Raw genomic sequence first — 144,179 nt, 5'->3', positions numbered from 1 at the left:
GGGGGGCAGCATCTGGCTACCTATACTAAGGGGGGCAGCATCTGGCTACCTATACTAAGGGGGGGGGCAGCATCTGGCTACCTATACTAAGGGGGGGGGGCAGCATCTGGCTGCCTATAATAAATGGGGGACAGCATCTGGCTACCTATACTAAGGGGGGCAGCATCTGGCTACCTATACTAAGGGGGGGGGTGGGCAGCATCTGGCTGCCTATAATAAAAGGGGGACAGCATCTGGCTACATATACTAAGAGGGGGGAGGAACACAACATTTGAGTAAGGAAGAAGAGGGTCCCAGGCAGCAGTGAGGGGTCTGAATATGCTCAGTACAGGAACAGTGGACAACAGGATGATCTATTAAAGGACAACTGTAAAGAAAGGGATATGGATGCTTCCATATTTATTTCCTTTTAAACAATACCAGTTGCCTGGCAGCCCTGCTGATTTATTTGGCTGCAGTAGTGTCTGAATCACACCAGAAACAAGCATGCAGCTAATCTTGCACAGATCTGACAATAATGTCAGAAACACCTAATTTGCTGCATGCTTGTTCAGGGGCTATGACTAGAAGTATTAGAGGCAGAGGATCAGCAGGATAGCCAGGCAACTGGTATTGCTTAAAATGAAATAAATATGACAGCCTCCCTATCCATCTAGTTACAGTTGTCCTTTAAGGTATTTTTTGTGTAATGTTCACTTTAAGACTTTTTGCTTGGGGAAAGTGTAAGTTTGGGCAGTGGCGTAGCTAAGGAGCTGTGGGCCTCGATGCAAGTTTAACAATGGGGCCCCCCCCCAAGCACTCTATACATAACAATTGATGTGGCACACCAAAACCTGCCAATGGCAACTACAGTGTCAGAGGTGCAAGAAGGGGATGGGAAACAGTTTGTTAATGATTACCACTATTCAAAGTATCTATAGAAGTGATTATTATCAGCACAGGACCAATAGAGAGCTAATACTGTAGTTGAGGGAGGGCCCTTCGGGGCCCCTCTGGCCCAAGGGCCCCGATGCGGTCGCTACCTCTGCACCCCCTATTGCTACGCCCCTATTTGGGGGTGAGATGTTGGTGGCGGTGGGGGGGAGTGGGGATTTTTTTTTGGGGGGGGGGGGTAGGGGGCGGCTGGTGGCAGTGGGCCTTGGGCGGTAAAAGGTACAAATCCGGCCCTGGCATTTGTTGTCTCAGGATGTTGAATAACAGTTTATGTGCACTACAGTGCAGCGCTGGTTTCAGCCATACGTAAATATACAGGCTCGGACAGAGCCGCCGAACCACCGACGATCCCATCGGTGGGCCCCGACTTCCCCTCCGCCTGGGGGCCCCTAGGGGTGCGCTGGAGGGGAGAGCCGCGGGGAGGGCAGCCCGACTGTTTTTTTTGTTTTTTTTTATGTCCCTTAAAAAAAACTATTTTTCCCGGGGGGGCCCCCTCCTATCCTCCCCCTCCCTCACTTCGGAGGGGCCCCCTCCTGTTACGAGCGGCGGGCACAGCAAAGTTCCGGCGAGGTATAGCAGAAGATAGAGGTCCACGTCCAGCTACCTCCCGGACTACGCTGTCTCCTCTATGCCGCTCGCACTGCTTCCTGGTTTAGTGCGCGGCAATTACAAAGGAGACAGCGACTGGGAGGCAGCTGGACCTCTATCTTCTGCTTTACCTCGTCGCCGGAAGTTTGCTGTACCCGCCGCTCGTAACAGGAGGGGGGCCCTCCGAGGTGAGGGATTGGGAGGATAGGAGGGGGCCCCCCCGGGGAAAATAGTTTTTTTTAAGGGAAAAAAAAACAAACAAAAAAACAGTCGGGCTGAAATCCCCGCGGCTTGTAATTGGAGGGGGGACACCCAGGTGAGGGGGAGCATAGGAGTCGGGGCCCCCACTGGCTACCCACCCGGCTACCTAACTGCCCACCCGGCTATCTAACTGCCTACATTCCCACCCGGCTACCCTTCTGCCTACCCTCCCACCCGGCTACCTAACTGCCTACCCTCCCACCCGGCTACCTAACTGCCCACCTGGCTACCTAACTGCCTACCCTCCCACCCGGCTACCCTTCTGCCTACCCTCCCACCCGGCTACCTAACTGCCTACCCTCCCACCCGGCTACCTAACTGCCCACCCGGCTACCTAACTGCCTACCCTCCCACCCGGCTACCCTTCTGCCTACCCTCCCACCCGGCTACCTAACTGCCTACCCTCCCACCCGGCTACCTAACTGCCCACCCGGCTACCTAACTGCCTACCCTCCCACCCGGCTACCCTTCTGCCTACCCTCCCACCCGGCTACCTAACTGCCCACCCGGCTACCTAACTGCCTACCCTCCCACCCGGCTACCTATCTACCCACCCGGCTACCTAACTGGCTGCCCACCCGGCTACCTATCTACCCACCCAGCTACCTATCTGCCTACCCTCCCACCCGGCTACCTAACTGCCTACCCTCCCACCCGGCTACCTAACTGCCTACCCTCCCACCCGGCTACCCTTCTGCCTACCCTCCCACCCGGCTACCTAACTGCCCACCCGGCTACCTAACTGCCCACCCGGCTACCTAACTGCCTACCCTCCCACCCGGCTACCTATCTGCCTACCCTCCCACCCGGCTACCTAATTGCCCACCCGGCTACCTAACTGCCTACCCTCCCACCCGGCTACCTATCTGCCCACCCGGCTACCTATCTGCCCACCTGGATACCTATCTACCCACCCAGCTACCTATCTGCCCACCCGGCTACCTAACTGCCTACCCTCCCACCCGGCTACCTATCTACCCACCCAGCTACCTTTCTGCCCACCCTCCCACCCGGCTACCTATCTGCCCACCCGGCTACCTATCTACCCACCCAGCTACCTATCTACCCACCCAGCTACCTATCTGCCTACCCTCCCACCTGGCTACCTAACTGCCCACCCGGCTACCTAACTGCCCACCCAGCTACCTATCTGCCCACCTGGCTACCTAACTGCCTACCCTCCCACCCGGCTACCTAACTGCCCACCCAGCTACCTATCTGCCTACCCTCCCACCCGGCTACATAACTGCCTACCCGGCTACCTATCTGCCTACCATGCCATGGGCGTCCCTACATAGGGCAAAATGGGGCATGCGCACTCCCCTGGCTAGCTGCTGCCCCCCCCCCCCCCCCCCCCTAGCTACCCGGACGTGGCTGGCCCGCCCGCTCTGGGGTGGCAGCGGAGAGAGAAAAGAAGTGGCAGGCACAGCGGCGCTGCCTGCCGCATCACTTAATTCTAAAGGGGGGAGCGAGAGAGGGGGAGCCCCAAGGTGAGGGAAGGGGGAGGGGGAAACGTCCTCCCTTCCCCACCGCTTCTCTTCTCTCTCCGCTGCCACTGAGGACACCTATAGCTATAGATCTGGCTATTTAAACTGGGGACACCTATAGACCTGTCTATCTATACTGGGGGGCCCTGTCACTACCTAAACTAGGGGCTCCTGTCACTACATACACTGGGGGGGGGGGTCCCTGTCACTGCATACACTGGGGGGCTCCTGTCATACCTAAACTGGGGGTACCTGTCACTAACTGAACTGGGGGGGCGCCTGTCAATACCTGAACTGGGGGCACCTGTCACTTCCTGAACTGGGGGGCCCTGTCACTACCTAAACTGGGGGCTCCTGTCACTACATACCCTGGGGGGCACCTGTTACTACCTTAACTGGGGGGCACCTGTCACTACAAACACTAAGGGCTCCTGTCACTACCTAAACTGGGGGGTATCTGTCACTAACTAAACTGGGGGGCTCCTGTCGCTACCTAAACTTGGGGGTCCTGTCACTACCTAAGCTGGGAGGCTCCTGGTGCTACCTAAACTAGGGTGCACCTGTCACTACCTAAACTATCCAGGCCAGCCCAGCATCACCACCAGCCAACCAGCCCAGAATCACTGTCAAAAAGGCCATAGCATCACCACCAACAGTCAGGCCAACATTTACTTCAACCAGCCAAGTACAGCCCAGCATCACCGCCAGGCCGGCCACAGCATCACCGCCAGGCCTTTCAGCCCACACATCATCCCCAATCCAGCCAAAAACAGTATTGCCTGGCACAGCAGCCAGTAGAGGAGAATTCAGAAGCCAGGTGAGAGGTGTCTACCATATTAAGTGGGCATTCTGCCTATTTATGTGAAATGCTGTTTATTTATGTGCCTCATGACTGCTGAATTTGTCTTGTTGGGGGCCTCATGGTTACTGAATTTGTCTTGTTGGGGGCCTCATGATTGCTGAATTTGTCTTGTTGGGGGCCTCATGATTGCTGAATTTGTCTTGTTGGGGGCCTCATGATTGCTGAATTTGTCTTGTTAGGGGCCTCATGATTGCTGATTTTGTCTTGATGGGGGACCTCATGATTGCTGAATTTGTCTTGTTGAGGGTCACATGATTGCTAACTGCGAGACTATGGAAAAAGCTGAATCATCATCATATGAGACAATAGCTACTTTTTAAAACAGAAAATAAAACTGGGAGGTTCTAAAAAAAAAAAAAAAAATAAATACATTTTTCAGGAGTTGGATGGATAAAATTGTTTATCTTCACAGTTTATTTTCAACTTGGATTTTCCATAATGTTCATGTATGAGTTAAAACGTTTTTATTTAGTTTAAATTGCTGTTGCCACTTTGTAATAGATAAGTGACTTTTGGGTTGCAGTTTGGGCACTCTGCCTTCAAAAGGTTCGCCACCACTGTCCTAATCTAATGTCCCACCATTCATGCAAATTTGTCTCCACCCATGACTACACCCACATTCTGGTCCATGACCACACCCAATTCTTCCATGACCGCACCACTTCTTCCCCCTCCCCCTTTTTTCTATCTGCCCACCCGGCTAGCTATCTGCCCGCCATCTCACCCTGCTAGCTATCTAACCTATACTGGGGGCAGCTACCTATCTAACCTATACTGGAGGCACCTACCAATGTAACCTATACTGGGGGCAGCTACCTATGTAACCTGTATTGGGGGCATCTACCTTGCTAGCCTTTACTGGTGGCAACTATACTGGCTACCTATATTGGAGGCACCTACCTAACTAACCTATAAAGGGGGCACCTACCTATCTAACCTATGCTGAGGGAAACTATTATGGCTACCTATATTAGCCCACTGCCTTACTGTTCCAGTTACATTACAATTACCCCCCCACCCATGTGATGTCATGTCCACACCCATTTTTTTTGTCGCTGCACGCTTTGCTTTTTGGGGGGGGGTGTTGGTAAATTATCCGCACCGGGTGTCAAACACCCTAGCTACGCCACTGGAGGGGGGCACAGCTTGGAAGGGGGGGAATTGGGCACAGAGCGGCGGGGAGGGGGGGAAGCGTCCCCCCCTCCCTCACCTAGGGCCCCCCCCTTCCGCGCACCCCCCTCCTCCAGAAGTGCAGCCAGCAGCGAGCGGAGAATAGCTACAGAGATGATGCTATCTCCGCTCCGAGTCCGCATGCCGCTGCCCTGCTGGTCTCTGACTGTAGTGTGTGACGCTGTCCAATCACGCTCTCGCAGTACTTCCTGCTAGAGCGTGATTGGACAGCGTCACTACAGGAGACAGAGACCAGCAGGGCAGCAGCGGCATGCGGAGCGGAGATAGCATCATCTGAAGCTGGTAAGCTATTCTCCGCTCGCTGCTGGCTGCACTTCTCGAGGAGGGGGGTGTGTGCGGAAGGGGGGGCCCTAGGTGAGGGAGGGGGGGAGGCTTCCCCGCTGATCTGTGCCCTCTGCCCCCCCTTCCAAGCTGGGGGGGACTTGCATTGTGTGGGGGTATCTCTGCCACCAACCTGATTGCATTGTGTGGGGGTATCTTTGCCACCAACCTGATTGCATTGTGTGGGGGTATCTGCAGCCAACCTGATTGCATTGTGTGGGGGTATCTGCAGCCAAACTGATTGCATTTTGTGGGGGTATCTGCAGCCAAACTGATTGCATTTTGTGGGGGTATCTGCCGTCAACCTGATTGCATTTTGTGGGGGTATCTGCCGTCAACCTGATTGCATTGTGTGGGGGGTATCTGCCACCAACCTGATTGCATTGTGTGGGGGTATCTGCCGTCAACCTGATTGCATTTTGTGGGGGTATCTGCTGCCATTTGACTACTTGATGAATTATCATGAGGCATGTAACTACTTGAATATTTTATCTACAATGTATCTGGTCGGACCTAATCTCTGAATAACGCCGCTACTTATTTTGTGTTTTGTATTTTTTTTTTAAGTCTGCCCATGACTCATCATGACCACGCCGATGTTCCAGTGCGTGGTGACACCCATTTAGTTTCGCATTTAGACATATCCCTATTGGAGACTGTCCTCAGAATTGCTCACAATCTATTCCCTACCATAAAGTCATGCAACATTTCTAGAGTAAATGTGTATGTGAGCCCAAAATGGGGGGGGGGGGGGGAGGGAGGAGGAGGAGAGGGGGGTGGGCCCCAGGCTGAAACTTCCTTGGTGGGCCCTTGGTGTCCCAGTCCGACTGTCTGTGAGACTTGTGGACAATGACTGTAATCACTGTACACTACCTCTCTCTTATCAGAGGATTGTCATTGTTACTGGTGCAGCACAATCCCACGTGCGCAGCGTGACCTGCACACAGCCTAGTGTTTATTATTCCCACTGATTGGAAAGCTGACTACTACTCGTAATAAAGGGGAAAATGTTCCTCTTTTTTTTTTCCTCCACTCCAGTCCCACCCCCTACTGGGTCCTCTTCCCATCACCCTCCAGCCCTTATTAGCACAGCACTAGTGAGACGTGCAAGACTGCACACACGCCGCAAGGGTCGCTGGGAGAGGGATTGCCCTCAGCCTATGGGACTGACTATTGGCTGCTAGCATCGCATATAATGCTGGCTGGGGGGAAGGAGGGGGGGAGTTGAGGGTCCGAGTACATAGTAGATATACATGATGAACATCAAATAATATTTTTCCACTATAAAATGTCAGCAGCCTTTACCTCTCGGTAGTAGAAAGAGAGATATTTAATTAAAATGCAGTATTTGATTTCTGTTAATGGGCACTGCAAATATGGTTTAATTATTTGGACTGGTAAGCATGGAGGCTAGGTAAATATTCTGTTACTCCTGAATTCAAATAATGTTTCAGAATACAAAAGTGGTTTTCCTATAAGGGAAAATTCTGCACAAAGTATTGAAGTCTGTTTCCAGGCAAAAAAAATAAAAAATGTATAAATAGTCCAGCATAAGATAGTATGGTTGAGGGCCAGTTTACACGGGTGTCTGGGCAGCAGTAAAGGATGGCCATAGCAATTGTTTGAGTGCTACCCATTCAAATGAATGGCCAGCGATTGGTACAGTCATTTACTATCGCTTACCGTCGTTTGCGCAAATGTCACATTTTGATAAAAAAATTTCCCTTCATGTCTTTGCAGCATCCAAGATCTACAACCATGGCCTCCTGCGACGCACCGAGTGAACGACAGGAAGCACGGCAGAAGGTAGTCAAATACTTTTCTGCACGCTTGCAGAAAAAGCATTTGAATGAGGCGCCAGACTGCTGGTTCAGACACCCATGATTGGAAAGCTGACTCATAATAAAGGGTAAAACGTTCCCTCTGAACCAGCCCCGATGCCTGGTGTGCAATTTCCTGCTAGATAGATTGGGTGAATCGATTATTTCCAACAGGTCAGATCTGATTTCCAATAGTTTTTGTGAACAATTTTGTGTTGAAGTTATAAGAACTGTTGTACATAATCGATTTGACCGGTCTGTCTGGCAGGAACTTGCGTGGTGTGTACCAGGCTTTGGGGTTAGGACCGTTTTTTAAAAAAAATTTCTTTGCCAGTTTGTTTCCTCATCTGCGTGAATTTCAGTCCCTTCTCTCCAGACAGAAATCGTGAAAATCTTTCCAAGAGACTGCAACAAATACAATATTTATAGTAGAGTGGGGTACTTGCGGAGTGTGGCTACAACGACAATGAGCCCTGCCAGGATACTTCAGAAATGGTAATCTTGCCCACCATGGGCATCAGTCATTTTTTTTCGACCCCAATCCAGGGGTACTTTGACAATTAATGCAAAATGGACATTCTAACCACTTGTCGGTTTTCATATAGTACATCTATGCCCCTTGAGACTTCATCATTGCCTCAGGGGTGTAAATATACATATCTCGCCAATGTGCACGCTCGCGCTTGTGTTCCTGCACATTTTGCACTTAACGATCTAAGTGTCTGTGATCAATGATCACCAGCATCAATGAGATGCCGGTGATGATTGACAAAAGTGAAAGTAAAACATACATGCATTACTTCCTGTAACATGTGTATGCAGTTAACAGTACACACTAGGAATAAAGTGGGAGCGACATCTAGTGGCCAAATAGTAAAATTACACTTACACTAAATAAAAATACATAAAAACCCCATTAATTAACTCATTTCCTCCCCTCCCAGTTAACAAAATAAAACACTTGAATAAGAAAAAAAAGTGACATAAAAAAAAAATACATCGTTTTCATAAGGGACTCAACTTTTTTTTAATATGTATGTTGTGAGGGTATATTACAGTTATTTTAGCAAAAAAGGACATGTAATTAGTGAAACAAAACATAAAAAAATACACCTTTATTTCCAAACAAAATATTGTCCCCATACATTGCACTAGGGACATATTTTAAACGTTACAATAATCAGGACAAATGGGCAAATAAAATGTCTGGGTTTTATCCACAGTATCACGTTTTATTTTTAAAACTATAGTGGCCAAACACTGAAAAATAATAATTTATTTTTCTTACTCCATTAAAATGCATTTAGAATAAAATAATTCTTAGCAAAATGTATCAACCAAGAAAGCCCAATTGGTGGAAAAAACAAAACAAGATATAGATCCTTTTGTTGTAATAAGTAGTGATAAAGTTATTGGCGAATGAAAAGGAGGAGCACTGATATGTGAAAATTGCTCTGGTCCATTAGGGGATAAAACTCTCAGCGGTGAAGTGTTTAAAATGTACTGCTTTTTCACTTTTCAGGGCAAAACGGACATTTTAAAATAGTCCGCTTTGCTACTGGGAGGATCAAAATACACCACGGGGGGATGAGCTGCTGCTGTGACAGAGACCAAGGTTCAACAACAACAAACATTTGTAAAGCATTTTTTTCTCATAGGACTCAAAGCGCAAAAGCATGTATCAGACCAGTAATTGATTGATTGGTAAATTGTGGTACAGTGGGGAAAAAGTCACAAATGCTAGGTGTCACGGACGGTTGCGGGGCCGCAGACGCGTCCTGGAACCGCCCATGAAGAAAAAGCGATCGCACTCGATTCCCTGCATCGATTGCGCTTTAAATCGATACAATCTGGGTTGAGTGTGTAGGGGCAGCTGAAGTCCTTTTCTTAGCAGAGAGAGCACCATCCTAAAGGCTGGATGGCTCTTTTGATATGCTAATGAGCCTGAGCCTAATCTGCCCCGGAGAGTCCCTGGCTTCAAGCTGTGCTGATGGCCCATCCATCAGGTATAAGGTGACAAGCACCATGGCAGAGGCAATCTAGTTGGGAGGAAGCCAGACCCACTGGCTCCCTCCCAGCAGGGAAGGTGACACCTAGCTGGCTGCTCCAAACTTCAAAGAGCCTTTGCCTGGGAATAACCTGAGTCTCATAGCATATCCATAACTTCCCAGATCTGTCATATTTCTGGGGTTCCTGAGATGGCAGCTTCGCCAAACGTGGGGGAAGTGTAGCATGAGCCCCGGTGCTGGTTCTGAGGAAGTTTCAGAACATTCTGAGGTAAGGACTGCCAGTTAGGCAGTTTGGAAATGCCCTGATGATACCACAGGGGTCCCACCCCTCATGTCTGGTATCAGGGCGCTGGGTAAATCGAGACAGACCTGAAAATGTTAATAAATCCGCCCTGACCTGTACGGTTCTGTGAGATAGAGCCCATATATGGGTAGATATGATTTCTAGCCCCCAGGACAAGGGGAGGGCTCATCTCATCTTCTAAGGGGGTGTATGGCTCCCCGCCCTCACTCCCTCCTACTGAAGCAGGGGCATAAGAATGGCTGAGGACCCAAACTCAGTGTCCTCCACCCTGAAAACACCTTGAACTCATCAGGTGCCAGCTTGAGGATATGCTGGCATCCACCTGGTCTGAACTCTGACTGAAACCCAGAACTCTGTTTTCCCACAAAAAGGACATCTTTCCAGGAACTAAGTATTTTTCTCCCTTCTTTTATTTTTTATACTGGCTATTACTGTCTTAATAATTGTGATTTTAATAATTGTCTGTATATATTAATTATTTATATTGCGTGAATAAACAACTTTCTCCAAGTCATTCACTGTCCGCTACCCTGCTTATCAGCACACACAGAACTGATCCCAGGTCTCTGAAGATACGCTACTGTTTGTTTATTGTTGGCTAGACAGAATATCGTGTGTTTAACCGTTTTATTCGCAGGATTAGTCAGTCAGTTAGTGGGCTCCACGGTCCCATGATAACCGCGGTGGTGGCAGTTTACTCTGAACCAGTGGGTGAAGTTGTAATCACCCGTGTCTCACAGGCTCCCTTCTGAGTTGTCTGCGGCTAATTCTTAACGGTTCCTGCGCATTGACTGCGACCAGAGTTCGCACGATCTGTGCGCTGGCACCGTTTAGAAGGCTAAGTGCGGTCAGCCACTAGGGCTCTTGTGACAGTGTTAGGCAGCGGTTGGGACCTGTGTTGTGCTGAATGTATCTAAGATAGCGCTAGCGCTATCAAGAAACGAACTAATTCGTTGGTGTAGCTGGAAGGCAATATATTTTTTATATATACAGAGAGAATGTGTAGCCAGTACCCCTCCCCAAAAGTTTTATTTTATTTGGCATGGAAATGTCCGGGAATTTCCAGAACATGTGCCTGTCGGACCTGCAAAATCTTTGCCAAGCGAGAGGCATTGACGTCGGCCGCAGGAAACAACAGGACCTGATAGCAGACTTGTCCAGATGGGATACCCAGCAACTGCGGGAGCCGGGAGTGTCCGCTGAGGTGGATACCAGCCCATCTGACAATCGAGGGGAACCAGAGGCTGAAGATCCTAGGCGTACAGAGGTTGAGCATCCTGCGGGCCCTGTTGCAACAGTTACGCCAGAGACTGTCAGTATGGACTCCAATCCCAGAGTTTCTGAAAGTACTCGCCTGGAACCGGCCAGTACTGGACTATCCGGTTGTACTGATCCGCTAATGCAGCAGGCATTACGAAAGCTGATGGACACTGACCTGGATAAGTACCTGCAGTACATGCGTGAGGAGCGCCAATCTGCAGAACGCAAGGCGGCTGAGGAACGCCACGCGGAGAGGGATGCCGCAGAGGCGCGGGAGAGACGACAGCATGAGCTCAACATGGCAAAGGTTCAACAGGCCAGCCGGAGTTCACCGCCCAGCCTCCCTGCTGAAGGAGCTGCAGCACCCGTAAGTGCGAAATTTAAATTTGCTAATATTGAAAAAGACACAGACATTGACTTGTTTTTGCGGTCTTTTGAAAAAGCATGCCGTCAGTATCGTCTGTCCCAAGACCAGTGGGCCAGACATCTGACACCTTTGCTGCGCTACAAAGCGCTTGATGCCTTTGCAGAATTGCCTGCGGAGAAGGATAATGATTATGCTGCTATAAAAGACGCTATCATTACTAAGTACCAGCTGACGCCAGAAGCCTATCGGAAAAAGTTCAGGGCCTGGCAGAAAAAGCCTTCTGATTCGTACCGAGATGTGGTCAGCAGCTTGCTCACCACACTACGCCAGTGGACTCTAGGCCTCACCAAAGGGTCTTATGGCGTCCTGGAGGACTTGATAGTCCTCGAACAATTTCTGAACATTTGCCCTGCTGATGTACGACAGTTTGTGTTAGAACGCAGGCCGGCTTCAGCCACTGTCGCTGCAGACCTTGCTGAGACTTTTGCAACTACCCGGGTGGCTGATACCCGCAGAACTGTCCCATCCAGCTGGAGAGGAGGTCAGCCCAATACCTCGGCAGACCCTCCTGCCCCTGTGAGCCGTCCGCCACAGAGGCCACCCAGCGCAGCTGCTGCACCCAGGCCTGCAGCGCCTGGAGAGGTCACCTGTCACTACTGCCGCCAGCCCGGACACATGAAATTCGACTGTCCGGAGCGGAGACAGACACCACCAGCACCTGGATCATCTGCATCACCTGCACCTCACCCACAGCAGAGGCAACCCGCCAGCGAACCACAGCCTGGATCATCAGATTTTGTCCTGTTTGCCCGCATAAAAAGGAAATCCGCGACCGAACCGACCAGCAGCAACTTGTTAGAGTGAACGGCAAAGTTGTCACCGGATTTCGAGACACCGGAGCTGACATCACGTTAGTTCACTCACACCTTGTGCCAAAGGAGAGCATCAGCTCCAGCCGATCCCTTGCCCTTACTGGAGTAGAGGGCACCCTTTTTCACATAGCCCACGCGACAGTGAAGCTGGATTGGGGATTAGGGATCCACGAAAGGGTTGTTGGGGTTATGAAGGATCTCCCAGTCCCTGTGTTGCTGGGGACTGATTTGGGCAAGCTTGTGTCCTACTATGAACCTGCCACGACCGCCTTGTCGCTCACGGAAGGAGACAGACTCTCCACCCACCACTAGGTACTTTATACACTTGGGGGAGCACCAGGGGGAGGCGGGTTGAATGTGCCCAGTTCAAGGGTACCAGGTTCAATAGTGCCTGCTTCAAAGGCACCTGAGTTTGATGTACAGACTGTCTGTTGTGATGATGCTGTAACTGTACCTGAGTTTACTGTACAACCTGTCTGTAATGAAAAAATGTCTATACCTGTCAATGTCATTACTGCATGCAATGATGACTTGAGTAATGTCCGTCTGTGCCATTCTGACAGTGTACCTGTGCTAGCAGTACCGCGCAGCTGCACTGCTCAGAACCCGAGCTCAGAACAGGTGGAGGGGGTTCCGGCCTCCTCCCCCTCCTCTGACCGCAGGGATGAGACCTTTCAGCCGCTGGCCTCGTGTGACATGAGCCAGTTGGCTGAAACTGACAGCGCCGTATTCTCAGCCGCACTACAACATGACCCAAGCCTGGAGGTGCTCAGGCAGCAAGCCGCTGAGCCCCTCGCAGACGGGGCCGCTTTCAAGGTGTACTGGGAAGGTGGGAGACTGTACAGTGAGTCTGTACAGCCCCCTACAGGTAGATCCCACGCGAATACCAAATGGCTTGTGGTCCCGAGTGCGTTCAGGGGACATGTGCTGAAATCCGCACATGGTAATCCTCTGACAGGGCACTCGGGTGTCCGCAAGACACTTGCCGGTATTCGGAACCAGTTTTATTGGCCCCGGATGAACAGGGATGTAGCAAACTACTGCAGGGCATGTGCCGTCTGTCAGGAGCTGGGAAGGTCCAGGGATTCTCGCGGGGTTCCCTTAGGTCCACAGCCACTTAGCAGGGGAACCCTGCGTGGGCTGGCTGTTGACCTAACCAACCCACTGCCCGTTGTCAGCAGTCCCGGCAGACACCACGTCCGACTGCAGTGGCGCAAACGCCCTGTCCAGAACGGTCCATGTCGGGTCAACCCTGAGGGTAGCAGACCGCGACCGGTCCAGGGGAACCGAGCCACAGGCTCCAATAGGTTTTCCCGCCGTACCGGCAACTCGAGGCCCGTCAGCCAGGTTAGCGGCGCCGCCACACATCTTGCTGATGCATGTCTATCTGCCTTCTCCCCAGGGGGTGCTGTCACGGACGGTTGCGGGGCCGCAGACGCGTCCTGGAACCGCCCATGAAGAAAAAGCGATCGCACTCGATTCCCTGCATCGATTGCGCTTCAAATCGATACAATCTGGGTTGAGTGTGTAGGGGCAGCTGAAGTCCTTTTCTTAGCAGAGAGAGCACCATCCTAAAGGCTGGATGGCTCTTTTGATATGCTAATGAGCCTGAGCCTAATCTGCCCCGGAGAGTCCCTGGCTTCAAGCTGTGCTGATGGCCCATCCATCAGGTATAAGGTGACAAGCACCATGGCAGAAGCAATCTAGTTGGGGGGAAGCCAGACCCACTGGCTCCCTCCCAGCAGGGGAGGTGACACCTAGCTGGCTGCTCCAAACTTCAAAGAGCCTTTGCCTGGGAATAACCTGAGTCTCATAGCATATCCATACCTTCCCAGATCTGTCATATTTCTGGGGTTCCTGAGATGGCAGCTTCGCCACACGTGGGGGAAGTGTAGCATGAGCCCCGGTGCTGGTTCTGAGGAAGTTTCAGAACATTCTGAGGTAAGGACTGCCAGTTAGGCAGTTTGGAAATGCCCTGATGATACCACAGGGGTCCCACCCCTCATGTCTGGTATCAGGGCGCTGGGTAAATCGAGACAGACCTGAAAATGTTAATAAATCCGCCCTGACCTGTACGGTTCTGTGAGATAGAGCCCATATATGGGTAGATATGATTTCTAGCCCCCAGGACAAGGGGAGGGCTCATCTCATCTTCTAAGGGGGTGTATGGCTCCCCGCCCTCACTCCCTCCTACTGAAGCAGGGGCATAAGAATGGCAGAGGACCCAAACTCAGTGTCCTCCACCCTGAAAACACCTTGAACTCATCTGGTGCCAGCTTGAGGATATGCTGGCATCCACCTGGTCTGAACTCTGAACTCTGATTGAAACCCAGAACTCTGTTTTCCCACAAAAAGGACATCTTTCCAGGAACTAAGTATTTTTCTCCCTTCTTTTATTTTTTATACTGGCTATTACTGTCTTAATAATTGTGATTTTAATAATTGTCTGTATATATTAATTATTTATATTGCGTGAATAAACGACTTTCTCCAAGTCATTCACTGTCCGCTACCCTGCTTATCAGCACACACAGAACTGATCCCAGGTCTCTGAAGATACGCTACTGTTTGTTTATTGTTGGCTAGACAGAATATCGTGTGTTTAACCGTTTTATTCGCAGGATTAGTCAGTCAGTTAGTGGGCTCCACGGTCCCATGATAACCGCGGTGGTGGCAGTTTACTCTGAACCAGTGGGTGAAGTTGTAATCACCCGTGTCTCACAGGCGCCCTTCTGAGTTGTCTGCGGCTAATTCTTAACGGTTCCTGCGCATTGACTGCGACCAGAGTTCGCACGATCTGTGCGCTGGCACCGTTTAGAAGGCTAAGTGCGGTCAGCCACTAGGGCTCTTGTGACACTAGGCTAAACAGGTAGATTTTCAGTATGGATTTAAATGTAGGTAGGGAGTTCCAAAGGGTAGGGGCAGCATGACAATAACCTCTGACTCCAAAGGTTGTCAGGTGCACTCTGTGAGTGACTAATTTGTGGCTCTTGCTGATCTGAGGTTGTGGGAGGTGTGGTGCAGTTTCAGCAAGTCTTTTATGTATCCAGGGCCCAAATAGTGTAGGGATTTGAATGTCAATAGTCCAGTCTTGAAGTGTATTCTCCATTTTACAGGTAGCCAGTGCAGTGAGCGAAGGATCGGTGTAATGTGACAGTGGCGAGGCTGGTTTGTTAGTAACCTGGCAGCAGCATTCTATACTAATTGCAGGCTGTATGGATGTTTATTTGGAAGGCCTGTATAGAGGGTATTGCAGTAGTACAGCCATGATGTGATGAAAGCATGAACTAGGGTTGGAAGATCCTCAGGGGTAATGAGATGTTTAATTTTTACAATGAAAGTAGAAATATTTGACTACAGATGAGATTTGGTTTCTGAAGCTCAACTCTTCATCATTTAGCACACCAAGGCTGCACTATTTATGTCTAAATTTCCTATTCTCATTGGTGTTGATTTAGAGTAGAGCTTTTTTGATTCCAAGCATTGGTCTTGGACAATGCAATATATTTGAATATAACTGAGATTTGAGGTGTTGGGGTACAGTGTTAAGCTTGGTACACACATTCAACTTTGAGTGGCCAATGATTGTCCAATTTTACCACTTCATGTAGTATGAGGGCCTACAGGTTTTGAATACTATGAGCAGATTGTGCAGGTAAACTCTCATAACGCGTAGAGGTGGTAAAAAAAAGTGTGTGGCCAATCAAAACTAGATGTGCGTTTGGGCATAGAGAAGTTAGTTAAAAAGTAGTCCTAAACTTGATTTTTGATCAAATAAAACATACATATACCTGTTTTTAAAGTGTTCAAGGCAAACATTGGGTACAAAAACACATACTTACCTAAGAAGAGGAAAGCCCCTGGATCCTATAGAGGCCTCCCATGCCGTCCTCTGGTCCCCTGTTACCGAGTGCCTTCTCTTCACATGCAAACGTGGCCAAGCTATACTACAGCTGCTTTGCGGTTGTAACAGCCACGCTTGTGCCTGCAGAGGAGCGCAGCCCAGATGTTCCAGAGGGTTCCAGGCAGCAGTGGAGGTCCGGAGGATAGCGAGGGGATTTTCAGGAGGATCTGAAGTATGCAATCTAACGTAGGCCATTTCAGATTGGTCTCTAACCAAGCTCTGCTCCTTGATAAATCTAATCTAAGAATGCACCATCTCTGGATACACAACGAATGTATTGTTCCACCTCTAGTTTCATCCTTATTTCTTTGGAATGCAAGCTCACAAGGGCAGGGTTCCCTACGTTTTGTGTCATGTAAGTTGTTGTACATTTTGTTAAAGCAAACCTGTGAAACAGAAAACAAAAGTTAGATACATACCTAAATAATGGGAAGCCTCTGGATGATCCAAAGGCTTCCCAAACCATCCTCATGTCCATGGCTGCTGCTCAGGATACTCTTCTTCTTGTGGCCACGCTCCTGGCCAAGCATGAGCTTATCTGTACTATGCATGCCCAGTAGAGTGAAGCCCATGTCCACCGAAGACAAAAAAGCTGTACACGAGTGGCTTCATTGTACTGGACATGACTAGACTATACTCAGTGCTCATCAGATAGACATGACTTGGCATTCCACCTTCTATATGAGCACTTGGGTCAAACAGACATCCATAGTCCACGTGTTATACTGTATTTCCCCAAAATTAACCCCTAGCAGGAATTTTAATCATCCGTGAAATATAAGCCCTACCTGAAAGTAAGCCCTAGTGGCAGTAAAGGGAAAAAGTATGACAACTTGTGTTATTACTGGAGCCCATGATCTTGTGGGCGGGACCATGGATCCATCAGTGAGTGCAGTGATTGTGCCAATAACAGAGCCATGGTCCTGCCTGGGAGTCCATCAGCTCTAGGAGAAACACAAGTTGCCATACTTCTTCCCATAGGCTGAAGCTCAGGGAGACAGTGGCATGGAGTTGGGAGAAAGAAGAGCATGCAGAGGGACAATGGTGGACACCACCAGGAAGACATGGGCAACAGTGGAAGACACAGTGGAGGACTCAGAGGACACAGGAAGACAGGGGATAGAGGAGGACACAGGGACACGAGGAGGACACTTAGGGGTCATTCACATTAGTAAATGCTTTGAAATGCATGGACTTTCATGCTACCATGTTTATCACACACTATGTGCAGTGAGTCAAAACTTACAACGCACATAGTGTGAATGAGGTACAAGGGGAACACAGGGGCACACAAGGTGGATCCAGCAGTGGAAGAGGTGGCAAAATGGGAAAGGCAGGAGGACACACAGTACAGTAACATGTGTACATAGAAATGTGAGATGTCCCCCTGAAAATAAGCCCTAGCACATCTTTTGGAGCAAAATTTATTATAAGTCAATGTCTTATTTTCGGAGGAAACACGGTAGCACAAAGGTATTCAGACTTTCAGGTAGGCAATTATTTGCATGGAATCCAATGTGTATTGCCAAGGGAAGAGCTCTACCAGGTATGTCAAACCTGGTATATCGCCGGTGCCAAGTCTCCACCGAACTGCTCATACAGTTTCGTACAACTCCAATAAAGAACCGAGATGGCACACCACTGGCTGCAAATATCTTGCTGTGTATTGTGGAACAAGTAGTTGTGTGCCCTCTCATTTCTTTATTGGAATTATTTGCATGAACCTGCACAATCCTTAAAATTTGTATTGCGGGTCTCTCTTTTGAACATAAAAATAACAAACGCCTTAAAGGGAAGGTCCAGGGAGAATTAAAAATTCACTTAACTGGGGCTTCCGCCAGCCCCTGGCAGCCGTCCTGTGCCCTCGCCGCAGCTCCGGTGGCTCCTGGTCCCCTCCAGTGCAGATGCCGACCTCGCCAAGTCGGCATTTTCCTGTGCTCCAGCGTGCGGCTCACAGAGTCACACTTACGTCATCTGGCTGTACTGCACCGGCGCAGTACAGTCCGGATGATGTCAGTGCGACTCTGAGAGCCGCTTGTGCAGGCGTAGTGAGCATCTTGTGCCAGAGGGGACCCCGGGCCACGGCGGGGAGTGGAGCTGCGACAAGGGCACCGGATGGCTGCAAGGGGATGGAGGAAGCCCCGGGTGAGTAGCTATTTTTTTTTCAGGGATCTTGGATGTGTCCTTTAAGTTTTAAGAAGCCAATATTGTGCTTTTGCTGCTAGAAGAAATATTTTGAGTACTGCTCTCAATACAAACTCTCCCATCTGCTGTTTGCTTTCTAAATGTTTTTCAGCCACATCCCACATGCCAGGAAAACCCTATAGGCGTTTGGTATGTGGAGCAAAGTTCTGTTCACAGCTTTACAAATTGGAACTGAATATTCTGAATTCATTTGCTTGATCATTAGTGTTTTGTGTATTATTATTGTTTAATATTTATATGGCGCTAACATCTTCTGCATCGCTGTACAGAGTTTATTGTGTAGTATGGTCTTGTACAATGGAAAAATTAAATGACATACTCTTATTAGTAGTTATGTTTATATTAATGTAAGGTTGTGTAGAACTTTAAATGATAGGTGAAATTGCAAATGTAATTTTGCCTACAGTTGTGCTCATAAAAGTTTACATACTTTGTCGGATTTTGTACAAAAATAAGGATGCCAACATTTATGTAGAGCTTTTCTCCTGTTGGACTCAAAGTGCTTGAGAGCTTCAGCCACTAAGGGAGCATTACTAGGCCACCATGCAGTGTTAGGGAGACTTGCCCATGGACACCTCACTGAGTAGGTACTGGCCCTAGCCTAGATTTATATTCTGGTCACTTATGTCAGGGTTTGAGTCCTTTACTATCCAGGCATAAGAGACCCTCTAAGTGGGTTGAAAGATAAGAAAACAGATACCTGCCCCAGTAGAGGGCAATCTCTGGGTAATTCTTTGAGCCCATCATTCCCCCACAGGGTCCCTCTGAACATATCCGGAAAGAACTTGTTGGATATGTTATTGTGGCCGCAAATTGCAGCAGTACTATGCATGCACGAATATGGTCTGCGCCTGCGCAGTACCTCAAAGCCAGGTGCATGCAGATTTTTCCTTTGTGCTTGCCTTAAAGAGACACTTAAGCCAGAAAAAAAAATTAGTTTTGCTCACCTGGGGCTTCTACCAGCCCCCTGCAGCAGTCATGTGCCCTCGTAGCCACTCACTAATCCTCTTGTCCCCCGCTGCCAGCTAGTTTCGTTTTTGCCGACAGGCCCGTCAGGACTGGCCCACGCGTAGCTTTTTTCGCATTCCCGACTGTAATTAGCGCCATTGCGGGACGCAACGCGTACAAAAATACGCGTTGCCGCTTTACGCACGCATAGATATGTGGCAACACGTATTTTTGTACGCGTTGCGGCCCGCAATAGCGCTAATTACAGTCGGGAATGCGGAAAAAGCTACGCGTGGCCAGTCCTGACGGGCCTGTCGGCAAAAACGAAACTGGCTGGCAGCAGGGGACCAGAGGATTAGTGAGTGACTGCGAGGGCACAGGACTGCTGCAGGGGGCAGGTGAGTAAAACTCATTTTTTTTCTGGCTTAAGGTTCACTTTAAAGAACAAGCGACACCCATGCTAACCTAGAAATAAAAAACACATATATAAGTAGATAAATACTTCCTCTACTTACATAACAGATGTATTGTGCTATTCACGTAATGATTCCTGTGAATTTTACAAAGGAAAAACAGAAAATCCTATTCTAGGCAGTGGCCATTTTGCCAAGCTAATGCTGACATCATATCCTCCCTGACTCTTGTTTTCCCCCTCCTTTCTCTTGCTCATTGTGTATTCATTAGCTGCCCTCCTCCTAGAGTATTTTTTTTTTATTTACATATCCAATCACTGAGTCACCTCAGCCTTGCTTGTAAACACAAGTGATCAGCTAGGCAGGGAAATAAATGGAAGAGGAGGAACATATTATAGATAAAAAGAACTCCCAGCATTCAAAAGAACTCCCAGCATTCAAAAGAACTCCCAGCATTCAACGTTTTGGCACTAGGGCCAGTGCTCCTATAATATGTAATAACTCCAAACCATAACAGCAGAAAGAAGTTTTGAATGCAGGATTAGCATCTTTATTACTTAATACACTCAGACCAGTTGCTGTTGAAATTTGATTTTTATGGTGACAATACCGCTTTAAGGAGAACCGTAATCAGGCAAAATACATCCCTTTAAAACCTGTTTAGCGGTAACCCCGAGTCAGGCTCGGGCCGGAAATCCACATGGGAGGTATGTAATGTGAAGGGCTGCTGGAGATCTATCTAGCGGTATGATTTTTTGGGGTCTAAAAGCGTGTGGAAAAATTGCACCGCATTCAAACCCTAAAACCCAGAAATAATCATACCGCTAGGGAGGTTAATCTTTAATAGTGTTCAAATTAAACTATGACACACCTCAAAATTACACAAACATTAAAGTAAACAATTAAAAAAAAATACTAAGCTGGTCCCTTTTCAACAGTTTACACCTCCTTACTGTAGTTCTTAAAGAAAACCTGAACTGAAAATTAAAAGTCAAAATAAGCATACACAAGTCATACTTACCTTCCATGTAGTCTACTTCTCAGTGTCTTTCTCCTGACCTGCGTCCTGTTTGTTCACTGTGATCAAGGGAATTTTCCGTCCTCCATTTTGAAAATGGTCATTACCCATAACAGCTTTCTGGTCAGCATACAGTTAAACTGTAACATCGCCCACTTGAGCCATAGGGAAACATGGACATTACCTGGTACATCAGTTTTCCTCTCAGCTATAACTGACAGCAACTGATATTTTACTGACAGCAACTGATATATTTCAGATCTGACAAAATATTGTCAGAACGGGAAGGGATCATTGTCAGAAGAAAATGGTGAGCTTCTGAGAGGAACTGATGGCAAGGTAACTATGTAACTATGCAATGTTCTTTTGAAGTTACCTCATGTGTTTATTTTAAATATTTTTACTCAGTACAGGTTCTCTTTAACTACTTGCCGACCGCTTCATGCCAATTAGCGTGAACGCGGCGGCAACCCCAGGGCCACTCCACGCCGATTGGCGTGAGTGGCTTTCAATGGGGCTTGCAGGAGATCGCACACGCATCCCCACTCTGATGACGGAGCTCCGCTCCGCCTTCAGTCGCCGCTCGGAGACTGTTAGACAGCGAAACCGCCATCTTATAACTCTGTAAAGTGCTGCGATCTAAGGCATTGCTGTACTGGGGACAGCCGTGTGACACGGTTGTCCCCTCTAGAGGCAAGGAAGTGATCCACTGCCATAGGCTGAAGCCTATGACAGCCGATCACGCTGATTGGCTGCCGGGGGGAAGGAGGGAGAGGGGATTTAGAAAAATAAAAAAAGTAAAGTTTAATAAAAAAAAAAAATCAAATAAATATTTATTTAAAAATAAACATTGGGGGAGCGATCAGACCCCACCAACAGAAAGCTCTAAGCTCTGTTGGTGGGGAGAAAAGGGGGGGGGGGGAAATCACTTATGTGCTGAGTTGTACGGCCCTGCAGTGAGCCCTTAAAGCTGCAGTGGGTTATTTTGTTAATAATGGCCTGGTCACTAGGGGGGTTTAGCTTCACGATCCTTAAGAGGTTAAAGTGTACCTGAGATGAGAGGACAGAAAAGTTTTATACATACCTGAGGCTTACTCCACGCAGATCACTCCCTCGCCGCCATCCTCCGCCGTCTGGATGGTCCGGTAGATGCTCCATTATCTTTGGCCAGTCAGTGCAGGTGCAGTCCACCCGCGTGCGCTCCCCCGTCACGCTCCCGTGGCTGGGAGTGTTCTGTGCTTGCGCATTATGCTCCCGGCATGGGCATGTGCAGTACGCCTGACCGGCTGAAGATAACGGAGCATCTACCAGACCATCCAGGAGGGGGAGGACGGCAGTGAGGATGTGATGTGTGGGGAGGGGGCTAGAGGAAGCCCCAGGTATGTATCAAACTTTTCTGTCCTTTCGTCTCAGGTTCACTGTGCTGTTTTTTTCCCCCTTTAGCATCAATGACAGCTTATAGTCTTATGATAGTTGTGGCACTCACATTTCAAAGACCGTAAAGCTTCCCATTCATCTATGCAAAAGGCCTCCAGTTCCTGGAACTTATTGGGCTTTCTTTTGAGAACCCACCTTGAAGCCCATTTCTCCTCAAGTGCCTCTTTGTGCATCTTGAAACATTCACACCACTTTTCTGGAGAATAGCGTGGATGTCAGATGAAGATATTTTCTTTGCATTTCCAAATGATTCTCCTGGGTATTCTGTCTGAATGCTTTGTTGGTTTACGTCACCGATGCTTGGTGACGACAGAACACTTCAATGTCCACTTCGCTAGGAAAGTTTCAGCATTGCTGCTTGGCATGCTCAACTTTTTGGATATCTTTATATGTAATGTTGATGAAATGTGCAGGTGACTGTCAAGAGCCCAGAATCTCACTGACTATTAATATACAGACTTCAGTAATTGCAAGCAAGACAAGTCACGGGTGGGGACAATTACCCATAACATCCAATGGTGAGTACATTATCAGGCCAAAACTTCAAGTGTATGTAAACCTTTGACCAAGGCTGGGTTTCCACTTGCTAATATGATGTTAAAAATAAAATAATAATTTTGCCCAACCACTATCTATGAATAAAGGAGGACATTTTTGGCAAGCAAATATTTCACAAATTCTGTCAGGGTAGGTAAACTTATGATCTCATCTGTATCTTTTTGTCTTACACTAAGCAGCCTTACTTCTTTCCTATGGAAATGAGACACTCCTGAACCCCAGAGAATAATCAATATTAGAGAGGCTGGTCTCCAAAAATCTGACTACCCCCCTGTAGGTAGGAAGAGATGCGCCTAGACTTACTTCACCATCAGTCCAGTATACTTTTGGAACCAACCAAGGTCCAGGGTTATTTGGCAAAATTCATATTTGCATTGAAGCCCATGGTAAGAGCTTTATGCGTTAACTGCAAAGCACTAAACATGCTTACACACCACATTTGCTATAGATGTCAAGGACAATTGTAGGGACATGTCACGTAAGGCCCGGTTCACATTAGCGGTTGTTTGCCAAACGGACCGGATGACCTGACCGGATCCGGACCGGATCCGGATCGGAACCGTACGGTTCTGATCCGGATCCGATCCGGATCCGGTCAGGTTGCATCAGGTGGTAATCAGGATGCGATCCGGATCCGTTTGGCAAAGTTAACGTAAAAAAAAAAAAAAATGTTGGGGTCTGGGAGGTCAGCAGAAGGGGGACCTGTGGAATCAGGCCCTCTGCTGTTTAGCACTCACCTCCACCTCCGACATGCTGCCAACATCCTGCCAACACCTCCAGCTCGTGCTGCTCCACTCCAAAATGCTTGCCCATGTGTCCCCAGCCAATATCGCCGCAAAAATCCGCATAGGAAGTGGGGTAGAACATCCGGATTTCTCAGCCAGTGTGTTGTGCGGCCTCCGGTTCCCATTTGTTTGTATTGGCCGGATGGTGCAGTCCGGCTCCGCCCCGGATACGGCTGCCGGAGGGGCCGGATGAAAAAATAGCGCATGTTGGAACGGAGGCCGGAGTCCGGATCCGGCCCGGATCCGGTCCGGCTCCGGTTCTGCAGAACGGACCCATGTGAACGGACGCATAGGCTTTAATTGCTATGCCGTGCGTCCGTTCCGTCCGTTCTGCAGGCGGTGCGGCTCCGGCACGGCGATTCCGGAGGGCCACCGCAAGTGTGAACCGGGCCTTAGGGGTGAAGCCTTAAAGTTTTTCACAAAAATCAAATTTAAAGAGCGTTTTACTTTTCTTGTTTTGTTTTCTTAACTGGGCAGTGGGCTGAATTCTGCAGCTTTTAGCTCATTAGCATCCCCATAGTTCAATCTACAATAGTTTTTTTTCCAGCTGGTAAAACTTAAAAGACCACTGACAAAAAATGGTAACATTTTAAATTTGTGTGTATGCATATGTATAAAATGTACATTTGCCCAAGAGTAAAATTTACTATTATTACTTTTCGCCTATGTGTTTTGTCACTTACAGTAGATAGTACAATCCTGACAGCACTGAAAGGTTTTGGACCAGTCCATCTCCTCATGGAGGAATCTCAGGGTTCTTTGTTTTCAAAAGCACTTACTAAGCTGCAGTTGCTTTGTCCAGCTGCTAAAATAGTGTGCAAGTGGGTAGGAAAGCTGCATCTTTGTATAGATTCTTTCCAGGTAAGTGTTTTTGTAAAGAATGAAGGGAATACTGAAACTCCCCCATTACATTGTAAGGCCCCGTTCACACTTGCGGTTCTCTGCCAAACGGACCGGATGACCTGACCGGATCCGGACCGGATCCGGATCGGAACCGTACGGTTCTGATCCGGATCCGATCAGTTTGCATCAGGTGTTCATCAGGATGCGATCCGGATCCGTTTGGCAAAAGATAGTAGAAAAGGAATAAAAATGTTGGGGTCTGGGAGGTCAGCAGAAGGTGGACCTGTGGAATCAGGCCCTCCGCTGTTTAGCACTCACCTCCACCTCCGACATACTGCCAACATCTCCAGCACGTTTAAAATCACTGCTGCTCCACTCCAAAATGCTTGCCCATGTGTCCCCATCCAAAATCGCCGCTTCAATACGCATAGGAAGTGGGGTAGAATATCCGGATTTTTAGCCAGTGTGTTGTGCGCTTTTCGGTTCTCATTGGTTTGTATTGGCCGGATGGTGCAGTCCGGCTCCGCTCCGGATACGGCTGCCGGAGGAGCCGGACCAAAAAATAGCGCATGTTGGGTCTTATGCCGGAGTCCGGATCCGGACGAAACGGACGCATGTGAACGGACGCATAGGCTTTCATTGCTATGCCGTGCGTCCGTTCCGCATGCGGTCCGGCTCCGGCACGGCAATTCCGGACGGCGACCGCTAATGTGAACCGGGCCTAAGCCTCTGGCAGGACCATCCTCCTTAGTGTTTCGAGCTTGATTATGCAATCTTACTAACAGTCACCCCTCTTGTGGACTTGAACAGTTTCTATTTTGACCTATGACCCTGTACTGTTATCAAATCATTTGCATGATCTTGTTTTGTTGTGAGTTTCCTGTATGCCCTACCTTGTATGTTAACCCATGTATCTATTGTGCAGCGCTGCGTATTATCCGCTGCCTCTATCGCCGGTACCGGGTCCCGTCACTTCCGCCGGACGCGACCAGTTTTCTGCATGCGCAGGGCTCCCTCCGGCTCCTTACGCCTGCGCAGTACGGAGGAAGCGCACTGCGCATGCGTCGACTGGCTCGACTGGCTGAAATGACGGGACCCGGTACCGGCAGACAGAGGCAGCGGAGGACAGCGGCGTGCACCGGCGTACCTACCGGGGATGCGACCCCCTCAGCCGCAGGGGGGCCCGGGGCTGCTCTGGGGCCCGCTCACTGTGCGTGGGGGGAGCGCTGCTCTGGACCCCCCAGCAAGGTGCTCAACTGGCCGCAGCGTCTAATAGACGCTGCGCCAGTTCATTCCCCGCTGCCCTGCTCCAGCAGCCTGCATAGTCTCCGGCAGGCAGAGCAGGGCTACGGCAAGATGGCCGCCGAAGAAGCCCTACACTGGAGACTATTTGTGTCTTTAGTACAGGGCTTTGGCAGCCATCTTGCCGTAGCCCTGCACTCTGCCTGTCAGCGTGGGAGATGTTAGAGATGGGAAGTTCGGATCTTTTCAATGATCCGGATGATTCGAATCGGATCATTGAAGAGATCCGGATCTTTGATTCGAATCTCGGATCATTTTACTACCGGAAGCATTCGGGGTGAAATGAACAGCAGGACAGGTCTGTGGACAGGAGAAGGGGAGGGAGTGGACACACAGAGAAGGGGAGAAGATGGACAGAGGGCAGGGAGTGGACAGAGAAGGGAGGAGGGACGAGCAGAGAGCAGAAATGTTTGCACACAATACCCACATGCTGAAGTCATATGCTTTACATATATTTCACCTATATGTTCATCTGTACACTTTGAAAGAAAAGGTCGCACAGTGAAAGAAAGCATTCCCAGAAGATAAGTGCAGCTGTTTAGTGCCGAGTGCAGGCGGATTATATTGCCTTTCAATCACACTTTTGTCTGCAAAGTTACTGAGCTGTGCTGAGCCAAAAGCTTCCAATGTGTTCACTGTGCAGCACTACGGAACAGCCAGCCTGTAATGGGCAGCACGTTATAGCCAGTATGTGTGCTCTACACATATCTGGCAGTGGCACCCATGTCCCCTCTACCTGTCCCTGCAAGGCTGGCTCCCCTAAGTCCCCTCCAACAGAGCGATCCATCTCTGCTCTGCTTCCAGGACCCCGCTGCCAGCTGAGAGGGGGCGTGTCGCTCCTGGCCCCGCCCCTTTTGCGATCCGAATCACTCATTTTGATGATTCGGATGATCGACTCATAAAATAGATTCGGATCAAAGATCCGAATCGTTCATGATCCGGACAACACTAGGAGATGTGCTGCAGGAGGACTCGGGGAGCTGCGAGCCAGATGCCGGGAGAGGAGAAGACTTCTGTCAGGTAATTGAATTGTTTTTTTTTTCACAGCTGCATTTTTTTTCTAGTGTCTGCTGCCCACATTACGATTTTCTGGTCACTGCTGCCCACATTACGATTTTCAGGTGTCTGCTGCCCACATTACGATTTTCTGGTCACTGCTGCCCATATTGCGATTTTCTGGTGTCTGCTGCCAACATTGCGATTTTCTGGTGTCTGCTGCCCACATTACGATTTTCAGGTGTCTGCTGCCCACATTACGATTTTCTGGTCACTGCTGCCCACATTACGATTTTCAGGTGTCTGCTGCCCACATTACGATTTTCTGGTCACTGCTGCCCACATTGCGATTTTCTGGTCACTGCTGCCCACATCGCGATTTTCTGGTGTCTGGCAGACACCAGAAAACACTGTCTGCTGCCCTCATTATGATTTTCAGGTGTCTGCTGCCCACATTACGATTTTCAGGTTTCTGCTGCCCATATTATGATTTTCTGGTGTCTGCTGCCCACATTATGATTTTCAGGTGCCTGCTGCCCACATTACGATTTTCAGGTGTCTGCTGCCCACATTACGATTTTCAGGTGTCTGCTGCCCACATTACGATTTTCAGGTGTCTGCTGCCCACATTATGATTTTTCTGGTGTCTGCTGCCCACTTTGCGATTTTCTGGTGTCTGCTGCCCACATTACGATTTTCTGGTGTCTGCTGCCCACATTGCGATTTTCAGGTGTCTGCTGCCCACATTACGATTTTCTGGTCACTGCTGCCCACATTGCGATTTTCTGGTCACTGCTGCCCACATTGCGATTTTCAGGTGTCTGCTGCCCACATTACGATTTTCAGGTGTCTGCTGCCCACATTACGATTTTCAGGTGTCTGCTGCCCACAGTACGATTTTCAGGTGTCTGCTGCCCACATTGCGATTTTCAGGTGTCTGCTGCCCACATTGCGATTTTCAGGTGTCTGCTGCCCACATTACGATTTTCAGGTGTCTGCTGCCCACATTGCGATTTTCAGGTGTCTGCTGCCCACATTGCGATTTTCTGGTGTATGCTGCCCACATTGAGATTTTCTGGTGTATGCTGCCCACATTACGATTTTCTGGTGTATGCTGCCCACATTAGGATTTTCTGGTGTATGCTGCCCACATTACGATTTTCTGGTGTATGCTGCCCACATTACGATTTTCTGGTGTATGCTGCCCACATTGAGATTTTCTGGTGACTGCTGCCCACATTGCGATTTTCTGGTGACTGCTGCCCACATTGCGATTTTCTGGTGACTGCTGCCCACATAAGGATTTTCTGGTGACTGACTGCTGCCCACATTAGGATTTTCTGGTGACTGCTGCCCACATTACGATATTCTGGTGACTGCTGCCCACATTAGGATTTTCTGGTGACTGATGCCCACATTACGATTTTCTGGTCACTGCTGCCCACATTACGATTTTCAGGTGTCTGCTGCCCACATTACGATTTTCTGGTCACTGCTGCCCATATTGCGATTTTCTGGTGTCTGCTGCCAACATTGCGATTTTCTGGTGTCTGCTGCCCACATTACGATTTTCAGGTGTCTGCTGCCCACATTACGATTTTCTGGTCACTGCTGCCCACATTACGATTTTCAGGTGTCTGCTGCCCACATTACGATTTTCTGGTCACTGCTGCCCACATTGCGATTTTCTGGTCACTGCTGCCCACATCGCGATTTTCTGGTGTCTGGCAGACACCAGAAAACACTGTCTGCTGCCCTCATTATGATTTTCAGGTGTCTGCTGCCCACATTACGATTTTCAGGTTTCTGCTGCCCATATTATGATTTTCTGGTGTCTGCTGCCCACATTATGATTTTCAGGTGCCTGCTGCTCACATTACGATTTTCAGGTGTCTGCTGCCCACATTATGATTTTTCTGGTGTCTGCTGCCCACTTTGCGATTTTCTGGTGTCTGCTGCCCACATTACGATTTTCTGGTGTCTGCTGCCCACATTGCGATTTTCAGGTGTCTGCTGCCCACATTACGATTTTCTGGTCACTGCTGCCCACATTGCGATTTTCTGGTCACTGCTGCCCACATTGCGATTTTCAGGTGTCTGCTGCCCACATTACGATTTTCAGGTGTCTGCTGCCCACATTACGATTTTCAGGTGTCTGCTGCCCACAGTACGATTTTCAGGTGTCTGCTGCCCACATTGCGATTTTCAGGTGTCTGCTGCCCACATTACGATTTTCAGGTGTCTGCTGCCCACATTACGATTTTCAGGTGTCTGCTGCCCACATTGCGATTTTCAGGTGTCTGCTGCCCACATTGCGATTTTCTGGTGTATGCTGCCCACATTGAGATTTTCTGGTGTATGCTGCCCACATTAGGATTTTCTGGTGTATGCTGCCCACATTACGATTTTCTGGTGTATGCTGCCCACATTACGATTTTCTGGTGTATGCTGCCCACATTGAGATTTTCTGGTGACTGCTGCCCACATTGAGATTTTCTGGTGACTGCTGCCCACATTGCGATTTTCTGGTGACTGCTGCCCACATAAGGATTTTCTGGTGACTGACTGCTGCCCACATTAGGATTTTCTGGTGACTGCTGCCCACATTACGATATTCTGGTGACTGCTGCCCACATTAGGATTTTCTGGTGACTGATGCCCACATTGCGATTTTCTGGTGACTGCTGCCCACATGGCGATTTTCTGGTGACTGCTGCCCACATTGCGATTTTCTGGTGAACTCTGCCCACATTACGATTTTCTGGCCCACATTACGATTTTCTGGTGAACACTGCCCACGTTACAATTGTCTGGTGAATGCTGTCCACGTTACGATTTTCTGGTGAACGCTGCCCACATTACGATTTTCTGGCCCACATTACGATTTTCTGGTGAACACTGCCCACGTTACGATTGTCTGGTGAATGCTGTCCATGTTACAATTTTCTGGTGAACGCTGCCCACATTACGATTTTCTGGTGAACTCTGCCCACATTACGATTTTCTGTCCCACATTACGATATTCTGGTGAACGCTGCCCACATTACGATTGTCTGGTGAATGCTGTCCACGTTACAATTTTCTGGTGACTGCTGCTCACGTTACGATTTTCTGGTGACTGGTGCCCACATTACGATTTTCTGGTGAAATCTGCCCACATTACGATTTTCTGGTGAACTCTGCCCACATTATGATTTTCTAAAGGCCCACATTACGATTTTCTGGTGAACTCTGCCCACATTACGATTTTCTGGCCCACATTACGATTGTCTGGTAAAATGCCGCCCACTTTACAATTAATTTACAGCGAAACGCTGCCCCATTACGATTATTTGGCACCTATGGGGGGGGCCCCATCCAAATATTCGCAGGGGGGCCCAGTGATTTCTAGTTACGCCGCTGGCGGCGTGGGATTGATCCAGGCTGATGGGGCTGGAGGAAGCCCCAGGTAGGTATAAATCTCTTATGTTCTTGTCTCTGGTTTTCTTTAAAGGGACACTTAAGTCAAACAAAAAAAAATGAGTTTTACTCACCTGGGGCATCCAATAGCCCCCTGCAGCTGTCCGGTGCCTTCGCCGTCTCCCTCCGATCCTCCTGGCCCCACCGGCAGCCACTTCCTGTTTCGGTGACAGGAGCTGACAGGATGGGGGCGCGAGTGATTCTTCGCGTTCCTGGCCACAATAGCGCCATCTATGCTGCTATAGCATATATCATATACCATATAGCAGCATAGAGGGTGCTAATGTGTCTGGGAACGTGAAGAATCACTCGTGTCCCCAGCCTGTCAGCTCCTGTCCCCGAAACAGGAAGTGGCTGCCGGCGGGGCCAGGAGGATTGGAGGGAGACGGCAAGGGCACCGGACAGCTGCAGGGGGCTATTGGAAGCCCCAGGTAAGTAAAACTCATTTTTTTTTTTGGTTTGACTTAAGTGTCCCTTTAAAAGGAAATAAATAGGGCAGCCTCCATATATAGTGGCTTGCAAAAGTATTCGGCCCCTTTGAAGTTTTCCACATTTTGTCACATTACTGCCACAAACATGAATCAATTGTATTGAAATTCCACGTGAAAGACCAATACAAAATGGTGTACACGTGAGAAGTGGAACGAAAATCATACAAAGATTCCAGACATTTTATACAAATAAATAACTGCAAAGTGGTGTGTGCGTAATTAATCAGCCCTCTCTGGTCTGAGTGCAGTCAGTTGCCCATAGACATTGCCTGATGAGTGCTAATGACTAAATAGAGCGCACCTGTGTGTAATCTAATGTCAGTACAAATACAGCTGCTCTGTGACGGCCTCAGAGGTTGTCTAAGAGAATATTGGGAGCAACAACACCATGAAGTCCAAAGAACACTCCAGACAGGTCAGGGATAAAGTTATTGAGAAATTTAAAGCAGGCTTAGGCTACAAAAATATTTCCAAAGCCTTGAACATCCCACGGAGCACTGTTGATCATTCAGAAATGGAAGGCGTATGGCACAACTGTAAACCTACCAAGACAAGGCAGGCCACCTAAACTTGCAGGCCGAACAAGGGGAGCGCTGATCAGAAATGCAGTCAAGAGGTCCATGCTGACTCTGGACGAGCTGCAGAGATCTACAGTTCAGGTTAGGGAATCTGTCTATAGGACAACTATTAGTCGTGCACTGCACAAAGTTGGCCTTTATGGAAGAGTGGCAAGAAGAAAGCCATTGTAACAGAAAAGCATAAGAAGTCCCGTCTGCAGTTTGCCACAAGCCATGTGGGGGACATAGCAAACATGTGGAAGAAGGTGCGCTGGTCAGATGAGACCAAAACGGAAGTTTTTGGCCAAAATGCAAAACGCTATGTGTGGCAGAAATCTAACACTGCACATCACTCTGAACACACTATCCCCACTGTCAAATATGGTGGTGGCAGCATCATGCTCTGGGGGTGCTTCTCTTCAGCAGGGACAGGGAAGCTGGTCAGAGTTGATGGGAAGATGGATGGAGCCAAATACAGGGCAATCTTGGAAGAAAACCTCTTGGAGTCTGCAAAAGACTTAAGACTGGGGCGGAAGGTTCACCTTCCAGCAGGACAACGACCCTAAAACATAAAGCCAGGACAACAATGGAATGGTTTAAAACAAAACCTATCCATGTGTTAGAATGACCCAGTAAAAGTCCAGATCTAAAGCCAATCGAGAATCTGTGGCAAGATCTGAAAACTGCTGTTCACAAACGCTGTCCATCTAATCTGACTGAGCTGGAGCTGTTTTGCGAAGAAGAATGGGCAAGGATTTCAGTCTCTAGATGTGCAAAGCTGGTAGAGACATACCCTAAAAGACTGGCAGCTGTAATTGCAGCAAAAGGTGGTTCTACAAAGTATTGACTCAGGGGGCCGAATAATTACGCACACCCCACTTTGCAGTTATTTATTTGTAAAACATTTTTGGAATCATGTATGATTTTCGTTCCACTTCTCACGTGTACACCACTTTGTATTGGTCTTTCATGTGGAATTCCAATACAATTGATTCATGTTTGTGGCAGTAATGTGACAAAATGTGGAAAACTTCAAGGGGGCCGAATACTTTTGCAAGCCACTGTAGCTCTCGCTTCAGGTTCCCATTAAAGGACCACTATTGCGAAAAATTTCAAAATTTAAAATGCATGTGCACATATAAAAATAAGAAGTGCCGTATATTCCGGCGTGTAACTTTTCCAGTTAAAATATAGTGTTTGGGATATACTCGCCATATAAGACTATCCCTCTTCCAACAGAGGCGCTCAGATTTGATGTTACTAGCAGATGCTTTTTCACTCCTATCTGTATTGCCTGAGGAGGCAGGTTTAACCTGCGAGACGCGTTGCACTTTATTTTGGAGTACCCAATAAACGTTTTTGACTGAAAATCTACAGTCGTATGTTCTGCTTGGAGGGGGTAAGTCCACCACTGCCTCCTCTATTACCAAATTGGTTTTTAAGCTCATTTAGTCCCTTTTATCCTTTTCGGTTGTACCCACTTCCTTCTTCTACTACAGAGAGCAATTTCTTAATCCTGAGTGGGGTCAGGACAATCTCCCCACCTGCATTGACAGTGGTTGCCTAATGGTAACCCTGGTTTGTCAGTATTACATGTTGAATAACTCTATAAATCTTCCATTACCAGTACATACTACACTATTGGGCTCTTGGTGTTCTCTTCTTCTCACCCCTCTTCCAACGCACACCAAATAAAAATAAAAAAAACTCATATACTGGTGCTGTACTGTATGTGGTACCCAGTATATAGGCGATTGACTGGTTGGATTGGTCAACTCTCCCTCTCCTTAAGTGGATTGGTCAGTTCTCCTTGTCTACCTGTTAATCAGAGCGGTATGGAAGAATAGATTGCGCTGTGCCCATAAAACACGCCTCTTTCACCCTTCTGGCCCGCCCTTGTATCCTATTTACCTCTTTCTCTGCTTCTCAGATCTCAGACATGTGCACCTGCGCTGCTTCACTACAGTCCTCAGCAGCGAGATCTGAGAGGCGGTAACAGGATAGGGCGTATAACCCGGCATCAATGACACCCGGCGTATAAGATGACCCCTGACTTTTTCAGAAGATTTTTAAGGGTTAAAAAGTAGTCTTATACACCAGAATATAAAGTATGTTTCGTCTAGAGTACAATAAGCCATAAATTACTTTTCTCCTATGTTGCTATCACTTACTAGTAGAAATCTGACTGAACGGACAGGTTTTGGACTAGCCTATCTACTCATGGGGGATTCTCAGGATTTTGTTTAGTTTCAGAAGCATTTAGTGAATGGCAGTTGCTCTCTCCAACTGCTAAAAAACTGTGCAGCGAGCAGGGAGGCTAGCAAGCATCATTGTATAAAACCTTTTCAGGGAATGTCTTAATAAAGAATAAAAGCTTTGCTGAGAATCCCCCATGAAGAGATGAGCTATTCCAAAACCTGTCGGTACTGTCAGATTTGACAGCAACATAGAAGAAAAGTAATTTATGGCTCATTTTACTCTGGAAGAAATTTCATACTTGTATTTGTTCACATGTATTTTAAATTTTACAATTTTCACGATAGTGGTCCTTTAATAATGCAGCCGAACGGCCTCCTTTATCACTGCTACACTCTCACTGTTTAATAACTGAATTGTGTAGTTAAGCAAGATATTACCCTTAGCCACAATATGTGGAATCATCTTCTCTAATTACTAGCATGAGTTATTTTAGCTTTGACGCTTACAGTTCTTGCAGCAAATGTTTATCAGGAACTCTGTTCCTCTTGCATATTTCTCAGTGACTAGGTTTCCTCAATCAGGCTGCTCCAGTCTGCTCAGTACAGTGATATTTATAATAGTCACACACTAACAGGAAGCCCTGGCAGAGAAGTTGTATACTATGACACTGAGAGAGGTCATATTACACAGGATGAGCAATGAGAAATTGCGGCCCGCATGATTCCACCAGCAGCAGCAGCTTCAGAAAAACAAGCGGTGACAGTGCGTGTGGAATGTAGGCGCATGCACACACACTGTACATACACATACATACAGACATCCACACCGCTCCCTCTCTCCTCAGATTCTTGTTTTGAGAGATGCAGACAAGCCAGAGGAAACTCAAACTTCTCACCAAAACTTCCTGGCCTATTTTTCCCCTAAGCTCCCCTCCCTCTTCCTCCCAGGAAGACCAGAAGGAGCTGTCACGCGAAAGGCCCATTATGGAATTCTAAGGAAAACACATGCGTGTGTGTGTACGTGTGAGATTAATGACAATGACCAAGCAAAAAAGTCAGTGGCACGGATCAGAAAAGAGACCCCGATGACCGGACTCATTGCTGTGACCATAAGCATAAGCCATAGTAGTCACGGTAGCTGCTATTAGGCCCAAGTTATCCCTAACCCATTTACCAGCTTTTTCTTCTTGCGTGAGCGTGTCCCTTCACCTAGTGACCAACGCAAATTTCAAATTAAAGTGAGATTTAAGTCCCTAAACTAAAGACCTAATCTTAGCTACACAAAAGGGACATCTGAAAGCAAAGTATTCCCTGTATGTACAAATGTTTACTTTCAATGCAGAGAACAGTTCAAATTCATACTTTTCTTCTCATCTTTGCTAATCGGCAAATGTAATCATTGCCGGCTAGAAGCTCTCTTCTACACTCTGCTCCCTTACCTACTCTTCTGAATTGAATGTTGACTGTCTGAATGTTGCCACAGCAATGTGTCTATTCACTAGAGGAGGGAGGAGAAGCAGAGTCAAGAGACCAAGCTGAGAGCTTATCCTGGCCGCTAATGATGGCATTTAGGGCTGGCACCAGCAATAGGGGCGACCAGGGCATTTGCCCCAGGGCATCTGAGCACTGCCGGGTCTCCCAGGTCTCCCCCATCTCCCCCAAGGTTATTTTTACCCTGGGGCCACATTGTAGCTTGAACTGGCCCTGATGACATTTGCGAATTCGCAGAGATAAGCAGAGCAGCATAAACTCATATGGCTCTCTGCATGAAAAGTAAACATTTTTACACACAAGGAATTCTTTCAAATGTTCTTTTATGTACCTAAGAGTAGGTACTTAAATTTGAGTCTAGGGAGTTTATTTGACCACTAAGTGGCAGAGATCACAGTGGGGACTGAAGGATATGTGCAGTGTGAAAACTGGGACAATCCAAAGGTGACAAACAGTTGCAGAGCTTGCAGGGAAGTTGTGTTGAGTATTGCAGCATCTTTCCGGAACACTCTAATCAAATAGCATATAGTTCCTTCCCTGCAGGAAGTGACATCACTCACCACTTCTGAGGAGGTACTGATTTACCGAACAGTGTAATCAGGTGACATAATGTCCAGTACAGGCTCCCTTCAGACTATCTGTGGAAGTGGGCATATGTAAATATAAATCTGTACCCAGGGGCTCTATTAAGTGTATGGTGTGACTGTTTATTGCCAATTCCACATATCCAAGTGGGAGATCCAGTGTGCGTAGGGCCGGTTTAAGCAACAATGGGGCCCCAGGGCAAAATAAACCTGGGGGGCCCCCCAACAGATACCCCGGAGCAAAAATTGGCATTAAGGGACTTTTTTGCAGCTGGTATAGTCAGGGTTTGAAGCCCCAATCGGTCTGAGCTCCACATTCTGGCTACCCCAGCCTGCATGGGGGGCAAGGGGTTAAAAAGTTTCAGGAGGGGGGACCCCACATAATTTTAAAAAAAAAATCCCCACACTCTAAACATAAAAACAAAATTGGGAAAATAGGAAAAAATGCCAGGAATCTTCATACAGCCATATTGCGGCTGTATAGAGATCCCTGGCCAAAGCGCTGCGGCTGCGTATGGACCCCCTGGAAACCCTGTCAGGAAATGTATTGCTGTTTCTTTTGATACATGTAAAATTACACTACCGTTAGGTACTAAAAGTGACATTTACCGCATTTAAAAGTATACTTTTTTCCTTCGAAACTTTAAAATCGATTTTTTCAAAAACTATAAGGTCTTTTTGAAAAATAGTTTTTTCCTCTTATTCCCAATGATCTCCTTAACATATCCTGCAAATTTAGGGTTTCTAGAATCTAAGGTGGATTTGCTATTAACCATTAAAGTCGGCGGGTTTTTAAATGTGTATTTTTTTTCCTTTGAAACTTTAAAATCGATTTTCTCAAAAACTATAAGGTCGATTTGAATTTTTTTTCCCTCTTGTAGCCACTGGGGCCCCCTACAAGCTCTGGGGCCCTGGGGCAGCTGCCTCCTTTGCCTCTATGGTAGCGCCGGCCCTGAGTGTGCGTAATGTCAGGAGCCACCCCATCAAAGTTTTGCTATAGAGCCCCATTATCTGTAGTTCTGCCTCTGCACATCACATTGGTCTGTGGCTGCAAATCTTTGGCCTGCAGACCACTTTACCCCAGGTCAAATATGCTGAAAAATATGACTACATCTATTTCCTACTGCACATAAATGTTCAGGCATTACACAGGGCCATATTGATATTCAGCACTGTCTCTGTGCAGTCTAGTAAATTACATCACAGGCAAAGTCCATGTAGTGTAACACTGCCACCTTTAGACCATTGCCACCCGTTCTCCAAACACAAGCAGATTTTCACTGAACTGAAACTATACCAGTTAAACCCAGTAAGCAGGGCTGGTTCTGGACTTTTTGCCTAGTTTTCAGCATATTTGACCTGGAGTAAACTGAGGATTTTTTATTTTTAAATGAACCTCCCTATAACAGAAGTTCATAATAGAATGTGTCATGGGGGGAACAGGATGAGCCACACTACTTACCAATGGGGTGCTGCTCCTCTGGCCTCCAGTCCGTACAAGATGTGCCATCTCTTCCCGAACGGATTTTTTTTTTCTTTTCTTCCAACTCAGCTCTTGTATCATCTGCCCAACCATTTAATACGAGCTTCACCACAGCCCTCTTGGGTCGGGTTATCATTTTGCATCATTGTTGGTTCATCGCTTAATTACTAGGGGTCTGCCTAATGCTGATGGGTGTGGCAGCAACCCCAGGACGGCCTAACGCCAATTGGCGTCAAGTTCTGGGGCAGTTTGCAGTTTCCCAGGGAACTGCCGCGCGCATGCGCGATCGTTCCCTGCCACTTTTCCGTGATTAGCCTGCTACCCGCCGATCGCGGCTAGCAGGCTGTTTGTAAACTAAAGGGGAAAGAAATCCCCTTTGTTTATATCCCCGGCAGCGCTGTACGAGATCGGCGATCCCTGGCCTCTGATTGGCCGGGGATCGCCGTCCTCTCATAGGCTGATGCCTATGAGAGGCGGAACAGGACGGACTGCCGTCCTGTTCCATAAAGATCATGGAGGGGAGGAGAGAGAGCCTCATAGAGGCTTAGAAAAAGAAAAACCGCCATAGCTGGGCTGTGCAGGAGGCTGAAAAGCCTGCACAGCCCAGCTTAACCCATTCGTGTTCCGTCGTTTACACGTGAGAAATGTTCACCTCCCATTCATTAGCCTATAACTTTATCACTACTTATCACAATGAACTGATCTATATCTTGTTTTTTCCGCCACCAATTAGGCTTTCTTTGGGGGGGGTACATTTTGCTAAGAGCCACTTTACTGTAAATGCATTTTAACAGGAAGAATAAGAAAAAAATGGAAAAATTCATTATTTCTCAGTTTTCAGCCATTATAGTTTTAAAATAATACATGCCTCCATAATTAAAACTCACGTATTGTATTTGCCCATATGTCCTGGTTATTACACCCTTAAAATTATGTCCCTATCACAATGTATGGCGACAATATTTTATTTGGAAATAAAGGTGCATTTTTTTCCATTTTGCATCTATCACTATTTACAAGTTTAAAATAAAAAAAAAATATAGAAATATTTCATCTTTACATTGATATTTAAAAAGTTTAGACCCTTAGGTAAATATTTACATGTTTTTTTTTTTTTATTGTAATGGTTTTTTCTTTTTATAGTAAATATTTTATTTGGGTAGTTTTGGGAGGGTGGGAGGTAAACAATAGATTTATAATGTTAATTTTTATTTTTTTTTACTTTCAGTTGTAGTATTACTTTTTGGCCACAAGATGGCGGCCATAAGGTTGTTTACATGACGTCACTCTAAGCGTAACACACGCTTAGAGCGACGCATGGGGGAGGTGACAGCCAGAAAAAGCACAGTTTCCGAGAGAAGCTGTCGCTTTTTCAGCGGGGGAGAAGAATCAGTGATCGGGTTCCATAGCCCGATACATTGATTCCGTGGCTACCGAATCCGCGGCCGGGAGTGCGCATGATTCTACGTCCAGGAACCAAAAGAGGTTAACAAAAAAAAAGAGCCTGGTCATTAGGGGGTGGTGGGGGGGGGGGGGGGGTTTAACACTGCGGTCGTCAAGTGGTTAATCAATAAAACCTTTATTTTTCTTTTTTTCTCCTCCTTTTCCTTCACTCCTTCCATCAACTAAAAGAAAAAGTTGTGGTAATTCGGGGTCCCCTTACCCAGGCTGCGCTAGGTCCCGGGGGAAACATTCCGCTTTTAGCCGTGGGAGGTCCCGGCCTCGGGACTCTGGCCACCGTTCTATTGCATGATCTGGCCGCGGCGTCTGATAGATGCCGCGCCAGTTCATAGCCCGCAGCCCCGCTCCAGCCTGCATAGTCTTCTGGCATGCAGAGCAGGGCTACGGGAAGATGGCATCCGAAGCTTTGTACTGGAGACTATTTGTGTCGCCAGTACAGGGCTTCGGGCGCCATCTTCCCGTGCCCTGCTATTCCATTCCAGCGTGGGAGATTGCAGGAGGATCGCCTGGGGAGCTGCGTGCCAGAGGCCGGCCGGAAGAGGATACTTCTGTCAGGTGAGTAAATTATTTTTTTTGCAGGTGAAATGCTGCCCAAATTGCGTTATTTTCTGCTAAAATGTTGCCCAAATTGCGTTATTTTCTGCTCAAATGTTGCCAACATTGCTTTATTTTCTACTGAAATGTTGCCCACATTGCGTTATTTTCTACTGAGATGTTGCCCACATTTTGCATTATTTTTTGCTGAAATGTTGCTCACATTGCGTTTATTTTCTGCAGAAATGTTGCCCAAATTGCATTTATTTTCTGCTGAAATGTTGCCCACATTTTGCGTTATTTTCTGCTGAAATGTTGCCCAAACTGCGTTTATTTTCTGTTGAAATGTTGCCCACATTGCATTTGTTTTCTGCTGAAATGTTGCCCAAATTGCATTTATTTTCTGCTGAAATGTTGCCCAAATTGCGTTTATTTTCTGCTGAAAGGTTGCCCAAATTGCATTTATTTTCTGCTGAAATGTTGCCCAAATTGCGTTTATTTTCTGCTGAAAGGTTGCCCAAATTGCGTTTATTTTCTGCTGAAAGGTTGCCCAAATTGCGTTTGTTTTCTGCTGAAAGGTTGCCCAAATTGCGTTTGTTTTCTGCTGAAAGGTTGCCCAAATTGCGTTTGTTTTCTGCTGAAAGGTTGCCCAAATTGCGTTTGTTTTCTGCTGAAAGGTTGCCCAAATTGCGTATGTTTTCTGCTGAAAGGTTGCCCAAATTGTGTTTATTTTCTGCTGAAAGGTTGCCCAAATTGCATTTATTTTCTGCTGAAATGTTGCCCAAATTGCGTTTTTCTGCAGAAATGTTGCCCAAATTGCGTTTTTCTGCAGAAATTTTGCCCAAATTGCGTTTGTTTTCTGCTGAAATGTTGCCCAAATTGCGTTTATTTTCTGCTGAAATGTTGCTTTGGGGTTACGGTTACGCTCCGCCCATACAATGTCATGGCCACGCTCCCCAATCCCCCCCCACGCCTATTTTTTCAGCCTTTTTGAAGGCTCTGGCCCAAACATCGTTGTCAATCGATAAGCGAAGTTCCACTTCACATTTTACAGAGCTTTTTAGCTTTCTACCCTTACCAAACTCTTCCAATAAGTTGTAAAAGCATGAAAGGACTTTATTGGGTCTTTGGCGTAGTATGAATTTTTCATATTTACTGAGCGTTACCCTTAAACCCTCTCTTTTACTTTCTATATTATTCAGACAACTTTGCATTTGTATAACTGCATAACTTCTGGGATTCCCTGGAGCCTTTAATAAACTTTCAATATGCAAATCTTTATTTCCCAGCAAATGTATAATACGTATCTCTGGGTCAATATTATTTTTCCTAAACCAAGACTCTGATTTTGCTGGTGGGAAGACTGGATTATGGCCCACTGAGGTCAGAGCAGTCCCCCCCCCCCTCCTTATGCCATTCTTTTATTATTTGAAGTATTAAGCGTATAGAGGGTTTGATCAGCGGATGGCCTACAGAGGCCAGGGCCTTTACTACATTAGCTGGAATCCAGGAGAACAGGAGTTCGACATTAAATTGTGAAGTTTCCAATCTTACCCAGGGCATCCTTTTCTCATTAATCCTCCATTCTAAAATCCTAGTTAGGTGAATACCCTTATGGTATCTTCGTAAATCTGGGGCAGCAAGTCCCCCTGCTTTTTTACTCCTGTAGATGGTGTAAAAGCATATTCTCCTTCTAGATCTTGCCCAGATAAAACTTTGGAACATCCTATCACATTCAGTGAACCATGCATTGGGAAGGGTCAACGGCACACTGCATCAAAAACAGAAGCTTAGGTAGTGTCATTTTTAGTATTGACACTCTGCCTAACAGTTCCGATCCCATTCTTGTAATGATTTTCTGCTATCAGCTATGATACAGAACCTAATTTTGAATCACCAGACAGTCTCTCTGCGTGCCGCAATGCATCCTGAGAGATGTAGTTAGTGGATGCGAGTACAGACATGCTCTTGCCACATGGACTTCATCTCCCGGCATGCAGAGACACTGCCGGGAGATTAAAAATTAGGTTCAGTGCCGGTCGGGCCTGGAGAAAGTGGTGCATCTCGTATGGGCTAGGGCTAGAGGAGCAGCACACTGTACATAAGCAAGTTTAGGGGGGATTACTGATGCCCAGAATCCCCAGTGTATGGGAACAGGCACAAGCTGAGACACCAGAATGTCTGCAGACATCCTGCTTTTCACTTTCCTTCTTTACCTTTTGGTATGAGCAGAGGACGACACAGGGGACTAAGTAGGACACAGGGAAACAAACAGCCATGGAGGAGGACACAAGAGGGACAATGGAGGACACGGGGACAGTGGAGGACACAAAGGGGCACAAAGAGGACACACAGGGGACATAGGACACAAAGGGGCATGGAAGAGGACACAAGGGGGGCAGAGGACGACACAAGAGGTACAATGGGGATATAATAATTGGAGGCAGAACAACTACAAGACACCCCTGCTCCATGGATGCACCAAGTTTAGTATATTTTTCCCCCTGGTTTTTGTAATATAAACCTAGGTATGTCTTATAGTCTGAAAAATAAGGGTATATAGCACTGATATCTCCTCTAGCACTTTATAGAGTACATAGTCATGTTACTGACTGTCCTCTGAGAAGCTCACAATCTAATCCCTACCATAGTCATAGTCTGTCAGGCCCGGATTTACATCACAGGAGCCTAAAGGCACAGAAGTCCTGGCACCAAAGACTTCGCCCTCCATGAACCTCCAAACCCCCACTGTCACTCCTCCCTTACTTACCTTTGCCGTCATAGGTAAATACAGGTGCCCCTTAGTATTAGTTAGCCAGAGCTATCTTCAGTATTAGGTAGCTAGAAGCTCCCCTGACTGAAGGGAGATCTGGTCAGTGGAATGCTGAGACCCAGTTGAGTAACCTTTCATTGAAATTCCCCTCAGGACTCTGCATAGGGAAGAAGGGAGAGAGGCACTCAGGGAGGGGAGTAAGCCACCTTTCCATCAGGCGCCTGTAGGCACGTGCCTACAGTGACTTACGGTAAATCCGTCCCAGTATAGTGTCTTACCATATTAGTATTACATATTTATAAAGCACTGACATCTTCTGCAGCACTTTACAGAATATATAGTCATGTCCTCAGAAGAGCTCACTAGCTAATCCTAAAACAGTCATACTCTAATGTCCTACCATATTATTATATTGTGCGTGGCTAAGAGAGAGACCTCTCCGAAATCCCCCCCCCCCTAAAAATCCTTGGTTTGACCCTGCTGTAGGTAAGTAGTGAGTCTCCCCCTCCCCCCCCCCCCCCCTTCCCCAGTGGCACACCACATTACGAACCCGCCTTATGGGGAGTTTTATTTAAAAAAATATCCCTGGTGCTCAGTGCCCAACCACTTCACAACTGAGGGGTTTTACCCCTTCAGCATCCAAGCAATTTTCATCTTCAGCTTTCCTTCCATTCATTTGCCAATAACTTTATCTCTACTTATCAGAATGAAATGTGTGGGTTTTTTTTATCACTAATTAGGCTTACTTTGGGTGGTGCATTATGCCAAGAATTATTTTATTCTAAATGTTTTTTGATGGAAAACTAAGGAAAAAATTGGAAAAAAATCCTTATTTTTCAGTTTTCGGCCGTTATAATTTTTAAATAATGCATGCTACCGTAATTAAAATCCACGTAATTTATTTGCCCATTTGTACCGGTTTTTACACCATTTAAATGATGTCCCTATCACAATGTCTGGCGATGCATTTTTTTCAGTTTTGCATCCATCACTAATAATAAGCCCATAATTTATAAAGTAACAGTATTATACCCTCTTGACATACATATTAAAAAAAAAGTTCAGTCCCTAAGAAAACTATTTATGTATTTTTTATAATTGTAAATTTATTTTATTTTTTTACAAAAAAAAAATAAATGTTGGTAACTATTGGGGAGTGTGGAAGGTAAGGGGTTAATTTAAAATGTAAAAACAGGTCTTTGCATTTAAAAAAATTGCTTTTAGATGTAGTTTTACTATTTGGCCACAAGATGGCCTCCAGTCTTTTTTTTTTTTTTTTTATACGTCCTGTAAGCGAAATATGTATGCTTACAGGAAGTGTACTGAGGACGGGAAACTTTTATTTATTAGAATGATCATGCAGCTTCTCATAAAAGGCGCCGATCATTGCTACGGGGACTTAGATCAATGATTAGGAATTGCTTTCCCATTCATTGATCTCCTGGCGGGCAGATGGCAACATTAACGAGCGCACAAATAAGCGGGAGCGCGTACAGCAGTGGTAGCAGCGGGGGTACGTATATTTACTCCCCTGGGCAGTTAAATAAAGTCTGCAGGGAAGTAAATATACTGTACTGAAGCTGTGAAGTGGTTTAAAGAGTCTGCTGTTAGTGTCTTGCTCCCAGATACTACAGGACACCTTCAGGCCGTGTTCACATTGCGTTCGGCTCGCGTGTCCGTCTGCGGCCGGCTCTCACCCCCCATTTTTTAAAGTTTTTCCGGCGATCTTTCTGCACATTCGCACGTTTTTCTGGGAGTTTTTGTAATCGCTTTTGCAGAGCGCTTCCGTCTTTTGATCTGGAAAAAAAATCCGGAAACAATAAATACAATGTATTTTTTTAAAAAACGCTCACACAATCGCTTGCCAAAGCGATTTTGTGAGTGTTTTGGGTTTTTCCTATACCTTCCATCGAGGAAAATCGCCTCAAAATGGGCCAAGCACAGCTTTTCTAAGCGGATCGCAAACGAACCGCTCAGATATAAACTCTCTCATAGAGAATCATTGCACAAGCGTTTTCAGGACGATGTTGAAAATCACCCGCGCTTAAATTTTTACAAAAACGCCTATGTGAACAAGGCCTCAGAGAACTTATGGAGTCCAAGCTTTCACAAGTCAGAGCTGATCTGACACAAGGCAGACCTGCACAATAGCTGCGATTTTTAAAGCGAACCTGAAACAGTAATAAACTGATGTTCTCTGGTTGAACTTTTGTTCTCTGGTTGAACTCGATGGACGCATGCCTTTTTTCAACCAAAATAACTATGTAACTATGATGCCAGCTCCAGGTAGAAAGGTGCCTGTAGTCACATTCCCTCCACATCAGCATAGTGATGCAATCATCTGTTAATCATCGGACAGACCTGACCATGAGCGCAATCACCCAGAACTCAGCTCAAAGGCCGTACCATACTCCCTCTGCCTGCAGAAGGAAGTACATGCCTGCCAACCTTCCTCAGTTTATATATTTGTGCTGTGAGCAGAAGGTCAGCAGATATTAACAAACAAGGAGAGGGAGATACCATTCACTGTAAATACAGACACCTCTGTACACGGGGCCATCTTCACTTCACTATTACTTTCTATGAGCACACAGGTACACTTTAACTACTTGAGGACCGCAGTGTTAACCCCCCCTAGTGACCAGGCCATTTTCTTACTAAATAGGCCACTGCAGCTTTAAGGCTTCGCTGCAGGGCCGCACAACTCAGAACACAAGTGTTCCCCCCTCCCCCTTTTCTCCCCACCAACAGAGATTGGTGGGCTCTCATCCCTGTTGAGATGTTTGTTTATATTTATACAAATATTTGATTTATTTTGAAATAAATTTAGCTATTTTTTTAAATTAATTTTATTCTATCCACGCCCTCCCTCCTCCCGCCAGCCAATCACTGTGATCGGCTGTCATAGGCTTCAGCGGACCACCCCTGAGCCTGCCAGGGGGACAGCTGTGTCACACGGCTGTATCCAGTACAGGGCTGCCTTAGATCACAGCGTTGTACAGTCCTATTAGATGGCAGTTTTGCCGCCCAACAGTTGCCGCTGGGAGACTGATGGCGGAGCGGAGCTCTGTCATTCGATCGGGGATGCGCACGCATCGGCACGTGATCTCCTGCAATCCCCGCCCCTAACCATTCACACTGTTCGGCGTGGAGTGGTCCTGGGGCTGCCACCACGTTCACGCCAATTGGCATGGAGCGGTCGGCAGGGGGTTAAAGTAAACCTGAGATGAGGATTAACTTTAAAAGTTACATACCCTTTTGTTATTATTACTTAGTATTTATATAGTGCCAACGTCTTCCACAGCACTGTACAGAGTATATAGTCTTGTCACCCAACTGTCCCTCAGAGGAGCTCACTAGCTAATCCCTACCATTGTCTAGGGCCAATTTAGGGGTAAGCAAATTAATTTATCTGTATATTTTTGGGATGTAGGAGGAAAACAGAGTGCTTGGAGGAAAGCCACGCAGACACGGGGAGAACAGACAAACTCTGAAGATAGTGCCCCAGCTGGGATTTGAATATGGGACCCAGCACTGCAAGGCGAGAGCGCTAACCACCACGTCACCTTGCTGCCCAGTACCTCTGTTCCAGGGATCCCAGTGTAGTCATAACCACCGCCTCCTTTATTGCTACATCAATGATTTACAGTTTTGGTAATAATTCAAACAGGAATGAGCTTCAATTCTGGCTTCCCATGCAAATGTTTCCTGACTTTAAACTAAGTCAATCAAGCTCAGTACCTGCTGGTTAATTACCTAACTACCAGCTAGTTTATCAGCAGCTGCTGGTTTCATTAGCTCATTTTCAATACAGTGGAATTTTTCATAGCAAGTCAGAATTGTAGCATCTCTGCTTAGACAGGTTAGCACAATGTAAACAATCTTTGTATTAGATAATACATTAATTTAAGGTGGCCACAGACGATACAATAAAATTATTAGATTTTACAGCAATTCGTTAAAAAAGATCAAATTTCCCAAAAAATCAAAAGCTTTTTTTTTTAATCGAGCAAGAAATCCGGTTGGATTTCCTGTTTTTATTCAATAAAAATTGGGAATGGTGGACTTTTCTGATCAATTTTTATGAAAATTGAATGGTGTTTAGTTAAGTTGTCAATTTATATAATATATACACCCAAGCAATTTTCTCAGTTTCCAATCTTTTTTATCATAGTTTGGGAAAAATTGAACATAGGTGTGTGGTACATTGCTCAGATTGTTAAAATGTTATAATCAGTCAGAAAAATTGATTGTAATTCTTGAATTGAACAGATATTTAAAAAATTGTATGGTGTGTGGCCACCTTTATACAGATCTGCACCTCAGACCAAAAAAAGGCATGGATGCGAAAGAAAGAGGGATGGGAGTTTTGTTTTCAAAGTGGGGACAACCCCTTCAAAAGAACGACAGTTGAGAGTTATGCATTAATTGGGTTACAAGGGCTGTCTTTGCATTACCTAAGTTACCCTATTGCTATCAGGTGCGTAACTATAACTCATGGGACCCCCTCAATGTTTACACCCTTTTCCTTGCCAACCCCTGTAACCCTCAGTCTGGAGGGCCATCTTGCAAGGGTCATCAAACAAGTGTGGACATCATAATCCATCCAAGTGTAGCAATAAAAACACCTGATCTGAAGGATGGACCCCTATGTCAGAGTGAGTGAAGCAGTAGTTGGGGCCCCCTTACAGCTCAGGGCCCCCCTGCGGTCACAGGGGCTGCTCCCCACTAGTTACACCCTGATTGTTTTAATAACAGCCAGAGATCATAAGGAATTCCTAGAGACAGACCCATCACTTCACTGCATGCTTTGGAATCGAATGGCGTAAAGCAGAGGTCCCAAAACTTTTTTGGTCAAGGGCCGGGTCAACCTACCTCAGACTGCTGGGGGGCCGGAACCAGGGGCGTAACTAGGCCCCACCGGGCCCCCCTGCAGAATTTCAGAGCACCCCCCCCCCCCTGGGGCCCGCTCGGGGCCGTTTTGTGGGGGCTGGAGGGGTTGCAGCACAAGGGGAAAGCTGTGGCCACAGTCATCGGCATGGCCGGATTTCTGGCAAGGCCACATAGGCCATGGCCTAGGGCACCAGATAAACAAGGGGCGGCCTGCAGACAGTGGGCATTATTTGCAGGGCATTATTTGCAAGTGTCCAAACAAATGAAAGTGGTCAGGATAACTGCACTATTAGTACCAGCTGGCATCTGCCTGTGCTGTGCTACAGGCAGCTGCAGTCCGTTAACCAAACGTTTGTGAACAGTGTGTGACTAGCAAAAAGCCAGACCTTGTCCAATGACATAGCAGCAGCTCCAGGCAGTTACAGAAGGCCGGGTCTCACACACTTGGTGTGGGGGATGAAAGGACCAGGGGCAGCACCAGCAAATAGTACAGAATACAGAAGGCAGCCTCTCACAGTACCCATTTCTTAATTATTGATTGGCCAGCGCTGTTACCCTGGAGACAGCAGTGGGTACAGGACTCACTTTTACGTGTTGCTGACCTCACCCAATGTCCAATTGTGAGCCACTTTTGACTATGTGTGTGTGGTGGAAGGCTCCCACCACGCCCATCACCTGTAGATCGCTTGATTGACCAGTTCCCCCGTGTGACATGATTGATTCACTTCACGTTGCCATGGAGACCTCGGCACTAGCCCCAATAGTGGACACCATCGGCCCAAAAATGTTTGGATTGGTGTGTGTGGAGAGAGGTGGTAGGATACGGTTTCGGTTGGGGCGGCTGGTAATAGTCGGCCTTGGGCGGTAAGAAGTACAAATCCGGCCCTGGTCATCGGGGAGGTGAGATGACGTTCCCCCCCCTCCCGCTTAAATGTGTGTCCGTGAGCAGCGGCCGGCAGCAAACAGATACATACCTTCCGTGCGCTCCAGCCTGCGTTCCTCTCGCTAGCCTCTGACGCGACTTCCCTTCCGTTATACCGGAAGTCGCGTCAGAGGCTAGCGAGAGGAACGCAGGCTGGAGCGCACGGAAGGTATGTATCTGTTTGCTGCCCGCCGCTGCCCACGGACACACATTTAAGCTGGAGGGGAGCGCAGAGGGGAGAGCCCCGAGGTGAGGGACTGTGGCCACGGCTTTCCCCTCATGCTGCGACCCCTCCAGCCCCCAGAAAAGGGCCCCGAGCGAGCCCCAGTTCGGGGGCGCCCCCCCCCCCCCCCCCCACACGAGAGCAGGCCCTATTGTTACGCCAGTGGCCGGAACATTCATAAAATTATGTTGAAAAACATTACATTGAATCTAGGTATTGATTCCCCCCAATCATGCCTGGAGGAGAACTCCCAGCAGCAGCCATTCAGTCATGCGTCGCTCGAAGAACATCTTTGTGCACCAGACACTGAAGCATACCCAGGTGACAACCTGCCGTCCAGTTGGACATCTATCACCTGTCACATGATGCAGAATTACATTGGTAGCTAGCGAATGACTTCTAGCTGGCTACTATAGTATGTGGATGGGTGGTGCCAGCGCTGCTATTCTATATGCATGCAGGTCGACAATATTTAAAAGTACACTGGGCCACATCTCTAAGTTATAGATTTTGTGTTTGGGGGCTAGTGAAAAAGCCTCGGCGGGCCGCATTCGGCCCGCGGGCCCTAGTTTGAGGACCACTGGCGTAAAACCTCTTATACACAGTGGTTATCTGCCAAGGAATATGGTTGGGACCATCTCTGTGTGCAGCCTCCCCGATGCCTCACTCAGAGATCCAGAGTGTCAGATCCTCTCGGCTGAGGACGTTGTTCCCATTCTTACCCCTTCTGTTAAAAACTGATACGTTGTGCTCTTTCTGAGCCTCATGTAGCAACAGCCAAACACATCTGTACAGCACTCAGCCCCCACTCTTGCCTAAGGGATCAAGTCCCGATACATGCAGACGACAGTAATTGTGTGTGCGTAAGCACCTTAAAGCACGTTAGAAAGACAGACAGAGGCTCACAAACTTTAGCTTGGAGTGTTTGTGGTCTCTGGAATAAAAGTTAAATAAGTCATTTATAAAGCAACGAGAACACGCCAAGTACAGTAGCTTCTTGTAGCCAGGCTTCAGTGTTTCCTCTTGTCTGATCATAATTTTGATTGTGTTATTATTGTGTCATTTGATGCTGTCATGCTGCAGTTTGTATCGCCCTGGACACTGCTGCTTTACTCTTTGGCTGTACTATTATTTACAGACACTTGGTCTTAAATTAGAACTGAAAACAAACGTGCCATGCTTCATCACACACTGCCCAAGACCTAGCAGTGATAACTTCCTGTTGTAGTTTCAATAAACAATGCTATTCGGAGTGTTTTTACACAATGCGATCACAAGGAGAGTGCGGCGGCTTGGCTGCACGCGTGGAAATACTTCTGCACCTGTTATAGAGAGTTTTGGAAGCCACCATCTAGACCTGCTTCTAAAAATGTTTGATTCCTGCCTGTAATGCTGATTAGTTCCTAAACTGAAAATGAATTTTCATTGGCTACGGTGCTTTTGAAGAAACAGTCTAACAAAAAAAACCTACAATGTTAAAGAGAAACTTTGAGGCCTCATTCACAACTAAAATCGAAAATGCAAACGTTTTTGTGCACTTTTTTCCCCCTTTCCGGCGCTCCACTGCGGGCTGCATTTCTGGTAAAAGCGTTTTTCTAGCGCTTTTCCAGAGTGGTTTTGTAATTCACTCCCTGACGCAAGTCAGGAAGTGAACTCTTTGACCCGTGAAAAGAATAAATACAATGTATTTATTCTAACAACCGCGTACGCAATCGCAGCATAAAGCGTTTTTGTGAGCGTTTAGCGCTCTTCCTATACCTTCCATTATAGCAAAAACACCCCAAAAATGGTACAGGCACCTCTTTGCTGAACGCACAGCGCACGAACCGCGCTGATATGAACCTTCTCATAGGAAATCATTGCACAAACGTTTTTAAAATCGCCTGCGCTTGAAAAAAGGCCGAAAACACCCCTAGTGTAAACAAGCCCTAACCCAGGATTGAACGTCTTTCCAGTAGAAAGCCGATACCTCCTTTCCCATGTAAAATCTTTACCTTTTCTCAAGTGGCAGGTCTTTATGGCGAGTATTGTGGTGAATTCCCTCCCCACAGTGTGATGTTGGTGCTCTGCCACAAACAAATGTAAAAATTCCTGCGTCACACATTGACTTCAATGTGTGACTTGTGCGGCAACAACACGCTTTTCCACACGGTAACACGCAGTAATGGCGGCAAATCAACATGTTAAGTGTACTGGGCCACGTACACTTTCATTGCTGATTACCCTGTGTGCAGAAAGGGTATTGCAAAAAAAAAAAAAAAAAAAGTGTAAAAGTGGCCTAACAGGAAAAAAAAAAATATGGCAGCCTTCATATCCCTCTCAGTTTAGTTGTCCTAAAGCTATGACTGAGACATAAGCCATAAAAAATGAATTCAGTTCTGGGCACCACATTACAAAAAAGATATTGCAGTTTTAGAGCAGGTGCAGAGACGAGCAACAAAATTGATACGTGGGATGGAAGGTCTCGCTTACCAAGAAAGGTTAGATAAACTGGGTTTATTTAGTCTAGAGAAAAGACGCCTTAGAGGAGATCTAATTAACATGTATAAATACATCAGAGGGCAATATAATAGCTTGGCGGATGAGCTTTTTGTCCCTAGGCCTTCTCAAAGGACTAGAGGACATGATCTGCGCATGGAGGAAAAACGGTTTAGCCATTTATTTAGGAAAGGGTTCTTTACAGTAAGAGTGATTAAGATGTGGAATGCATTGCCACAGGAAGTCGTTATGGCAAACTCTATACCTGCATTTGAAGGGGGCTTAGATGCTTTCCTTGCATTGAAAGACATCCATGGCTACAATTACTAAGTTATGCCTAATGATGTTGATCCAGGGATTTTATATGATTGCCATCTGGAGTCAGGAAGGAATTTTTCCCTTTTGGGGCTAATTGGACCATGCCTTGTGGGTTTTTTTCACCTTCCTCTGGATCAACAGGGGTATGTGGGGGACGGGCTGGAGTTGTACTTTGTACTGGTTGAACTCCATGGTCGTATGTCTTTTTTCAACCAAAATAGCTATGTAACTATGTAACAATACAATTTGGATGGCAGGTAAATCTGCCAGAAAATTATATTGTGTATATCTAGCATAAGGGCCAACAGATTGCAAATGCTTTGTAAGGATTAATTTTATAAGCTCTTATACTACATGAAAAAAGGCAGAGGGCACAACCAATATTGTATGGTGTGTAGCCAGCCTAGACTATGATAATTGTAGGGCTTAAACTGGGAGCGCATCTGAGAGACAATGAGTGACATGCTTATCTTAAAATCACTTAAAGATGTTCAGCACTGCACAAAACAGAATAATAAAATCTCAAGAGAGCAGAGGCATAACAATAGGCCCTGCAAGGGATGCATCCCCAGGGGGGCCCAAAAGCAACGAGGGCCCTGTGGGGGAGAAGTTTCTTTTCCCTGTATTGAGAGACGGACAACTATGGACACGGAGAGTAAAAACTCTCTGCTCTCTGCACGATTGACTGCATCTGCTCAGCCACTGATAAGGAATCATACAAAGTTTTGTAGACAAAGATTTGTAGACATTCCCTATTCAGTGTGCAGCAGATTCTTGTGTACAGCACCCAGCGACCAAACTCTCTACCCCTCCCCAAGTGCTGTGTACTGTAGTGATGCTGGAGAAGTCTGCAGAGCCAGTTCTGCACCATCAGAGATGGACAGAGTGAGTGTAATAAGCAGAGCCTGGGAGCACACTCGTCTGTCAGTTCTCTGTATGCGTTTTCTGCACATCGTGTGTCTGTATGTGTGAAAACATGCACGTATTATTACAGAAGCTAATATAATTGATAGAGAAAATGTGTGCAGTGCTTGACTGCAGTCTGATTTTATCTGCATGTGGAAAATACATTCAAGTCTGCACTAGCCAATCTAATAACATTGGATCTCAGTTTACCTGTGCAGAAAGCGAGGGGGTAGGGGGCCCCATCCAAATTTACGCAGGGGGGCCCAGTGATTTCTAGTTACGCCCCTGCAAGAGAGTCAAACTGTAAGTCACTGGTGGTATATATTGCATACAGTGTACCACTGTTAACCACTTTGTCCTTTGATACAGTACATCTACGTCAGCTGTGGCTCTCTCCAAGCCACAGCGACGTAGATATACTGACCTGCCTGCAGCCCTGTTGTGCAGGAACAGGTGCGCTTCAGAGCTAATTGGTGAAAGGGAAAATGTTCCCTTGTAGCCAATTAGTAACCCCCCGCGGATGAACGATCACCGCTGTAGCAAACAGCGGTGATCCTTCATCTCTCCCCTCGGTGGCCAGATCTGTAAAAAAAAAAAAAAAAAAAAAAAAAAAAAGGATTAGAGAGCAGCCTGACTCACCTTTTCCTGTTCCAGCGATCAGCCTGCAGCCCGAGCCTCCGATCGCCACTCTGCACGCAGCCCTGTGATGCTGAATAGCCGAGTCCCGGCTTGATGACGTCATCAAGCCGGGACCCGGTAACCGGCATCACAGGGCTGCGTGCAGAGCGGCGATCGGAGGCTCGGGCTGCAGGCTGATCGCTGGAACAGGAAAAGGTGAGTCAGGCTGCTTTCTAATCCTTTTTTTTTTTTTTTTTTACAGATCTGGCCACAGAGGGGGCTGCCTGGGAGGTGCCAAACAGAGGACACATCGGGCTATACTGGGGGTGACTGATATTGGGGACACATCTGGCTATAGGGGGGGGGGGGGGGGGGGGTCTGATACTCGGGACACATTTTGCTATCTATACTGGGGGACAGAATACTGGTGACATGTTTTTATCTTCTGTGGCACTTTTTATTTTTAAACTGGACTTGATAAAAAATGAGCAAAAATGCATTTTTTTAATTTTTCCTCTCTTTTTCCCATTAAAATACATAGAAAACTTTTTTGGTCTAGGGACAAAATACCAGCCAATGAAAGTCTAGTTTGTCCTGAAAAAAACGATACCTAGATCATTTAGGTGTCGTGAGTAGGGATAAAGTTATGGCTGATTAAAAAGGGACATAGCTAAAACGTCAAAATTGCTCTGGTCAATAAGGGGAAAACAAGGTCTGGATGCGAAGTGGTTAAGCACCTGACACACCACCAGCGATAGTTTGCCAAACTCTCTAAACCACCCTCTTTGGACCACTAGCAAGCGGACAGTAAGTAGTGAGGTTAGTACAAAATATATACACAGTGTCAGAAAAAAAGCTTATAGCCAAATCAGAGCTAGTTTTCCACAGCAGCAGCGCATACATGTATAGCTGAATGTAATTTTGCCCTTCCTAAATAACCACTACAGCAAAAAAAGTAAACAGTTAAAATCCCACAGAACTGACAGGTTTTGGACTATTCCCTCTCCTCATGGGGGATTCAGGAAATGCATTTTCAAACAAAGAAAACCCTGAGAATCCCCATGAGGAGATGGATTAATCCAAAACCGGTCGGTTCTATTAGATTTTAACTGCTCGCTTTTTTTCGCTGTCGTGGTCCTTTAAATAGAAGGTATTTGTGATAATTCAGCTTCAAGTGAGAAACTGTGGTTTCCCATAATGCATCACTCCCGAATATGCAAATCATCTCTTTCTGCCCCTGAAAGCAAGACTGCACAACCCGTGGACCAGTACTACAGATTATCCAGTTAGCAGAACCACTAGAAAAGTTTAAAGGGCTGACATATATACCGGTACTTTATAGCCTAGTGGTTCTGGGTCACCGTGAGCTATCTCAGTACTGTATTCCTACATTCATAGGATTATTTCTGATGCCATATGATATAAAGCCTGGCAGCCATGTTATCAGAATCAGGTGGTGGATTCTGGGTAATTTCCTCCAGAATACAGTATTCTATATGTACCTACAGGCAGTGAAGTTCTCCACTTCCCAGATGCTGAGATGGATTTTAATTAGATGGTATTAGAACTGGCTGTTACGTTAAATGCTTCTGGGCAGCGCGCCATCCTAGCCTGGAGCCCGAGGCGCTGCTGCTGAGTCATCTAAGAACCGTCAGACGTGTGCCCAGCTTACTTCATGCCATTGCATCACTTAGCTAATACAAAGTGATTACCACAGTTTCTCTTTACGTCAAAGCAAAACCGATTCTTCCTTTTTTTTCTGCTTTTATTTTTTGGCAGATGCTGAAGTGGTAAAGAACAGGTGCAGTTACACTCAATTAAATGCCATTAACACTTTTTATATTGGTATGAGGTTGATGATATTTAAACTCTCTCAGCCTATATATAGTTAAACTTATGGACTCAGAATTTACGATACCTCTGTGTCAGTCCAACTCCCAGGTCTGTGAGCATGGCGTAAACAAGCATTTTTATCTCAGCTAACAACCTCCCACCACATTTACTGTAGATGCTCTGTTTCACTAAAGGGGCACTATGGCTAAAAATTGTAAATTTAAAATATGTGCAAACACAGGCTAATAAGAAGTATGTTTTACCAGAGTAAAATGAGCCATAAATTACTTTTCTCCTATGTTGCTGTCACTTACAGTAGGTAGTAGAAATCTGACAGAAGCGACAGGTTTTGGAGTAGTCCATCTCTTCATAGGGGATTATCAGCAAGGCTTTTCTTCTTTATAAAGATATTCCCTAAAAAGGATTTAAACAATGATGCTGGCCAGCTTCTCTGCTCGCTACACATTTTTTTGGCAGTTGGACAGAGCAACTGCCATTCACTAAGTACTTTTGAAAATAAATAAATCCCTGAGAATCCCCCATAACGAAATGGACTAGTCCAAAACCTGTTGCTTCTGTCAGATTTCTACTACCTACTGTAAGTGACAGCAACATAGGAGAAAAGTAATTTATGGCTCATTTTACTCTAGAAAAAAAACGTACTTCTTATTTGTATATGTTTGCACATATTTTAAATTTTTACAATTTTTTGCTATAGTGCCCCTTTAAGGCATCTTAATGACATATTTATGCTTGAAAAAAAAATCTATGTTTTCCCTTTTGATGTTGCATGTATATAGCTGTCTGTACCATCAGCCTGCAAACAAACAGGATGCAAGGCCGAAAGCTTGCTTATTCTTATTCTTTTTAGTTAGCCAATAAATGGTATCATCCTGTTTTAAAACTTCTTGCTTTTACTGATGGCTAACACGGTACAATACCCTACTGCTACTACTTTTTTTTTAAAGCAAATCTGAAGTAAATACAGGTAGTCCCCGACTTACAAACGCCTGACTTACGAACGTCCCGCCTGTTATAATTTAAGTAGGCCTCAGTTATTTGGACTGAGTTAGTCAAAAAGGCTTGGGGAGCAGACCTGTCCTTTAAGGGGATTTTCTCTTAGAGAGAAAATCTTCAGTTCTGTCAGAACTAGAACATACCAAGAAGCTGCTCTATGGACAAGGCCACAGGTCTTCCTGACCTGTGCAAGTACACCACTAGAACAATAAACATCAGCCATATTTACTAAACACCAAATTCTTGTATGTATGTCAAAAGCCGCATTGAATATTAATCGAGTAGGTGTGTATGATGACACCACGAGTGGGTCCACCAATAGTCTGATCTAGGGGATGGCGAAGATGATGTCATATTTAACTCTTTTCTAGTCGGTATTAAAGCCAGAGTGAGCGATGGGAGCTCACTCTGCTTCTTACTTTCACACTAGCTCTAAATGCTGACTGGAACCTCTAAGTATTTCATTCTTTTCTGTAATCTGATATAATTTATGCTGTACATAGGTAGTCTAGTGTAATGTAGGTTAGAAAGAAGGTACCTGATTAACTTCAGCAGGAAGTTTAATCAAGAAGCTTGTAACGCAACATGAAGATTGGCGTGGCTAGGATATGATGAACTGTATCTATCTGTATTTCTGTTTCCTGAATAAATAACGTGAATATTGAAGAAGCCTGAAAAAGTCTATCTCCTGCTTGCTGTGTTGAGAGTCAAGTTATCTCACAGTCCGTGAGACGCAACTATAAGAAGTTGCTGGTGCCGGAAAAAGGTGATTAGAACAGTTTATAACACCGCCGATACAAATGGATTCTGTGTTTCCATGGGAACAAGTAAAAAATAAATCAATTTCAAATTGGAAAATCTATTTTTTTTTTTTTTTGCTTTTCAACATGTATAAGCAGGTACAGGGGGCAGAGGTGACACAGAGGGGGACACTGGAGGCACAGAGGAGGTACAGGGGACAGAGATGGGACAATGTTCTGACTTAAGAACAGATTCAGGTTAAGAACAAAGCTACAGTCCCTATCTCGTTTGTTAACCGGAGACTACCTGTATACATTTCTGAGATAAATTAATTGTATATTTAGTACTGCTAAGATTTAGAACATAAGTAGCAAAGAAACAAATCTTGTAGTTTTCCAGTACAGGAAGAGTTAAAAAAAATCTTATAAAACGTTATCTATGCAAAAGAGCTCTGAGCTGTTTGACCAACTTGGGTCAAATACAGTCCTGTTTTCTGAAACACTTAAACAGTGAGAAACAGCTTGAGATACGGTTTTACTGCAGGAAAGTTCAGAGGGTAAATATTTCTGTTTTGTTCTATTGCTTAAAAGGCAGAATGTGGTTTTAAAACTGCAACTGTGACAGTATGATGCAATGTTATAAAAACAATTTATACTACATGTCCAAAAGTAAATAATTTATCCACGTGTCACCATGTAAAAGCGGAATATAACCCTGTATTTCAACTTTGCTCTAAAACATTATTTACAGCATATTATATGCAACCAGCATTTTTTTTTACCTAGACCAGCATTGGAAGAGTTACACACAGAGCTTTAAAGTTCCGTGGAGATAAATGCAGACGCATCCGAAGTTTAGATAGATACATTTAAGTAAACACAATGTAACAAGTGAGGAATGTGACTCACTCTCTCTCTCTGTGTCCGGGAGCTCCTGCACAGAGTGTGTGTCACCCTAATGTCAGAGGGTTGACAGATTGGGGGCACCGAGTGTATTGCTGCAAGGAAGGAGAGGAATCAAGCCGTCTGTCGGCGGGTTGGAGTACCAGCGTACCCGATCCATGGGCCGTAGTTTTCCCAGCGCTGCGCTAGACACTTGGTGAGTTTTTTCTTTTGCTTTCTTTTGCGTTTGCACAAACAACAAGCACATGTATACGGCACCAAGCAAACCAGGCAACACAGCAGAGTTAGAACTGAGGTGTACTCGGTTTCAGTTATGTGCTGCATGACAAAATACAGTGGTTTGCAAAAGTATTCGGCCCCCTTAAAGTTTTTCACATTTTGTTATATTACTGCCACAAACATGAATTAATTCTATTGGAATTCCACGTGAAAGACCAATACAAAGTGGTGTACACATGAGAAGTGGAACGAAAATCATACATGATTCCAAACATTAAAAAAAAAACTGCAAAGTGGGGTGTGCGGTAAGGTTGTGTATAACATAGCAGCCATATTGTATCTCGTTGTATCTGCATTGAATAGACCAGTTACATAGAATAGGCAAAGGAACCTGGACATTTAATTAGTAAATGTCTACCTAGCCTCTAACAAGGAAACGCTTCATTAGACAATTACCCGACCACTTTGAAGCCTATACAGGTGATCGGCTACCCGTAGGTCTGAATATTGGGCTGGAAGTGTTTGAATTGCTTTGAAGTCTGTACGTGTAAACAGGATACTTGTTGTTCTCAAAATACAATCGGACTAATTGAGTCTGCAAAGTTCAAAGTGGGACAGGAAAGCCTTGGAATGTGCATGTCACAGCTAGCCCAGATGTGACAGGGGGCTCGGCGGACGGTGATGTCACACTTTGGGGAAAATTGCATTAGTTGTGGGACTGAACATCAATTGCCCCGGGCAACAAATCGGCCTATAAGAGCCAGCATAAGACCTTCACAAATCATCTTCTCTTGGAGGTAGCGCATAGCTAGAGATGATCCTGAGCGAATCAGAAATTTGTGTCTTCCCACGACCAAGTTAGACCTCGTACTGGTAACCTTTATTCCCGATTTTATTTTTTATGCAAACTGTCTTGTGTATCTTTGAAATTTTTACTTTGTTTTTGTAATTTTTACTTTGTTTTTGTAAATCCTTTTGTATATATTCTTGTCTGCACTGTTCCACTTTTTGGAATATTAAATATTTATTTAATAAGCCTGACTTCTGATATACTAACGGCTCATAGCCTAGAAAGAGACTGCAGTGTAATTTGCATTACAAGTTCAGAGACTAATTGTAATTGGCTACTGTACGATTGTATTGTGTGTGTGGCATTGCCGTATTTGGCCTAAGCGCGAAGCTGACCCAAATACGAAAATGCTGGACTGCAGACCACTCGACAGCAGAGTGGAAGTTGTTGAAGTGTCTAGCAGCAGCTAGTGGTGGCAGTGCGAAGTGCTTCGAGGGGCGCCAGCCTTGTGTTAGCTTGAATAAGGCTGCTTCCCCTCTCGATCTGGTCAAACCCGCAGTCGGGAACCGTATCTGCAGGCGTGCCACGGGGCCGGTTCCTGACAAGCGTTATTAATCAGCCCTCTGAGTCAATACTTTGTAGAAACATCTTTTGCTGCAATTACAGCTGCCAGTCTTTTAGGGTATGTCTCTACCAGCTTTGCACATCTAGAGACTGAAATCCTTGCTCATTCAGAATCAGAATGATTTATATCGCCAAGTACAACGGGGGTTGTACCCGGAATTATTTTTGGCACATACAGGGTCGGTGATGGTACAGCAAAAACGCAAGCAGTAATGTACATTACATTTAGTAGTGAGTACACAGTGCATGGAACATAATACTTAAATAGTTACGTAGTGGAAGGTCCCGAGGAGACATCCAGTGCTATGTGAGTGGAGCGCTACCTTCTCTGCAGCGCTCACCAGCTCTGCAGCTATTTGGATGCCCCCCAGAATTCCGGAAAAAGAAGCGTAGAGAGATATAGAAAATAGAAACTTACAGGTGGACTCAGGAGAAGGACTGGAGGGGGTAATCCGCTGCCGTATATGGCACTCAGACGCTTCTGCAGCGATACTTGAATCAGATGCCCCCCAAGTCCAACCCTGGGGAAGAGAGAGAGAGAGAGAGATGTGAGAGAGGATGCAAAAAGAAAAGGAAGGAAGGTAAAGAGAAAGTGAGAGAGAAAGTGAGGACAGAGCAGAGAGAGAGGAGAGAGAAGAGAAGGAGAGAGATAGTCCCTGGGCATTGCCGCAGCATGCTAGTGGCCTGGTCAAATGTCCCAATGGCTGTCGGTGCAGCTGATGTACAACAATGGGGCTGCAGGCACAGTGCTGGTGGAGTGCAAGACATCGGGTACCCTGTTGACCCTGTGGTGGAGAGGCTCTGGCAGCGGTTGAGGAGAGCATGGGTCCAATGGCTGCTGGGGCAGTGTGTTGCCGGTGTCAGTATCTGGTGGCTGAAGGGGCAGCATGGCCAGTGACCCGATGGCTGGTGCGGCCCTCAATCAGATCCAGGAGCTGCCGTGCCCGGAGCAGTGGATCAGCTCCCATGTGCATTGGAGGGCTGGGAACAGCAGCATGGTACTAGCTCTGGCTTCTCACTGGGACTCCATGGCTGAGGCTCCACGTGGCTTTGGTCGGCTGTGTGCGCTGTGGGAGGCTCCACGTGGCTATAGCAGCTGGGAGAGCGGCAGAGAAGCTGCGTGGGTTGTCTTGCTGCTGTGATCGGCGGCTCCTGCAGCAGCTGTCGCCTTCCTCCATGTGTCGTCCTGGTCTCCTCGGCAGCGGCTCAGCATCAGCTGATCGCGGTGGCCGGAACAGCCATGTTTAGCGGGTCTCGCGGGCTGGAGGCGGCGGTGGAGCCTGCCTCTGGAGTGGCCGGGAGAGCCGCTCTCGCAGTGAGGAGCTCCTCCATGTGGGTGGCCGGGCAGGAAGCAGCGGCGAGTGGGTCGGCTGTAGGTGGCAGTACAGCGGAGTGGCCAACTACGCCAGGAGGTCTCCACTGGGCCCAACCAGCTGCAGCCCGCTGGCAAAATCCGCCACGGGGCCAGCATCCGCAACAACATATGGGGTCAGCCAGCTGGTCCTCAGAGCGAGCGCTGGGGAGTCGGAGCCCCAGGGAGCGAGCGCACCGCACCTCGCAGAGATGGAGTGAAGGTGCTGGAAGGAGCCTCTGTGGTGAGCCATGGCCAGGGGGGATCCAGGGAGAGGAGAAAAAATAAGTAATTGCCGGAGCCCTGTGGCCGTGGCTACCTATCCAGGCGCCATCTTGGCGTTTACTCTTCTTTTCAAAACAGCTCCAGCTCAGTCAGATTAGATGGACAGCATTTGTGAACAGCAGTTTTCAGATCTTGCCACAGAATCGCGATTGGATTTAGATCTGGACTTTGACTGGGCCATTCTAACACATGGATATGTTTTGTTTTAAACCATTCCATTGTTGCCCTGGCTTTATGTTCAGGGTAGTTGTCCTGCTGGAAGGTGAACCTCTGCACCAGTCTTAAGTCTTTTCTTCCAAGATTGCCCTGTATTTGGCTCCATCCTTCTTCCCATCAACTCTGACCAGCTTCCCTGTCCCTGCTGAAGAGAAGCACCCCCAGAGCATGAAGCTGCCACCACCATATTTGACAGTGGGGATGGTGTGTTCAGAGTGCTGTGCAGTGTTAGTTTTCTGCCACACATAGCGTTTTGCATTTTGGCCAAAAAGTTCCATTTTGGTCTCATCTGACCAGAGCACCTTCTTCCACGTTTACTGTGTCCCCCACATGACTTGTGGCAAACTGCAAACGGGAATTGTTATGCTTTTCTGTTAACAATGGCTTTCTTCTTACCACTCTTCCATAAAGGCCAACTTTGTGCAGTGAACGACTAATAGTTGTCCTATGGACAGATTCCCCCACCTGAGCTGTAGATCTCTGCAGCTCGTCCAGAGTCACCATGGGCCTCTTGACTGCATTTCTGATCAGCGCTCTCCTTGTTTGGCCTGTGAGTTTAGGTGCACGGCCTTGTCTTGGTAGTTTACAGTTGTGCCATACGCCTTCCATTTCTGAATGATCACTTGAACAGTGTTTCATGGGATGTTCCAGGCTTTGGAAATATTTTTGTAGTCCAAGCCTGCTTTAAATTTCTCAATAACTTTATCCCTGACCTGTCTGGTGTGTTCTTTGGACTTCATGGTGTTGTTGCTCCCAATATTCTCTTAGACAACCTCTGAGGCCATCACAAAGCAGCTGTATTTGTATTGACATTAGATTACACACAGGTGCACTCTATTTAGTCATTAGCACTCATCAGGCAATGTCTATGGGCAACTGAATGCACTCCGAATAATTACGCACACACCACTTTGCAGTTATTTGTAAAAAATGTTTGGAATCCTGTATGATATTCGTTCCACTTCTCACATGTACACCACTTTGTATTGGTCCAGGTTTGTGGCAGTAATATGACAAAATGTGGAAAACTTCAAGGGGGCTGAACACTTTTGCAAAACCACTGTAGCTACAGTAATTACCATGGTAAGTTTTGGGTGCACTTTGTTCACACTGCAATCGTTAAAGGGACCAAACTTAACTCTGGGAAAAAAAAAATGGGAAAAAAAATTTGCGTCCCCCAACGTGTACTTTTGCACACATTCCCGCTGGTGCAGGACCCTATCGCGGGTGGTAACGTGTCTTTATACGCGTTGTAGGTGCAACGCGTATAAAGATACAGGTTACCACCCACGATAGTGTCCTGCACCAGTGGGAACGCGTGCAAAGGTATGCTTTGGGGGCTGCCGACTGAGTTGGCAAAATCTAAACTAGCCGACAGCGAGGGACCGGAGGAGACGCGACTGACGTAGAGGGTACAGGATGGCTGCAGGGGGCTGGATAATGCCCCAGGTAATTGAAACTTATTTTTATTTTCCTTATAGACTGAGCTATAGACGGAGGTGTACTTGTCTTCAGTTTTTCTGACCCTAGCTCTCTTTTCTACAAGCAGCTGACAGGCTGTGAATTCACCACCTGTCAGCTGCTCCCTTCTACTGGCTGGACATTTGCTAGTGCTTGACACGGGTGGTGGACACCCCATAGAATTTCATCTGAGCTGGCGGGTGCTGTGCACATATGCAACTTTTTCTCGTTGCCATTTGGCATGTGGGGTGTTACCGAACGCTACCATTCGACTGCATGTAATTGCAGCTGAATGGTGCTTGTGGCCGGCAGCAGGGTGGCATAACTGCTTGACAAATGAGCAGTTCAGCTATTCATGAGAAAGAGGCCTAAGTGCTTAGCGTTTGAAATGTTTTTGCACATCCCTTTAAACAGAATAACTCTGAAAAATGGTACATGTAGCAGGATTTTGTCTTTCTAAAAACAAAAACGCTGCTGCGAGAGCATCCTCATAGGGTGACACTGCACTAGTGTCAATCACTGGCAATCAGCGAGCGCAGCGCAATTGCCTGCGTGTAAACCAGCCCTATTCTCATATGAAAAAAACGGCTACATTTCTGCACGTAGTGTGGCTCATCACCCCTTCACTGTTGCTCATGAACTGAAAAACTAACAGGCCTGTACATTCTGTTTGATCTAAAAATGCTATCTTATAATTATTTATCTGTCTTAACCTGTCTCCTTCCCTTCCTGCTGCTATTTCCTGTCTCATACCGCAGACAATGTATAGCTGGAGAATAGGATACAGCACTGACCCCAGACACAGCGCTGCTCATATATGAAAGCCTGTGCCAAGTAAAACTGCACAACTCACAGCAACCAGTAAGATCTTAGCTTTTTTTTCAACGATAAAAAAAATAAATAAATAAAAAAACACTTCCGTTTCATTAAATAATGATAGATAAAATTGCGAGCTGTGATTTTAAAGTTAACATTTAAGCTGAGTTCAAGCATAGTCTGACAGGCAATGGGCAGCTGCCCCACGGTGTGGGTGGCAGTCAGCAGGGTGGTGGTACAGCAGTTAAAAACCATACCAGTTAGGCATTTTATACAGCGGTAATATTACCTGAAACGGCAATCTCTGATGAACATCATAGAAAGGAAACCGTATGTATCGGCACCTTTAGGTACTGGCTCATTACAACAGATAGTACAACAGAAGGTATTTGCGATTGTTCAGGTTGGATTGAACATAGGGGGAAGGTCTCCCACAATGCATCACTGCTGAATATGCAAGTTGTCCCTGTCAACTAATCACACCTCCAGAACCGCTGGAATGCAATGATGTGTCAGCTTGTTAATTGTACAGAGCCACAATAATCCAACATGCATATGGACTGTTTCAGACTGGTTGGTACTTATCAGTGCATGGCATGGATTAATCTGCCTCTACGGGGTAGGACTTGAAACCCCCAGAGTTACAGATTGCCCAGTAAGATCATGGTGAACAAGAACTTCTAGGAGTGTGAAAGGGGCTAAAAAGGACCAAAAAGCCCTCTTACTAAAATGCTCCGCAAAACAGAATCCGACTCTGCAAAAAAAGAATCCGCCTGAAGTGAAAATTAGGAGGTGCTCTGGAAAACACAATTGGCTTATTACCACTGCTTTTCACAAGACCAATTAGCTCCACAATTCCGCCTTCACTAAAAAGGACACTCAAGCTTGGTGGATCATGCATACTCACACCTCAGTCACCAGTAGGGATAATCAAATGATATGCAAATTTCTGTAAATTGTTATGCAAATATATGCAACTTGAAAATGGACCAACCAAGTCACACCCAGATTTTGTTAGGTCCAATTTCAAGCTGCATAAATTTGCATAAAAATGTACATAAATTTGCATATACTGAAGTCATATAATTGATCATCCCTAGTCACCAGCAATCACTGCACGGCATTGTGGAGGCAGCTTTACTGCACTCGTATAGGGGGGGGGGGGGGGGGGGGGGGGTACCTGGATTAAGGTAAAATGCCCATTCATGCATTAGGTCTACAAATCCACAGAGATATTGGTAAATATTACATATTCATTTTATTTAATATTGTATTTATAACACACAAATACAATTGTAACAGTACTGGCTTCTGTTTCTTCCATCCCAGGCATCATTACAGAGAACATCAATGACAAGCGTGATAAGGCCAGTTGTCTCTACCGTGAATTATAAAATAAAAAAAAAAAAAAAAAAGAGAAAAACGGACTTATGGGAAGTTTGAAACATAATCTGAAAAGGTATTTCCATTTTAATAGAGCTCCTATCGTTATGCGACCCTATTGGGTTAGTAACACGCAGCTCTTCTGCTTCCTGGAGTTTAACCGCATTGGGTGCTGCAATTACTGAGCTCACCTGCTGGAAACATCTAGCATTTATGATCAATAAAGCACTTGTCTAATTGGCCAGACTGCAGTATGCTTTATGGAGGAGCTGCAATAACTATGGAGTTGTGCTGACTGCATATAGCTGGGATAGTTCTCAAAGGAGTATGTGTGTGCCTGGGAAGCTCCGATGCACTCTATACAACTGTGGCACTTATTTAATTCACTTTTCCTCCTAAGGTTTCCTCCTAGGTGATATTTTCAGCTCTCTTCAATAAAATGCCCTTTAAAGTGTCTGGGAGATTTAAAAAAAAAGCAAGGGTGGGGTGGGGATTTTAAAAAAATAAAATGATACACCTTCCTCCACCCCTTTCAGGCTGATCGCTCCCTCATTGTCCTGCGCCGCCAGGTTCCTCCACTATTCAGTCCATAAGGTCCTTCAGTCGGGGTCAATGAGAGCATGCGCAGTCCCCTCTGTTCTCTTCCATCACCAGGAATATTTTGCGCCTGCATACTAGTACTGTGCAGGCGCAGAACACTCCCGACGACTGGAGCGCAATGGGGGGGTGCAATCCCTTAGGATGCGCACGCGCAGCACGCCCCAGGCTGAAGGACTTTACGTGCCAAACAGCGGAGGACGGCGAGGAACCGATTAGCCTGAAGGGGGCTGGAGGACACCCCAGGTATGTATCTTTTTTTTTTTCTTTTAAATATCCACCATCTCAGGTTTCCTTTACGCTACTAGCAAGCAAGAAAATACTGTGAAACAATACTTTACTTATTTTTTGGTACCTTTTCAATAGCAGAGTGCTAAAAAGACACTTTAAACAAAAGATGAAACATTATCTCCTAGGAGATAAAATAAGGGCCAATGGCCTCAATTCACTAAGCTTTTCTCCTGTCTTTAATAACTCTTCTAGAGTTGTTACCATGGTGATAAGGCATGCAGTATTCAGGAAACATTTTACCTCAGGCAAACCTAAAGTTAACTCTTCTGTCTTTAAATTAACTCTTTAAAGAGGAACTGTAACGCCAAAACGGCCCCTGGGGGGTACTCACCTCGGGTGGGGGAAGCCTCAGGATCCTAATGAGGCTTCCCACGCCGTCCTGCGTCCCTCGGGGGTCTCGCTGTAGCCCTCCGTGCAGTCCGGGCAGCGGTGACGTCATTATTTACCTTCCTGGCTCCTGCGCAGGCGCTCTGATGCCTCTCGGCGCCGAAGTAGGCGGAAATACCCGATCGCCGTCGGGTCTGCTCTACTGCGCAGGCGCAAGTTTCCGGCGCCTGCGCAGTAGAGCGGACCCGACGGAGATCGGGTATTTCCGTCTATTTCCGTGCCGAAAGTCGCCACAGCGCCCCCGCTGGAGCCAGCAAAGGTAAATATTGAACTGACAGTCGGCACAGTCGCCGGCTGTTCGGAGGGCTGCGGCGAGACCCCCGTGGGACAGAGGACGGCGTGGGAAGCCTCATTAGGATCCGGAGGCTTCCCCCACCCGAGGTGAGTACCCCCCAGGGGAGGTTTTTGTTGTTACAGAGTCTCTTTAATCCTTAAAATAACTCCAGAGTTAAAGACAGGCTGTTCATTAACTGCGTGTGAAAATAACTACAGAAGAGGTAACTTAACTACAGAGGAGGTAAATTAACTACAGAAGAGGTAACGTAAGGAATGAAGAGATAAAATAACTCTCTTACTGTGTAGAGCTAAGTTTTCTCTTGCCTTATCTCCAGCATGATCTTAGTGAATTGAGGCCAATGCCTCAAACTTCACCTTTTGAGTGGAACCCCAACAGCTTAACTAAGCAGTGTGCTAAGTGTCCCAATACCAGTAGGGCCTTTGGCACTAGACCATCAGCTACCCACCTATATAACGACATGACATCACTAACATTGTCACTCCTTCCCAAGGCCAGTACCAGCCCAACACCACCAGAAGGAGGCCAGCAAGAGCTCTTCACGGACATCTAGTCCAAGAAGACCAAATGAGACAGCCAGATAAGTAAATACAGGCTTAGGTTATTAGATTTTTACTCAACCCTGCCAATGATAAAAATCTCTATGACACTTGCCAAACTCACTGCCTGGCACCACTTGACTGACTCTTTCAAAATGTAATAAAATGCCACCATCACTTGCTTAGTACCTTATGATCGATGAAGTAGAAGGCTATGTGGCCGCTGATCTCCACAGCTCCTGCCTGCACTATAAAAAGAATAGTCTTTCGTGATCAACTTTCCAATATTTCCTGCAACCTAGTTTTTATCTGATTTTTATTCCATTTGATGTTTTATTGAACACCTAACCTTAAGGACAGATGGCAAGGCCAGACAGACAGTGTTGTAAAACATTTTGTCATGATGTGCCAACAATTCAAAAGGTTTGGGAAACACTGCAGTAGATTGTCAAACATTTGAGTTAAGCATGTCAATAAGTGTAAATGTACGGATACTTAAGAGTACTAAAAATGGAGTCTTGATCAACAAAGCAATATACCCGCATCACTGATTTTACCTCCCTTTTAAGATACAGACATGTCACTTCAGTATGCACAATATAAGCGGTTATCTGACCATACATGGGATGCAGTTTTTGATTACTGCAATTTGAAACTACTTGCTAAGTATTGCTAAAGCTTTAAAAGTCTTTCTGTCCCCTCGTTCTTTGTACATTCTGTCTCTCCAGTCTCTGTGCAGTTCCTATGAGTACTTTAACATATACTGAGGACAGGGTACTCAGAAGGGATGAGACAATTCTTATTCTGTAAGGCACTTGCCAGTATTTTGAAACAAAGGTAAAATAATATGCATAATTGATCAGAACCGAATGTTGACAGATTTTAACTGCACTCAAATATATACGTGTATAAATGTTTTAAGGCTTGCAGGTATAGTACGCACAAAAGTCAAAGCCAACCCTGTTTAAATATTATTTGAGGATAACCATAGGTATATGCAGGCACAACTTCTTGGTTGCTGGTCCCCTCTTATATTTTGTGAATTCAAAGGTATCCCGATGTCCTGATTGGCTCGATGTAATACTGGGTAAGTGGGACAGGTCTACATTCTCATGTTAAAGGAAGAAGTTTTAAATCAGGATGATACCATTTATTGGCTAACTACAAATGAATAAGAATAAACAAGCTTTCGGCCTTGCAGCCTTCGTCAGGTTTACATCCTGTTAGTTTGCAAGCTGGTGGTACAGACAGCTTATATACATGCAACATCAAAAGGGAAAACAGATATTTTTTTCAAGCATAAATACATCATTAAGATGCCTTAATACAAACAGACCATCTAAATGGAGTAAGATAAGGATCCTTGTTTACTTTATTGCTCACAGACCTGGTATTAGGATTGACCCAGAGGTATCGTAAATTCTTAGTTCACAAGTTCAGCTAGGGTGGCTGAGACAGTTCATATATCATAAATCTCATACCAACTTTCTATATTGGTATGAGATTGATGATATATGAACTGTCTCAGCCACCCTAGCTGAACTTGTGAACTAAGAATTTCCCTTTTGATGTTGCATGTATATAAGCTGTCTGTACCACCAGCTTGCAAACTAACAGGATGTAAACCTGACGAAGGCTGCAAGGCCGAAAGCTTGTTTATTCTTATTCATTTGTAGTTAGTCAATAAATGGTATCATCCTGATTTAAAACTTCTTGCTTTTACTGATGGCTAACACGGTACAATACCCTACTGCTACTATCATGTTAAAGGGTAACATCTACTGAGAGATGCACCCAGACTGTCACTGCAAACTTCTTTCAAATAATACTTAATGACTTAGTGGTTTTAATACGAAGACGTAGAAAAAGCATGTAGCAAGTCAACTGGTCAGAACGCCTGATCTCCCTTATTTGTGACACAAAAAGGATGAAATCCAATATACCAGGACGAAAAAGCAGAGACAGTCGAAATTTCCACTCTGTTAGATTACTACAATCTTCGTGAGAAAAAAAATCCAAACACAATACACCTGAAATGGTTCATAAAAGTTCCTTTTACTTTGCTCCTGAAGCCTTTTCACATATATGTACCTACAAGAAGCTACAACCTCTTATTTTATAAAAGAAAAAAAAAGCATAGCTTTTTTATATGCAAAATCGTGTGATAAGGCTCCGGTGGGAGAGTAAAAGTAGCTTTTAGAACTACTAGAGGCATATTTTCTTAAACAGGACTTATATTTTTCTAGTTATAATATTGGAGCAAGTCCTCACTTTGCTCTCTACTCTGCGCAGTATATTTTTCTTTGATGTGAAGCCATTGGTTTAAAAAATTGTTTGCAAAGCAAACAGAACAGGGATCTTATCTGGAATCTCATCTGGAATGATGGCAGCTACACTGATTCTGCGCAGGATACTTCTTTCTCCTCCTCAGTACAGCTCTCACACACTGAACAGGATAAGATGAACATGCAATGGTTGCTTTATAAAGTAGTTTTTGTTTTTTTTGCACAGGTTATATTACTATAACAAGTAGTATTGCTGTATGGACAATAAGGAGCTGTAAAATAAGCTTTTATGGTACCATAGGTTATGTCAGACTAAATATGCGTCAAAGCTTTCAGAATATGAGACCACTGCAGTGAGCCTCTATTTCTCTAAGCAGGTGCTGTTAACTGAATTTGTACATCTGCAGTCTGAACTCCGCTCAGTTACTTCCCAAGAGGATCCCAAGCAAATAGGAGACCCCCAATTAAACTGGAACCCCACTTAAAATAGTTTTATTTAAAAAAAAAAAGAAAACTTGGAAAAAATAAAATTAACTTTTTCAGCAAACAATCCGGACAAAGACACAAAACACACATATATGGCGGACATGTACATAGAAATCAACCGTTTTCCAATCACGGTGAAACGCAAAGCAGGACGGAGCACGGAAGGCCATCAATGTCCTGCAGACCCTCAAGAGTTCAAATATGGCAACTGAATATGGCAGCAGAGGAGATAATCAAGCAGCAAAGCATTGTGAGATGTAATAGGCAGCACATGGGCGCTGGAGGCATGAAGGAGGGAACTGTGCACTATGGATGGAATTAGGCTGAGGACCTGATCTTTATTTAAGAACTCTGGGAATGTTGACCAAAAAAAACAAAACAAAGCACAGCAGTAAAGTGAATATATTACAAAAAAAAAAAAAAAAGATTTGAAATGCCTTTCATTCTGTATTTTTTTAGAATGCCATGGACTCCTCCAATGCCTTTAAGTACCTCTGTTAATTCACTAACTTATATTTTAAAATTATAGTCCTCACCAACAATAAATGATTGCTTATCAAGATCAAAATTCCATCATGAAACAACCAGCTGTGTCCCTGATAAAGTCACCCCCCCCTGCAAGACAAGGATGTGCTTCACCTCTCCTTGTAACTCCCATCTTCTGCATTAGTATTACAGTTCCTACCTTAACCTCAAGCTTAAAGGAAACCTGAGACGGCCCAAAAGGAGAAAAAAAAAAAAAAAAAAAAGATACATACCTGGCGCTTTCTCCAGCCCACTTCAGGCTGACCAGTCCCTCCGCATCCTTCTCTGCTCTCTGGATCTTTTGCAATTCAGCCAGTCATGCGCATGCGTGATCCGGCCGTGCCCGCACCGTCGCCGGGAGAGTTCTGCCCCTATGCTATGCTACTGCAAAGACGCATAATGCTCCCCAACTGCGAGAGCGCGACGAGGGAACTCATGAGGCCAGACTACACCTGCGCCAACTGGACGAATTACCAGGCTGAATTGTGGAAGATCCAGGGAGCGGAGGACGGCAAGGGACCAATCAGCCTGAAGGGGGCTAGAGGAAGCCTCAGGTATGTATAATTTTTTTTCTTTAGGTCCATCTCAGGTCCACTTTAAGGCCCCTTCCCCTCCTCATCACTGCATGCAACAAAGGTGACCGTCCCAATGCACAACACTGCATTGGTACGTAAATCTCCCTGATGCGGTTGCGATCCCATTCATTGATAATGATTGAATCACACGGTTTGCTAAAAAATGCCACGCTGAATCACAACACGTGAATGCACAGTCTATGCACTTCTGATGTCCTTTCCTGATTACATACACTGTGCATGGCTGAAAAAGCACTCAGCAAAGCACAACTGGAGAAGGAGCTTCAATCTAGGATTACAGCTGCTTGTTTCATAATTAGATGATAAGCAGAAGCTATGATTATTGTCCTGACTAGAAATGGCCGAGATGCTAAAAATTCCAACTTGCATGCAAATCAACAGGAAGTGCCTTTGATTGGCACAATTCCAAGCTGTGCACAGTCTGCATTAAATTCCCTAGCAAGACAATCATTAGCATCTCAGTGACCGTCCCTAGCGTTGCTGAAAATGTTAGAGCTGTAGGCGGGTGTATTTTAAATGGTGACTAGTGAGATTGAACAGCTGGGTCTATGCTCTTGCCTGTGGCTATTGCATTTGCTCATAAGTGGAATTTAATCCAGAATACTATTTTTGTTTATAAACTGTGGGAAGAATACGGAAGAGTCAGAACCACCATAGGGTCTTAAAATGAACCTGAGCCGAAGCGCAAGTAAAAAAGGAAATACCTAGTTCTCCCTAGAAATTTGTTTCCAGCCGGGTGGCATGAAAAAGTAGCCGGGTGGGGCAAGATGAGAGAATGCAAGGCCAGTGCTTCTGTGAGCAACTACACTTACAGCATAAGGGGAGGTGAGCCGATGACAGCCGGGTGCTCACCAAAACTAGCCGAGAGGAACACCCAGCTAAAAGAGCCTGGGGAGACCACTGCTTCCCTAAGAGGGAAGCTTCTGCATCCTACAGAAACTTCCCGGGTCCTCCTCAGTCTTGCCGCTGCTCACCGGGACCCTGCTTAACATTGGGGCTGTACTACTCTTCGGGCATGAGCGAGGCCGTGTTGCACCCACGTGAGAACCGATGCAGCTGCGCAGTAGCACATAGCTGCTTGTTCTGCGCAGGTGCAGCCGTACTGACAGACATAGTATGGCTGCACTGATCAGATTTCTGACAAACCCTTGCCGGGAATCTTTGTGAGGGGGTCCGCGAGCTACAACAAGGGAATTGAGAATGCTGTAGGAAGCCACTATAGAATTCAGAGGCTTCCCTCTTCTTAGCCAAGTATGCAATTGTGTACTCAAGGTTGGCCTAATTAACACTTTAACTGCTGTTTGTAGGGAGATATTGCCTTCCTCTGTGATACTCTGGGCACTGATGTGATCCCAACTTGCTGTTTTTTTTCTTGTGGGTAAATGACATTTTTTAACACAGAAACAGCAATGAAACCTAAAGCAAACCTAAAGTGAAAATAAACGTATCGTATGATATAATGAAATGTATGTGTAGTACAGCAAAAAAAACCAGTGGATTAGTAGCAAAGAAAAGTTTCACATTGTTTTCCAGTACAGGAAGAGTTATGTTTTCCAGTACAGGAAGAGTTGTGTTTTCCAGTACAGGAAGAGTTAAAAAAAATAACTTCAGTTTTCTGCAAAAGAGCATCTCTGAGCTATTCGACCAACTTGGGTTGAATACAGTCCTGTTTTCGGAAGCACTTAAACAGCCAAGAAACCGTGAGAGACAGTTTAAGCTGAGGTTTCACTGCAGGGAAGTTCGAAGGGTCATTTTTTTCTGCTTTGTTTTATAGCTTAAAATACAGAGTGTGGTTTTAAAACTGCAAATGTAACAGTATGATGCAATGTGATAAAAAAGCGATATAACTGAAAATAAATTAAGATTTTCTTTGCTACTAATGTTCTATTCCTTATCCATACTACAAACTCAATTCATTATATCATAAGTTGGTTTTCGCTTCAGGTTTGCTTTATCAGGGGTTCTACATTTCCTCAGTCTATCCAAAGTGTAAAAAAATGTGTGTTAGGAGTTACACACCCAAAACTTCCAGTTTCCTATACAGTTTATAGCGTTGTGTCCAACTGTAACGGTTAAATGTACCCAGAGTTCTGCTTTATACTGCATATTACAGGGGCACTATAGCGAAAAATTGTAAAATGTAAAATATGTGCAAACATAGACAAATAAGAAGTACATTTCTTCCAGAGTAAAATGAGCCATAAATGACTTTTCTCCTATGTTGCTGTCACTTACAGTAGGTAGTAGAAATCTGACAGAAGCAACAGGTTTTGGACTAGTCCATCTCTTCATAGGGGATTCTCAGCAAGGCTTTTGTTCTTTATAAAGATATTCCCTAAAAAGGATTTAAACAATGATGCTGGACAGCTTTCCCTGCTCGCTACACAGTTTTTTTGGCAGTTGGACAGAGCAACTGCTATTCATTAAGTGGTTTTGAAAATAAATAAATCCCTGAGAATCCCCCATGAAGAGATGTCACTTCTGTCAGATTTCTACTACTTACTATAAGTGACAGCAAAATGGGAGAAAAGTAATTTATGGCTCATTTTACTCATGAAAAAAAACGTACTTATTTGTATGTTTGCACATATTTTAAAATTGTTCGCCATAGTGCCCCTATAAATTTGAGGGGCGTAGTCAGATCATGGGCTGTACCTCAGTGAAAAAAATCTGTTTCTGGGCTATATCTAAAAGGAAATGTGTTTCTTCCATAGAACTTAAAACTACTTTGCCCCATAAAGGTGCTTGCCACTTGTAGACTGGAAGCCTCACATCCCTACTGTGGATATCTGCACAAATAACCCATCAGCACCACCACCGAGTCCTCCTCAGGCCACTTTATTGCACCATTCACAGGTTCGCTTTTCTTCTGAAGACTATACTTATACCACTGGCTTGGGGCCAAATGTAATCTTGTACCTGGTGGAATAAAGCTTGATGAAAATGACTTACTGGTGGCACCCATTCTTCATTACCTGAATCTTGAAAGCAAATGAGGTCAGTGGCAGGTACAGTATTGGGGGAAAGCAGATAAGGGCATTCATTCAATATTTAGGGAGCGTTAAGAGCCGCATCAGGAGCCAGGCCGTCATAAAGGGCTTCTAAACCAGGAATATATAGATATAGGTGTGGTATCCTTCATATAGGTTAAGTGCAATATTTCAGGGGTACGTGCAGTCTAGTCCTGGGAGGGCATGAAGAAAAGTGCATCTCCATCTGAACAGTAGATTCACGGATATATTTCTGGGAAAAGAAGAATACGGTAACATCAGTAACTCAATCATCACACTGTACTAATATTTTCACTGATCCCCCACAAAATAATCTTAAATGTCTAAACATTGGGATGCAAAATTCCAACTAGAATAGTAACGTAATAAAAACTGGCATGGTCCTAAAGCGAGCAGAAGATGAAAATACTTGGAACAGTGTTGCCTAAAGAGGACCTGAAATGGGGCAGGAGAGAAAATGTATACGTTCCTGGGGCTTCCTCTAGCCTAATTGCTCCCTCTATGTCCTTTGCCACCTCTCTCCGTTCGGCCGCTATCAGCTCAGGTATGTCCGCGTTCTTTAGCCAACTGCGCATGCGCGGCCTGACCTCGTTTCCCCCCATCGCGCTCAGTTGCTGGAAGCGTTATGTGCAACACTCCCATCCATGGGAGCACGACAGGGAGCCTGCTCGGCCAGACTGTTCAAACTGGACAACTTACCAGGCCTATTCCGGATGAACGGAGAGGCAGCGGAGGACCGATCAGGCCGGAAGAAGCCCCAGGAATGTATACATTTTCTCTCCTGCCCCACCTTAGGTACACGTTAAAGGTCCCAAACACCCAGGTCAGGGCCTATTACGAAGCACATAATAAACAATAGAAGAATGCGGTGGGAAACAGAGGCCAAGGTCCTCCACTACATGACAAGCTGGATAGAGGCAGTTAAAAGATTTTTTTCCCGTTTGGTCGCCTCATGTATACCTTAAGGCTCCCCCAACCTCCCTGGGCACACCCAAACTGTCCACACTGCATAAACTGCAAGTTTTCATGTCGAGAGGGGCAAAGTATCCAGAAAGGGAAGGGTTATTCTACCTCTCTTGCTGCTTAACAGTTGCACTGCTGTCTATTCTGCAGCTGTGTCCCATGCGTGTGCTTTGCATGCCGTGGAGAAGCTTCTCCATATTGGATCCCAGATCCCATCCTCTCCGGATCAAGCTCTCCTGAATAGAGGAAGGGGAAAAAAACAAGTTATAAAACCACAGTACAATGCTCATTACAAACACTCAAAATCAGGGCAGTACTGGAATGGCTTCACTTATATGTGTGGCTTTCTGGGGAAAAGAAATATGTATGGCTTCCTGGAATACACACAGGAAAGGAATCCGAGAATAATGTTGCATGCGGACAACAAATACACATGAGTAAAAGTAACAGTAAAAGATGCATATTAGGACCATCATTACCCTCAGCAGTATCTGATGTCAGACCCCACTGATGCCCACCAGGTTCCAGTCATCGGCTGAACTGGCAGCTGCATTATACACAGCTTATGCACCAATATAAAAGCCAAACTGCGGCTAGACTTGGATCTGAAACCAGAGACGAAAAAAAAAAAAGTTTCATACATACCTGGTGATTCCTCCTGCCCCATCCACACCGATCGCTCCCACACCGCCATCCACCTCTGCCCGCAGCTCCAGTATCAGATCCCGTTAGTTCTGCCAGTCGCGGCCAGTCTGCGCAAAAGAAGTGCGCCCTTTACGTATCTGTCCAGTGAATGCCGGAGAGAACCGTAGAGAGTGCACTTCTCTTGCAGAGGAGGATGGCGGCAGGGGAGCGATCCGTGCTCACGGGGCTGGAGTAAGCCCCAGGTATGTATAAAACTTTTTTTTTCGTCTCTGGTACACCTTAACCACTTGCCGACCGCCTACTTCATATTGGCGGCGGCAAAGTGGCAGCCCCAGGACCACGTAACGCAGAATGGCGTCAGGTCCTGGGGCACTCTTTGGCCGGGGATCGCACGCTGGGATGCGCGCGCATCCGCCGGCAATAGGCTCCGCCCACCCGCGACATCAACCCGCCGGCCAATCGGAAGCGCCGGCGGGTTGTTAACCCGACGATCGCCGGATAGGAAGCGTATAATACGCTTTGTAATGTTTACAAAGTGTATTATACAGGCTGCCTCCTGCCCTGGTGGTCCCAGTGTCCGAGGGACCACCAGGGCAGGCTGCAGCCACCCTAGTCTGCACCCAAACACACTGATCTGCCCCCCCTGCCCCCTGATTGCCCACAGTACCCCTCAGACCCCCCCCCTGCCCACCCCCCAGACCACCGTTTGCACACAATCACCCCCCTAATCACCCATCAATCACTCCCTGTCACTATCTGTCAACGCTATTTTTTTTTTAGTCTCTAAACTGCCCCCTACTCCCTCCTGATCACCCCCCACCCCTCAGATTCTCCCCAGAACCCCCCAGACCCTCCCCCCCCCCTGTGTACTGTATGCATCTACCCCCCCCCTGATCACCTGTCAATCACCTGTCAATCACCCCCTGTCACTGCCATCCATCAATCAGCCCCTAGCCTGCCCCTTGCGGGCAATCTAATCACCCACCCACACCAATAGATCGCCCGCAGATCCGACATCAGATCACCTCCCAAATCCATCGTTTACATCTATTCTCTCCTCTAAACACCCACTAATTACCCATCAATCACCCACTATCACTGTTACCCATCAGATTAGACCCTTGCGGGCACCCAATCACCCGCCCACACGCTCAGATTGCCCTCAAACCCCCCCTTATCGATTCACCAGTGCATTATTTACATCCGTTCTTCCCTGTAATACCCACTGATCACCTGTCAATCACCCCCTGTCACTGCCACCCATCAATCACCCCCTGTCACTGCCACCCATCAATCAGCCCCTAACCTGCCCCTTGCGGGCAATCTGATCACCCACCCACACCAATAGATCGCCCGCAGATCCGACATCAGATCACCTCCCAAATCCATCGTTTACATCTATTCTCTCCTCTATACACCCACTAATTACCCATCAATCACCCATCAATCACCCCCTATCACCACCTGTCACTGTTACCCATCAGATTAGACCCTAATCTGCCCCTTGCGGGCACCCAATCACCCGCCCACACGCTCAGATTGCCCTCAGACCCCCCCCTTATCAATTTGCCAGTGCAATATTTACATCTGTTATTCCCTGTAATAACCCACTGATCACCTGTCAATCACCCATCAATCACCCCCTGTCACTGCCACCCATCAATCAGCCCCTAACCTGCCCCTTGCGGGCAATCTGATCACCCACCCACACCAATAGATCGCCCGCAGATCCGACATCAGATCACCTCCCAAGTGCAGTGTTTACATCTCTTCTCTCCTCTAAACACCCACTAATTACCCATCAATCACCCCCTATCACTGTTACCCATCAGATTAGACCCTAATCTGCCCCTTGCGGGCACCCAATCACCCGCCCACACCTCAGAACGCCCTCAGACCCCAGCCCTGATCACCTCGCTAGTGCATTGCTTGCATCTATTTCCCCCCTCTAATCACACCTTGAGACACCCATAAATCACCTCCTGTCACCCCCTAGCACACCTACCCATTAGATCAGGCCCTAATTTGCCCCGTGTGGGCTCCTGATCACTCGGCCAAACCCTCAGATCCCCCTCAGACCCCCTTCCGATCACCTCCCCAGTGCATTGATTGCATCTATTTTCCCCTCTAACCGCCCCCTGAGACACCCATCAATCACCTCCTGTCACCCCCCTAGCACTCCTATCCATCAGATCAGGCCCAATACATCCTGTCATCTAAGAGGCCACCCTGCTTATGACCGTTTCCACAAAATTTGCCCCCTCATAGACCACCTGTCATCAAAATTTGCAGATGCTTATACCCCTGAACAGTCATTTTGAGAAATTTGGTTCCCAGACTACTCACAGTTTTGGGCCCGTAAAATGCCAGGGCAGTATAGGAACCCCAGAAGTGACCCCATTTTAGAAAGAAGACACCCCAAGGTATTCTGTTAGGTGTATGATGAGTTCATAGAAGATTTTATTTTTTGTCAAAAGTTAGCGGAAATTGGATTTTTATGGTTTTTTTCACAAAGTGTCATTTTTCACTAACTTGTGACAAAAAATAAAATCTTCTATGAACTCACCATACCCCTAACGGAATACCTTGGGGTGTCTTCTTTCTAAAATGGGGTCACTTGTGGGGTTCCTATACTGCCCTGGCATTTTAGGGGCCCTAAACCGTGGGGAGTAGTCTAGAAAACAAATGCCTCAAAATGACCTGTGAATAGGACGTTGGGCCCCTTAGCGCACCTAGGCTGCAAAAAAGTGTCACACATGTAGTATCGCCATACTCAGGAGAAGTAGTATAATGTGTTTTGTTGTGTATTTTTACACATACCCATGCTGGGTGGGAGAAATCTCTCTGTAAATGGACAATTGTGTGTAAAAAAAATCAAAAATGTGTCATTTATAGAGATATTTCTCCCACCCAGCATGGTTATATGTAAAAATACACCACAAAACACATTATACTACTTCTTCTGAGTACGGCGATACCACGTGTGACACTTTTTTGCAGCCTAACTGTGCTAAGGGGCCCAAAGTCCAATGAGTACCTTTAGGATTTCACAGGTCATTTTGAGACATTTGGGTTTAAGACTACTCCTCATGGTTTAGGGCCCCTAAAATGCCAGGGCAGTATTGGAACCCCACAAATGACCCCATTCTAGAAAGAAGACACCCCAAGGTATTCCGTTAGGAGTATGGTGAGTTCATAGAAGATTTTATTTTTTGTCACAAGTTAGCGGAAATTGATATGTATTGTTTTTTTTTCACAAAGTGTCATTTTCCGCTAACTTGTGACAAAAAAAAAAAATCTTCTATGAACTCACCATACCCCTAACGGAATACCTTGGGGTGTCTTCTTTCTAAAATGGGGTCACTTGTGGGGTTCCTATACTGCCCTGGCATTTTAGGGGCCCTAAACCGTGAGGAGTAGTCTAGAATCCAAATGCCTCAAAATGACCTGTGAATAGGACGTTAGGCCCCTTAGCGCACCTAGGTTGCAAAAAATTGTCACACATGTGGTATCGCCGTACTCAGAAGAAGTAGTATAATGTGTTTTGGGGTGTATTTTTATACATACCCATGCTGGGTGGGAGAAATCTCTCTGTAAATGGACAATTGTGTGTAAAAAAAAATCAAATAATTGTCATTTACAGAGATATTTCTCCCACCTAGCATCTGTATGTGTAAAAATACACCCCAAAACACATCATACTACTTCTCCTGAGTACGGCGGTACCACATGTGTGGCACTTTTTTGCACCCTAAGTGCGCTAAGGGGCCCAAAGTCCAATGAGTACCTTTAGGATTTCACAGGTCATTTTGCGACATTTGGTTTCAAGACTACTCCTCACGGTTTAGGGCCCCTAAAATGCCAGGGCAGTATAGGAACCCCACAAATGACCCCATTTTAGAAAGAAGACACCCCAAGGTATTCCGTTAGGAGTATGGTGAGTTCATAGAAGATTTTATATTTTTTGTCACAAGTTAGCGGAAAATGACACTTTGTGAAAAAAAACAATTAAAATCAATTTCCGCTAACTTGTGACAAAAAAAAAAAAAAACTTCTATGAACTCACCATACTCCTAATGGAATACCTTGGGGTGTCTTCTTTCTAAAATGGGGTAATTTGTGGGATTCCTATACTGTCCTGGCATTTTAGGGGCCCTAAACCGTGAGGAGCAGTCTTGAAACGAAATTTCTCAAAATGACCTGCGAAATCCTAAAGGTACTCATTGGACTTTGGGCCCCTTAACGCAGTTAGGGTGCAAAAAAGTGCCACACATGTGGTATCGCCGTACTCAGGAGAAGTAGTATAATGTGTTTTGGGGTGTATTTTTCCACATATCCATGCTGAGTGGGAGAAATCTCTATAAATTGACAATTGTGTGTAAAAAAAATAAAAAAATTGTCATTTACGGAGATATTTCTCCCACCCAGCATGGGTATGTGTAAAAATACACCCCAAAACACATTATACTACTTCTCCTGAGTACGGCAATACCACATGTGTGGCACTTTTTTGCAGCCTAACTGCGCTAAGGGGCCTAAAGTCCAATGAGCATCTTTAGGCTTTACAGGGGTGCTTACAATTAGGCACCCCCCAAAATGCCAGGACAGTGAACACACCCCACAAATGACCCCATTTTGGAAAGTAGACACCCCAAGGTATTCCGTTAGGAGTATGGTGAGTTCATAGAAGATTTTATTTTTTGTCACAAGTTAGCGGAAATTGATATGTATTGTTTTTTTTTCACAAAGTGTCATTTTCCGCTAACTTGTGACAAAAAAAAAAAATCTTCTATGAACTCACCATACCCCTAACGGAATACCTTGGGGTGTCTTCTTTCTAAAATGGGGTCACTTGTGGGGTTCCTATACTGCCCTGGCATTTTAGGGGCCCTAAACCGTGAGGAGTAGTCTAGAATCCAAATGCCTCAAAATGACCTGTGAATAGGACGTTAGGCCCCTTAGCGCACCTAGGTTGCAAAAAATTGTCACACATGTGGTATCGCCGTACTCAGAAGAAGTAGTATAATGTGTTTTGGGGTGTATTTTTATACATACCCATGCTGGGTGGGAGAAATCTCTCTGTAAATGGACAATTGTGTGTAAAAAAAATCAAATAATTGTCATTTACAGAGATATTTCTCCCACCTAGCATCTGTATGTGTAAAAATACACCCCAAAACACATCATACTACTTCTCCTGAGTACGGCGGTACCACATGTGTGGCACTTTTTTGCACCCTAAGTGCGCTAAGGGGCCCAAAGTCCAATGAGTACCTTTAGGATTTCACAGGTCATTTTGCGACATTTGGTTTCAAGACTACTCCTCACGGTTTAGGGCCCCTAAAATGCCAGGGCAGTATAGGAACCCCACAAATGACCCCATTTTAGAAAGAAGACACCCCAAGGTATTCCGTTAGGAGTATGGTGAGTTCATAGAAGATTTTATATTTTTTGTCACAAGTTAGCGGAAAATGACACTTTGTGAAAAAAAATAATTAAAATCAATTTCCGCTAACTTGTGACAAAAAAAAAAAAAAACTTCTATGAACTCACCATACTCCTAATGGAATACCTTGGGGTGTCTTCTTTCTAAAATGGGGTAATTTGTGGGATTCCTATACTGTCCTGGCATTTTAGGGGCCCTAAACCGTGAGGAGCAGTCTTGAAACGAAATTTCTCAAAATGACCTGCGAAATCCTAAAGGTACTCATTGGACTTTGGGCCCCTTAACGCAGTTAGGGTGCAAAAAAGTGCCACACATGTGGTATCGCCGTACTCAGGAGAAGTAGTATAATGTGTTTTGGGGTGTATTTTTCCACATATCCATGCTGAGTGGGAGAAATCTCTATAAATTGACAATTGTGTGTAAAAAAAATAAAAAAATTGTCATTTACGGAGATATTTCTCCCACCCAGCATGGGTATGTGTAAAAATACACCCCAAAACACATTATACTACTTCTCCTGAGTACGGCAATACCACATGTGTGGCACTTTTTTGCAGCCTAACTGCGCTAAGGGGCCTAATGTCCAATGAGCATCTTTAGGCTTTACAGGGGTGCTTACAATTAGGCACCCCCCAAAATGCCAGGACAGTGAACACACCCCACAAATGACCCCATTTTGGAAAGTAGACACTTCAAGGTATTCAGAGAGGAGCATAGTGAGTCCGTGGCAGATTTCATTTTTTTTTTGTCGCAAGTTAGAAGAAATGGAAACTTTTTTTTTTGTTTTTTTTGTTACAAAGTGTCATTTTCCGCTAACTTGTGACAAAAAATAAAATCTTCTATGAACTCACCATGCCTCTCACTGAATACTTTGGGATGTCTTCTTTCCAAAATGGGGTCATTTGGGGGGTATTTGTACTATCCTGGAATTTTAGCCCCTCATGAAACCTGACAGGTGCGCAGAAAAGTCAGAGATGCTTGAAAATGGGAAAATTCACTTTTGGCACCATAGTTTGTAAACGCTATAACTTTTACCCAATCCAATAAATATACACTGAATGTTTTTTTTTTTTTATCAAAGACGTAGCAGAATAACTTTCGCGCTCAAATGTATAGGAAATTTTACTTTATTTAAAGAATGTCAGCACAGAAAGTTAAAAAAGTCATTTTTTTGACAAAATTCATGTCTTTTTTGATGAATATAATAAAAAGTAAAACTCGCAGCAGCAATCAAATAGCACCGAAAGAAAGCTGTATTAGTGACAAGAAAAGGAGGTAAAATTCATTTAGGTGGTAGGTTGTATGACCGAGCAATAAACCGTGAAAGCTGCAGTGGTCCGAATGGAAAAAAAGGCTCTGGTTTTATGACTGCAGTCCTTAAGTGGTTAAAGGGAACCTCAACTCAAAAAAAAAAAAATGAGTTTCACTTACCTGGGGCATCTACCAGCCCCCTGCAGCCATCCTGTGCCCTTGCCGTCAGTCACGTCTCCTCTGGTCCCCCGCCGCCCGCTAGTTTTGTTTTTGCCGACTCAGAAGGCAGCCACGCGTACCTTTGCACACGTTCTAACTGGTGCAGGACGCTATCGCGGACGTCAACACATATCTTTATACGCATTGCAGGTGCAACACGTATAAAGATACGTGTTGCCGTCTGCTATAGGGTCCTGCACCAGCGGGAACACGCGCAAAGGTACGAGTGGCGGCCTGCCAACTCCAAGTCGGCAAAAACGAAGCTAGCCAACGGCGGGGGACCGGAGGAGACGTGACTGACTGCAAGGGAACAGGATGGCTGCGGGGGGCTGGTAGATGCCCCAGGTAAGTTAAACTCATTTTTTTGTTTGAGTTAAGGTTCCCTTTACAGAGAAAGGTAGAGGTGGGAGATCGGGGGTCTGCAATCACTTCCCAATTTTTCATCTTGTTTTCCGGACCCACATTTTAAGCACCATAAAGAAATAATGACCGATTCTGTACAAGAATTAGTATTATTTAGTATAAATATAGTGCCAACATCTTTTGCAGCGCTTTTAAAGTACAGTCATGGACAAAAGTCTTGAGAATGGCACAAAATACATTTTTCCACAAAGTTTCTGCTTCGGTGTTTTTAGAACTTTTTGTCAGTTGTTTCTGCGGTGTATTGAAGTATAATTACAAGCATTTCATAAGTTTCAAAGGCTTTTAATGACAATTACATCAAGTTTATGCAGAGAGTTAATATTTGCAGTGCTGGTTCTTTTTTAAGACCTCTGCAGTTTTTCCAGGCATTCTTCCAATCGACTTATGGCCCAAATCCTGACTTATGGTAACCCGGCAACAGCGCCAAGGGGGCCCCGTGCAAACGCCGCCAAAGAGGGAGAAGGGCTTGTGCACTCGTGTGACTCAAGAGAAAAGGCCTACGCTCTCCTCTCCGGTCCCTGCCATCCTGTTAGGCAAATGTTTGCTCAATCCCCAACAAATTGGACAAGCTGCTCCGCAGCTCAGCAGCAGACCCCCGATTGCCAGATACACCCCAGTCCTCTGCTTTACTGGAGACTTGGCTAAGTGACTGCATCCCCGACAACTCCTTGCTGGTACCAGGTTACAACCTTCTCCGCACAGACTGCGATCTTGCATTCTCTGGGAAAAAGAGAGGTGGGCGCATATGCTTCTACATAAACACCACCTGGTGCACAAACACCACCACCCTCGGATAAGGTCTGCACCTCGGATGTCGAGTTCCTAGCCATAAACTGCAGGCCACAGTATTCTCCCAATGAAATCGGCTCCTGACCAATATGTGGAAACTCTGCTGTCAGCGAGACAGCAGAGCAAGCGGATGCAGCAACGCAAACAGCAGTGGGAACTGCAAGAACGACGAGACCGCATGGCGAGGAACATTGACATCTACGCCCTGGCAGGAATTATTGGATTTAAACAGGGTGAAGAATTCAATTATCAAGGAACGGAAGAGGTTAAAGGGAACCAGAGGTAAAACAGATATGGAGGGTGATATATATATGGGCAGCACGGTGGCGTAGTGGTTAGCTCTCTCGCCTTGCAGCGCTGGGTCCCTGGTTCGAATCCCAGCCAGGTCACTATCTGCAAAGAGTTTGTATGTTCTCTCCGTGTCTGTGTGGGTTTCCTCCGGGCACTCCGCTTTCTCCCACATTCCAAAAACATACAGATAAGTTAATTGGCTCCCCCTAAAAATTGGCCCTAGACTACAGCACTTACACTACATAATATAGACATATGGCAATGGTAGGGATTAGATTGTGAGCTCCTTTGAGGGACAGTTAGTGACAAGACATTATATATATATATATATATATATATATATATATATACTGTACATCGCTGCGTAATATGTCGGCGCTATAAATACTAAATAATAATAATCTCATTTAAACAATGCTTTTTGCCTGGCTGTTCTGCTGATCCTCTGTCTCTAATGCTTTAAGCCATACACCCTGAACAAGTATGCAGATCAGATGTTTCTGACAAAAATCAGACTAGATTAGCCTGCTTGTTGTATGCTTGTTTCAGGTATGCGGGTCAGACACTACTGACCAGAAAGATCAGCAGGACTGCCAGGCAACTGGTATTGCTCATGCTTACCTGATTCTATTTTGTTTAATATCGTCCGGGCACATTTTAAGAAAGCTTCTTCCACGTTCTCGCCAGTCAGAGCACTGGTTTCCAAGAACATCAACTCTGCAATGTGAAGAAACAGATGTGTTAAGTGCATTGTGAAGAATGAAAAACAGCAGCTTGCCTAAAATATTCCAAACACGTGTATAACTTACTAAGAATAATACATAAATGGCGTTTTCAATTACTTTAGCACCTTTAGTCTGGCCAGATAAATTGATCTAGCTGAAAAATCGAAAACTTTTGTATTTTCCCTCTAATTTGTGAGGTCTCGGAAACCATGGGCAGGAACTTACCATTAAAGCTATTTTATTTGCAGACCATAAGAGACCCAAGTGTTTACTCTTCATGTGTCAGTTCTGAATAGGTCAAAACTGAACAATGTAGCGACTAGCATGGCCAGGTGGGCTATTTATTAATCAAATTGACGTAAAAAATAAATAAAAATAAGGATCTGTAAGGAGGAGCAGATGGATTTAAGATTGGCATTGGACTTCAGCATGTTCTTATTGGCTGCAGTGGACAGTTGGGCTGGTGCTCAGCAGAAATGATTTATCAGTAGAAGGAAGCTGGATTGAGCACCAGGCACTGAGACCTTAACCTTCCTGGCGGTAACCCCGCCAGTTCGGGGTAAGCCGCGCAGGAGGTTTTCTCCGGCTCTGCTGGGCCAATTTTCTTAATTTTTTTTTTTGCTGGACGCAGCTAGCACTTTGCTAGCTGCGCCAGCACACTGATCGCCGCCGGCCTGCGCCCGATCGCCGCTATCCGTTGCGGCGCTCGCGCCCCCCCCCCCCAGACCCCTGCGCTGCCTGGCCAATCAGTGCCAGGCAGCGCCGAGGGGTGGATCGGGACTCCCAATGACGTCACGACGTCGGTGACGTCATCCCCACCCCGTCGCCATGACGACGGGGGAAGCCCTCCAGGAAATCCCGTTCTTTGAACAGGATTTCCTGGGCTCGCTACATGATTAAAACAAGAAAGAAAAAAAAACTGCCGCGCTGCCTCCTGGCGGAATTTTTCATACCATCAGGAGGGTTAAAGGACATCCAGGGTGAAAATAAACCGATGAGCTAAACAATAGTATACAGTATATCCTCCTCCTCCTAAGTTTAAATGTCTATTTAAATCTAGTTTTTAAGTTTTTACTGTTTCCCTGTCTCTGCTCAACGATACCTTAATTTAAATATGCCAGAGCTCAAATCTATGAATTATTGGCCCTTTTTATCTTTTTCCTGCTCACAAAAGCCATTTACTGACAGGAAAAGTGTTTTATGGCTGTAATTATCAGTGAGAGTTATATGCTATAGTCCGCCCCAGTCCCAACCCAGACAGAAACTTAATTGCATACCTAATTTTTAACTTTTTCAGGCATAGAAAGAAAAAAAAAAAAAAAAAGAAACATAGCATAGTAATTTGTGTGCTTGGCACTGTAATAATAATAAATAATAATAATTCCTTTTTTGTATAGCGCTTTTCTCCTGTCGGACTCAAAGCGCTTATGAGGCAGCCACCAGAGCGCACTCTGTAGGCAGTAGCAGTGTTAGGGAGTCTTGCCCAAAGAACTCCTTACTGAATAGGTGCTGGCACTGTATATGCACATGTCTATCTCATTATGTCACATCGGTTGTCATTTAAAGGGAACCTGTACTGAGTAAAATTATTTAAAATGGTCACATGAGGTAACTTCAAATGAACATTAAATAGTTACCTTGCCATCCTTTCCTCTCAGAAACTCACCATTTTCTTCTGACAATGATCCCTTCCAGTTCTGACAACATTTTGTCAGAACTGAAACATATCAGTTGCTGTCGGTTATATATCAGTTGCTGTCAGTTATAGCTGAGTGGACAACTGATGTGGCCGGTAATGTCCATGTTTCCTTATGGCTCAAGTGGGCGATATAACAGTTTAACAGTGTGATGATCAGAAAGCTGTTGTGGGGTAATGGCCATTTTCAAAATGGAGGATGGAGAATTCCATTGATCACAGTGGACAAACAGGACTCGGGAGAGGAGAAAGGAATTGAGGAGTAGACTACACTGGAGGTAAGCATGACCTGTGTATGTGTATGACCTGTGTATGTGTATCTGGCTGTGTATCTGGCGATTAAAAAAAGTGTTATTCACCCAAGGCTTCCTCCAGCCCCTGGAAGCCTGATGGCCCCTCCATAGCAGCCGCCGACCCAGCTAGGTCAGCGGCCTCTGCACATGCACAGCTGCTACGGCGGGGACCCCGGGAGACTGCCTGGGAGCGGAGCTGCAGTGAGGGACACATAGGCTTCCAGGGGCTGGATGTATCCTTTAAAGGGACACTTAAGTTAAAAAAAAAAAAAAAAAAAAAGATTTTAACTTACCTGGGGCTTCTAGCAGCCCCCTGGAGTCCTCCTGTGTCCACGGCGATGGCCCAAGTCCCTCCAGCCAGCATCAGTGACCCCCACAAAGCTGGCTGCTACTGCGCATGTGCGGCCCCGAGTTAAACGCACCCGCGGACACGTGCAGAATGCTCCCGGCCTGCTGGAGCACGATGAGGAGGCGCGTGGCCAGTGGACTTAACGGAGGTCGCCGCTGCTGCCCAGAGGGACTTGGAATGGCGTCCTGGGCACAGGAAGACTCCAGGGGGCTGAATTTCTGTGCTGACACAGCTGAGAGATCAAATTACACTTGTGTTTACTTGAAGATAAAGGGGGAATTAGACAGGCTTTTCTCTCTAAAAACCCACAGGGTGCATTTATCGGTTTTCCTTGTGTCCTGTGCAAGAGTTCAGGTCCACTTTAAACTATAATAGTTTGTGGTGGTGTGCTTGGAGTTCCTGTATTCCCTCTGTTGAAACAAATGCCTGATTTGAGCAGCTTCCCAATGGTGAGCTAAATTTCTGCCCCACCCACTTCGCCACACATTCTAAACTTGATGTCCAGGTCCAGCGGCTATACAGTATTTTCTTTTTCATTCAGGGATCAGCAAATAAAAGTCCTGCCATCAAAGTAAAGTGTCAAGGTGCTTGCATGGTTAACCGTATATTTCAGTGCATTATCTACAGATCTATGTTAGGAGCCAGCAATAGTCTGGTTATATTAGTGCCAGGAGTTCAGCTCACAGAAAAGGTTTGTGCTTAGTTCATAGTTCTATAAAATCTAATATCCTGAAGTCTGTAGGTGAAAATTGTAGTAAGCATGTGTAATGTCTCTTACCATTCTCTTGGGCAAAACGTGATGCCTCTAGAAAGGTCACCTCTCGTTCAGCCTCCAGATCTTTCTTGTTCCCGCATAAGATGATGATGATGTTGGGGCTGGCCAGTGTCCGCGCATCAGTTAGCCAGTTGGTGAGAGAATTATAGGTCTCCCGGCTACAAGAGATGGAAGCAAGATATCAGCATCAGATTTTGGGAACAAAAGTACCATATCCAGCTGCAATGTTAAATCTGTTGGGGTAAATTGCTGAGCTGGATTTTTCTTTTTAAATGCTCAATGCAATAAGGTCAGTTAATCTGGGAAACTTCTTAATTTTTTAAAGGACACCTGAACTGAGATTATGAAAGCTGGCATATGTATTTCCTTTTAAACAATACCAGCTATAGACCCTGAGCAAGCATGCAAATCAGATGTGTCTGACTTAATCTAGTCGGAATTCAGTTGCAAGCTGCATACTTGTTTTGGATGTGTGATCCAGATGCTACTGCAGTCAAAGAGAACAGCAGGACTGCTGAGCAACTGGTATGGATTCAAAGGAAATAAATATGGCAGCCTCCATATCACTCACTGTGCAGATGTCCTTTAAGCCAGAGCTCCCCAACCCTGTCCTCAAGGCCCACCAACCGTACATTTTTTGCAGAAAACCACAAACCTGCACAGGTGAGGTAATTACCATCTCAGCAGAGCTGATTAACTACCTCTGTGGATTTCTACAAAACATGCACTGTTGGTGGGCCTTGAGGACATGGTTATTATTATTATTATTATTTAGTATTTATATAGCGCCGACATATTACGCAGCGCTGTACAGTGTATATATATATATATATACCTTGTCACTAACTGTCCCTCAAAGGAGCTCACAATCTAATCCCTACCATTGCCATATGTCTATATTATGTAGTGTAAGTACTGTAGTCTAGGGCCAATTTTAGGGGGAGCCAATTAACTTATCCATATGTTTTTGGAATGTGGGAGGAAACCGGAGTGCCCGGAGGAAACCCACGCAGACACAGAGAGAACATACAAGCTCTTTGCAGATAGTGCCCTGGCTGGGATTCGAACCAGGGACCCAGCGCTGCAAGGCAAGAGAGCTAACCACTAAGCCGCCCACAAAGCAGGACGGGATCCTATTAGCACATAAGTGGTTGGGGAACACTGCTTTAAGCTACACATGCTTGGATAAATATCACCTGAAACTATCTTTTGTGACTTCACAAATAACAATTTACTAGCAATCACTGTAATTTAATGTAATAGTTTTTATTGAAATAAAGTCTCATAGTATACAGAGAAACAAAACGCATTTGTATACAGGGCAGAAATACACTCCAAGGCATCAGAGAAAGGAACATAGTATATAGAAATGAAATATATATAATTTTTTTTTTTAAAAGAAAGAGAACATAAGTTAAGTCCAAAAACATGAAATGATCTATTTGAATGAAGCAATCACAGAACTTATGGGTACTTATCCGTTAGCCGGGCGCATCCACCAGAGTTACAGCTTTCCCTACTATCCATGTCGGCCTGGAGGGGGAATAGTAATTAGCGCCACCTGCCGGATGCGCCCGGCTAACGGATAAGTACCAACTTATGTGCTAATAGGATCCCGTCCTGCTTTGTGGGGTAAGAAGAGCCAGAGTCCAGTACAGCTCCCAGCAGAAAGTAAACTGTTGGTCAGTCTAGTACAGGGGTGTCCATTAGGTAGATTGCGAAGGACTTCATGGTAGATCCCGACCCTACTACATTTTCCATTCTGTATATACAAGCAATTGTTTTTAAGTAGATCACAAGCCGAAAAAGTGTGGGCACCTCTGGTCTAGTACATACATGTCAAACTCCGACCCCCGGGCCAAATCTGGCGCTCAGAGCTAATACATTTGGCCCTCAAGTGCTTTCCCCACTTTGCATTATATTTGGCCCACTCTAGGTCACCAGGGAAGCTATAGTGGAGGTAAAGCCCTAGAACACCAGAGAAGCCATATGGGGGAGGTAGGGGGAAAGCACAAAACACTAGGGAACTGTATAGGGGAGGGTGGAGGCCTCTAGACACCAGGGAACTGTGTATAGGGGAGGGTGGGGGCCTCTAGACACCAGGGAACTGTGTATAGGGGATGGTGGGGGCCTCTAGACACCAGGGAACTGCATAGGGGAAGGAGGACCACTAGATGCCAGGGAACTGTCCAGGACTTCATTAGACACCTGGATACTTTATAGGGAGGAATGTGACCAATAGACTGAGGTTGGCCCGTGACTAGGTCTCAGTGTACAATTTCGGCCCACTTTGTATTTGAGTTTGATACTCCTGGTCTAGTATAATCTAACTGTGGTAAGTAAAATTGCTGAAAGAGAGGCAGCCGACATCAGGGTATGCCTAAGCCACTAAGTAGACTATAACTTAAGAAGATCACCAACAATCGTTCCGGTGCAGAGTTCTGATCTAATATGTAGTGGGTTAAGATGCTGAACAATCGATATCTGGTAAAAAAAAAAATAATTCCCCACATCGACTAGCGTATGCCTGTTAGCCATTCATCAGAATGACATTACCCACAATGCCATGTTGCTTCCTTGCTCATTTCCAGAGCAAGGCAATATGAGGGTTGTCAGAGAAATTCCTATAGATATACGATGTGGTGTGACTGCCTACACTAGATTTTGATGTTGCCCTGCACTGTGCTGCAGGCAGACAATGTCATTATAAAGAGACCCACCCATCTAAAAGGGGAACTGTAGTGAAAATAACATAATGAATATAATTACTTATTTCTTACAATATTCATTTATAGATTATTTAGTCAGCGTTTGGCCATTGTAAAATCTTTTCTCCCTCGATTTACATTATGCAACTTATCAGGTGGTGATAGCTTTAGGGCTCTTTCACACTGGCACAGTGTGCTGAGGCAATTTACCGCACTTCATCGCACGGGCAATGAAAGTCTATGGGTGATTTCACATTTCCTATGGTGCGGCAGAAGTAGTCAGTCTGCTGTGCGTCCAAAACTACATTACCTCGTGGTTCTGCGTCGATGTGCGGCGTACCGAAAGTCATGTAAGTCTATGGCGTTATGTGTCCGTGTGAAATTCCACCGCAGGTTTTACACGTCGTGCAGGCGTCGCATCGCATTTTTTGAAAAACACTTCCGCTTACGTGATCGCTTGGCTGGCAGGAAGAGAGCATCACTTCCTGCTTGGCCAGATGGGGAATATCAAATAGTAACGCGATATTCCCAGAAGGCCTGATTCTGGCCATGCGGCTGCCGCAATGCACCGCCAATATGCAGTCAGAAGCCGGCTTTAGTCCTATCAGGTGATCCCTGCGGAATGTTTGTTTACTGAGAGTTCTAAAGCCAGTATAAAATATAGGACGAGGGAGAATTTTGCATACCTAATCAGCCTAAGCTAAACAGTATTGGGAGGGTTACCTATATGTCACCACAGTGCCTCTTTAAGGTACAGTTAAATAAACAAACAGCAACCTGCAGTGAAGCGAATATAAGAATAAAGGAAAATTAACCAAGATACATCTACCTCTTGGGCAATGTATGTACTAGGTGGAGTTCTCCTTTAAGCATTATATGTTGCCTATACTTCTTTATAAACAGAAGAATGCTGCTGAGGCTGTGCCTTCCCCTTTTACGTATATGCAGATTGCTCTGACATCAGGCAGGAAATGCCATTAGAAAAAGATAAACTAGAGGCATCTAGAACTGATAGCAAACAAGAATTTCTTGTAGTGTGGAATGTCACCATGTCATTACTCACAACTGTTGTCTTACGCTGGTGTCAGTGAATGAAGCACGCGTGTTTTCATTAGGGGAGCTTGAGACAGGGCTTAAGATTTCAACACAGATCTTCCCATACCTTTAAGGTTCTAGGAAATTGCTTTATGAAATGTGGCAGATCCATCAATTTCCTACTGAGCAGCCAGTACTAAAAGCACATCTGCAGACACAAATCTGAATATAACTAACCAAGTGCTGGCTTACTGATCAGGAGGAGCAGAGATATGAACCCTGGTCTCTCGTGTGAGGGCTGGTTCACACTGCAAGGCTGTAGACACACTGTGAGCGCTTTTCTGACCACCAGCGCTTGTAGTGGGTTTTTTGGGTTTTTTTTTTTAAATGCTCCCATTGACTTGCATATGAATCGCTGTAACATCGCCACGATCTTGATTTTTCAAAATGCTGCGATCGCAGAAATTTTACCACGATTTTAATGCAAGTCAATGGGAGCGTTTTTTTTTTTTTAAACACTCAGAAAGCGCTGATGGTCAAAAAAGCGCTCAGAAACCACGCACACAGTGTGGCTACAGCCCAAGAGCTTCTTAAGGGCTAGTGATTTGAAAAGCTGTTGCTAATGCAATGCTACGCTCACAAATGAGAAAACACACATAGCATTACATTAGCAAGAGCTTTTAAAATCACAAATGCTTAGGAAAAGCTCTTGCAGTGTGAACTAACCCTCAGAGCCAGGGCCTTTTAACCAGTACACTATCCAGCCACTAGTGGATAGCATTTTGGCCAGGACACTCTCTGCATGAACGTTGTATGTTCTCATATCTGCACAGGTTTCCTGCAACATTCATAAGACACAGATACGTTAATTGGCTTCCCCGAAAAACTGACCACAGACTATGATGGCCATATGACTATGTTAGGGATTAGATTGTTAGCCCCCCTGATGGACAGTTGGTGACCTAAAAATACGTCAATATCATGTAAATACAAAACATACCGGTAAATACGTAAAAATCGAATACTGTACAGTATAAAATAGCAATAACAGTAGGGAGAAACTGCTATATTACCTTACAATGAACAGAACAAGGTGTCCATCTAGTGGAAGATTCAAGAACTGCATACAGCTAAGATTACCATTATTTATGCTTGCTACTACTGTAGTAAACTGAACTGTAGTCGCAATATTCTATAATTGGGAAGATATTTATTTATTAACGTAAATTCCTATTTTCCTCTACATATATGAATTAAAAGCGGAAAAACAACAATGAAATAAGATACTGCTTTGGCATGTAGCATTTTCCAGCAGGCAGCAACACAATGTATGAGAACTGATGGTGTTGCATTACTTTCAACAGCATGATGTTTCCACCTACTGGAAGATTCAAGAAGTACATACAGCAGAAATTGCCCTGCTTGTTTTAATAAACTGAACTGTTATGCTGGGAATACACGGTACATTTTTGAGCCATTAAGATGGCTCGATTGATAATTTCCGACATGTCCGATCTCCTGCCGGATTGATTACGCGCTCGATTTCACATAGGGAACAATGAGAAAAGATAAGGAAAACGAATGGAAGATAAGAGAATCGGGTGTCAAATCGAGCACGGAAAACGATTGGGTGCGAAATCGAGTGGCAAAAATGTATTGTGTATTCCCAGCATTACAGTTACCAGTATTCTGAAAGTGGTGAAAGATTTACATTAAAGAGAAACTGTAACCAAGAATTGAACTTCATCCCAATCAGTAACCGATACCCCCTTTCCTATGAGAAATCTATTCCTTTTCTCAAACGGATCATCAGGGGCTCTGTATGGCTGATATTGTGGTGAAACCCCTCCCACAGTGTGATGTCACCACCTCACAGCTCTGAGTTCCTGACATCACACTGTGGGAACCTTGTAGCATTGTGGGAAATAACAGCAGTTTCCAACTGGCAAAAAAAAAAAAAAAAAAAAAAAAAAAAAAAAGCAAGCAGCATCTCCTTCCAGTGACATCACCTGCCAGCAGTAAAAATGTCACTATGTAATAAATGTCTGAATGTAAATCAAGGAGACCAAAGATTTTACAATGAGCAAACACTGACTAAATCATTTATATATCATTTTTGTAAACATTAAAAGGATACCACAACCGGAAAAAATTATAGCTGCAGTGTGTGGGGGGTTAAAAATACATACCATCTGATCCTCCTGCCCCGATCCGTCTGCAGCCGTTGGTCTAATATACATCCCTGTGCGCGCAGTATGTCCTCCCCTCTTCACTTCTGGCCGGCGCATAGCGATCGGCTCAGAAGCACGCTGATCCCTCTGCCTCCTCTGGGCTGCGTGTGCGCTCCACTACCCCAAGCGTCACATGATTAGCACAGGGGCTCAAGAGAGTCGCCAAACACAGGGATTTATATTAGACTAACGGCGGCAGGCTGAGGGGGCAGGAGGCGCAGATGGTATGCATTTTTAAACACACACACACACACACACACACACACACACACACACACACACACACACACACACACACACACACACACACACACACACACACACACACACACACACACACACACACACACACACACACACACACACACACACACACACACACACACACACACACTTTTTTTGGTTGTGGTATCCTTTAAGCACTTTTTTTTATTACATTATTTTTACTGGAGTTCCTCTTTAAAACAGAAATACAACCCTTCTTTGCATTTAAACATTAAACCATTATAGCATCAAACTGCATACTAATATTATAGAATTCAAAAACATGTATTGTTGACAGGTCAGTCAACAATACATGTAACATCAACTGTAACATTTTAAGTCTATCCCTAGCCTCTAAAGCTATCAGATATCAGACTTTAAGGCCTAGTTCACAAAGACAGCTTTGGGATGTGGTCACCCAATGGTTGTAGGATGAACAACTGCCAATCTACCTTTTCCCCTATGTTCCATTCAAACGGACACAGGTTTAGGAGATAGGGTAGCCATACCACATGGGATTTATAGATTGTTTCAGTTTGCTTAGTTCCAATATCTTATAATCACTAACTGCAGCTCGTAAGGGTGAGCAAGCATTGCAGAAAGCTTTTTTGTTCAGGATTCTGTATGACTGCAGGGACATTTTCCTCACTAAGAATTTTCTGAATGAATTTGAAACATTCTATCCACTGTCATGACACTTCCTAGTCTTGTTGTATTCCCTACTAGGTGGGCTTGTAATTGTTAATTCTGCTTTAAAAAGACCGTGGTCTTTTACCTTATATCAAATGGTTCGGTGTAAAATTCTTCATAGTCCATGCACAAAAGGAACAAGTGTTCTTACAAAGTTGGGAAAGGCACACAAGATAAAATGAATGAAAAATGTGCTGAAAAGTTACCCCCTTGACTTATATGCGAGTCAGTGCGGCAGGACGGATGGTGAAATAGGTTTTTTTTACTGGCAGAGGAACGCAAGGACCTTGCAATAGTGATCCAGCTCTTGCCTGTTGGCTCCCTGCAGTGTCTGTGCCCCGCATCCCCTGCAACATGGTGTACAGGGTGCGCTGCTCAAGACTACCTGTGTCCCCTGACTTGAGCATAGCGTGCAAGCAACCTGTCAGCGGTGCAATAAATGGTGATTCTTCCTGTGTGGCAATTTCGGTGTCTCATATCTATGATGCCATTTAGAGGCGTTTTGAGACTCAGCTGTATCATCCTTGGGTCACATCTGGCTATGGGAAGTAAATCTGTAATGAAAAAACTCCCCGGGGGTGGGGTTTAAATCACCTCAGGTGGGGGAAGCCTCCGGATGATATTGAGGCTTCCCCCGTCCTCCTCAGTCCCACGGCGGCGGAGAAAATCCTCCCGGAGCGGCGGCGATGTAAATATTTACCTTTTGGCTCCAGTGGAGGCACAGTATCCTCTCTTCCCACGGAGATAGGCGAAAATAGCCGATCTCCGTCGGGCCGCTCTACTGCGCAGACGCAAGTCTCCTGCGCCTGCAAAGTAGAGCGGACCCGACGGAGATCGGCTATTTTCGCCTATCTCCGTCACAAGAGCTGCAACAGCGCCCCCACTGGAGCCCGAAAATGTAAATATTGCACAGGCTGTCGGATTTGTCGGCTGTGCGGTCCGGGGGCTGCAGCGAGACCACCATGGGACACAGGAGGACGGGGAAAGCCTCAATAGGGTCCAGAGGCTTCCCCCTATTGAGGTGAGTACCCCCCAGGGGAACTATTTTTCAGTACAGGTTTTCTTTAAGGATGAGCTAATCTCTCCGATTTGTCTCTACTTTCACTTACCCAGTATTTGATTTTTTTTTCTAAATATCTGATTGTTTTTTGTTAATTTATATTTCACCCATATACAGTATCTATGGGGCCTCTCCCAGAGACAGGCTAATGCTATGCTTCCTTGCTAGAGACTACCTGCCATGAAAGGTCATCTGTCACTATGGTAACTGGCTTCAGCAGGCATAACCATCAAACACCCCCCCCCCTGCACATTTTCATGTGACCAAAAAGGGAGTGGCTCAGACTGAACAAGCTGCACCAGGTCAGAGGCAGAGGGGAGTGTTGAGAGTCCATTAGCTGATGCAACAGGCATTTTCGACTCTGCTCAAGTTATGCTTTTAATCAAAATAAAGATTTCAAAATAATGTTGTGCTAAATGCATATTACCCACTCTGCGACCGCCTAACACAGAATTGTGGCCGCAGAGTGGCTCCCCCAGGACCGCCTAATGCAGAATTGCATCATCTCGCGATGCATGAGATTTGCAGGTAATGAGCACTTGTTCAAGCGCCATTCCCTGCAGGGGGAGGAAGGCGGCCACAACGATAAGCCTGCTAGCCCATGGCTTCTGATCATAATTATGGGGGGTTAATTAAATGTAAACAGCGCTGCAGATCTTCCGCAGCGCTGTAGAAGTGACAGCCTTGTCACTTAACTGTCCCTCAGATGCACACACAATCTAATCCCTGCCACAGTGCTATGCCTTGTAGGCAGGGGACTTTATACCGACCGCCATTTAGGGTCAATTTATGGGTGGAGAGGGGGTTAAAGGAAATGGGGGGATTTTTTTTTTTTTTTTTTTTTTAAAGGATACTTTTTTTTAAAAAAAACCAAAGACTGCCCTGTGCGTGAGCAGAAAAGGAGGTAAGATTCATTCAGGGCTGTGGAGTCGGAGTCGGGGCAATTTTGGGCACCCAGAGTTGGAGTCGGAGTCATGGTTTCAGAAACTGAGGAGTCGGATTCGGGAGTCGGAGTCGCATGATTTTTGTACAAAATCCACAGCCCTGCTAAGTGTTAGACTAAGGAGCCGGAGTCGAGGAGTCGGAGTCTGAGCAATTATGGATACCTAGAGTCGGAATTGGAGTCATGGTTTCAGAAACTGAGGAGTCGGAGTCGGAAGATTTTTGTACCGACTCCACAGCCCTGGATTCATTTGTGTGCCAAGTTGTATGGCTGTGCAGCGAACTGTTAAAGCTGCATGGCACTGAATTGTGACAAATGGCCTGGTCACTAGGGGGAGGGGGGGGGGGGGGGGGCTTTGGGGTGTAAGCCTGTGGTCCTGAAGAGGTTAGAAATGGTGCTTGAAACGGGGCTCAAAAAAATAGCATGTTAACTCTCACTACTGCACTGATCTTGCATTTCTTCGCCCTTCTCATTGATCCCTCCCTAAACTCTTTCTCCAGGCATATCCCCTGCATTGTGCACTGATGACGCACAAGACTAGAACGCTCTGAGGCCGCTAGGCTGTGGGCATTGCGCCCAACAGCTTGGGACTAGGGATGGTCAGTGAGATACAAGTAATTTCAAGTTGATGCAGCATTATGCAAATTTTATATGCAAATTTATTTAGCTTGAAAATGGACCAATCAAATTTTACCTCAGCAGGATTTGATTGGTTTATTTTCTAGCTGCATAAATTTGCATACAAATTTAGCATAATGCTGCATTAACTCAAAATTATTTGCAACTCATTGACCATCCCTACTTGGGACCAATATACTAGGGTCAGGAGCAGGGGGTCACATGGGGAGAGGGTGGGACAAGTGTCATTATCCTGGTGCAAAGATTCTGGATCTGGGGTAGGTGCCACAGCATAAAATTCATTTAAAGCACCATGATCAAAAAGGTTTTAAAATAAATGTGTACACATACTTATGAGAAGCACAAAAGAACAAATATTTCTTACTACAAATATTGACGCAGAATACATGATAATGACGCAGACAATATGGAAATGCAGGCCATTTATGACAGATTTTCGTATACTGATAACTGTCCTTCAACATCCGCCAACATTTCGGTGCAGTGACACTAGTTGGAAAAAGAACAGCAGCTCTTCCATGGTTCGCTTTTATTACAGTAAGGTAATGTGTTTGCGTAACTTGCATTTATACACCCACTTTCAGATCAATCACAGTAGTTCTATATCTTTAATTACACTTCATTTAATATGTTCTAGTCTATAAACACAGCACAGATCATATGACTTTCCGTAAGGTATAAAGAGCAGTTAATCATTAATCTTCTTGGGCCAAAACCAGGCTGCAGTTGTGAGCGAGGAACAGGTCTGACCGGAACCTTTGCACACAAGCACTGGGCAGGACTGGCCAGGACACAGCGTCCTTCAATCTCAGGGAGCTGGTGTAAAGGGCTTGTTAGAATGAGAAACTGTGATTTAAGAAGTGATACAAGCAGTATGCACTCACCTTGCAATGTCATAGACTAGCAGTGCTCCTGCTGCTCCTCTGTAGTAGCTTCGGGTAACTGATCTGTTAAGGAGAGAGACATGAATTAGTCCATACAGAATGGCATATCTTCACCTGGGAATACTGCAGGCATTCTGGACAAGGACCCCATGGAAAATTGGAGAGTCTTTTCAGTCACAATTACAGTACAAATTCAATAGGTCATCTTGTAAAATAAAATTATAAAATTACCTCCCGGGTCTGTTTCTTCCAACGCACTCCCCAAGCCTCGTACCCGCCAGCTTTCAGCGCCCCCCTTCATAAGAGTGCCATGACACTCCTCTATCAGAAATAGAGAAAATGCCACTAAGAGTCATGGCCCTTTCCTGCAAGGGGCGGGGCTATGTGTCAGAAGCCAGCAGACAGAAGGCTCGGGGAGTGAGTTAGAAGAAAGACTCGGGAGGTAATGATAACTTTATTTTACAAGAGTAGCTATAGAATGTGTAATTATGACTGAATAGGCTTTTAAGATGTACTACCGTATTTTTATTTTATTTAACCTTTAAACCACAGGGTTTAAGGCTCTTTTTACACTTGGTGCGATCTTTTATTACTTTACTACCGCTCCATGCCGATGGGAGTGGCAGCCGCGGCAACCCCAGGACCGCCTAACGCCAATTGGCGTCAGGTCCTGAAGCCTGCTACTGAAGGAAATCGCGTGCAGGCTGCGCGCGCATCTCCTTCTCGAGGGGCGGAGCTCTGCCCCATCTTCAATCTCCGAGCGGGGAGACTTAAGACGGCGTGATCGCTGTCTATTTACATAGCGCAGCGGTCAACAGCAGCGCTGCACTGGGGACAGCCGTGTGACACGGCTGCCCCCCTGGGGAACAAGAGAGCGATCGGCTATCATAAGTAGAAGCCTATGACAGCCGATCGCGTGATTGGCCGGCAGGGGGGGAGGGAGGGGTTTGCTGGAAAGAAGATAATGAAAGAAAAAGTTAAAAATATAAAAAAAGCGAACATAAATATTGATTAAAAAAACAAACAAACAACTGGGGGGGGGGGGGGGGGGGGGCGGCGATCAGACCCCACCACCAACAGAGAGCTCTGTTGGGGGGGGGGTCACTTGTGTACTGTGTTGTGTGGCCCTGCAGCTTGGCCTTAAAGCTGCAGTGGCCGTTTTAGTAATAATCAGCCTGGTCTTTAGGGGGGGGGGGGGGGGGGAGGGTTACCACTGTGATCATCAAGTGGTTAAACTGTTTTTTGTTTAAAGGTTATTATGCCTTTGTGTATCTTTTAGAGCAGAGAGGACATTCTGAGTTCAGGCCTGCTTTAAAGAGTAACTGTCAGGCTGCAAAAGCTTATTTAAACCTCTATTCTCCTGTGTTAAACAGTTTAGAAGGAAGCCAAAAAGGCAATACTGAAGTTAAAAATCTCTCTTACTTTTGATGTGTGCTGAACAGCAAGGCTGTTATTCCCAAGCTCTTAAAGGGAACCTTAACTGAACGGGGGTTAAAGAGTTTCAATTACCTGGGGCTATTACCAGCCCCCTGCAGCAGTCCTGTGCCCTCGGAGCCACTCTGGAATCCTCCGGTCCCCCGCTGTCACTTAGTTTCGTTTTTGACGACTCACCAGTCGGCCGGCCGCCATGCGTATTATTGGACGCATTCCCTACTGCAATTAGCGCTGTTGTGGACTGCAACGCGTACAAAAATACGCGTTGCCGCATATCTACGCGTGCGGAATGCAGCAACTCGTATATTTGTTTGCGGTCCGCAACAGCGCTAATTGCAGTAGGGAATGCGTCCAATAATACGCATGGCGGCCAGCCGACTGGTGAGTCGTCAAAAACGAAACTAAGTGACAGCGGGGGGACCGGAGGATTCCAGAGCGGCTCCGAGGGCACAGGACTGCTGCAGGGGGCTGGTAATAGCCCCAGGTAATTGAAACTCTTTACCCCCCGTTCAGTTAAGGTTCCCTTTAAGTAGGACGAGAGGCCGCATAACATACTGCAAAGCATTCTGGGGCTGCTTCTCCCCACCTTGGGTCCTTCCCTCGGCTGCTAGTGAGAAGTTACAGGCTCATGTTACAGCAGCTTGTAACGTAGCCCAGCTCACAGCACTGAAAAATCACAGGGCAGAGTATAGTGCATGAGTCCGCTATTGTTCCTAGCCACATGGCTAATTAATATTCACTGCACAGTAGTGTTGTCCATTAGGATCTTTTTTGTAAGTCGAATCATCAGGAAGCAGGGAGGACATGACGACACAATTGGCTTCATAGGAGACAGACAAACAAGGAACCTGCCATGAGCTGTCAGGAGCATCATTCTCTGCAAATACTATATGAAACTTCTGTGAAATCCAAACGTGGACAGTGAAATGCATATGTAATGTAAGTACAGCCAATATTTAGCTACTGATATGTTTTTTTTTCCTCTGAGATCTTATACCTAACAGCTCCTCTTTAACGATCTCACCACGTCTGAGAAGTTGCACTGCGCGTCATAGCCACGGTGCAACCAAATCAGTGATGCATACTTTTCATTGAAATTAAGCCTCACTTCCGGGGTCACCGCACAAGTTGGCCATGTTACTGTGCCGCGACCCCAGCTCACTGTGATAGCATTTTTTGGCAGCCAGGCAGACAACCCCAAGTGTAAAAGGTGCTGAAAACAAAAATTAAAAAAACTTTTTCAGATTTTGGACCCGCCCGCCGCACGTGCCCCTTTCTGCCGTGCGCGCACCAGTCCGCTGCCCGCCCGCAGTGCGTCCTGTCTGAACGGCTGTCAGTGTTAAGGTGGCCACACACCATACAATTTTTTAAATATCTGTTCAATTTAAGAATTGCAATCAATTTTTCTGACTATTTGTAACATTTCAAAAATATGACCAATGTACCACACACCTATGTTCAATTTTTTTCCTATTATGATAAAAATGATTGGAAACTCTGACAAAATTGCTAGGGTGTGTAGATTAATAATTTGGCAATCTAACACACACTATACAATCTTTAGAAAGATTGAAGAAAAATATCTGGCATTCTGGATCGATAAAAATCGAAGAACATGGGAAATCCGATCAGATTTTTCAGTCGAATGAAAAAAAAGCATTTGATTTTTTCGGGAGATCTGATCGTTATCATCGAATTGCCGTAAAATCGGATCACTTTGTTATCGTGTGTGGCCACCTTTAGACATGCGCAGTAGCGCAAAGCACTGACACAGGGACACTTGTATTTTATTACACAGGATGATGAAGCTATTTAACTGAAAATAAAGATATGAGATTTTGTTTGCTACTAATGTTCTATTCATTATCCGTACTACACATACAATTCATTATATCATAAAGTTTTTTTTTCCGCTTCAGTGTCACTTTAACCTTATTTTAATCAAACCGACTAAACACAGGCTTGGTAGTTATTAGAGCTGAAACAGAACCATAATTCAACTGTCAAATTCTATTACCTAAACCTCTCTTGTCCGGCTGTGTCCCAGATCTGAAGTTTCACTGATTTACCGCCAACATTCACAATCCTGGATCCAAACTCCACTCCTATTGTGTGGTTGGAATCTTGTTTAACTAGATGACAAATAAAAAAGTGTTTACAGTAATCACAGAACAGAATGTGGGAACTGTCAGAAAAGTCAGAAAGCAAAAACACTTCTTTAACTAAAGAGAACCTGAAGCAAAAATAAACTGAGGAGTAACAATTGTATATAAAAATAATACTAAATACTGTAAAGGGGCCCATACACTGGTCGATTTCAGCCATCGATCGATCCTATAGAATCGATCAGAAATCGATTCAATCAAATTCCCCATTCCATCGATTTGTGGCCGATTTCGATGGATTTGATCTGACAGGATGGAAGATCTAAGTCGATTGGTTGCTGGCAGCAGATCGATGGCTCATAGAGTTGCGGTGGATCTAATAGTCCAATAATGCATTTAGATCGCTTTCCAATAGATTTCATTCAGAAATCTGTTGGAAATCTGTTCCTAGTGTGTGGCACACATCAGATAGATTCCTGTCAGATTTGACTTGACAGGCATCTGACAGAAATCTGATGGTCGAATCTGCTGCAAATCTATAAGTGTATGGCCACCTTAAAGCTGGCCATACACTGGCCCGATTTGCCGCTGTTTCGACAGCAGATTCGATCACTGGGATCGAATCTGCTGCCAATCGTTCGCGCTACACGCCGAATTTCGAGCCATTTCGTCCGATCCCGTCGATCGCTCCGTGCGGAAAATTACCGTCGATCACCCGCGGGTAGGGAGCGCGTCGCTAACGGCGTTCGAGTGCCCGACGACCGCCGCAATAGAGCTGCAATACATTACCTGCTCTGCCGGCGCGACTGCCCCCGCTGCTTCTTCTCCGCTCTGGTCTCAAGCATGCTTCAGTTCCTCCTGCCCGGCAGGAAGTTTAAACAGTAGAGGGCGCTCTACTGTTTAAACTTTCTGCCGGGCAGGAAGAAGTAAAGCATGCCGGACCTGGAGACCAGAGCGGAGAAGACAGCGGAGACCTGGGGACTGGAGTCGCGCCGGCGGAGCAGGTAATGTATGCGTGTATGCGGGCGGGGGGAGCGGCGGCAGCACCACCACAACAGATTGTGAACGGTTTCAGGCTGAAATCGGTTCACAATCTGTTTGCAGTAAAGGCAGCCATACGAGCCCTCTCTGATCAGATTCGATCAGAGAGGGATCTATCTGTTGGTCGAATCTGATGGCAAATCGACCAGTGTATGGCTACCTTAAGTCTTTCCTGGAATCCTATAATCTTATTTTGCTTTTAAACATTGAATTGAAATCCATCCTCCCTCCCTTTCTCTCTCCGGCATCCATATGCACCGCACCCCCCCCCCCCCCTAATAAATATTAGTGTCAACCTTATAATCCCTTGTGTCAGTGGTGGCACCTGAAAATAAAAAAAGTGATACTCACCAGAGGCCTACTCTCCCCTCCTCCAGCGTCGCTCCCTGTGTCTTTTGCCATCCCCTGCACATAAAGCTGACCATATAAGCAGTTCTGGGTGACGCGGCTCAAGCACAGACAATGCTGCATCACCTCAGCTGTCATTACAGCTGGATGGGCATGCAGCTGGGATTGCTCCACTGCCGTTCTGCAAACCTGGAAATTTAGCAGTGATGCATGGGCTACTAAATAAAGCCTCCTAACCCAGGACAGTCCCAGAGAAACCGAGGCGGTAGAAGGCATGCCGAAAATAAGGACATCTATGTTTTGCTTTAGCAAGTTAGTCCCACGTTTTTCAATTTATAGTCGAGGATGTACAGTACATTTCAGAAGCCCTGACTATGATCTGATATGATCCAGGTGAGAGAGGCAAATGCTAATCACTTAATATGCTTATTCACGTGACAACATGACTCAAACTATTTCATGAGCAGCTTGGTTACAGATAAACACTACAAGCACCACTGTGTCACAAGGAAACCATAAATTCAGACTGACTTAGCAATGTTTACTGTATTGGGAGTTTCCCTCAACACAATTTGCATTTTTTATTCTACAACTTTTAGGACATCTTCTTCTGTATATTGCAGGATACAAAGTGGACTTTCTCTGTTAAGAGCTATCCCATCAAACTACCATACATAGGAGGCATTGGACTTTAATTTAGTAGCAATCTTGTGAACAACGGTTAAAACAAAAAAAATCTAAATTTTTGGGGCTGACCAATTAATCGCAGTACTGCAGATGGGGTGTTATACCATTTTGTTAAAAAAAAAAAAATCTATTTGACTATTTCATCCCCATTTATCTACTAAGCCTATCACACAGGTAGAGCTTTGGGCTACAAATACTAGAGAATACCAGATTATGTAAAGACCACCATACACCAAAAACAAACAGGTAAGTTAATTGGATTCCCCTACATTGGCCCAAGACTATGATACATACATAGACATACGACTATAGTAGGGATTCGATTGTGAGCGCCTCTGAGGGACAGTAAGTGACAAAACAATATACTCTGTACTGTGCTGCAGAAGATATTGGCGCCACATAAATACTAAATAAATAATAATACATTGATTCGTGTAGAATGATTCATTTTCCTGGCCACTGCTAGATGATTTATTTTCCTGGCCACTGGCCGCTGCTACGCACCACTGCATCCTCAGTCAGTTGTCAGTTGTTGATCTGCACCTGCTGCTAAAGGTGTCCATACACTTATAGATGGCCACCGGTTTTGACCATCAGATTGATCCTTAGATCAAATCTGATCTGAAAGGGACTGAATCCTTCCACACACTAGGCACAGATTTTCGATAGATTTCAGCATGACATCTATTGATCTGTGGAGCTGCGCACTGCCTGCTGGGCCCACCACAGGTGTTTCTCCTGGCAATATGTTTCCCCCTCAGGTCGGGCAGACTGTAGGTGGCAGAGCTTATAATCACCTATCTGCAGGGGCGTATCTTCTCTCCATCCCAAGTCAAACACTAGAGGCACAGTGGCATGCACCTCCAGTATTCGCCCAATAGTGTTTGTCACGGCACCGACAGGCGAGTGTAAGCTTTACTGCCAACACGGCACATCAGTTCTCCCATGATCAAACGCCACTACTGCCGCACATCCGACTCACAAACGATCGATCAGCATAGTTTGTGGCAGATTTAACCAGCAATAGAATCTGACAAATATCGACAGGAAACTTTAATAAATTTGTCCACCTTAATGCTAGCCAGGGGAGGACTGGCCCAGGGGGACGGGGGGCAATTGCCCCCCGGGCCGCCCGAATCTTAAGTAATTAGGGCCGACCACTGCTATACGCAGCGGCCGCAGACATACCACAGGTGACAGGTTCGCAGTGGCGGTCGCCAGAGCTGGGACAAGGTCCTCCAGCACCCAAGGCTGAGACACCAAAGTGCGCCCCTCCATCCCTCCCATCCCAGCCTTCACACACTGATTGCTATTAGACTAAGAGGCGGCACAGGGCCCACAACCTCCCCAACACCTTAATATCTAGTTATCTGGCTTGTAGTCACTTCCATGTATCTCCTTTTCTTATCTCTTTCTGCTTCAAACACAATTAGGAATGACAGCTGAATGAATTGTGCGCCCCCTCCTACACTGCGCCCTGAGGCTGGAGCCTCTCCAGCCTATGCCTCGGCCCGGCCCTGGCGGTCGCAACCTCGCGCGATATTTCCCGGCAAGTTGAAGTATCCAATCAGAAAAGGGGCTGAGGCGGCCGGCCGTGGTGTGCCCTTGTGCGTGGCTGTGCCTGTGGTGGATGTGAGCGGCACAAGGACACAAATAGCTTAGGTCCTCTCCGGACCGGTGGGTTGACCCTGCTTGACTCCGCCCCCTGCCTGGAGCCATTGCCGCCCGCAACGTGCTGCTGTGCCTGCGGTGTCATCGGAGTGAGCTGTCTCACTCTTCAGCTTTCTGTGCTGGGGGGGCTGGGGGCCTGGAGCTGTGGCTACGAGCGTCTGGCTGTCTTGGCTGGAGGAGTCGGACACTCGGGGGGCTGGGAGTCGGAGATGCCACCTATAGCTGCTTGCTGCTGTGGAGGAGGAGGAGGTGTAGGACTGAGGAGACAGGAGGATAGAGGAGGTCAGGTCCAGGTTGTCAGAGGAGAAGGTGGTTTTTATAAATTTTGTTTCTGTACTTCTTCTCCCTTCTTGTCACTTAGTTACTCACACTTTGCTGCCTGCCTGCTACTGCTGACAAATTTAATTCTCTGCCCAGGCGCCAGGCCAGTGCCCTCTGAGTTTTTTTTGTGTGTGATAATCATCCCCATTCTGACCCTGGCCTAATGGGGGAACGTTTTCTCTTCTTGTGGTGTGATTGGCTGCAGGGGAGGGGGGAGGCAGGCAGTTAGGCACTGTCAAACAGGTAGTTGGAGTGGGGGGGGGGGGGGGGGGGTAGGTGTCAGACAAGTAGTTTGTATGGTGGGTGGGTGGGCAGGAGTGGGGTTAGGCATCACCAGGTAGGTAGGTTTGTGTGTGTGTGTGTGTGTGTGAGGGGGGGTTGTTTAAAGAAGTTATCAGGCATTTTTAATGAAATAAGTGCTACTTACCCGGGGCTTCCTTCAGCCCCACGCTCCCAGCATGTCCCTCGCCGCAGCTCTGTAGTCAGCCCAGTCCCCGGCGATGGCACCAGTCCGACCTGGATGTCGGCCTGTACTGCGCCTGTGCGAGCAACACTATCAATCACCGCCACGTGGACCGGAGTGTACTGCGCAGGCACAGTAGTTCTGCGTCTGCACAGTACGCTCTGGTCCATGTGGCGGTGATTGACAGCGCCGCTCGCACAGGCGCAGTCGGCCTGACGTCATCGCCGGGGGTTGGGAGGCAGCGGCAGCGAACAGCTGACTGCAGAGCTGCGGCAAGGGACATGCTGGGAGCTTGGGGTTGGACGAGCCCTGGGTAAGTAGCACCTTTAAGGTTAGGCATCAGACACAGACAGGTAGATTGTGCGGAGAAATGGGGTTAGGCATCAGGTACATAGTGTGTGTGTGGGGGAGGGTGAAGGGGGGAGGGGCTGGGGCTGTTAGTCATCACAATTTGAAGATTTGTACACAAGAAAGATATGGCTTTGGGCTGGGGATGCCGTGAAACGGGCCTCTAGTTTGTGTTGTCCCCCCAGGCCAAAAGGTCCCAGTCCTCCCCTGATGCTAGCTTTGTGCACTACAACGCTAACATCAACCAAGCAATAAGTCTGCAAAATCGTCATTCTTATAAATCAACTTCATATTTTGCACTTTTTCTAATGTATTCATGATTTAACTATATGAAAATATATGTTAAGGGCCCGTTTCCACTATAGCGTTGCGGAATCGCCGGCGAATCACCGCAGGCAAATCGCATGCGGGTGCGATTCCACATGCGTTTTTTGCCGCGATTTCGCATAGGTTAGGGTGATGCGATTTTAACCATGTCACTGCCTGTGTGAATTAACATGGATACCTATGCGAAATTGCATGCGAATTCGCGGCAAAAAACGCATGGGGAAAACGCATGCGATTTCCCTATTAAATACATTGCGTGCGATTCGCCTGCATTCCACACGCAGGCGAATTCTGAGGGCCCTAGCGTGCAGATTTTTTCTGCACAGAAAAACGTTCAGGAAAACGGACAAGTGGAAACAGTCCCATCCACTTGTACTGGCTGTGCGAATCTGCATGCGGGCAACGCATGCAAATTCGTGATAGTGGAAACGGGCCCTAATAATCCAAGCTCTGGCAAAAACGCATGGGTTTAAGAGCAGTGTGTAAAGAGGCAGCAGGACCCATTCTCACTGGGACGATTACAGCTGATCTAAAACGTGATACTTGCAGCATTTCTCTGCAATTCTAGAGCAATTAGAATGCTAAAAAGCGCTAATCGCGATCACTCAAAAATCGAGAGCACACAGTGACTTTACCTCAATCGCAGTAAAACCACCAGCGCAAAACGCTAATGCTAATCGCTAGCATTTTGCGACTACAAGTAAGAATGGGCCTTTAGGCCTGGAACCCGCTAGCAGTGCTTTTCTAAGCGCTTGTGAATTTAAAAGCTCTTGATAATGTAATGCTATGGAGGATTTTTTATTTTAGAAAATCACACTACTCAAGTGGGATCACACACATTGCATTACATTAGCAAGAGATTTTTTAAATCACAAGTGCTCAGAAAAGCGTTTCTAGTGGGTTCCAGGCCTCTGGGTGGAGAATCAATGCTGTTCTGAACAGCCACTTGTCAAAGGTCTGAAGCAGTTTCTGTATGTAGGATGAGCATACCACAGCATTTACAAACTAGTTAAAGATGGTTCTTCTATCTTCTCTGCATTCTATTTTTAGCCATTTAAAAATTAGGACAGAATACAAATGCTGCAGAATAGCTTTTAAACAGGAGAAGTCACAGGCGCTTGTCTGATTGGAGCTAGAGAAGCACCTGCAACCTTTTCTACTAGGGGGAGGGCTACTGGTGGAAGCCCGATATTGGAACACTCAGTAGGTAGAATAAACTAGCTTTATTCACAAAGGGATAAAAAAAATTGAAAGCGTAAATTGGAAGCACTGTACAGTTTACTTCTAAACACCCAGGAATCAGGTTCACAATCCTACTTGTGCACAAAGCGCTTGTACGATTTCCGAGCGCAGCAGCAATCCCTAGTGAGACCTAGGCCTTCAAGGAAGTAGGCAGGCTGGAAGGCATCCTTGTATAGATACTTTTAAGGTAGTGCTTTTGTAAAGAATAAAATACTAAGAATTCCCCATGAGGAGATGGACTAGGCAGATCTGTATGATTTTCACTACCTACTGTACACACGTTTGAGGCATGTCGCCTGCCAGGGGTTCAGGAGCCGATCCCTTGAGCAACATTGCAGGGCCAACACTGTTCAGACATGTCGCTGGCCTGCAGGCTAGCAGTGTGTTCTGTTGCTATGTGGGAAGCAGGTTGACTGATGGAGCAACAATTAATGCAGGCATTGAAAGACAAAGAATGAGAAAATCTGCAGCAGGTCTCCTTTTGAAAGACAATGCATCTGCTTATGCTGGCCATACACCGGTCGATTATAGCACGTTTGATTAACCTATCGATTCTTAGAATAGATTTGTAATAAATTAATTGGGTACTTATCAGTTAGCCAGGCACATCCGGCAGGTGGTGCCAATTACTATTCCCCCTCCAGGCCGACATGGATAGTAGGGAAAGATGTAACGCTGGTGGAGTTTTGTCGCCACCTGCCGGATGCGCCCGGCTAACGGATAAGTACCATTAATTGAATATTATTAAATTTTCAGTCCATACACTAGGGTCAATTTTTGTTCCATTTTTCCACCTTTAATCGGTCAGAGGCTATGAATCAGGTCAAGTAAACGTTGATCAAATACATAGTGAAAAACTCTAACTCCTTGTTCCATTGAATAAAACAACCAAACTCTCGATTCATTTTAAAAATGTGATCAAATATTGGCTAAGAATAAATTCTACATGAAAACTGGATTTTGAGCCATTCGTTTCATTTATGGGTAACATTATTCAATCGAAGTAAAAAAAACAAAACAAAACAAAAAAAACAGTGAATGGCCACCTTAACAAGTCTGGGTAGAGTATGGATGTTTTGAAGAATCTATGGTTTGAGTGTGCAGAACGCTCCACCAACTTACCAAATCTTACTCCACCTGTTCACCACCTATCCATAATTACTGCAGAACAGCCAGGCACTTGCTAGCACTTTGTACAGGCAGTGCAGAGGTGGCCACTGCACTGAGTTAGGCCCAGTGCACACCGAGCGGTTTTTGGAGCGATCCGCCAGCCGCATCCGCCTGGAAAAATGCTTGGCTAATGTATTGCAATGGGATGGTGCACACCGGCGGCTTGAGGTTTTTGCTAAGCCGCAAACGCGCCTCCTGCTGCGCGTTTGCGGTTTGCTAAAAATAACTCAAACCGCCGGTGTGCACCACACATTGAAATACAATAGCCAAGCGTTTACACTGGCTGATGCGGCTGGTGGATCGCATACAAAATCCGCTTGGTGTGCACCCGGCCAAATATCTGCTCTCTGCTCCCAAAACCGCTAGCGTTTTGACGATCTGCTAGCGGTTTTGGTGTGCACTGGGCCTTACAGCTGAGCATGGCCGCACTCAAATGCAGCAAGGTGCTTTTTTTTTTTTGCTGCCAAGTAACATGATCATATGACAAGTTCTGACACAAACGCTGACATTCAGGTGCAGCCAATAGGTGGAAGGAGTGTTTAGCCTTCTGCGGGAAAGGTCTTCAAAAGAATTTAAGAGCCCGTTTCCACCGTCGCTTAAGACGTGAGGCGATCACCGCATTGCCTCAAATCCCTCCACAAGGACGCTTCCTGTTGTGGCGTCATGCGGCTTCCCGTTGGCAGCTATAAGGACTCGGATACGTGCTGTTGAAAACTGTAGCACGCTAGCCATAATTTCCCCCGTGTCGCATCGCGTAGGTAAATTTGCGTCAATGCAAACTACTCCACTGACCTGAATTGATTGCAGTTTCCTTGCGTTGCGGAGCGGTTTCCGCATAGCAACGAGTCTAGTGGAAACGAACCCTTATGTCAGGAATACACGGTACCGCTCGATTATGCCGCCAGATCGATTCCCGCTCGTCCCCGCGGGCGATTCTTTTATCTTCTGCTCGTTTTCCTTAGCTTTTTCCATTGTCCCACCCGCGGTATCGAGCGCAGAATCGACCCGGCGGGTGATCGGACATGTCGGAAATTATCACTTGAGCCATCTAATAGCTCGATCGAGTGGTACAAACCGTGTATTCCCAGAATAAAGGACAACTGAAGCGAGAGGGATAGGGAGGCTGCCATATTTATTTGCATTTAAACAATACCAGTTGCCTGGCTGTCCTGCTGATCTATTTGGCTGCAGTAGTGTCTGAAATACCTGAAACAAGCAAGCTAATCTTGTCAGATCTGACAATAATGTCAGAAACACCTGATCTTCATATGCTTGTTCAGGGTCTATGGCTAAAAGTACTTGAGGCAAAGGATCAGCAGGACAAGCTAGGAAACTTGTATTGCTTAAAAGGAAATAAATATGGCAGCCTCCATATACCTCTCGCTTCAGTTGTCCTTTAAAAAGGGGAACATTTAACAGTGTAAACAAAACAAAAACATGAGAAACAATGTGCCAGGGTGAAAATTGCGCTGTAGATTATTCCCTTTTTGGCCCGCCGGGTCTATCACTAGTGTTTTATTTCCTCCTGGCTTCTTCACAGAATAGTGTCAATGGCCTCAATTCACTAAGATCATGCTGGAGATAATAAGGGCTCGTTTCCACTATTGCGCTGCGAAATCGCTGCGGCAAAATTCGCATGCGGATGCGAATTTCGCATGCATGTGAATTTTCATGCGAATTCGCATGGATGACGATGTATGCGAATTTAACCATGGCAATGCCGGTGTGCTTTTCCATTGATTTCATGCGAATTCGCATACCAAAACAGCATGCGAATTCCCTATTAAATACATTAGCGGCGTTTCGCATGCATTCCACTCGCAGGCAAAATCTGCGGCTCTTTTGTGCGTTTTTTCACCGCTGAAAAAAAAAAACGCACCTCAACAACGCTACAGTGGAAACAGGCAGATCCACTTGCATTACATGTGCGAATCCGCATGCGTTGGACGCATGCGCATTCGCGATAGTGGAAACGAGCCCTAAGGCAAGAGAAAACTTACCTCCACACAGTGAGAGAGTTATCTTATCTCTTGATTCCTTACGTTACCTCCTCTGTAGTTAATTTACCTCCTCTGTAGTTATTTTCACATGCAGTTAATAAACAGCCTGTCTTTAACTCTGGAGTTATTTTAAGGATTGGAGAGTTAACTTAAAGACAGAAGAGTTAACTTTAGGTTTGCCTGAGGTAAAATGTTTCCTGAATACTACATGCCTTATCACCATGGTAACAACTCTAGAAACGTTATTAAAGACAGGAGATAAGCTTAATGAATTGAGGCCAAAATCTTGTCAAACGGGATAGTACTCTATTCGGTTCCTACTCAACCTCCCATTCGTTGTTCAGTTTGGCACACAGCAGAGGGGACCAGTTCGTTGTCCGCTCCATTTTCTTGTCACGTTCACTTTATATGTGGCCATGGGAAACACATCCGCTCGTCTGGAAAAACAAAGCAGATCGGCACTTTGCATTCTGTTTTGAAGTGGAAGCAGATCCTATTTTTATCAATAGGTTCCACGTCTTACGTTTCCCAGAGGTGCAGAAAACGTATCGAACGGGTACATTTTCTACACAAGTGGGAACTGAGCCTGAGGACAATTCAGTCTGCTGGAGGTTCACACTGTAATCCTCAGGAACAACCTAAGTGTTTTCAAGGGTGCATGCAAACTGATTACTGTCTCCTTGCTGCTCCAGAGGCTTCCCACGTCCTCATGACCACCAAAGCTCTTGAAAGATTGCAGCCGCACTCCTCACCTCCCGCCAGCACAGCGTACTGTGCAGTAGCACAGAGGTGGTCATGATTGAGGCTTTGGCTTATTGTGCAGATGTGGGGCGTACTCATGCAGGCGTAGTATGGCCACCCTAGTACACAAGGCCATATCCCACAAGCTATGGTCAGATATGTTCAGAGGGTCCTGTGTGCAGAAGCTGGGGGAGAGAAGGAGGTGGGAAGCCTCTGCACTCTCCAGACTCCTTCATTTACATAGAGTAAAGTATCTAACTTAGAAAAAAAATGCCTCAGGTTAATTCTAATGTGTGAAGCGTTTGCCTGCTCTAAAAAAAACTCTCCAAGCTGTTTACTGAAACAAAATTCTTTACATACAGCCTGGAGAGGAGCAGGCATACCAAAACAGCAGCTGCAAAAAGAAACAGATCTCAGCTACTAGTCTAAAACTGCCATTTCTCATATTATCTGACAAACATTATAGGAACAAAGAGACAGGAACTGGAGTGAAAATAACACTGTGCAGAATGTTCGTTGCTGAGAGTTCTATGCACAAGGGGAGATACTGCTTGCTTGACAATTGGAAAAGCTGTTATTTCCCACAATGCAACAATGTTCAGAGCGCTAACTGTCAGGACCTTGGTCATGACATCACCCTGTGGGAGGGGTTTCACCACAATATCAGCCATACAGACCCCCTGATGATCTATTCGAGAAAAGGTAAATATTTTTAATGGGAAAGGGGGAATCAGCTACTGATAGGGATAAAGATCAATCCTGGGATAATGTTTTTTGTTGTTTTTTTTTAAATCAGAACCTGTGCAAGAAAATTTGACGCAAATCTAGTGCAAAACAGGTGCAGCCTTGATCTGGACACCTGCTCTACATTTTGCTCAAACGTTTATTACCTTGGCCTTGACCACTGCTTTGCAGCAGTATTTTGTTGTTAAAGTAGTATTTCACATTGTAGTCAAACACTACTTGAAGAAGGGTAACAATATTGACAAAGCAAACACCAGAATTCTAACTAAAAACAAATAATATGTACAGAAGTATGCTAAATAACAAACAGGACAGAATCCTCAGGCAACATAACTACATAGTTGATTCAGGACATACAGGTCAGAAACAGAGTTGTCCAGAAACTCAGCAATTCAAGAGTATTAGCCATTGAATATTCTGGCAAGGGTTTGAGTGAAGAATGAGCCCTTATAAAGGAAGTCAATTGCTGTTGCATAATTAGCCTTATACACACCAGGACTGCTTCTCAAGAGGGAGCGAATGGAACTCAATCCCTTGGGCGACAGAGCAGAGACAAGACAGTATAGACACGTTTTTAGCTTCCAGAATAGCTGTTGCTATGCATGGAGGAGGAGGGCCGACAGAGAGGCACGCAAGGATAGTCACAGAGTGGGCGGGTTGAAGGAGGAGAACAACGCGCTTAACAGAGTGGATCTGCCAGGCTAATCGCTGGCCAAAGCATCAGGGAAGCGGCTGTACCCACACTAACAGACAGACACAGAACATTTATATCGCACTTTTCTCCTGGCGGACTCAAAGCGCCAGAGCTGCAGCCACTAGGACGCGCTCTATTGGCAGAGTCATGATCAGCCGCCATCCTTTCAATTTGTATACAAGGCTTAATCACCAGGCAAAAGAGAAACAGCTGCTGAATAGTTTATAAGACTTCTCAAAGATGATGGAAATGAGGGATCATAAAATACATGCACTGCAACTTGTTTTATTGCCCCCCCCCCCCCCCCCAAACGTGTCACCTCTCCCACCCTTTAGAGTGTAAGCCTTTGGCAGGGCCCTCCCTCCTTGTGTATCATACCGGATTGTGCACACAAAATAGCGTGAACTTGTATTGGGGACTACCATTCCAGTGCATCATCTGGCATTGTGTGTCTTCCTGCTTATTACCTGTATTGTGTTGTCTTTCACCCCAGATAATTATTGTGACCTCTGAAAGTGCTGTCCAAAGGCAGCAAAGGCAGAGATAATCCTTTAGTGTCTGAAGCAGCTGTCAGCTCTTGCTGAGAAACCTGTGTGCATTTAGAAAAAAGTCAACCTCCACTCCCATTACAACGACAGACCATATAGTGAGAGGAGTATGCAGGATGTCATCTTTTTGTGTGCTGCTTGCCTTGCTCTTGTGCTGTTAATTTACCTTTAATACTTCCTAAGGCACTGAACTAGAACAAGCATGCAGATCAGATGCTATGACTAGAGTCTTGACTATCCAGACAGCATACGTGTTCCAGGTGTAACATGCTCAGGTTAAAACCTCTGGGTTAAGAAAAAAGATAGCAGCCTCCATGCTCCTTTCACTATAGGGTCACTTTGAATTTGTTCAAACTCCCCCATTCCCATCAGAATTTCCAGTGGCTTCTAAGCCCATCATCAGGTTCTCAGACTTGCAAGATTTCCTCACAGCAGAGAATGCTGTAAGGTTTTCTTTAGATGCAGTGGGTTTATCATTACACATCAGGAATACAGTAATAAATGTATGGGATGGATAGGTTAATGGCGAAGCACTTTGTGCTAAGATCTTTTTACCGCAAAGGTATCTGAAAAGGCTTCATAACCAAACTCACAAGCCAGAAGGTTCTTCACCTAAGTGGTAGAATTATAGCTCTGAGACCAATAACATTTGAGTTTCCTCACAGCACGTCTTGCATATGGAACAGAAATTTAAAGTAAACCTAAAGTAAAAAAAAAAAAAAAAAAGATAGCTACTTACCTCAGTAGGGTGAAACCTCTGTAGAGAGGTTTCCCCATCTTCCTTCGGCCCTCCCATGCTGCGACCAGCTAAACAATCTCTACCAAACAACTGAGAAAAAGACTTCCATCCGCTTCTTCAAGAGGTTTTGTTTAAAGTGTTTTTAAATATGTCCTTTTGTCCTCAAAGATAGATTATTATTTCTATATGCTGGCTGTTTGTGGACTTTTATTATGCTTTCCAATATGCATGCCTTTTTCTCAGTTGTTTATTGGTTGTTTTTTCATCCATAGAGGCACTTATCATGGTGCAATGTTTGTTAAATTGGCTCATTCTTTCTTTGGTTGGTTACATCTAAACAATCTCTGACAAAGTCAAAAATTGCTTGCAGTCCTGCTCCTCGCTTTTTTCTCTGTATACGAACTGCTCTGTGCTACTGTGCAGGAGCATCTGTCCTACATGGACAGGGACACGAAGAGGAAGAGGGTCGTGGCCGATGGTGGATGGTAAACAGCCAAGAAACAGCTAGAGATAAGGTTTTATGGAAGAAAAGTTCAAATAGTTATTTTTTTCCTGCTTTGTTTTATAGCTAAAATGACAGAGTGGGGTTTAAACTGCAACTGTAACAGTATGATGCAATGTCATAAAAAATAAAATAAAAATTCTTTCCTTCTAATGTTCTATTCATTATCCGTACTACACATACAAGTCATTATATCATAAGGGTTTTTTTTCGCTTCACGTTCTCTTTGACCTGGTCTGGTGAAAGGATCCATTACAGCCCACTGCTGTACCCAGCAGTCTTCTTGACTGACAAGTAATATGGAGCTGAGTGGTGCAGAGAGTGCACAAGGTTGCCCGCTCTGTAGTCTGAAATGCAGAATGCAGAGTGTTGAATCCAGAAAGGACAGCTGAGCAGAAGCTACACTTGCAGGAAGTACAATTTTACTGAATCACTTGGTATACTAAAATAAACCCAGACTCAGAACATCGATATGTCCAGAGCTAAACACGTACATACAGTATTTAGTTGATATAAACAATAGATACTTACATTTGCTCTCAATGAATTGGTGGAGGAGGCAGGACTTTCCAGTCCCTGCACTACCAATAACCAGGAACTTGAACAAAAAGTCTGAAATGAAAACAAAAGAAAAAAAGAAAACCATTAATAACAGACAGTTCACATACCCACACATTTTTTGCAGCCATTCCGGTTACTGTATAAATGCACTGTTTTCTCCAGGGCTGTGGAGTCGGTACAAAAATCTTTCGACTCCAACTCCGACTCCTCAGTTTCTGAAACCACGACTCCGACTCCGGGTACCCAAAATTGCTCAGACTCCGACTCCTCGACTCAGACTCCTTTGTCGAATACTTAACAGGGCTGTGGATTTTGTACAAAAATCATGCGACTCCGACTCCTCAGTTTCTGAAACCACGACTCCGACTCCGGGTGCCCAAAATTGCCCCGACTCCAACTCCACAGCCCTGGTTTTCTATACAAATCTGTTTAATCACTTGAGGACCACAGTGTTAAACCCCCCTAGTGACCAGGCCATTTTTCTGTTAATAGGCCACTGCAGCTTTAAAGAGACTCTGTAACGTCAAAAAGATCACCTGGGGGGTACTCACCTCGGGTGGGGGAAGCCTCTGGATCCTAATGAGGCTTCCCACGCCGTCCTCTGTCCCACGGGGGTCTCGCTGCAGCCCTCCGAACAGCCGGCGACAGAGCCGACTGTCAGTTCAATATTTACCTTTGCTGGCTCCAGCGGGGGCGCTGTGGCTGCTCTCGGCTCCGAACTACACGGAAATACCCGATCTCAGTCGGGTCCGCTCTACTGCGCAGGCGCCGAAAACTTGCGCCTGCGCAGTAGAGCAGAACCGACGGCGATCGGGTATTTCCGTGTAGTTCGGAGCCGACAGCCGTCAGAGTGCCTGCGCAGGAGCCAGGAAGGTAAATATTGACGTCATTATTCTCGGAGGGCTGCAGCGAGACCCCTGAGGGACGGAGGACGGCGTGAGAAGCCTCATTAGGATCCGGATGCTTCCCCCACCCGAGGTGAGTACCCCCCAGGGGATCTTTTGATGTTACAGATCCTCTTTAAGGCCAAGCTGCAGGGCCGCACAACACAGCACACAAGTGATTCCTCCCCCCTTTTCTCCCCACCAACAGAGCTCCCTGTTGGTGGGGTCAGATTGCCCCTAGAATGTTTGTTTATTTTTATGTGTTTGTTTGTTTTTTTTTTAAATTAAAAATGCCTGTTTTTTTTTTATTTATTATGTTCACATATTCCCCCCTCCCTCCCTCCGCCAGCCAATCCCCGTGATCAGCTGTCATAGGCTTCAGCCTATGACAGCCGATCACCGCCAAAAGTAAGGAGGGGACAGCCGTGTCACACGGCTGTCCCCAGTACAGCGCTGCTGCAGATCACAGCGCTGTACAATGTAATTAGACGGTGTTTTTTCCATCTAGCAGTCTCCCGAGCGGCAAAAGCCGCTCCGCCTACTAACAGGAGATGCGCGCGCAGCCTGGGAATACACGGTTCGTTTCTGCCGCAGATAGATGACTCGATAGATAATTTATGACATGTCCGATCTCCCGGCAGCAATTACACCTCTGAGGGCTCGTTTCCACTATAGCGAATCTGCATGCGGTGTCTGCATGCGGATTCGCATAGGCAATGCAAGTGGATGGGGCTGTTTCCACTTGTGCGGCTGCGGGAGCGTTTTTTTTGTGCAGAGCCGTCAGATTTCACGAGCGAGAGGAATGCACGCGAATCGCCACTAATGCTTTTAATAGGGAAACCGCATGCGGGTTGAGCATGCGGTTTTTGCCGCGAAGTCGCATGCGATTTCGCATAGGTGTAATGTTAATTTACACAGGCAGTGACATGGTTAAATTGGCACATACCCTTACCTATGTGGAATCGCATGCGAAATCGCGGCAAAACCGCATGCGGGATCACACCCGCATGCGATTTCGTCCGCGGTGGAATGCAGGCGATTAGGCACCGCAAAAGTGAAAACGAGCCCTTACCCAGTGAAATCCTTGGTAGCAAGAGCCAGAGCAACGTCCCCTGCAGGTAAAACACTCCTGCAACCCGTAGAGTTCCAATACAGTAAGCAGAATAAGGCGGCATTCAACAGGCTTAAAGGGATACTGTAGGGGGGGGGTCGGGGGAAAATGAGCTAAACTTACCCGGGGCTTCTAATGGTCCCCCGCAGACATCCTGTGTCCGTGCAGCCAGTCACCGATGCTCTGGCCCCGCCTCAAGTTCACTTCTGGAATTTCTGACTTTAAAGTCAGAAAACCACTGCGCCTGCGTTGCCGTGTCCTCGCTCCCGCTGATGTCACCAGGAGTGTACCGCGCAGACACAGACCATACTGGGTCTGCGCTGTGCGCTCTTGATGACATCAGCGGGATCAAAGACACGGCAATGCAGGCGCAGTGGTTTTCTGACTTTAAAGTCAGAAATTCCAGAAGTGAACTGGAGGCGGGCCAGAACATCGGTGAGTGGCTGCGCGGGCACAGGATGTCTGCGGGCGACCATTAGAAGCCCCAGGTAAGTTCAGCTCATTTTCCCCCGACCCCCCTACAGTATCCCTTTAAACTTTATTGAGCATCTCAGGCACAGTATAGGTTACGGATGCACAAATCCACCTGAGGAAGGGCCTGTGTACCCATAAAATGTACATTGAGTTGCTTAATAAATCTACAAATATGTTTGAGCCAGTGGAGTGGCTTCTTCTACTACAATGATGCTTTCTCTAACAATCCTTTGTTAACTTCAACAGCAAGGATTTGGGAAGCCTATGGATCATCCAGAGGCTTCCAACTGAGCGGTGCTTTTAGTACTGGCTGCTAAATAGTAAATGAATGGACCTACTACACGTCATAAAGCGATTTTCTTGAACAAACAAACATAAAAAGTATGGAGAGATCTTTTTCATTTACAGACACAAGCATAAGGCAGCGGTTGCGAGTAATGGCACGCTGACATTCCATACTACGAGAAATTCATCCCTCCTCCTATGCGATTTGCCTTCACTCATCCATCTGACTGATGTTTTGCCTCCATGCTTTGAATTAGGGATGCAATGGTATGAAATTCCACAGTATAACAGTCTAATAAAAATACCACAGAATGACAGTATTATACAATTATTTGGACTCTCTCCCCCCCCCCCCCCCATTAACCACGTAAGGGCCACGGGCTTAAACCCCCCTAGTGACCAGGCCATTTTTTTACATATTAGACCACGGCAGCTATAAGGCCTCTCTGCAGGGCCGTAAAACTCAGCACATAAGTGATTCCCCCCCCCCCTTTTCTGCCCACCAACAGAGCTTTCTGTTGGTGGGCTCTGATCGCTCCCAGGATTGTTTGTTTATTTTTTACTTTTTTTTTTTTTTAAAGCGATCGGCTGTCATAGGCTTCAGCCAATGAGATTTGATTACTCTCCTGCATCCCAGGGGGACAGTCCCTCCCTCCCCCTGCCAGCCTATGACAGTGATCGGCTGTCATAGGCTTCAGCCAATGAGACTTGATTGCTCTCCTGCATCCCAGGGGGACAGCCGGGTCACACGGCTATCCCCAAGTACAGCGCTGCTGTAGATCACAGCACTGTAAAGACTAAATAGACGGCGGTTTAGGTGGCAGCAGCATAGGTAGCCAGGAATAGGTGTAGCCGGTAGTAGGAGGCCGCAGCATAGGTAGCAAGGGATAGGTGTAGCCAGTAGTAGGTGGCCGCAGCATAGGTAGCCAGGGATAGGTGTAGCCAGTAGTAGGTGGCCGCAGCACAGGTAGCCAGGGATAGGTGTAGGCAGGATAGGTGGCTGCAGCATAGATAGCCAGGGATAGGTGTAGGCAGGATAGGTGGCTGCAGCATAGATAGCCAGGGATAGGTGTAGGCAGGATAGGTGGTTGCAGCATGGATAGCCAGGGATAGGTGTAGGCAGGATAGGTGGTTGCAGCATAGATAGCCAGGGATAGGTGTAGGCAGGATAGGTGGCTGCAGCATAGATAGCCAGGGATAGGTGTAGCCAGTAGTAGGTGGCCGCAGCATAGGTAGCCAGGGATAGGTGTAGGCAGGATAGGTGGCTGCAGCATAGGTAGCCAGGGATAGGTGTAGCCAGTAGTAGGTGGCCACAGCACAGGTAGCCAGGGATAGGTTTAGGCAGGATAGGTGGCTGCAGCATAGGTAGCCAGAGATAGGTGTAGGTAGGATAGGTGCCCACTATATAGAGAGCAGGGGGGAAGGGAGGGGGGATGCAGCGGTGATAAATACTCACTTGTCGACAGGTCCTGCACGCTGTACTGGCTTCATTCTACTTCCTGTTCTTGTGTTCAATTTCCTTGTAACAGCGCCCATGGGGGCGGTACAGCGAAGCCAGTACAGCGTGCAGGACCTACCGGCTAGTGAGTATTTATTTATCACCGCCGTTGTTCGTGCGCCTGCTGCTACATCGCATCCCCACCACTACATCGCCCTGCGAAAACCGGTAAGACGAGATTGTGCATGGCATGATTACCATGCACAATCAAACCGCGATATACCGGTATGACAACAACCGTACTCTGAATGCAAAGATTGATACAGTATGAATATATGAATCGTAGCCGATACCTGTGTCATCTACCTTCCATCCTGCTCGATTGACAAAGTTGGCTGATTCAGCATTTCGGCCACTTTTCATTGATTGGGCATACTGGAACACACTCGATTCTCTGGAATGGACGATCATACAGCCAAATTGCTAGAAGTATAGCCACCTTTAAGCGATGATGCCTACCAGCTTATTGTTCTTCTCCTCACCTTGCACTCCGGAAGCCAAACACATGCGTGGCTCACCCCCCCTTTCAAAAGCCTCGCTAGACTCTGTGGCACTTGGGTTTGAGGGTTTGAGTCCCAAGTTGTGCAAGCAAGAGTCAGGCCTGGAACCCACTAGGAACCGCTGCAGTGCTTTTAAATCACTTAAAGGACAACTGAAGAGAGAGATATATGGAGGCTGCCATGTTTATTTCCTTTTAAGCAATACCAGTTGCCTGGCAGCCCTGATGATCCTCTGCCTCTAATACTATTAGCCATAGCCCCTGAGCAAGCATGCAGCAGATCAGGCGTTTCAGACTTTAAAGTCCGATCTGACAAGACTAGCTGCATGCTTGTTTCTGGTGTTATTTGGATACTACTGCAGAGAAATAGATCAGCAGGGCTGCCAGGCAACTGGTATTGATTAAAAGGAAATAAACATGGCAGCCTCTGTATACCTCTTACTTCAGTTCCCCTTTAAGCGATGTGTGCAGCAATTCATTGGCTGATTGCGTTTCCCTCAAACAGCGCTTCTGATTAGCTTCTGTTCGTAGTCCCGCCCCCAGTAGAAGAGGTCATAGGTGTTTCTCTAGAATCAATCAGAGAAGCGTCTTTGAGCTCTACTGCTGGCGGAAGCCAGACCTCAGGACACTGAGTAAGTATAATTAACTCTATTTAAAAAATCAAAATGCTCTGCCCCCAAATCGCTTTTCAGAGTGATTTTGCAGCACTTCTACACATACCATTGAGCGCAAACAAGCTCACAATCCTGCATGTCCTGCAATGGCGACTCACCCTAATCGCACTAGTGGGTACCACACCATTTACATACATTGGCAAAGCATTTTTTGGAATCGCCAGCGATTGTCGGTGACACAAAATGCTGCCAAAATCGCTCTAGTGGCTCCCCGCCTAATTCTCTGTATCTTTTACAGTCAGCCCATAAAGGGTATAATTCTGATTCGAAACTTCCTGTTGGTTGACACGGTACAAGACTTGACTGCTAAAATAAATTACAACATCTGATTAAAACTATTTTGTAATTGAACGTTAATACAAATGAGCTTTGCATTACAGCCTGCAGCCAGCTTTCGTTGATGTAATTTTAGTTTATTTTTTCATGAATATGCAACAAATCACTCCTACTTACCACTTCCTGTCTAGATCAGATTGTGTCATCAGCTCGCAAGTCTGCACACAGCTAGCTGAAATCCATGCTATGCTTCTAGCTGATCTAGGCACTATTGTTATTCTCCTCAGTGAAAAATTATGTTACGCTGTAATAGTAGATGCTGATCAATAATGCAAACATACGGTAGTGATTTTGCTCTGAGGAAATAAGAGAAAGCCTCACAGCAGTTGTTTTCCAGAACTTGGAATCTATGGTCTGCCTTCATGTCTGGATACATAAACTACATGGATGCTCTAGAAATATAAATTCTAAAGTGTGTGCAGCTGTCTCTATGGGTAGTTGGACTCCCATCCAGCACTTCCGCAGGGTGGATCTCTGCCGCTATTCCCCCCCCCCCCCCCCCGACCCCCCGGGAATTACTGTAGCTGCGGTCTGGTGAGATTTCAGCTTCACCTCCACAGAAAGGAATATTGTAGAGCACTCATGTACAAGATGCCACTTCAAATAATCTCTAATGGTTATTAAGGGCCGGTTCAGCTGCCAGTGGGTCGTTTCGCCATACTCAAACATTGTAGCCATACACCACTGCACTATGGGAAATAACATTCAGACAGATGCCTGTGAGGGGAAGAAGCCGTATACCATTGGACTATGGGAAATAGTCAGGCTCTGTCCACACTGTAGCGCAAAACGGACAACTTTTTTCCCGTTTTGCTGGATTGTAAAAAATGACAGTCGAACGGATCCTATGTTATTTATTGGATCTGTTCACACCTGTCATTCCACAAATGATGTTTTGTTGGATCCGTTGTAATAACTGACGCAAAAATCCAATTTGCATGATCAATCTAGACAGCGGATGCATTTCTCACAGAAGCCTGTGGTGGAAACGCATCTGCTCTGGACTCCAACCAGGACAACAAAGCACAACTGGAGACTGCACTGTCCACTTGGGTTGGCTATTGGTGCGCCCCTTCGATGTGAACAGAGCTAGAGCTTTTCTTTTAGCCTTTGGTTGGACTTTAAGCCTGCAAAGATCAATGCACAGCTGTAGGTAGTACATGTTTTGAAGGTGAACAGGTAAATACTAAGAATGAATACTTAAAGTGGACCCAAATTAAAAATACAAGATTTCAGAAATAAAATCTATTTTCTAAATTATAATAATAAATAGCTACCTTTTTTCAGCTGCATGATGACAAATATAAAATATTTTACATTTATTGGAGGAACCCCTCCCTTCCTTTCATATTGCCGGGATTTTCCCGGCAAACTGCTGGAGGAGATAAAAAACAAAACACAGGCTGCTACTGATGATGTCACAGGGGAGGTGATCTCAGCTTGTCTGAGATTTCACATAGACGATGCCCCTGTGAGGGAGGGTAGCTGCTGACAAACACACCCATGATCTAAAACCTCCTCCTAATCTCAGAAGTAATGGCTGCCACCTGTATAACCCTAGTTATGAAAAGAGAAGGGTGAAAAGCATGCACTAGAATGCTCATAGGCTTAAAGGAGTGTTTATTTATCTTTGTATGTGTCAGAGTGGTGCAACTAAATATTTTGAATAAAAAAAATGTTTGGTTTGAGTCCGCTGTAAAAAAAATGTAGATAATCAACATTTGTTGCTTAGACAATTTTCCTTGCTTAAATTTGGATTTAGTTGTGCTTTAATATGTAGACACAGCACAGAGATTTGTACAGCTGCCATTTGCAGACAATGGGGGCTTTTCAGGCAATCTTCTAAGAGCAAAATCAATAATGCAATATCTGCACTATGGATCCAGGTTACTCCATAAGCATCCTGCTAAGAGATTTAGCACAGCTACCTTACAACAAATAAGCTGTGTAGAAACTGCAATGGGAGCGATGCATTCCGGCTGGGCAGCTGTGCGCTTTATTGTAAGGAAACATAAATAAGACAGAATACTTAGAGTAAAGAACGTAAAGCACAGTACAGTGACCCAGAGCAGATTTATTGAATCTGCAAAGTGGATGAATGCTGATTGGGATTCTGCATTCCAGATATTGCCCTTTGCCCTACTGAGTAAAGCCTCAGCTTATGGTTCCTGACTGACCTCCTCTGCACCAACAGGGGCAATACAGTACATTTACACTTCATATTACAGATTGATAATTTGCTGAAGGAAGCACTGAGCTCAGCTATACTTTTACTCTACATGTGCTTATTTTATAATGTGGTCCTTTTTTAAGAAGTAAATTGTACCACGGCACAGCTTTCCCTCAAGCTGGACATCACTTGACTGCTAGTGAAAGATATTACTATAAGAGTTTATTCACATCGACGCAGATTGGCCGTGCAATCGTGTTGGAACGCGCATGATCACACACCATCTGTGAGGTGTCACTACAGTAAATAGGTCAGCACTGCGATTAACCCCCCCCAAAAATGCATGCAGCAGTGCAATAGCACACCGCCCTAGTGTGCAGCGCACACGATCGGAACAGCAAAAGTGCCGTCTATGCACTCCTGACATTCTTGCATGTCGCATACACGGTGCCGAAATGTGCATGGAAACGCCTATGATGTGAACGAGCCCTAAATCTCAATTTTTAATGCTAGGTACACATGATGAGATTTTTTTTAGCAGATTCTGTCAGATCGATTATTTCCAACATGTCTGATTTCATTTCCGATCAATTTTCCGTTTACTTCTATGGAAAAATTGATCGAAAATAAGATCTGACATGTTGGAAGTAATCGATCTGACGGTAAATCTGCCAGAAAATCTCATTGTGTGTACCTAGCATAAGGTTTATCGTAGTTTGTGATTCACAAATTGACATCCTGCATCCATAATATCAATCGTCACCTTCCACATAACTTATTAACGATCACTGAAGTCATTACCAGTTAGCCCCAATCTGTACACGGACATCCTACAGAGATAATATCACTTGCCACCCCAAACATATCCGCCATCCTGCATTGCTAATATCACTTGTCAGTTTCCATCGATCCTCCACCATATAAACATCGCCATCCAGTCATCAGTAAAACGCCATTACCAGTCATTCACGTGAGCTGTCATTTTGCGTTAAAATCACCAGTTACCTCCCATTCACACCACGTTTCAACAGTATTCTGCACCGCTGGCATCACCCGCCTCCCTGCATCCTTATCCACGAACACCACCCGTCAGCCCACGGCCTGCGCACTATTGACATCCAGCTCCAGCACCACTGATATCCATCACCGCCAATTCACACCATGTTTTCATTACAGCAGAAATTGTGGCATTCTGTTCCCACTAGCGCCGTGAAGTTCCTAGCAAAATGCAAAAACAATGCATTTTGGTGCTATTATGTTTCTGTCCCTTTCAATGCAATTGAATAGTTCTCTGCAACTTCACCAAACATTACAGGACAAGAGAACAGAAAAAAATTGTTTGCATTATTCCTGTGTGCTTTGCATTTTGTAGTGGAAACCAGCCCTAACACTATTTGTGAGAAATCCTCAACAAATACCACTTGGCTGCCCTCCTCCTGAGTACTACGGACATCACCTGTCAGCCCACCTCCCAAACCACTGATAATGCCAGTCACCCTACATCATCAATGCCACCACCTATAGCCCACTTCCTGCTACTCTAAATGATTTGCCACCCTAAATTGTCACTTACATCACCTGCAAGCCCACCCCTTGCATACCACTCAAACACACTACTGATATCCTCAGCCAGCCCAGCACCTGCATACCACTGATGTTCTCTGCTAGCCCACTAACTTTTCCTGACACCTGTCACCCCTCATCCCTGATGACACCTGTCACCCAGTATCCTCGACGACACCTATCAACCAACATTACTGACACACCAAATCCCTGACAACACCTGTCATCCCATATCCTGGCACCCCTGAAAACACCTGTCACCCCACACCCCGGATATTGCTGGTCATCCCACATCCATGACAACTCCTGTCACCTCACATCCTGCATCGCTGACAACGCCTGTTATTTCACATCCTGCACCCATGACAATGCTTGTCACACCAAATCCTGCACCCATGACAATACAATAATACAATACAATAACATTTCTATAGCGCTTTTCTCCCATAGGACTCAAAGCGCTTAGGCTCTCTCAGATTCAGTAATTAGTAGGATGAAGTATTCACACAACAAAAGTTATATTTCTGCAAATGCCAGACTGAACAGGTGGGTTTTCAGTCTGGATTTAAACACATCCAGGGATGGGGCTGTCCTGATCTGTTGAGGTAAGGAGTTCCAAAACATAGGGGCAGCATGACAGAAGGCTCTGGGACCAAAAGTTTCCAAGTGGACTCTGGGTATGACTAGATTATTAGAACCTGTGGATCTGAGAATGCGGGGATTGCTACGCAGCTGTAACATATCTTTCAAGTATCCAGGGCCTAGATTATTCAGGGATTTAAATGTCAGTAGGCCGATCTTGAATAGGACCCTCCATTCTATAGGTAGCCAGTGAAGGGAATGCAGGACTGGCATTATGTGGCAGTGACGGGGTTGGTTGGTTAGCAGTCTGGCAGCAGTATGCTTGTCACACCAAATCCTGCACCCATGACAATGCTTGTCACACCAAATCCTGCACCCATGACAATGCTTGTCACACCAAATCCTGCACCCATGACAATGCTTGTCACACCAAATCCTGCACCCATGACAATGCTTGTCACACCAAATCCTGCACCCATGACAATGCTTGTCACACCAAATCCTGCACCCATGACAATGCTTGTCACACCAAATCCTGCACCCATGACAATGCTTGTCACACCAAATCCTGCACCCATGACAATGCTTGTCACACCAAATCCTGCACCCATGACAATGCTTGTCACACCAAATCCTGCACCCATGACAATGCTTGTCACACCAAATCCTGCACCCATGACAATGCTTGTCACACCAAATCCTGCACCCATGACAACGCCTTTCAAGCTACATCCTGCATCCATGACAACACCTGTCACGCCACATCCTGCTCAGCTTACGTCTGTCAACTAACATCCTGCACCACTTACGCCCATCACCTCACTTCCTGCATTGCTTATACTTGTCACCTTACGTCCTGCATCGCTTACGCCTGTCACCTCATGTCCTGCACACGCTTATGCCTGTCACCTTATGTTCTGCACCGCCTACACCTGTCACCTCCCATCCTGCAGCGCTTAAGTCTGTCACCTCACGTTTTGCACCGCTTACACCTGTCACCTCACATCCTGCACCACTTACGCCTGTCACCTCACATCCTGCACCACTTACGCCTGTCACCTCACATCCTGCACCACTTACGCCTGTCGCCTCAAATCCAGCACCACCACTTACGCCTGTCCCCTCAAATCCAGCACCGCTTACGCCTGTCCCCTCAAATCCAGCACCGCTTACGCCTGTCACCTCACAACCTGCACCGCTTACATCTGTCACCTCACAACCTGCACCGCTTACGCCTGACACCTCACGTCCTGCACCGCTTACGCCTGACACCTCACGTCCTGCACCGCTTACGCCCGTCACCTCACGTCCTGCACCGCTTACGCCCGTCACCTCACGTCCTGCACCGCTTACGCCCGTCACCTCACGTCCTGCACCGCTTACGCCCGTCACCTCACGTCCTGCACCGCTTACGCCCGTCACCTCACGTCCTGCACCGCTTACGCCCGTCACCTCACGTCCTGCACCGCTTACGCCCGTCACCTCACGTCCTGCACCGCTTACGCCCGTCACCTCACGTCCTGCACCGCTTACGCCCGTCACCTCACGTCCTGCACCGCTTACGCCCGTCACCTCACGTCCTGCACCGCTTACGCCCGTCACCTCACGTCCTGCACCGCTTACGCCCGTCACCTCACGTCCTGCACCGCTTACGCCCGTCACCTCACGTCCTGCACCGCTTACGCCCGTAACCTCACGTCCTGCACCGCTTTCGCCCGTCACCTCACGTCCTGCACCGCTTACGTCTGTCACCTCACGTCCTGCACCGCTTACGCCTGTCACCTCACGTCCTGCACCGCTTACGCCTGTCACCTCACGTCCTGCACCACTTACGCCTGTCACTTCACGTACTGCACCGCTTACGCCTGTCACTTCACGTACTGCACCTCTTACGCCTGTCACCTCACGTCCTGCACCGCTTTCGCCTGTCACCTCACGTCCTGCACCGCTTTCGCCTGTCACCTCACGTCCTGCACCGCTTTCGCCTGTCACCTCACGTCCTGCACCGCTTTCGCCTGTCACCTCACGTCCTGCACCGCTTTCGCCTGTCACCTCACGTCCTGCACCGCTTTCGCCTGTCACCTCATGTCCTGCACCGCTTTCGCCTGTCACCTCACGTCCTGCAACACTTTCGCCTGACATCACCTGTCACCCCCACATTGCACAACCCTGATAACAGGTCACCTCACATCCTGCACCTCCAACACCACCTGTCACCCCACAGCGTAACCACTGATATCATCAGCAACCTATCCCTAATAACATCTGTCACCACACATCCCTGACCTTACCTTCTCCATTAGCATTACCTACCCCCCCCCCCCCCCCCCTCCATTCACCCCACATTCTACTTCGCCTGTCAACCTACATCACACCGTTCGCATGGATGATGTCATGTGATACGTCACCCCCTGTAGCAGGACTATCATCTGTCATCCTGCATCACTGCTATCACCTGCCATGCACTTCCTCCTCACGACACCACCAGCTTTCCCCACAGCAGCTGCGACAGTCCCTCCTGCTCCTCACCGTAAGTCTCCGACATGTTTCCCCGTGTAGTCGGCTATCCAGGGCCCTCTCCTCCTCCTCCGGCCCCGGGGCCCGGCCTGTCTACCGTCTTCCTCTAGCTCTCCTTGATGCTGCAAGATGGCCGTTCCGGCTTCACATACAGCTCCTGCCCAGACTACGCTACCAGCGCCGTGGCGTCATCAGAGAAGTTTTCCCAAGTAAAGGTGGCCGTCCTGGCTTCACTGCGCGTCCAGGCTGAGGATCTCACGCAAATGGCGTCACCGAGTGGTCACAACAAAGATGGCCGCTCTGGTTTCAGTGTTTACTCTTCCTGGGCGTCATGTGAAAGAAGATTGGAGAGAAGTGATTTCTATCTGCTGTCAGAAATTGTTAGGCCAGGTTATGTTATTTTATAACATTACTATATGTATTATATTATATACGGTAGCTGGAAGACCTAGTCTGAGTGCTGGTGAGGTGTATGTTTTACAGTATAAGGACATGTGAGGTGCATTAGAGTTCAAATTATCCAGAACTCAAGTAATCAGAAGTCTCAACCAACCAGCACAAATCGTCAGCAGTACTCACAGTGGTGAAGGCCAACTTCTAAAGGTGGCCACTAATGGTCCAATTTCTAGCGAAAAATCATTCGAGCGATCAGATCGGATGATCATTCTGATTGGACGAAAAATATTTCACTACGCCATCAACGAACCAATCTTTGCTTCCTATTTATCACAACCAACAAGAAAATCCACATTTTGGTTTGACAAAATTTGTAATCGTTGTGCCCACCATCAACTGAGATTATTTACAACAAATCCGATCAGAATTTCTGATCGCTCAAACGATTTTTTGCTAGAAATTGGACAGTTAGTGGCCACCTTTAGTCTGTTTGTGGGCTCTGCTGTGCTAAAGACTGGGTTCCATGGCTTCCTTAAGGTTAATGTAGTTTAAATAACTGTGTTTTAACATTTAATACAGAGTTCACGATATGTATATAGAGTAGGGTATAGTACTGTATTAGCTGGGCCTATTTTTTTTTACCATTAAGTTTTGAGCAACCAGAAAGCACAATTATCCGGCATCAGCTTATCCCCGTCGGTGCCGGATAACCAAGACTCTACTGTACTATCTTTCACCATAACCTGTTATTTGTGTGTATCTACAAAGGATCTTATTTATAAAGAAAAAAGTGCCATTATTTCTATGACACTTTTAAGAACTTCATTGTTATAAAATCAGTACTGAGATAAAAAAAAAATCACTTCTTTTATTTAATTTATTGGGACCTACGGCATTTAAAAAAGGGATTCAAATGATATCGTGTTTGCTAATGCTGTATTTTTTAAGTTGCGATTACGTTTTGCATACTGGTTATTAGCACTTGACCATCAGTGCCAAATGGTATGGACCACGTGTAAATACATGAACCACTTTGTGGACCTAGCTCTACATACATATGGTAGGTATTTGCGTACTGGTCTGACCCTAAAGCAGGGGTGTCAAACTCAAATACAAAGTGGGCCGAAATTGTACAACGGGACCTAGCTGCGGGCTGAAATTGTACACTGAGACCTAGGTGCGGGCCAACTTCAATGTCTACTGTCCATCTTCCTCCCTTATAAAGTTCTCTGGTGTCTAGTGGTCCTCCTTCCTCTATACAGTTCCCTGGTGTCTAGAGACCCCCCTTTACAGTTTCCTAGTGTTTAGTGCTTTTCCCCCTACCTCACCATATAGCTTCCCTGGTGTTCTAGGGCTTCACCTCCAGTATAGCTTCCCTGGTGGTGTAGAGTGGGCCAAACATAATGCATAGTGGGGAAACCACTTGAGGGCCAATTTTAATGGCTCTGAGGGCCAAATTTGGCCCACGGGCCGGAGTTTGACATGCATGTCCTAAAGCAAATGAAGTACTCTGGAGCACTCCGTATCAAATAATGCATATATATAAAGTCCAGAATAATGAACAAGATGGATGGATTGCTGGCCCCAGGATAGCGACATTTGACAGGCCTGTGTGGCAGTAGTGTTAAATGTAATATTTCAGTTTGCATTTTTTTAATAGCAAAAGGTGCCAACATGGTATTTACAAGATGCAGTGAGATACGTCTATTTCCGCATTGCATCTTTGTGCAAGTATACAGATGTGCTCATAAGTTGGTGCTAGTCTACTTTAGGGGTCCCAGCAGGAAATTTTATAGGGAAATTCAGCTAACATAAGGTGGACGGCATCCTCTCGAACTGCTCTCCAATAGGTTGTAGCGAATTGCGCCCACTCTTATTTGTCCAGTCATAACGCTTTGTTCTGTAGGAGGGTACTACTATTGGAAAACTGTTCTCTTTGAGATTTCCTGCTGAGTCCCCTAAAGTAGACCAGCGCCCATAAGTTTATATGCTCTGTCAGAATTTATGATTTCTTAACCATGTTTCATAGATTATGAATAACACATAATCTTTTCTTTCACTCAGGGTTAGTGGTTGGCTGAAGTCATTTATTGACAAACAGCTGTGTTTAATTTTTTTAAATAATGAACACTGCACAAACTACTCAAATGACCCTGATTAAAAGTTTATATACCCCAGTTAATACCCTCTATCGCTAACATTAATAGCTTGAAGTCTTTTGTGGTAGTTGTGGGTGAGGCTCTTTATCTTCTCAGACAGTAAAGCTGCCCATTCTTCCTTGCAAAAAGCCTCCAGTTCCCATAAATTTGACAGCGGGCGGCAGTTTTAAATGCAGGACGTAGATTCCATGGGCTTGATTCACTAAGCTTAATAGCGGGAGGTACGATATATGAGCTAGTGAAGTATCGCGGTAACGATACAACACTAGCGTGCGGCTTTTGGAAGGAGCGGCCACTGCTAAGGAGAGCACGCTACACTGCCAGTAGCGCGCATAGCGTGCCAGCGATAGGAGGAAGGCACGGTAATGTAATTTACATGAGCAAGATGATTACCTCGCACTATTAAGCATTACCTTGCGCTATTCAGCTTAATGAATCAAGCCCAAAGTCCTAAAACCTACAGCAGCACTAATTAGCTTTTAACTAACTTTTCCTAAAACGGAAAGTAGTTAATGTGTATATTCCCCCAACATACAACTCTGGTGTGATAAAAGACGGCATACAGTTTATCTCTAAACATCCCTGTGAACATGTGGTATCAGCAGGCTACTTTTAATGCAGTTTGAAATCCCAGCATTAATAGATATCCATCTAAACAAGACCGAGCTACTCCATTTGCAAATCTTATGTCCGAACTCTCATATGTAGATGTATGGCTCCACTTTAACCCCTCTCAAATAGCATCTATACGTGCATCTCAGCCACTTTTGCTACGTCCTCTCAACTGCACCACTTTTCTGAATCACCAATACTACTTAGAGACTTATCTCAGGTGGCCGCATTACCCAGACTAATGTCTGATCATTCTCCCATATACATACTGTAGTTGTTTCATGGGGATATTAACCTTCATTCCAACTCTGGAAACTGAACCCCGTTTGGTTAGATATCATTACTACACACAAAAAGAATGAGAAGTAAAAAGGCGCTACTCTGTCTCCCTTTCCCCCCAATCAATCAGCTGCTTGATTCTCAAGGTGTGGGTATCCCTTTAATCCCCACCAAACATAAAAATAGACAAAAAACAGAGAATAGCGCTCGTATCCAATTTATTATTGATAGTTTATTTATCTATACATAAAAAATATATCTAGCCTTTGGAATTAATACCATATAAGCATAAAGGGTTTCATATACAAGGTCACTTCTGCATATACTTTCTAAAAATGTTTTTTTAATAAGTGGAACAATATAACTTCATTCATGGCATACACACTGTCATGCATACCATGGAGCCACCTGAATCTCTAATAAAAATTCCCCATAAAAAGTTCTCCAATAAAATCCGTGTAAATAAGTGCATTGGGTCAATCCACCTATATATTTATAGCAGTCCCCTCCGTTATCTCAGAGTATCTATTCACCTGCCACAAAGGACGCTTTCAATCACTTATGCGTCCAGTCACTTACGCGTCTTGCAGCTTTTCTAATTTTCACATGCGGGCTCCGGCCGGTAGCCTCGCAAGCAGGACTCCTCTCTCTTTCCGTATCGCTGCCCCCCCGGTACGGCGTCCGTTTGCAAGCTCCTTACAGCTCCGTGCGCTCTGGCTGCACAGCTTTCCGGGTGATTGACCAGTTGGGAGTGACGTCACTTCCCTTTCCGGGCTCCTGTGTTCCAACCAGCGTTCCAATGCGATTTCCTGCTTTCAAAGCTCCCATATGCAACCATGCACCTTATGCTGTACGTGCTTTTGTTGCAGAATGTGGAAACAGTGCGTGGATGCTTCTAGAGCCCTTCACATCAACATGTTTCGATAGTATACGACTATCTTCATCAGGATGAGGGATACCCACTGGCCACCACTTCCTGCTTTTTATAGACATCCAATCTATCAAATCATATTCAATTTCAGTAAAACCGAATTAAAAGAAGGAGAAAAACAAATTCTAGAGAAAGAATTGAAATTTGCCCCCACATGTAAATTAAATAAATTTGAGACTTATGTAGATATAAAGAAATATACCAGAAAACTGTGCTTGAAAAAATATTTCCAGAGGAATCCTGTCACAAAGGAGGAGCCTAAGGATATTTTCCGACACACACAATTAAAAAAACCTTCCCTCTTTTTTCCTGTGAGCGAAGTAAGCAAAGAAATACAAATTTTTGAGGACTATGTGGAAAAGGATCTGAGGAAGTTGAAACCCAGATCTAATTTTTTGGATAATTTAAAACCACATGAAAAGAAAGCTCTAAAAGATCTACAATTGAATAATCAGGTGGTCATACGTCCTGCCATGGGCGTCCGCAGAAAATTTTCCAGGGGCAGAGGCGTAGCTAGGGTTTTCAGCGCCCGGGGACAAAGACTATTAATGCGCCCCCCAAAGTCAAGGTTGCGGCGCGTGGCCACATAATAAATGTGGGCGTGGTTATGGGTGGAGCCAAATGTATATGGAGGTTAGCAGGCTCACGCTCACCCACCCTCCCTCAGTATGTACCTTCCAGCATGTTCCAAGACAAATTCAGCAATCATGAGCCCCCCCCATCAAGACAAATTCAGCAATCATGAGACCCCCAACATAACCAACTCAGCAATCATGAGGCCCCCAACAAGACAAATTTAGCAATCATGAGGCCCCCAACAAGACAAATTCAGCAATCATGAGGCCCCCAACAAGACAAATTCAGCGATCTTGAGGCCCCCAACAAATCATGAGGCCCCCAACAAGACAAATTCAGTAACAATGAGGCCCCCAACAAGACAAATTCAGCAGTCATGAGTCACATAAATAGACAGCATTTCACATAAATAGGTAGAATGCCCCCTTAATATGGTAGACACCTCTCACCTGGCAGCAGTTCTCCAAAATACACTCAATCTGACGTGGTTCCCCAAAAATAGGTAGCCCCAGGTCTATAGTTGTCCCCAGAATAGGTGGCCAGCAGTATAGATGTCCCCAGAATAGGTGGCCAGTGGTATAGATGTCCCCAGAATAGGTGGCCAGCGGTATAGATGTCCCCAGAATAGGTGGCCAGCGGTATAGATGTCCCCAGAACAGGTAGCCAGGGGTAGAGATGTCCACAGAACAGGTAGCCAGGGGTAGAGATGTCCACAGAACAGGTAGCCAGGGGTATATGTGCCCAGTATATGTAGGCAGGGATATGTGTGCCCAGTATATGTAGCCAGAGGTATATGTGCCCATTATATGTAGCCAGGGGTATATATGCCCAGTATATGTAGCCAGGGGGTATATATGCCCAGTATATGTAGCCAGGGGGTATATATGCCCAGTCCATGTAGCCAGGGGGTATATATGCCCAGTCCATGTAGCCAGGGGGTATATATGCCCAGTCCATGTAGCCAGGGGGTATATATGCCCAGTATATGTAGCCAGGGGTATATATGCCCAGTATATGTAGCCAGGGGGTATATATGCCCAGTCCATGTAGCCAGGGGGTATATATGCCCAGTATATGTAGCCAGGGGGTATATATGCCCAGTATATGTAGCCAGGGGGTATATATGCCCAGTATATGTAGCCAGGGGGTATATATGCCCAGTATATGTAGCCAGGGGGTATATATGCCCAGTAGATGTAGCCAGGGGGTATATATGCCCAGTAGATGTAGCCAGGGGTATATATGCCCAGTAGATGTAGCCAGGGGTATATATGCCCAGTAGATGTAGCCAGGGGGTATATATGCCCAGTAGATGTAGCCAGGGGGTATATATGCCCAGTATATGTAGCCAGGGGGTATATATGCCCAGTAGATGTAGCCAGGGGGTATATATGCCCAGTAGATGTAGCCAGGGGTATATATGCCCAGTAGATGTAGCCAGGGGTATATATGCCCAGTAGATGTAGCCAGGGGTATATATGCCCAGTAGATGTAGCCAGGGGGTATATATGCCCAGTAGATGTAGCCAGGGGGTATATATGCCCAGTAGATGTAGCCAGGGGTATATATGCCCAGTAGATGTAGCCAGGGGTATATATGCCCAGTAGATGTAGCCAGGGGTATATATGCCCAGTAGATGTAGCCAGGGGTATATATGCCCAGTAGATGTAGCCAGGGGTATATATGCCCAGTAGATGTAGCCAGGGGTATATATGCCCAGTAGATGTAGCCAGGGGTATATATGCCCAGTAGATGTAGCCAGGGGTATATATGCCCAGTAGATGTAGCCAGGGGTATATATGCCCAGTAGATGTAGCCAGGGGGTATATATGCCCAGTATATGTAGCCAGGGGTATATATGCCCAGTAGATGTAGCCAGGGGTATATATGCCCAGTAGATGTAGCCAGGGGTATATATGCCCAGTAGATGTAGCCAGGGGTATATATGCCCAGTATATGTAGCCAGGGGTATATATGCCCAGTAGATGTAGCCAGGGGTATATATGCCCAGTAGATGTAGCCAGGGGTATATATGCCCAGTAGATGTAGCCAGGGGTATATATGCCCAGTAGATGTAGCCAGGGGTATATATGCCCAGTAGATGTAGCCAGGGGGTATATATGCCCAGTAGATGTAGCCAGGGGTATATATGCCCAGAGTAGGTAGCCAGGTGTCCCCCTCCCTGCCTCCCCAGCAGGAGGGGAGCAGCGCAGAGAAGAGGGAGAGCTGCTCTCTCTCCCTCGCTGTTCCCTCCATTAATGTTTGGGTGCTGGCAGCGGCGGGCGGAACTTACCCTCCGTCTCGTCGCAGCGCGGATGGATCTGCCGCTACTCTGGTCTAGTCCAGACCAGAGCAGCGGCTGCAGGATCCGAACTTCCGGCCGGCGCTGGAGCGAGACGGAGGTGAGTCCCGCCCGCTGCGCCAGCACCCGGACAATAACGGAGGGGACAGCGATGGAGGGAGGGAGAGCCCTAAGGTGAGAGAAGGGGGGGAGATGGCCCCCTTCTCCACCGTCCGCATAGCTCTCCCTCTTCTCTTCTCTGCGCTGCTCCCCTCCGCAGAAAAAAAAAAAAAAAAATCAGCTCAGCTGGGCGCCCTTAGGGACCCGGCGCCCGGGGGCACTTGACCTACCCCGACCCCCCCTAGCTCCGCGCCTGTCCAGGGGGGGGGCAAAAAGTGGGGAGCAAAATCTGGGCGGGTATTGTGTGGCGCGCGTAGCGCGCGAAAAAATGGAGCTGCGTCATGCGGGTGTGGTCATGAACCAGAATGCGGGTGTGGTTGTGGGTGGAGACAAGTTTACATGAACTAAGCAATGGTGGGACATTAGATTAGGACAGTGGTGGCGAACCTTTTGGAGGTCGAGTGTCCAAACTGCAAAGTCACTTTACTATCACAAAGTGCCAACAGCAATTTAAACTAAATTAAAACGTTTTAACTCATACATGAACATTATGGAAAATCCAAGTTGAAAATAAACTGTGAAGATAAACAATTTCATCCATCGTACTCCTGAAAAAATTATTCATTTTTTTTAGAACCTCCCAGTTTCATTTTCTGTTTTAAAAAGCGGAAAAAGTAGGTTTAATGCTATTGTCTCATATGATGATGATTCAGCTCTTTCCATAGTCTCGCAGTTAGCAATCATGTGACCCCCAACAAGACAAATTCAGCAATCATGAGGCCCCCCCCCATCAAGACAAATTCAGCAATCATGAGGCCCCCCCCCCCATCAAGACAAATTCAGCAATCATGAGGCCCCCAACAAGACAAATTCAGCAATCATGAGGCCCCCAACAAGACAAATTCAGCAATCATGAAGCCCCCAACAAGACAAATTCAGCAATCTTGAGGCCCCCAACAAATCATGAGGTCCCCAACAAGACAAAGTCAGTAACCATGAGGCCCGCAACAAGACAAATTCAGCAGTCATGAGGCACATAAATAGACAGCTTTTCACATAAATAGGCAGCATGCCCCCTTAATATGTAGACACCTCTCACCTGGCAGCAGTTCCCCAAAATACACTCAATCTGACAGCAGTGGTTCCCCAAAAATAGGTAGCCCCAGGTCTATAGGTGTCCCCAGAATAGGTGGCCAGCGGTAGAGATGTCCCCAGAACTGGTAGCCAGGGGTAGAGATGTCCCCAGAACAGGTAGCCAGGGGTATATGTGCCCAGTATATGTAGTCAGGGGTATATGTGCCCAGTATATGTAGGCAGGGGTATATGTGCCCAGTATATGTAGGCAGGGGTATATGTGCCCAGTATATGTAGGCAGGGGTATATGTCCCCAGTATATGTAGGCAGGGGTATATGTCCCAGTATATGTAGGCAGGGGGTATATGTCCCAGTATATGTAGGCAGGGGTATATGTCCCAGTATATGTAGCCAGGGGGATATGTCCCAGTATATGTAGGCAGGGGTATATGTCCCAGTATATGTAGGCAGGGGTATATGTCCCAGTATATGTAGCCAGGGGGATATGTCCCAGTATATGTAGGCAGGGGGATATGTCCCAGTATATGTAGGCAGGGGGTATATGTCCCAGTATATGTAGGCAGGGGGTATATGTCCCAGTATATGTAGGCAGGGGGTATATGTCCCAGTATATGTAGGCAGGGGGTATATGTCCCAGTATATGTAGGCAGGGGTATATGTCCCAGTATATGTAGGCAGGGGTATATGTCCCAGTATATGTAGCCAGGGGGATATGTCCCAGTATATGTAGGCAGGGGTATACGTCCCAGTATATGTAGGCAGGGGTATATGTCCCAGTATATGTAGGCAGGGGGTATATGTCCCAGTATATGTAGGCAGGGGGTATATGTCCCAGTATATGTAGGCAGGTTGTATATGTAGGCAGGGGGTATATGTCCCAGTATATGTAGGCAGGGGGTATATGTCCCAGTATATGTAGGCAGGGGGTATATGTCCCAGTATATGTAGGCAGGGGGTATATGTCCCAGTATATGTAGGTAGGGGGTATATGTCCCCAGAAAAAGTTGCCATGTGTGCCCCAGCAGGAGGGGAGCAGCGCAGAGAAGAGGGAGAGCTATGGGCACTCACCTTAGGGGGCTCTCCCTCCCTCTCTCGCTCTCCCCTCCGGAGTCCGGAATGAAGTGTGCAGCGGCTGGCAGCGGGCGGAACGTACCTCCTCTCGTCGCACGCGCCGGATGGATTAGCCGCTACTCTGGTCTGATCCAGACCAGAGTGCGGCACCAGAACTTCTGGCGCAGGAGCGAGACGAGGTAAGTTCCGCCCGCTGCCCAGCCACTGCACACTTCATTCCGGAGGGGACAGCGAGGGAGAGAGAGCCCCCTAAGGTGAGGGAAGGGGGGGGGGGGAGACGTCCGCCCTTCCCCACTGTGCCCATAGCTCTCTCTCTTCTCTGCGCTGGACCCCTCCTTCTGGCTGCACGGGCACGCCCGGTTTTGCCGTATGTGCGGACGCCCATGCGTCCTGCGGACAAAGGGGGGGGGGGGGGATTGTTGTGCAGGATAAAGAGGACTATGAAAGGGAGGCCTTAAGACTTCTGGGGGATCAAAATACATATAAGAAATTAAAGAGGGATCCCAAGGAACTGGAATGCCTCTTTAAAGGAGCATGTGATGCTGGTATTCTGAATAGAAGGGAAATGAATTATGTTAGTATTAAGCATCCAAGGGTGGCCAGGTTCTACCATCTCCCTAAAATACACAAGAGTCTTGCTGATCCTCCAGGAAGGCCGATTATTTCGGGGATTGGTTCATCCACATCCAATCTATCGGGGTACATTGACACCTTCCTGCAAGGGTATGTCCGGGATACCCCCGCCTTCCTGGAGGACAGCAGACATATCTTGAATATATTGGAAAATTTGAATTGGGAGCAAGGGTGGATAATGGCCACCCTGGATGTTACTTCCCTTTATACCATCATTGAACATAAAAAGGGCATAGAGGCCATTGAACATTTTTTAAACTTGGATAATTCATTACAAAGCGCACGGAGCTGTAAGGAGCTTGCAAACGGACGCCGTACCGGGGGGGCAGCGATACGGAAAGAGAGAGGAGTCCTGCTTGCGAGGCTACCGATCATTACTACACACAACACCATTTCTCAACACTTAGAAAAACAAAAGTTTGCTTTCCTAAAACAGAAAGAATTTGCGATAATTCAGGTTGGAGTGAGCTCGAGATGTCTCCCAGGCACCACTGCTGAATATATGCAAATTAACCATTGTACCCTTAGAAGCTAAACACACCTCCAGAACCGCTGGAATGCAATGATGTGTCAGCTTGTTAATATGTACAGAGCCATAATAATCCAACATCCAACATCAACACTTAGAAGAATTTATATTCAGGCAAACAGAGTAACCAAGCAACTCAGGGTGACCCAAACTACTAGGAATGTATAGGGGGATAAAAGGGACCAAAAAGCCCTCCTACTAAAAAAGCAAAGCTTGGTGTATATCAGGGGCGTCGCTAGCCCTATTTTAGGGGGGCACGTGCCCCCAATCTGTCCTGGGGTGCCACGGATCTCCGCCCGGCCGCTCTGTCAGCGGCTCCCTCCAGCCGCCGCCGCCGCGTCACTCAGACCTCAGGATCATGCGGCGAGCCGGCGACCAATCGTGCGGGCGCTAGGACACAGCGCCCGCACTGATATGCGGAAGTGACATCACTTCCGCATATCGAGTGGGTGCGTCCGGCGCCCGCTGGTACTGGTCGGGTCGCCGCTGATCATGAGGTCTGAGGTGTGCTGCGAGGTAAGGGGGGGGGGGGGGAGCTGCGGCGGCTAGAGGGGGGGCCTCCCTGTCACTCACTCCCTAAAGGGGCTCCCTGTCACTCACTCACTACCTAAAGGGGCTCCCTGTCACTCACTCACTACCTAAAGGGCCTCCCTGTCACTCACTCACTACCTAAAGGGCCTCCCTGTCACTCACTCACTCCCTAAAGGGGCTCCCTGTCACTCACTCACTGCCTGAAGGGGCTCCCTGTCACTCACTCACTGCCTGAAGGGGCTCCCTGTCACTCACTCACTGCCTGAAGGGGCTCCCTGTCACTCACTCACTGCCTGAAGGGGCTCCCTAGCACTCACTCACTGCCTGAAGAGGCTCCCTGGCACTCACTCACTGCCTGAAGGGGCTCCCTGGCACTCACTCACTGCCTGAAGGGGCTCCCTGGCACTCACTCACTGCCTGAAGGGGCTCCCTGGCACTCACTCACTACCTAAAGGGGCTCCCTGGCACTCACTCACTACCTAAAGGGGCTCCCTGGCACTCACTCACTCCCTAAAGGGGCTCCCTGGCACTCACTCACTCCCTAAAGAGGCTCCCTGGCACTCACTCACTCCCTAAAGGGCCTCCCAGTCACTCACTCACTCCCTAAAGGGGCTCCCTGGCACTCACTCACTCCCTAAAGGGGCTCCCTGACACTCACTCCCTAAAGGGGCTCCCTGTCACTCACTTCCTAAAGGGCCTCCCTGTCACTCACTCACTTCCTAAAGGGCCTCCCTGTCACTCACTCACTTCCTAAAGGGCCTCCCTGTCACTCACTCACTTCCTAAAGGGCCTCCCTGTCACTCACTCCCTAAAGGGCCTCCCTGTCACTCACTCACTCCCTAAAGGGCCTCCCTGTCACTCACTCACTTCCTAAAGGGCCTCCCTGGCACTCACTCACTCCCTAAAGGGCCTCCCAGTCACTCACTCACTCCCTAAAGGGGCTCCCTGGCACTCACTCACTCCCTAAAGGGGCTCCCTGACACTCACTCACTCCCTAAAGGGGCTCCCTGGCACTCACTCACTCCCTAAAGGGGCTCCCTGGCACTCACTCACTCCCTAAAGGGGCTCACTGTCACTCACTTCCTAAAGGGCCTCCCTGTCACTCACTTCCTAAAGGGCCTCCCTGTCACTCACTCACTTCCTAAAGGGCCTCCCTGTCACTCACTCCCTAAAGGGCCTCCCTGTCACTCACTCCCTAAAGGGCCTCCCTGTCACTCACTCACTTCCTAAAGGGCCTCCCTGTCACTCACTCACTCCCTAAAGGGGCTCCCTGGCACTCACTCACTGCCTGAAGGGGCTCCCTGGCACTCACTCACTGCCTGAAGGGGCTCCCTGGCACTCACTCACTGCCTGAAGGGGCTCCCTGGCACTCACTCACTGCCTGAAGGTGCTCCCTGGCACCCACTCACTGCCTGAAGGGGCTCCCTGGCACTCACTCACTCCCTAAAGGGGCTCCCTGGCACTCACTCACTCCCTAAAGGGCCTCCCTGGCACTCACTCACTTCCTAAAGGGGCTCCCTGGCACTCACTCACTCCCTAAAGGGGCTCCCTGGCACTCACTCACTCCCTAAAGGGGCTCCCTGGCACTTACTCACTCCCTAAAGGGGCTCCCTGGCACTTACTCACTCCCTAAAGGGGCTCCCTGGCATTCACTCACTCCCTAAAGGGGCTCCCTGTCACTCACTCACTCCCTAATGGGGCTCCCTGTCACTCACTCACTGCCTAAAGGGGCTCCCTGTCACTCACTCACTGCCTAAAGGGGCTCCCTGTCACTCACTCACTCCCTAAAGGGGCTCCCTGTCACTCACTCACTCCCTAAAGGGGCTCCCTGTCACTCACTCACTGCCTAAAGGGGCTCCCTGTCACTCACTCACTGCCTAAAGGGGCTCCCTGTCACTCACTCACTCCCTAAAGGGGCTCCCTGTCACTCACTCACTGCCTAAAGGGGCTCCCTGGCACTCACTCACTACCTAAAGAGGCTCCCTGGCACTCACTCACTGCCTAAAGGTGCTCCCTGGCACTCACTCACTGCCTAAAGGGGCTCCCTGGCACTCACTCACTGCCTGAAGGGGCTCCCTGTCACTCACTCACTGCCTGAAGGGGCTCCCTGTCACTCACTCACTGCCTGAAGGGGCTCCCTGTCACTCACTCACTGCCTGAAGGGGCTCCCTAGCACTCACTCACTCCCTGAAGAGGCTCCCTGGCACTCACTCACTGCCTGAAGGGGCTCCCTGGCACTCACTCACTGCCTGAAGGGGCTCCCTGGCACTCACTCACTGCCTGAAGGGGCTCCCTGGCACTCACTCACTGCCTGAAGGGGCTCCCTGGCACTCACTCACTGCCTGAAGGGGCTCCCTGGCACTCACTCACTGCCTGAAGGGGCTCCCTGGCACTCACTCACTGCCTGAAGGGGCTCCCTGGCACTCACTCACTGCCTAAAGGGGCTCCCTGGCACTCACTCACTGCCTGAAGGGGCTCCCTGGCACTCACTCACTGCCTGAAGGGGCTCCCTGGCACTCGCTCACTGCCTGAAGGGGCTCCCTGGCACTCGCTCACTGCCTGAAGGGGCTCCCTGGCACTCGCTCACTGCCTGAAGGGGCTCCCTGGCACTCGCTCACTGCCTGAAGGGGCTCCCTGGCACTCACTCACTGCCTGAAGGGGCTCCCTGGCACTCACTCACTGCCTGAAGGGGCTCCCTGGCACTCACTCACTGCCTGAAGGGGCTCCCTGGCACCCACTCACTGCCTGAAGGGGCTCCCTGGCACCCACTCACTGCCTGAAGGGGCTCCCTGGCACCCACTCACTGCCTGAAGGGGCTCCCTGGCACCCACTCACTGCCTGAAGGGGCTCCCTGGCACTCACTCACTACCTAAAGGGGCTCCCTGGCACTCACTCACTACCTAAAGGGGCTCCCTGTCACTCACTATCGGGGTCCCTGTCACTCACTTCCTAACTGGAGGCGCCTGTCACTCACTAGCTAACCTGGGGGTCCCTGTCACTCACTACCTAACTTGGGGGGCTACCATATTAAGGGGGCATTCTGCCTATTTATGTGAAATGCTGTCTATTTATGTGCCTCATGACTGCTAAATTTGTCTTGTTAGGAGCCTTATGATTTGTTGGGGGCCTCAAGATTGCTGAATTTGTCTTGTTGGGGGCCTCATGATTTGTTGGGGGCCCCATGATTGCTGAATTTGTCTTGTTGGGGGCCTCATGATTTGTTGGAGGCCTCATGATTGCTGAATTTGTCTTGTTGGGGGCCTCATGATTTGTTGGGGGCCTCATGATTGCTGAATTTGTCTTGTTGGGGGTCACATGATTGCTAACTGCGAGACTATGGGAAAAGCTGAATCCTTATCATATGAGACAATAGCATTAAACCTACTTTTTTAGCTTTTTAAAACAGAAAATAAAACTGGGAGGTTCTAAAACATTGAATACATTTTTCAGGAGTAGGATGGATGAAATTGTTTATCTTCACAGTTTATTTTCAACTTGGATTTTCCATAATGTTCATGTATGAGTTAAAACGTTTGTACAGTATTTAGTTTAAATTGCTGTTGCCACTTTGCGATAAGTGACTTTTGGGTTGCAGTTTGGGCACTCGGCCTCCAAAAGGTTCGCCACCACTGTCATAATCTAATGTCCCACCATTGCTAGGTTCATGTAAATTTGTTCCACCCGTTACCACACCTATATTCTGGTCCATGGCCCACCCATTTTTCGGTGCGGCGCGCTAAGCACGCCGCACAACGTAATCCTCATATTTTTGGCACGCTAGCTGCAGTGTGCTGAATTCTGCTGCCTACAGTATGTACAGTATACTCTGTTCTCTAGTGCCTGCACTGTGTGCTGATTTACCTCCAGTGTGTACAGTGTAAGGTGTTACTCTGTGCCTTTACTGATTGTAAACCAGGCCAGCTATATTGTATGCTGATCCCTGCTACTTTCAGTATGTACAGTATTAGCTGTAAAGCCTGGTACACACGTACAATTTTGATTAGCCAATTTTAGCTCTGTTCATAAAATTCATTTTCTGTTGGCCCACTTACTGCACGGGGGTGGTAAAATTGGGGGTCAGTGATTGACCAATCAAAATTGTATGTGCGTATACATCTTTGATGTATGCCTATACTGATTGTAAATTATCCAAATAAAGGACAGGGGGCTCCATCCAATATTTCGATGGGCAGGCCCGTTATCTGTAGCTTACACCGCTGCTAAGTTCATGTACATTTGGCCCCACCCATGGCCACGCCCACTCGCCTCATGGCCACGCCCATTTTTGCTCCAGTGTACACAGACACATAGGATAACATTAGCAGCAGATTTAAAAACGCAAAACGCTCAGAAAAACTCCTCTGGTGTGCCCCAGGCCTGTTTTGAGTTTTTAAATGTGCTTCTAATGTTATCCTATGTGTCTGTGCACACTGGAGCAATGAGGTTTTGTAAAAAAAAACCATAGCATTACATTGGGAAGAGCTTTGGAAACCTCTAGTCGCCCAACCGCTAGAGGTTTCAAAAGCTCTTCCCAATGTAATGCTATGGTTTTTTTGTTTTTTTTTTTACAAAACTTCATTGCTCCAGTGTGCACAGACACATAGGATAACATTGGCAACAGATTTAAAAACTCAAAACGCTCAGAAAAACTCCTCTGGTGTGCACCAGGCCATACACCTGATCTGCTTCATGCTTGTTTAGGGTCTATGGCTAAAAGTATTAGAGGCAGAGGATCAGCGAGGCAGCCAGGCAATGTGCATTGTTAAAAAGGAAATAAATATGTTAGCCTCCATATCCCTCTGGCTTCGGTTGGCCTTTAAGCTAGCACTTTGCTAGCTAACTATGGCCCCCAAGTCCCCCGGCACCGCACTGATCCCCCTGATCGCCGCCGGCAATATTTACCCGTCCACTATCCCGCGAGAGCCGCAGCTTCACCATTTAGCTTCATTCGTCTCTATGGCGACGATCGGACATGACGTCATGCGCAGTCCTGATCCTCCCCATAGCGAAGCCTGGAGCTGATTGGGAGGCTGCGCCATCGCGGGATCCCTGGGGGGTACGTATAACGGCAGCAATCGGGGGTGATCAGGGGAGAGCGGAGGAACTTGGGGGGGGGGGGGGGGGGACATGGTCAGCTAACAAAGTGCTAGTGTGAGCATATAAATCAAATTTTATAAAAAAAAAAAAAAAATCCTCCGGGGGCCATGTGATCCTCTCCGGCGGCTACCCTGAACGTAGGTCGGGCTTACCGCCAGGGAAGTTAATATTGCCGGCGCTACTGCGCCTGTGCCACAGCCTAACAATTTGTCAGCTGTGGCTTCGGAGGGGCCTACAGAGACCACTGTGGGACTGAGGAGGACGAGGAAGCCTCAATCGGATCCTGAGGTAAGTACCCCCCAGGGGCCCTTTTTTCAATACAGGTTTTCTTTAAGGAGAGGGAAGGCTCTGGGTCCTATAGAGCCTCTCTGGTCTCCACACTGTCCCCATGTTCCCCCCATGGGTCGTAGACTTCTCTCTTCCGCGTTGGGCTGGCTTTGGGAGTCCTCAGAAGCACTCAGGCGGGCCGTTCCATACTACGCATGCGCGAGCGTCCTCTCTTGCGCATTTGGTGGGCGGAGGAAGCGCGGCGGCTCTGTTTCAGAATG

The 144,179-nt window shown here is 46.4% G+C and overlaps 1 protein-coding gene across 1 annotated transcript; it reads right to left on the bottom strand.

Moving 5' to 3' along the window:
• Window positions 1–72,534: 72,534 nt before the first annotated feature.
• Window positions 72,535–127,561, bottom strand: RAB4B (RAB4B, member RAS oncogene family). Its single transcript, XM_068250797.1, has 8 exons — window positions 127,334–127,561; window positions 114,699–114,779; window positions 100,494–100,608; window positions 97,043–97,105; window positions 86,592–86,746; window positions 83,372–83,467; window positions 73,795–73,922; window positions 72,535–72,955 (listed from the first exon to the last, which is right to left on the bottom strand). The coding sequence occupies exons 1-7, from the start codon at window positions 127,347–127,349 to the stop codon at window positions 73,807–73,809; spliced, it is 642 nt and encodes a 213-aa protein (XP_068106898.1). The 5' UTR covers window positions 127,350–127,561; the 3' UTR covers window positions 72,535–72,955; window positions 73,795–73,806.
• Window positions 127,562–144,179: the final 16,618 nt, after the last annotated feature.

The sequence above is a fragment of the Hyperolius riggenbachi genome, chromosome 8 (assembly GCF_040937935.1).
Source record: "Hyperolius riggenbachi isolate aHypRig1 chromosome 8, aHypRig1.pri, whole genome shotgun sequence".
Lineage (NCBI taxonomy): Eukaryota > Metazoa > Chordata > Amphibia > Anura > Hyperoliidae > Hyperolius > Hyperolius riggenbachi.
This window is presented reverse-complemented; position numbering and strand designations above follow the sequence as displayed.

Coding starts and splice junctions, on each gene's coding strand:
- RAB4B (XM_068250797.1), bottom strand. Junction 86,747..97,042: donor CTAGTCTATGACATTGCAAG/GTGAGTGCATAC, acceptor CATCTCTTGTAG/CCGGGAGACCTATAATTCTC. Junction 73,923..83,371: donor ATTAAACAAAATAGAATCAG/GTAAGCATGAGC, acceptor TCCTCTATTCAG/GAGAGCTTGATCCGGAGAGG.